We start from the raw sequence: 144,179 nt of genomic DNA, 5'->3' as shown, positions 1-144,179 counted from the left end.
ACCAAAGACATTTGCTTCTACACTTACTAATGTACACATAAAGGGTTATCAGCTGCATAAGCTTATATCAGAAAATTGAGGCCAACAAAGAGATTTCAAAAAAACTTTGAAAAGTCATGACTCTTCAGAAATATAACTGTGTAATTGATTACCAAAATCCTGTAATCGATTGTGTGTGTGTGTGTGTGTCCCAGGGTGTGTTCAAAGACTGTAAAGGATTTACAGAGATTGTGAAAAATCTCAAGTGGGTTACTTGAGGACTAGACGTAGGCATAGGAAGTGGCTGGACCAGTATAAATCGAGTTTGTAATTCTCTCTTCCCTTATCTCATTTATTTTATTGCAATTGATTTTATCTTGCACGTTTAAAGAACACATTGAATAATTTAATTACTGCATCTTCTTCTGCATTTTAAGTCTATCATATATCATTTAAAAGGAAATTAAAAAATTGTTAATCAAAAATTTTAAAACTTAATTTAATCCCTCTTAAGTTATTGATGTCACTTGTTCAACAAATTATACTTTTAAAATTTATTTTCCTACTTATTGAAATATAAGCATGGAAAAAATGTATTCAGCTCTCTTAATCATTACTTTTTTTGACAAATAAACACTCTAAACTTTAATATTATCTCAATTGATCTTTTCACTTTATCTTTTTTGCTTGAACTTGAATTTATTTTTAAGTATTCCTTAAATTTACCTCATTTGCACTGAAACACTAATTTAATTACATCTCAATTGATTCTTAAATTTTACCACTTTAATAAATAATCTCTTATATTAAATTGGAGTTAAATTAGTAAAAAAAAAATCTCAACTGTTTATTTATTTAATCTAGATCATTTCTTAATTTTATTTCTATAAATCAATTTTCCAAAAATTAAAACATTATAAAATTTATCATTAAGGAATCAAATATTTTTTTTATTAATGTTATTATTTACCCTTTTTGTATTTTCAAAGTTCATATTCTTTATTATATTTTAAGTATAGAATAATGAATCGATAATATTTAAGATAAATAACTTAAAAAATTATAAAAAGGATACATTTTAAAGATCAATTGAAATGAATTTAAAGTTTAAGGTGTCTATATACAAAAATAATAATTAAATATCTACCATAATAAATTTAAAAATCTTGTTTTCTATTTGAAAATGAGCTAAAGTTTAAAGATTAATTGAGACAAAATTAAAGTTTAAAGTATGTATTTGCAAAAGAAAGTAAAGTTTAACGAGACTTAATGCTATTTTCCCTATAAGTATTAATAACAAATATGACATATAATAAATGTTCTTAGTGTTTATTATTAAATATTAAATGTATGTATTAATATACTTATTAGAAGTGTTTATTATATATCAATGAATATATATAATAATAAATTTAAAATTATTTGTTTTACTTAAAATTTATAATTAATACTTATATATATTTTAATAAGTATATTTATTATTTCTTAGAAAATTATTAAAATAAAATTATTAATTACAATTATTGAATATAATAAATATTTTTTTAGTATCTATTATTAAATATGTTTATTAAAAATGATAAATACTTATGATATTTAATAGATTAATAACCATATTTAATATTAATAAATATAGCAAATATTTATTATATTTAGCATTTATAATTTAGACATATATTATTAATGTAAATACCCAATTTTTTCCTGCTACGGTTTTATGTATTAAAAAATGTATTTTGAATATTTTTTTAGAGAAAAGAAAATCAGAAAACAAAGAATGTCAATTATCGAGAAGACTTGGTCAAAGAAAAGTCAGTTGCTAGCAAGAGGTGAACAACGGTCATTTGTAGTACAGGCGAATGAAAATCGTAGATAATGGATTGATGGAGTCAAACGAGAGGGTTAGTTATTATGGGCACATAAATTTGTTTCATGGATTTTATTATATTTTTAGAAATCTTATTACACGAATGTGGTTTTCATTAAAGATATTTGGTACATATTTTTAATTCTTGGGGATTATATCGAATAAAGTATTTGGTCGTGACGAACGGACACCTAGTACGTCCAAATCAAACATACCCTTCAACCACGTATTCGCATATGTCAACACTACATCTCGATCTTGAGCATGTGCAAACAATGAGCACCATTCGACCATGATTATCATCACTAAATTTACTTAAGGGTAATAACTTAATTAGAGGCACCTAGCAGGATTAAGAGGAATATACTCAACTGGTAATCATGATGTGAAAGGTCCATAAACCCAGCCCATTTGTGATTGAAACATTTTGGCACCCATCATGGGCTGTATAAGATATATCTCGACCCCAAGAATTTATGGATATAATAAGAACTAGAACGAACATAGTAGCAATGGAACAACTGACTAATCACCACAATGAAGATGTTCACATAGAAGATCAGATTGATCTATCTTCCGTAGTCAGGAGACTACAGGCTCAGGTCTCCAAGATGCAAAAACACCACGCTAAAGAAATCGTTACCCTTCGGCATGAGAATGCTCACCTCCAGGAGGCACATAGGTCACAAAAACCAGAGGCTAACCTGCCGAGAGGAGAAGAGGCCGAATCAACCACGGTCGGCCTACCCTGAGCCATTAATTTGAGTGTGCGTTTGGACGTTATTCCCCCATCCTTCAACATCTTGGGAAGATAGCTATCGCAATTCAAGAACCCCCTTCGTCTTTAGCATCATGGAGGCGACTCTTCCTCCCAAGTGGAAGAACTTGACTATTGATAAGTACGATGGTACCACAGACCTGGACAAGCACCTAGATGTATACATTACCCATGTGAGCTTGTATACCACAAATAATGCCACCTTTGTCAAGTATTCTTGACGTCATTGAAGGGGTAGACCCTTCATTGGTTCACACAGCTACCTCCAAACTTTGTGGTCTCGTTCAACACTCTGGTCACTTGCTTTGGCACACAGATTGCCACTAGTCAACATATAACAAAAGAAGTAGGAACCATTGCGGACCTTTGTGGAATGTTTCGAAAAAGGTTGCATTGAATATCTAAAATTTGGACCTAGCAATGGCTATGCACCACTTGATAACGAAATTACGACTAGGACCTTTTGTCAATATCTTATGCAAAAAACCTACATCCAACCTCGATGAGCTACGAACAAGGGTGGCCAAGTATATGCAGATGGAGGAGTTGGCTGATACCGTGTTGACCAAGAAAGATAATGACAAGCCCAACTCTAGTAAGGCTCACAATGATCGGAGGAGGGATTGGCCACCACGAGAGTCGTGCTTTACCCAGTACACTTTTTTTATCGCTAGTAGATCTCATATCATGGATTAGGCCTTAGCTGTCAACATTTTGACCATGCCTAAGAGAGTTAACACCCCACCAAAGGCAAACCACTCAAAGCATTGTCGGTGCCATTGTAACCGTGGCCACTTTATGGAGGAGTGTAGTGCATTGAAAGAGAAGATAGGAGAGCTAATTAAGCTTGACCACCTGAAAAATTCATCCACAGGCTGTAGTTGTACAGGCCCGAGGGAAGAAACAAACCCGAATCTAGTTGGGGAAGAGGTCGAGAACATGCAGGACGGCCAGAAAGGCAAAGGAGCCGAAGCCGATCCAAGGAGAAAGAAGAGAGACCCCTCAACCAACTGAAATGAGTCATAAACACTATAGTCAGAGGCTTTGGTGGGGGTGGGGGCACTACCTCTGCATGAAGAAGACACCTTCGACAGGTTCGACCCGTCAACATGTGCCAAACATGTCACCTATAACCTTCACAATCGATTATAGATGGATGTACCCGAGTTCGAGATCCTCCCACACGATGACCCCCTGTTTGATTTTGTTGGGGAACAAGTCAGGACAAAGGGCTGCATTTGACTTTACACTAAGTTTAGGCACAAAGGGCCACCACAAAAAGGGTTGAAGATATGATACGCGGTAGTGGATGCTCATACATCGTACAACATACTCCTCGGTCGCCCCTCACTATATGCCATCGACGCGATTGTGTCAACCCCTCACCTCATGATGAAATTCCTGTTGAATGTTAGGACAGGAACATTATAACCGTACACACTGACCAGAGGATGACTAGGGAACGTTACATGGCCAACCTTAAATTATGCCCTCAAATGAAGGGGAGGACCCTCAAGGCCGAGGCTGTCCACTATGTGGAGACTAGAATTGAGGCAGAAGAAGTAGAAGCACTTGAGCTTGAGCCTATAACCAATGATGATAAATAAGTGACCTTGGTTAAAAAGATGACTACTTTCCACATGTCACTCAAGATAAGAATCAGCTACCTGAGGATGACTACAACCAGATACAACAAGTCATTCGAGAACATGTTGACTTGTTTGCCTGATTCGCGGCAAACATGCTTGGTATCGACCCAAGCTTCCATAGTGATAGGTTGGCCATATGTGAAGACGCCAAGCCTATCACCCAGAGGAAGAGAAAGATAGGTGAAGAGAGGTGCCGACAAGTGTGGTAAGAAGTGGCCAAGTTGATGGCCACCAGGTTCATCAGAGAGATTGACTACTCCACTTGGCTTTCCAATGTGTTCATGGTCAAAAAGCTAAACGGGAAGTGGAGGAGGTGCACCGACTACACATATTTGAATCGTGTGTGCCCCAAGGAAGCATATCCACTCTCGAACATCGATCGACTAGTCGATGGAGCAGCCAGACACAAAGTGTTAAGCTTTCTGGATGTCTATTCTAGCTACAACCATATAAGGATGGACCCCAGGAACGAGAAGAAAATAGGGTTCATAACCGAATCCACAGACTTTTGTTACAAAGTCATGCCATTCGGGTTGAAAAACGCTGGAGCCATGTATCAACACTTGATGTAAAATGTTTTCCAAGGTTAGCTTGGACAAAACTTGGAAGTCTATGTGGATGACATGGTGGTCAAATCTAACCACTTGACAACCCATTTGGCAAATCTAGAAGAAGTCTTATAGCAGTTCAGAAAGTACAACTTGAGGCTGAACCCCGAGAAGTGTGTCTTCAAGGTAGAAAGAGGAAATTTTTTGGGTTTCATGCTCACCCATCGGGGAATACTGAAAAAGATGATGGAACTCAATAAACCAAGAGGGGGTGAATTGGTTTTCAAAACAAAATATACTTTTAAAAACAGAGTTACAAAAAAACTTTTTGCATGGATCGTACCAGAAAACAAATATGAATCAAATGCAATCAATACTTAATCAATCCTTCCTTAAACATAATCCTTCATTAACATCCTTTCTTTCACAATTATAAAATGTGAATCCTTATGAAAACCTTAATTAAAACTTGAATGAGTTGATTAAACCTTGAATAAGAGAAAAAGATTAGAACAAAAGAAGCAAGACACAATCTTTTATACCGGTTCACTCTTTATTTCTAGATAAGCTAATCCAATTATGTAATTCACGACCTAAATAAGATTTCCACTATGCATGAAGAATCCTTACAAGCAATCACAACCAATCTACAATTCCCACCCCAGAAAAAAAGACTAAGGCACCCAACACTAGGGTTTTTTGTGAATATAAGCCTAAGAGAACCCTACTCTTAGCCCAAACTAGAAAATTCTATTCTAGCATGTTGTAAGCAATTCACGCATAAAAACAAAGACCATGTAAAAATCATACACAAGAAAAACCAAGTAGGAGAGATACAACCTGACCAATCTTTCCACAAAAATCTTGTTGGATTGAGAAGGTGATCTTCTTCTACTCAAAAGACACAACTCATTTTCAAGAAAAGATCTTCATAACCAAATGATTAAGAAGTTGTGAGTTACTATAAAGAACTCTACTTGTCTTCTCTTATTTAATAATGAAAGCACAAAATCTTGCTCATTCTGAGGCTAAGATGTTAATATCGAGATGTATTGAGTATTCTCTAATGATCTCATGATTCATAGATGTGAACACAAGCTAGTTATTTATAGAGAAAATAATTATAACCGTCTATAATCGATTAAATCTATAAGGTAATAGATTATTTTATGGAAATAATCGATTAGATTATCTAAGTAATCGATTAAAGTGTTCATCCAACATATGGAAAACAACTCAAGAACAATGTAATTGATTAGATGACCTAAGTAATTGATTAAAGTGTTCTTGTTTATCTCTGAACAAATGAAAGAGAGATAACTAATCGATTAATCCACTTGGTAATAGATTAAAGTAATTGATTAGACTCTTGAAAAAATTACTCATTGTTTCAAACTATAGTGTAATCGATTACAAGATATCGGTAATCGATTAAACCGATACGAGACTTAACTTTACAAGCTTCAAACAAATTTAATCGGTAATCAATCATTTTCCAACATAACTGATGCACACATTAAGTTATCCCAAGTTGATCCCTCGCACTTGGAACATAAGAATATTTACTAAATATTGATTCCTTGCATATGTAGTAAATACCCCAGCATTACAATTATATTCTCGTGCTTTTTACAATCAAAACATTATGCTCTATTCCTAGCAATGTAATGTAAAGAATAAAATCTTTCAGTTCAAATTCTAAGATTACTTTCCAGTCTCACTTAAAATCCAATTTCATGACACTAGTGATCAAATAGAATCAAGCATTACGAGTAGAATGAAATTACCAATAATGAGTAGAAAAGAATTATACATATATAATATCAAAAGGAATACATAAGGGTACAAATATTACATCCAATCCTTAAGAAAAACTAACCGATCATTATGCAGAGCAGAAGACTAACAAGAGGAATGACGATGGAAGTGATCCACTGTCACAACTCAGCAGCGCCTCGACTCCACTTTTCTTTTTCTCCTTCTTCTTCACTCTTTCTCTGCGTTTTTCTCTTGTTTTGTTTAGCTAGAATGCGTTTCTCCTTCAACATGCATGGCTATTTATAGAAAACATCCTTGAAGATAACACTAGCGACATTACCCATTTTTTCGAAATTGGACCCTGCCAAAAAATTGATTGTTTATTATTCGGTTTCGATCAAGGCCATAAGTGCGGTGTTGGTGTAGGAGGAAGGATGTGAGCGGAGGCCAGTATACTTTGTAAGCCAAGTACTACAAGATCCAAAGATGAGGTACCAAGTGATGGAAAAGGTAGCCCTCGCACTGGTCAATGTCACTCGCTACCTTCAACGATAGTTTTAGAGTCACAAGATCACTGCTTGGACTGAATGCCCCATAGCCAGGATATTACATAAGCTTGTGTTGGGCGGACGAATGATGACATGGTCAATTGAACTCTCAGAATATGATATTGCCTACAAGCTGAGAGGTACTATCCGAGCCCAAGTACTAGCCAACTTCATTAATGAATTCCATCCCCCACCACCATATTTCAAGTAGGAATGGTGGACGATGCATGTGTAAAACTCTTCCAATAGGCACGGGAGTGGTGTTGGGGTTATTCTCGAAGGACCATGGTACAATCCTTACATTTTGGATTCAAAGCCACATGCAATTAGGCCGAATACGAAGAACTCTTTGCAGGTTTAAGGCTTTCCAAACAGGTTGATGCTCAAAGGGTCCGGTGTCGAAGCGACTCCAAGATCGCCGTTGAGTATATCAACAAAGTGTTTCATATCCGAGACTCCCAAATCCTAAAATACTGCCATGAGTTAAAGAAGCTTAGGGGAGAATTTGAGGAAGTGCAAGTGACTCACATAAGCCTAGAGGTCAACAATAAGGCCGACGAGTTGGCTCGGCTGGTTACCTCCCCTAAGCCTAGATAGCTTGAAACCTTCATTCTTTATTTGGTGCCTGTTTGCAACCGGCAAGTGTACCGGATCACACAAGTAGTATAAAACGGTAAGAACCGAGTATCGAACTCTCGGGGAACTTGTGTTATCTGGCAAGCTATTTCGATAAATAGGCGTTTGGTATGAAAATATGACTATGGTTATGAACAAGTATTTAAACTATCTAGGAAAAAAGAAAGACAATCATGCAAGAGAAATACTGTGTAAAAACAAGTAGAGAATGCGTTGGTCTTCCTCATAGGTTCCTGATGCTAAAAAAGGATGTTCTCTATTTAAAAATTCTCATGCGTTCCTATGTTGTCTCCTGGACTACTAGACCCCGATTCCTCATGATAGCCTAGCCTAGTCCTGATCAAGCCTCATCCGTAGATTCCTCTTGTAAGACTAAACTCAACCAAGACCGCATTAAGACACACATACACAACTAAGTTCTTGTACCCCGATTCCTAGTGATAACACAACAACTTAGTCTCGTACTATCAAGGACTTTAGAATCAGACCAGTTTCCATTGTTGAATGACCCTAACAAAGCATGCATCTACCTGATCAAGGTAAAAGCACACTGGAATGAAAAGTAGATAGCATAGAGAACACATAAAACATCATTACATAGATAGGAATATATTTACATCAGGTACCTATAGGGAAGATCCAACAGAGGATTTAGCTTTCCATAGTCCGGAAACCTCCTTTACAACAAAGAGAAGAACAAGATGAAAGACTGCAAAAACACAAGTGGTGAGGATGTCTCCTTCACCTCTAGGATCTCACAATCACTCATAAACTCATCTCAAGCTCTCAGAACGGCTTCCGCTTCGAACTCGCGTCTCTGCAGATCTTCACACGGCAAAATCTCTCAAAACTCTCTAGAACTTGGACCTTTCTCTTTCTAGAACCTTTGTGCATGCAGAGCTTCTCAAGAAAAGTGCCAAACTCCCTTTGCAAATCTGATTTCAGGCTTAAATAGGTGGCCTTGTTCGTGCTCGTGCGCTTAGCACAGATCTGGATCGCTTAGCGCGCATAAGTGGATTTTGGCTTAGCGCGCTTGTTTTGCTTAGCGGATGAGCTGAAGTGGTGCGCTTGATGACCTGGAGCGGTGCGCTTAGCGAACTTGACAGCTCATCTTCTTCTGGATTCTTCCTCACGCTTAGCCATTGAAGGTTGCGCTTAGCAAATTCTCACTAAGCCAGTAGCTTGGCTTAGCGAAAGATTGAGATATAGTACTTTGCCAAAGTTGCCTATTTAACCTGAAATTGAGAGAAATTGATTATTAAACGCACAAAACAAAAGTATAAATTATCTATTACCTATATTTAACAAAAATTACTTATAGTATTACAAAACAACCATAAATTGGGAAAGTTTGATACAATATACATAGGTTTTATACACAAAAGTTAGTCGTATTCATCGACTAACAGTGCCCAAACCCAGCGTCTCAAGAAAAGAATGTTCACAGGTGGAAGAAGTCCCCCTGGGGTGGAAGAAGAAGATACCTGACTACTTAAAGCACAAGATACTCCCACCAGATAAGAGCCAAGCTAGAAATATAAGAATGCAAGCTGTCAGGTACACCCTGTTAGTTGATGAATTGCATAGGAGAGGTTTCTCCTCACCTTTGCTTAAGTGCCTTGACTAAGTCTAGGCTAATTATGTCCTCCGGGAATTATATAAGGGTATCTGCAGTTTGCATTCTGGAGAAAGAACCATGGCTACCAGGGTTTTCAGGGGTGACTACTATTGGCCAACCCTTAAGACGAATTGCTTGAACTTTGTAAAGAAGTGCACCTAGTGCCAGAGACATGGAAACTTGATACATCGGCCATCTGAAGAGCTACAACCAATGGTCTCCCCTTGGTCATTCGCTATTTGGGGAATGGGCATTGTCGGGCCCTTTCCCACTGCTCCGGGGCAGGGGCAAAGGAAATACCTGCTGGCGATCGTCGATTATTTCACCAAGTGGGTTGAGGCTTAACCATTATCGAGCATCACTACCTAAGCGGTCTAGAAGTTCTTTTAGGAAAACATCGTCACACGCTTTGGAATTTCAAATACATTGGTGACAGATAACGACCTACAGTTCACAAATTGAAAATTCAATGAATTCTTGAGTGGTCTTGGCATCAAGCACATGGTGATGTCTGTAGTGCACCCTCAAACCATTGAGCAAGCTGAGACCGTGTTAAGACTTTTGGCAAGCGTACCAATTGTCATTGTAGGTTTCACATTTATAAAAGAGTTCGTCTCCACAGGGACTTGAGTTTACTTACTTCATTCAGATAAAAATTATCAGTTCAATAGTTATGTATAAATTTAATTGAATGTCATTGGTTTTGGTTTGACTAACTAAAGACAAATTAAAATAAAAGAATAGTGAATATAACGGAAGTACGAGAATAATAAAAATATGGAAGTAATGGAAATACACAAATAATGGAATTAAGTGCGTAAAAAATACGTAAATTACGGAAATGACTTAAATTAATTTAAGAAAACATAGGATTAGATTTCATCATTCATACCCTTAGTATCCTAATAAGATTAACATATAAGAATCCTTTTCCAACATTACTGATGCATACATTAAGTTATCCTAAGTCGATCCCGCACACTTGGAACCTAAGAATATTTACTAAATATCGATTACTCGCATATGTAGTAAATACCCCAACATTACAATTATATTCTCATGCTTTTTGCAGTCAAAACGTTATGCTCTATTCCTAGCAACGTAACATAAAGAGTAAAATCATTCAGTTCAAATTCTAAGATTACTTTCCAGTCTCACTTAAAATCCAATTTTATGACACTAGTGATAAAATAGAATCAAGCATTACGAGTATAATGAAATTACCAATAATGAGTAGAAAAGACTCATGCGTATATAATTTTAAAATGGATACATAAGGGTACAAAGATTACATGCAATCCTTAAGAAAAACTAACTGATCATTGTGTAGAGCACAAGACTAACAAGAGAAATGACGAAGAAAGTGATCCACGGTCACAAAACTCTGTAGCACCTCAGCTCCACTTTTCCTTTTCTCCTTCTTCTTCACTCTTTGTCTGGTTTTGGTTTAATTGGAATGCATTTCTCCTTCAACATGCATGGATATTTATAGAAAACAACCTTGGAGAGTAGACAAATTCACCCAGGTGAGTTTGTTGCTTATTGGTGAAGGCATCTACTCGCCCAGGTGAGTTACTTAGGGCCGAAGTTACATCTTTAGCCTAGGTGAGCCGGATGCTAGCTTGGGCAAATTTGGGGTCAGAAATCTTTATGAAAATACCATTTTTTCTTTCCTATTGGCTTTGTTTCTGGATCTAATAAACAACCATCAAAACCTACAAAATCATGGATGAATCTTTCATATTTAAACAACAACATTAGTAAATGTACAATATATATAAACAACTAGATTTAAGGATAGTTTATAAGAAAACTATTACAATCAAAGAATAAGTGTTAACAATTTAATCTTAAAATATAATTGAAATTTGGCACTTATCAAGCCATTAACAAGGTGATTCTAAGTGAGCTAAAGAAGCGGTTAAATGGAGCCAAGGGAAGATAAGTTGGACAATTAGCGGAGGTCCTATGGGCTTCCAGATCCAGCCCTCAATCTACAACTTAGGAAACTCCATTTCGGCTTACATACAACATGAACACAATGTTGCCATTTGAGGTAGGAGAAGTCTCTTTCTGAAGGCATTACTTTGCCGAAGCCCAAAATAACAAAGCACTACAGGTGGATTTGGACCTGATTGAGCAAGTACGAGTGGATGTGATCATCATGACCAAAGCCTACAAGTGGCATATGACCCAACACTTCAACTCTAAACTAGCCCCTTGGCAGTTTAAGGAAGGGGACCTAGTGTGGACAATTCTCTCCCGAGTAACCCTCTTGGCTAAGGTTGAACTTGAAGATTCACGAACAGTTCCCTCCCACATACCGTCCTTGGTTAAGGTTGAAGACAAAGATTACGAACAGTTCCCTCCCGAGTAACCTCCTCAGCTAAGGTTGAACTAGAAGAATCAAACAATTTAGTCCTGATTACCTTCCTCAGCTAGCGTTGAGCTTAATCGAATTTAATTATGATTCCACGTGACTACTCTCCTCAGCCAAATTTGCACTTGATCAAATTATTTATCTAGCTCTGAAAACTCCTTGATTACTTAAAGTTACAATGCGGCTACAATTATTAAGGTTATGTGTGTTACCATTCATTAAACTTCGAACAAAAATAAAACTTGTGTGATTTCTTTTATTTATTTATTTTCGTCGAGTACATCATGTGACTGAGAACAGAAACACACAAGCTACCATAAAACATTTAACACATGCAAAAGAAAATTTCATTGATAATAAGTTGAGAACCGACAATTACAAAAAGAAGATGAAAACCGACATATACAAAAAAGGGCCAAAGCTGACAACTACAAACAACAAAACAAAAGCTTCACAAAAAGAAGGTTAAGGCTAAGAGGCTCAATCCCTAGGCCCCACCTCCTTTCCACCCTCAACATCCTCGACCTCTTCGGGAAGTGGCTCCTCAATTAGGGTCACTAGCCTCTGGGGTGAAGGGGCAACATCATCCTTCGAGATTACATCTATCAATACCAACTCCCTTACATAAACATCCTTGTTGATGATGAAGACCCTGAGGTTTGCTACCTCACAAAGATGCATCACCTGCCAAAGGTTGTGGTTAAAGCTGACCTCGTGTGTGTTGTAAACATCATCAAAGACCTTTTATTTGTGTAGACGCTAATGCCTTTGGTGTTTTGATGATGATCATGATGATTTGATGCAAATGATGCAAATGGGCTTTTCAAGTTTAAATTCAAGACAATGATTCAAGAATACAAGCCACAACATCAAGATGATCACTAGTATTTTAGGAAGGGAATTCCTAATTGATATAGCAAAAGGTTTGGCCAAGTAATGCATGTTAAAAAGTGTTTTTCAAGATATTTACTCTCTGGTAATCGATTACCAGAGGATGTGATCGATTACCAGTGGCCAAAAATGATTTACAACAGCTACTAAATATTTGAATTCAAATTTTAGACTGTGTAATCGATTACACAATATTGGTAATCGATTACCAACAGTTAATAAACGTTTTAATTCAAATTTTAAAAGCTGTAATCGATTACACAAATCCTGTAATCGATTACCAGACAAGATTTTCAGAAAAATATTTCTAAGAGTCACAACTTCTCAAATGGTTTTTACATGACCACCAATGGTCTATATATATGTGACTTAGAACACGAATTTGCTTAGAGTTTTTCATAACAACAAGTGTTAATTCTCTCAAAGAGCAAAATCGTTTTATCCTCTTAAGAATTCCTTGGCCAATCCTCTTGCAATTCATTAAGGAATCATTTGAGTGCTCAGATTGTAAAATCTATCTCTTTCAAGAGAGATTCATTCTTCTCTTCTTTCTAATTCTCTAAGGGATTAAGAGACCGACGGTCTCTTGTTGTAAAAGAATTCTGAACACAAAGGAAGGATTGTCCTTGTGTGTTCAGAACTTGTAAAAGGATTTTACAAGATAGTGGAACTCTCAAGCGGGTTGCTTGGGAGCTGGACGTAGGCACAAGGGTGTGGCCGAACCAGTATAAATCCAAGTTTGTACTTTCTCTTCCCTTAAACTCATTTATTTATTATTGTTTTATATTCATATTCAGATTGTTCTATTTGAATCAATATTTAAGAAGTTCATTGTTAAGGGAATTTGTAACTTGAATAGAAAGTGAAATAAAATTTTAATTGGGGAAATAGTTTATAATATCTTAATTCAACCCCCCCTTCTTAAGACATTTGAGGCCACTTGTCTAACAAGTGGTATCAGAGCTTCATTCTTGTATAAAGTTTAGAAGCTTCAAGAAAAATGGCCTCAGCAAACTTCTAATTTCGAGAAGGAAATTCAATCAATAGACCTCCAATCTTTAATGGAGAGGGTTACCACTACTGGAAAACCCGAATGCAAATTTTTATTGAGGCAATAGACTTAAATATTTGGGAAGCCATAGAAATAAGGCCTTATATACCCACCACAGTAGAAAGAATTACAATAGATGGAAGCACATCAAGTGAAAGCATAACACTAGAAAAACCTGGAGATAGATGGTCTGAAGAGGATAGAAGACGAGTACAATACAATTTAAAAGCCAAAAACATAATAACATCTGCCCTGGGAATGGATGAATATTTCAGGGTTTCAAATTGTAAGAGTGCTAAGGAAATGTGGGACACTCTACAATTAACACATGAAGGAACTACAGATGTTAAAAGATCTAGGATAAACACACTAACTCATGAATATGAACTGTTTAGGATGAATGCAAATGAAAGCATTCAAGACATGCAAAAGAGATTTACACATATAGTAAATCATCTTGCAGCCTTAGGGAAAGAATTTCAAAATGAAGATCTCATAAACAAAGTGTTAAGATGTTTAAGCAGACAATGGAAACTTAAAGTAACAGCCATTACTAAATCAAGAGATTTATCTAACATGTCTCTTGCTACTCTATTTGGAAAGTTACAGGAACACGAAATGGAATTATTGAGATTACGCCAACATGAAGAAAATGACAAGAAAAAGAAGGGAATTGCTCTTAAGGCCTCATCTTCAATCCAAGAAGAAAGTGATAAGGAAAATGATATAAATGAAGATGATGATCTAAGCCTTTTTGTAAAAGGATTCAACAAGTTTCTTAAAGTAAGAGGAAATCAAAGGCGACCCAATTTTAAATCTAAAAGAAAGACAGAAACTTCATCCTCTACTCCAAAGTGCTTTGAGTGCAATCAACCTGGACATCTGAGGGTTGATTGTCCCATCTTCAAGAGAAAGATGGAGAAGTCTAAAAAGAAAAATTTTAGTGAAAATAAATTCAAGAAAGCATACATCACATGGGATGAAAATGATATGGAATCTTCTGAAGATTCAGAAAATGAAGAGATAAACCTCTGCCTTATGGCTAAAAGTTATGAAAGTGATGAAGAGGTAACATCTTCAAATAACTTATCTATTTCTTTTGATGAATTACAAGATGCATTTGCTGATTTGCATAAAGAGTCAATTAAACTTGCAAAATTAGTTTCATCTTCTAAGAAAACAATTTCAGATCAAGAAAATGAAATTTCAAAATTAAACAAAGAATTAGATCATCTTAGAAATGAAGTCTCAATTTCTAAATCAAATGAAAAAGTTCATATCTCTACTATTTCTGACATGAAAATATCATATTCTTGTAGTTGTTGCGAAAAATATGAAAAAGAAATTAAAGAGTTGAAAAACTCACTTGCAAAATTTTCTTATAGTAAAAATAATATGGATGTCATATTAGGAAAACAAAGATATGTCTCCAATAAGGCTGGAATAGGATATAAATCTGAAAAACAACAAAAATTTCATAAAAACTTCTCTACTTCCACACAAAAATATAATTTTAGTTCTATCACTTATTTTTACTGTGGAAGAAAAGGTCATGGCATATCTACTTGCTACTTCAAGAAAAACTACAGCAACATTAAAATGATATGGGTCCCAAAAGGATCCTCAGTTTACACTAACACACAAGGACCCAATAAAGTTTGGGTACCTAAGTCAAAAACTTGATTATGTAGGTGTCTTTGAGGAAGGAGTGGTACATAGATAGCGGATACTCAAAACATATGACTGGAGATGCATCAAAGTTTACACATATCTCTCCCAAGAAAAGCGGGCATGTAACATATGGTGACAACAACAAAGGTAGAATCCTTGGAGTTGGTAAAATAGGTACAAATTCTTCAAACTCCATTGAAAATGTTCTACTTGTTGAAGGTCTTAAGCACAGCCTGCTTAGTGTTAGTCAATTATGTGACAAAGGCTATCTAGTATCATTTGATTCTCAAAAATGTCTTATAGAACATAAGCACGACATTAATATAAAGCATGTAGGACATAGAGTCAAAAGCATACATCACATGGGATGAAAATGATATGGAATCTTCTGAAGATTCAGAAAATGAAGAGATAAACCTCTGCCTTATGGCTAAAAGTTATGAAAGTGATGAAGAGGTAACATCTTCAAATGACTTATCTATTTCTTTTGATGAATTACAAGATGCATTTGCTGATTTGCATAAAGAGTCAATTAAACTTGCAAAATTAGTTTCATCTTCTAAGAAAACAATTTCAGATCTAGAAAATGAAATTTCAAAATTAAACAAAGAATTAGATCATCTTAGAAATGAAGTCTCAATTTCTAATTCAAATGAAAAAGTTCATATCTCTACTATTTCTGACATGAAAATATCAGATTCTTGTAGTTGTTGTGAAAAATATGAAAAAGAAATTAAAGAGTTGAAAAACTCACTTGCAAAATTTTCATATAGTAAATATAATTTAGATGTCATATTAGGAAAACAAAGATATGTCTCCAATAAGGCTGGAATAGGATATAAATCTGAAAAACAGCAAAAATTTCATAAAAACTTCTCTACTTCCACACAAAAATATAATTTTAGTTCTATCACTTGTTTTTACTGTGGAAGAAAAGTTCATGGCATATCTACTTGCTACTTCAAGAAAAACTACAGCAACATTAAAATGATATGGGTCCCAAAAGAATCCTCAGTTTACACTAACACACAAGGACCCAATAAAGTTTGGGTACCTAAGTCAAAAACTTGATTATGTAGGTGTCTTTGAGGAAGGAGTGGTACATAGATAGCGGATGCTCAAAACATATGACTGGAGATGCATCAAAGTTTACACATATCTCTCCCAAGAAAAGCGGGCATGTAACATATGGTGACAACAACAAAGGTAGAATCCTTGGAGTTGGTAAAATAGGTACAAATTCTTCAAACTCCATTGAAAATGTTCTACTTGTTGAAGGTCTTAAGCACAGCCTGCTTAGTGTTAGTCAATTATGTGACAAAGGCTATCTAGTATCATTTGATTCTCAAAAATGTCTTATAGAACATAAGCACGACATTAATATAAAGCATGTAGGACATAGAGTCAAAAGCATACATCACATGGGATGAAAATGATATGGAATCTTCTGAAGATTCAGAAAATGAAGAGATAAACCTCTGCCTTATGGCTAAAAGTTATGAAAGTGATGAAGAGGTAACATCTTCAAATGACTTATCTATTTCTTTTGATGAATTACAAGATGCATTTGCTGATTTGCATAAAGAGTCAATTAAACTTGCAAAATTAGTTTCATCTTCTAAGAAAACAATTTCAGATCTAGAAAATGAAATTTCAAAATTAAACAAAGAATTAGATCATCTTAGAAATGAAGTCTCAATTTCTAATTCAAATGAAAAAGTTCATATCTCTACTATTTCTGACATGAAAATATCAGATTCTTGTAGTTGTTGTGAAAAATATGAAAAAGAAATTAAAGAGTTGAAAAACTCACTTGCAAAATTTTCTTATAGTAAATATAATTTAGATGTCATATTAGGAAAACAAAGATATGTCTCCAATAAGGCTGGAATAGGATATAAATCTGAAAAACAGCAAAAATTTCATAAAAACTTCTCTACTTCCACACAAAAATATAATTTTAGTTCTATCACTTGTTTTTACTGTGGAAGAAAAGTTCATGGCATATCTACTTGCTACTTCAAGAAAAACTACAGCAACATTAAAATGATATGGGTCCCAAAAGAATCCTCAGTTTACACTAACACACAAGGACCCAATAAAGTTTGGGTACCTAAGTCAAAAACTTGATTATGTAGGTGTCTTTGAGGAAGGAGTGGTACATAGATAGCGGATGCTCAAAACATATGACTGGAGATGCATCAAAGTTTACACATATCTCTCCCAAGAAAAGCGGGCATGTAACATATGGTGACAACAACAAAGGTAGAATCCTTGGAGTTGGTAAAATAGGTACAAATTCTTCAAACTCCATTGAAAATGTTCTACTTGTTGAAGGTCTTAAGCACAGCCTGCTTAGTGTTAGTCAATTATGTGACAAAGGCTATCTAGTATCATTTGATTCTCAAAAATGTCTTATAGAACATAAGCACGACATTAATATAAAGCATGTAGGACATAGAGTCAAAAGCATACATCACATGGGATGAAAATGATATGGAATCTTCTGAAGATTCAGAAAATGAAGAGATAAACCTCTGCCTTATGGCTAAAAGTTATGAAAGTGATGAAGAGGTAACATCTTCAAATGACTTATCTATTTCTTTTGATGAATTACAAGATGCATTTGCTGATTTGCATAAAGAGTCAATTAAACTTGCAAAATTAGTTTCATCTTCTAAGAAAACAATTTCAGATCTAGAAAATGAAATTTCAAAATTAAACAAAGAATTAGATCATCTTAGAAATGAAGTCTCAATTTCTAAATCAAATGAAAAAGTTCACATCTCTACTATTTCTGACATGAGAATATCAGATTCTTGTAGTTGTTGTGAAAAATATGAAAAAGAAATTAAAGAGTTGAAAAACTCATTGCAAAATTTTCTTATAGTAAAAATAATTTAGATGTCATATTAGGAAAACAAAGATATGTCTCCAATAAGGCTGGAATAGGATATAAATCTGAAAAACAACAAAAATTTCATAAAAACTTCTCTACTTCCACACAAAAATATAATTTTAGTTCTATCACTTGTTTTTACTGTGGAAGAAAAGTTCATGGCATATCTACTTGCTACTTCAAGAAAAACTACAGCAACATTAAAATGATATGGGTCCCAAAAGAATCCTCAGTTTACACTAACACACAAGGATCCAATAAAGTTTGGGTACCTAAGTCAAAAACTTGATTATGTAGGTGTCTTTGAGGAAGGAGTGGTACATAGATAGCGGATGCTCAAAACATATGACTGGAGATGCATCAAAGTTTACACATATCTCTCCCAAGAAAAGCGGACATGTAACATATGGTGACAACAACAAAGGTAGAATCCTTGGAGTTGGTAAAATAGGTACAAATTCTTCAAACTCCATTGAAAATGTTCTACTTGTTGAAGGTCTTAAGCACAGCCTGCTTAGTGTTAGTCAATTATGTGACAAAGGCTATCTAGTATCATTTGATTCTCAAAAATGTCTTATAGAACATAAGCACGACATTAATATAAAGCAAGTAGGACATAGAGTCAAAAGCATACATCACATGGGATGAAAATGATATGGAATCTCTGAAGATTCAGAAAATGAAGAGATAAACCTCTGCCTTATGGCTAAAAGTTATGAAAGTGATGAAGAGGTAACATCTTCAAATGACTTATCTATTTCTTTTGATGAATTACAAGATGCATTTGCTGATTTGCATAAAGAGTCAATTAAACTTGCAAAATTAGTTTCATCTTCTAAGAAAACAATTTCAGATCTAGAAAATGAAATTTCAAAATTAAACAAAGAATTAGATCATCTTAGAAATGAAGTCTCAATTTCTAAATCAAATGAAAAAGTTCATATCTCTACTATTTCTGACATGAGAATATCAGATTCTTGTAGTTGTTGTGAAAAATATGAAAAAGAAATTAAAGAGTTGAAAAACTCATTGCAAAATTTTCTTATAGTAAAAATAATTTAGATGTCATATTAGGAAAACAAAGATATGTCTCCAATAAGGCTGGAATAGGATATAAATCTGAAAAACAACAAAAATTTCATAAAAACTTCTCTACTTCCACACAAAAATATAATTTTAGTTCTATCACTTGTTTTTACTGTGGAAGAAAAGTTCATGGCATATCTACTTGCTACTTCAAGAAAAACTACAGCAACATTAAAATGATATGGGTCCCAAAAGAATCCTCAGTTTACACTAACACACAAGGATCCAATAAAGTTTGGGTACCTAAGTCAAAAACTTGATTATGTAGGTGTCTTTGAGGAAGGAGTGGTACATAGATAGCGGATGCTCAAAACATATGACTGGAGATGCATCAAAGTTTACACATATCTCTCCCAAGAAAAGCGGACATGTAACATATGGTGACAACAACAAAGGTAGAATCCTTGGAGTTGGTAAAATAGGTACAAATTCTTCAAACTCCATTGAAAATGTTCTACTTGTTGAAGGTCTTAAGCACAGCCTGCTTAGTGTTAGTCAATTATGTGACAAAGGCTATCTAGTATCATTTGATTCTCAAAAATGTCTTATAGAACATAAGCACGACATTAATATAAAGCATGTAGGACATAGAGTCAAAAGCATACATCACATGGGATGAAAATGATATGGAATCTCTGAAGATTCAGAAAATGAAGAGATAAACCTCTGCCTTATGGCTAAAAGTTATGAAAGTGATGAAGAGGTAACATCTTCAAATGACTTATCTATTTCTTTTGATGAATTACAAGATGCATTTGCTGATTTGCATAAAGAGTCAATTAAACTTGCAAAATTAGTTTCATCTTCTAAGAAAACAATTTCAGATCTAGAAAATGAAATTTCAAAATTAAACAAAGAATTAGATCATCTTAGAAATGAAGTCTCAATTTCTAAATCAAATGAAAAAGTTCATATCTCTACTATTTCTGACATGAGAATATCAGATTCTTGTAGTTGTTGTGAAAAATATGAAAAAGAAATTAAAGAGTTGAAAAACTCATTGCAAAATTTTCTTATAGTAAAAATAATTTAGATGTCATATTAGGAAAACAAAGATATGTCTCAAATAAGGCTGGAATAGGATATAAATCTGAAAAACAACAAAAATTTCATAAAAACTTCTCTACTTCCACACAAAAATATAATTTTAGTTCTATCACTTGTTTTTACTGTGGAAGAAAAGTTCATGGCATATCTACTTGCTACTTCAAGAAAAACTACAGCAACATTAAAATGATATGGGTCCCAAAAGAATCCTCAGTTTACACTAACACACAAGGATCCAATAAAGTTTGGGTACCTAAGTCAAAAACTTGATTATGTAGGTGTCTTTGAGGAAGGAGTGGTACATAGATAGCGGATGCTCAAAACATATGACTGGAGATGCATCAAAGTTTACACATATCTCTCCCAAGAAAAGCGGACATGTAACATATGGTGACAACAACAAAGGTAGAATCCTTGGAGTTGGTAAAATAGGTACAAATTCTTCAAACTCCATTGAAAATGTTCTACTTGTTGAAGGTCTTAAGCACAGCCTGCTTAGTGTTAGTCAATTATGTGACAAAGGCTATCTAGTATCATTTGATTCTCAAAAATGTCTTATAGAACATAAGCACGACATTAATATAAAGCAAGTAGGACATAGAGTCAAAAGCATACATCACATGGGATGAAAATGATATGGAATCTCTGAAGATTCAGAAAATGAAGAGATAAACCTCTGCCTTATGGCTAAAAGTTATGAAAGTGATGAAGAGGTAACATCTTCAAATGACTTATCTATTTCTTTTGATGAATTACAAGATGCATTTGCTGATTTGCATAAAGAGTCAATTAAACTTGTAAAATTAGTTTCATCTTCTAAGAAAACAATTTCAGATCTAGAAAATGAAATTTCAAAATTAAACAAAGAATTAGATCATCTTAGAAATGAAGTCTCAATTTCTAAATCAAATGAAAAAGTTCATATCTCTACTATTTCTGACATGAGAATATCAGATTCTTGTAGTTGTTGTGAAAAATATGAAAAAGAAATTAAAGAGTTGAAAAACTCATTGCAAAATTTTCTTATAGTAAAAATAATTTAGATGTCATATTAGGAAAACAAAGATATGTCTCAAATAAGGCTGGAATAGGATATAAATCTGAAAAACAACAAAAATTTCATAAAAACTTCTCTACTTCCACACAAAAATATAATTTTAGTTCTATCACTTGTTTTTACTGTGAAAGAAAAGTTCATGGCATATCTACTTGCTACTTCAAGAAAAACTACAGCAACATTAAAATGATATGGGTCCCAAAAGAATCCTCAGTTTACACTAACACACAAGGATCCAATAAAGTTTGGGTACCTAAGTCAAAAACTTGATTATGTAGGTGTCTTTGAGGAAGGAGTGGTACATAGATAGCGGATGCTCAAAACATATGACTGGAGATGCATCAAAGTTTACACATATCTCTCCCAAGAAAAGCGGACATGTAACATATGGTGACAACAACAAAGGTAGAATCCTTGGAGTTGGTAAAATAGGTACAAATTCTTCAAACTCCATTGAAAATGTTCTACTTGTTGAAGGTCTTAAGCACAGCCTGCTTAGTGTTAGTCAATTATGTGACAAAGGCTATCTAGTATCATTTGATTCTCAAAAATGTCTTATAGAACATAAGCACGACATTAATATAAAGCAAGTAGGACATAGAGTCAAAAGCATACATCACATGGGATGAAAATGATATGGAATCTCTGAAGATTCAGAAAATGAAGAGATAAACCTCTGCCTTATGGCTAAAAGTTATGAAAGTGATGAAGAGGTAACATCTTCAAATGACTTATCTATTTCTTTTGATGAATTACAAGATGCATTTGCTGATTTGCATAAAGAGTCAATTAAACTTGTAAAATTAGTTTCATCTTCTAAGAAAACAATTTCAGATCTAGAAAATGAAATTTCAAAATTAAACAAAGAATTAGATCATCTTAGAAATGAAGTCTCAATTTCTAAATCAAATGAAAAAGTTCATATCTCTACTATTTCTGACATGAGAATATCAGATTCTTGTAGTTGTTGTGAAAAATATGAAAAAGAAATTAAAGAGTTGAAAAACTCATTGCAAAATTTTCTTATAGTAAAAATAATTTAGATGTCATATTAGGAAAACAAAGATATGTCTCAAATAAGGCTGGAATAGGATATAAATCTGAAAAACAACAAAAATTTCATAAAAACTTCTCTACTTCCACACAAAAATATAATTTTAGTTCTATCACTTGTTTTTACTGTGGAAGAAAAGTTCATGGCATATCTACTTGCTACTTCAAGAAAAACTACAGCAACATTAAAATGATATGGGTCCCAAAAGAATCCTCAGTTTACACTAACACACAAGGATCCAATAAAGTTTGGGTACCTAAGTCAAAAACTTGATTATGTAGGTGTCTTTGAGGAAGGAGTGGTACATAGATAGCGGATGCTCAAAACATATGACTGGAGATGCATCAAAGTTTACACATATCTCTCCCAAGAAAAGCGGACATGTAACATATGGTGACAACAACAAAGGTAGAATCCTTGGAGTTGGTAAAATAGGTACAAATTCTTCAAACTCCATTGAAAATGTTCTACTTGTTGAAGGTCTTAAGCACAGCCTGCTTAGTGTTAGTCAATTATGTGACAAAGGCTATCTAGTATCATTTGATTCTCAAAAATGTCTTATAGAACATAAGCATGACATTAATATAAAGCATGTAGGACATAGAGTCAACAATGTATACATGATAGACTTAAGCCTAAAACTAGATAACAATCATTGTTTTCTTAGCAAAGATGATGATCCATGGTTATGGCATAAAAGAATTGCTCACATAAACATGGATCACTTAAACAAATTAATTTCAAAAGATTTAGTAGTTGGTTTGCCTAAATTGAAATTTGAAAAAGATAAACTATGTGATGCATGTCAAAAGGGCAAACAAACTAGAGTCTCATTCAAACCTAAAAATATTGTTTCAACCACTCAACCCTTGCAATTATTGCATATGGATTTATTTGGTCCATCTAGAACCATGAGTTTTGGAGGAAATTACTATGCTCTTGTTATAGTTGATGATTTTTCTAGATATACTTGGACATTATTTATTACTCATAAAAGTGATGCATTCCAAGCATTTAGAAAACTTGCTAAAGTTATACAAAACAAGAAAAATCCTAAGATTGCATCCATTAGAAGTGATCATGGGGGTGAGTTTGAAAACAAAGATTTTGAATCAATTTGTGAAGAACATGGTATTGAACACAATTTTTCTGCACCTAGAACCCCTCAACAAAATGGAGTTGTTGAGAGGAAAAATAGGTCATTGGAAGAAATTGCTAGAACTTTATTAAATGATACTTTTCTTCCAAAATATTTTTGGGCTGAAGCCGTCAATACTGCATGTTACATCATGAATAGGGCCTTAATAAGACCCATTTTAAAGAAAACCCCATATGAGTTATATAATGGTAGAAAACCCAACATTTCACATCTACATGTTTTTGGTTGCAAATGTTTTGTGCTTAATAATGGTAAAGATAATCTAGGAAAATTTGATGCAAAATCTGATGAAGGCATCTTTCTTGGATATTCATTACAAAGCAAAGCATATAGGATATATAATAAAAGAACTATGAATATTAAGGAATCCATTCATGTTACTTTTGATGAATCTAATGCTATCTTGTCAAGAAAGAATATGCTAGATGATATTGTAGAATCTTTAGAACAAATTCATATTCATGGACAAGATTCTAGAGGAAAAGGGAAAGGAAGCAATGAAGATCCTCCAGAAGAAGCAAAATCAAATAATGAACTTCCAAAAGAATGGAAAGCCTCAAAAGATCATCCTCTTGACAGCATTATTGGTGATATCTCAAAAGGGGTAACAACTAGACATTTTCTTAAAGAATTATGCAATTATATGGCTTTTGTATCTATGATTGAACCTAAAAATATAAAAGAAGCCATAGTAGATGATAACTGGATTATTTCCATGCAAGAAGAACTGAATCAATTTGAAAGAAACAATGTGTGAGAACTTGTAGAGAAACCTAAAAATTATCCCATCATAGGAACAAAATGGGTATTTAGAAATAAGTTAGATGAACATGGAATAATCATTAGAAATAAGGCTAGATTAGTTGCAAAAGGATATAATCAAGAAGAAGGTATAGATTATGAAGAAACATATGCTCCAGTTGCTAGATTAGAAGCCATTAGAATGCTGTTAGCATATGCATCCATAATGAATTTTAAGCTTTATCAAATGGATGTTAAAAGTGCTTTTCTAAATGGCTTAATTCAAGAAGAAGTATATGTTGAACAACCACCAGGTTTTGAAATATTGGATAAGCCAAATCATGTTTATAAATTGAAAAAGGCTTTATATGGCTTGAAACAAGCCCCTAGGGCTTGGTATGAGCGTCTAAGTAAGTTCCTTTTAGAAAAGGACTTTTCTAGAGGAAAAGTGGATACTACTCTTTTTATAAAGAGAAAATCACATGATATTTTATTAGTTCAAATTTATGTTGATGACATTATTTTTGGATCCATTAACGAATTGTTGTGCAAGGAATTCTCCCATGACATGCAAAGTGAGTTTGAAATGTCAATGATGGGAGAACTTAACTTCTTTCTTGGATTGCAAATTAAACAAACTAAGGATGGTATCTTTGTCAATCAATCCAAGTATTGCAAAGAGTTAATCCACAAATTCGACATGGAAAATGCTAAGCACATGGCTACACCAATGAGCACTGCTTGCTATCCAGATAAAGATGAAACCGGCCAGTCAATAGATGTTAACAAATATCGAGGTATGATCGGATCACTTCTTTATTTATCTGCTAGCAGGCCTGATATAATGTTTAGTGTGTGTCTGTGTGCTAGATTTCAATCAAATCCTAAACAATCACATCTTAGTGCTGTTAAAAGAATCATTAGATATTTGGTAGGCACTACAAACATATGTTTATGGTATCCTAGAAATTCCACATGCACCTTAATTGGATATTCTGATTCAGACTTTGCCGGTTCTAAAACAGATAGAAAGAGCACTAGTGGAACTTGTCAATTCATTGGATCTGCTCTAGTTTCTTGGCACAGTAAGAAACAAAATAGTGTTGCTTTATCCACTACAGAAGCGGAATATATTTCTGCCGGCAGTTGTTGTGCACAAATCTTATGGATGAAGCAACAACTTTCTGATTATGAAATCCTTCTTGACCATATACCTATTAGATGTGATAATACAAGTGCAATTAATCTCTCCAAGAATCCAGTTCAACACTCTAGAACTAAACATATAGAAATTAGGCACCATTTTCTTAGAGATCACGTTCTAAAGGGAGATTGTGTATTAGAGTTTGTTGATACTAAGAATCAACTTGCTGATATTTTCACAAAACCTCTCCCCAAAGAAGCATTCTTCTCTATTAGAAGGGAATTAGGCCTCTTAGATGTTAGTGATTTAGATAGATAAGGATTGATTGATTAATTTACTCTTATGATTGATTGTTTATGTTAAGTATGTTACTTTGATTGATTTTGTTTAAATTCTTGTTATTATGATAAAATTTATGAATTCCTGTGTTTTTTATATTTGAATGCTTGAATTAAGTGCATTAGTAGTGATAATTAATAATATTAGGTGTATTTAGCATAGACATAGGTAATTTTTTAGAAACTAGCCTAGTTTATGCTCTGGTAATCGATTACCATCCAGTGTAATCGATTACACAAGAACAGGCAGCCTGTAATCGATTACAACATCCTGTAATCGATTACCATAAGGCTTATTACTCTTGTAATCGATTACCAAGCCTTGTAATCGATTACAACTCGTCCTCGTCTATAAATACCCATGAAACCAGTGTTGTTGTGCAGCCAAGGCCTCTCCTCGTGCTTCCTCCATCCCTAAATCTTCAAACCTTCGTATCTTACTCAAATCTTCACCAAAACACGTGTCGTAAAGCCCAATCTTCCACTTTTTCACTCCTCTTTCACTTCCACCGATTGAAATCCACTAAAACTTCATCAAATGGCAGAACCATCGAAGAAGAGAAAGAGATCATCCTCCACCGCCACTGCTATTGCCCATCGCCGCCACGGACCATCCGAAGCACCCACAACACCTATTCATCCCTCTTTGTCATCTCCAAGATCATCCATGTTGTTTTCATCTGATGATCAACATCTACGGTACCTTTCTCAATTTTCTTCTAGGATCATCTTAGACCCTAAGTACCTAGACATAGATTTCTTTAATGATGAAATGTTTGATTGCTATCAAGTGTTTCAAAATTCTGGCCTAGTTGATTTCATGTCATTAAAATTGCCACATTATCCTGAACTTGTAAAGGTCTTCTACTGCAATTTAAAAATTCAGGATTGCATTATTTCCTCTGAGGTGCATGGTATTCCCATGATCATTGATCAGTCATTGTTCTTTTCTTTAACTCATTTACCCAGTCAAGGTGCACCTTTTGAGGGCACCATTGTTGATGACTGGAAATTTGATTATTCTAGTCATGATGCTCGTCGTATGGTATGCAATGACCAGGCTGAAATGACCGGTAGATTGCTGGCCGGGTCATTAACATTTGATAATCGCATCATGCACTATATAATTGTTAGAATTTTGCTTCCCCGGTCTTCAAATTTGGCACAAGCCTCTAAGGAGGATTTGATTCTGATGTGGGCTTTCCTTACCGGTCGTCAAATCGACTGGGCCCACTTGGTTTGGTACCGAATGCATAAGGCATTACGGGCCAATGCACCTCTCCCTTACCCTCAATTGATAACTTTGTTTCTGCGTCATTTTCAAATTCCGCTTGATGATGAACCATTTGTTCAAGTCAAGCACTCTTTTGCAATTGGTGCTGGTGCAGTGACTTCCTTTGGATACCATAAGAATCGGAATGGTCAATGGCTGAAGAAAGACGCACTCCCTCCTCAAGATGAGCGTACTCCTTCACCTTTTCCTCAGCGAGATGATTCAGCACTTATGAATGAAGTCCTTTCCGAATTACGAGGTCTTCGTTCTTATGTTGGTGAATGTTTCGACTCATTGGATACACGTTTTGTCGGAATGGATATTCGCCTCATACAGCTTGAAGAGGATGTGTGTTACATTTGTCAGAGTTTTGATCTTCCACCACCACCTCCACCTTCTTAGAATTTAGTTTCTAATTCTACGTCTCTTATAAGCCGTGTATTTTGGCTATGCTACTTAGATTATTATAATTTAGTTAATCAATTGAGTTAAACTTTCTTAAATTTATCTTTATATAGTATATATATTTAAAATAATTTAAATATATTAAGCAATTTTTTAATAATGTAAAAATATATTATTTATCTAGTGAGAGAGACGAAACTGACATTAAGTGAAAGTCGTAGAGTGCTTAGTGCAATTTCAAAGAGAATAATGAATGATTTAAATGGATAGTTAAAAGATAAGTATAACAAATTGACTATTAAATAAATTGAAAATTTAAATTTGTTTGGAGAATATTCTGAAAGTTATGAAAACGTTATCATCTTTCATTTCTAACTTTTTTTACAATTAGCTTTCTAAAGAATCCAACAATTTCTTAAGTGATTTTTTAATATAATTTATGATTAATTTTTCGAAGTCATAAATTTCAAAACTTTTTGAAATTTTCAAATTTAATATCTGCATGACATGCAAATGTATTAACTAGCATAAAAACCAAAGAAAACGAGAAAAGAGAACGAATTAATTGATTACCAATAAGAACATGTGTTAGAAGATATAAAATGGCATTGGATTGGAAATGAGTATATATTATATAATTAGAATTCACGAAGATGAAGTTCAGCTTTGCACAAAAATCTCTTTGGAACTATAGGGAAAACAAAGACAGATTTTAATGGCATTGCACCTTTCTGTTTTAGTAGCCAGCAATTGTTGGTGGAGGAGGTGACTGGTATGAAGATCCAAAGTGGGGTGGGAGGACAACATCATCCCATGTTGGTGGTGGAGAGTAAACTGGTGGTGGTGGAGAGTAAACTGGTGGAGGAGGTGAGTGAACAGGTGGTGGTGGAGAATGTATTGGGGGAGATGGGGAGAGAACAAGTGTTGGTGGAGGAGGAGAGTTGATTAGTGGTGGTGGTGGAGAGTAGACTGGTGGAGGCGGTGAGGACACGGGGGGTGGTGGGGAGTTAACTGGTGGTGGTGGAGAGTAAATTGGTGGAGGAGGTGAGTGGACAGGTGGTGGTGGAGAATGTATTAGGGGAGATGGAGAGAGAACAGGTGTTGGTGGAGGAGGAGAATTGATTGGTGATGGTGGTGGAGAGTAGACAGGTGGAGGTGGTGAGGACACGGGGGGTGGTGGGGAGTTAACTGGTGGTGGTGGAGAGTAAATTGGTGGAGGAGGTGAGTGGACAGGTGGTGGTGGAGAATGTATTAGGGGAGATGGAGAGAGAACAGGTGTTGGTGGAGGAGGAGAATTGATTGGTAGTGGTGGTGGAGAGTAGACTGGTGGAGGTGGTGAGGACACGGGGGGTGGTGGGGAGTTAACTAGTGGTGGTGGAGAGTAAATTGGTGGAGGAGGTGAGTGGACAGGTGATGGTGGAGAATGTACTAAGGGAGATGGAGAGAGAACAGGTGTTGGTGGAGGAGGAGAATTGATTGGTGGTGGTGGTGGAGAATAGACTGGTGGAGGTGGTGAGGACACGGGGGGTGGTGGGGAGTTAACTGGTGGTGGTGGAGAGTAAATTGGTGGAGGGGGTGAGTGAATAGGTGGTGGTGGAGAATGTACTAGGGCAGATGGAGAGAGAATAAGTGTTGGTGGAGGAGGAGAGTTGATTGGTGGTGGTGGTGGAGAGTAGATTGGTGGAGGTGGTGAGGACACGAGGGGTAATGGAGAGTTAACTGGTGGTGGTGGTGGGGTGTGGACTAGTGGAGGTGGTGAGGATACATGGGGTGGTGATGGGAAGTTGACTGGTTGAAGTGGTGAGGACATAGAGGGTGGTGGGGAGTTAACTGGTGGAAGTGGTGAGGACACAAAAGGTGGTGGGGAGTAGATTGGTGGAGGTGGTGAGGACATAGGGGTTGGTGGAGGTGGTGAAGACACATGGGGTGGTGGTGAGTTAACTGGTGGTGGGGAGTAGACTGGTGGAGGTGGTGAGGACATAAGAGGTGGTGAAGGATAGTGAACAGGGGGAGGTGGGGAGGACATATGAGGTGGTGGTGAGTGTACAACCTTTGGTGTTGGGGGTGGTTGAGCCTTTGGTGTTGGGGGTGGCTTGACCTCTGGAGTTAGGGGTGGTTGAACCTTTGATATCTCAGGCCTAGGAGGGTCAGACTTGGGTGGCTCTGGGATAGGTGAAGGTGATGGTGTTGGCTTTGGTGTTGAGGGGACATGGCTATTGCTATTACCATTGTCATTACCTTTGCCTCCACCACAATGTTTGCTACAATCCACAGGGCGAGTTAGCACCGACAAACATTGCTTAGATGACTTTTGATTCTTCCTTCCTGATAAACAATTTTTTGAGTCATCCAAAGCCACCAATGAATTAGATGAAGGCACACAAGTTTGAGCTTCCCCATTGAAGTAGTTGTTAGAGAATGTGAAGTTCTTCAGCAAAGGAAGTTGGCAAACAATGTTAGACACATATCCACTAAGCTTGTTGTGTTCAATGTCTATGACCTCAACATTCTTCAGTCCTGACAAGTTAGGAAGAGTCCCTACAAAACCATTATGACTAGCATCTAAAACAGTTATGCTTTCCAACAATCCAATCTCTTGTGGCAAGCAACCTCCAAGGTCATTGCCCATGAACACAATCTCATTCATGTTTTTCATGTTCACAATAGACTTTGGAATACAACCCGTGAATTTGTTGTTAGCAAAGGTCACAACTGAGACCTTGGATTTTCCTAGAGTGTCTGGGATGATAGACGTGAAACGATTATTGTTCAAAAATATTGCATCAAGATCCTTCTCAAATAGCTCTGGAGGTAAGGGTCCTTCAAAGTCATTGTATCTGATATCCAAGTACTTCAAGTTTGGCCATTTGAGAACCACAGATGGAAAACCACCAACAAAGTGATTGTTGCTAATGTCAAACTCATGAAGAAGTGTGAGATTTTCCAAGGTCTCTGGCACAATTCCACAAAATCTATTGGAGTTAATGTGGAAAAGTGCAATATCTGACAAGTTGCCTAACTCTTCTGGGAGGTGACCAGCAATGTCCGCATTGTTGAGATCAACACCAGCAACCACATTCAATGTGGGATCATCAATGGCGGGAGCACAAAACACACCATTGTAGGAGCAGACATCTTCACCAACCCAATTACCAGTTGTGTTCAAAGGGTCAGAGTAAATAGCCTCTTTCCATGCTTGAAGAGCAACATAGGCCTTTTTTAGCCTTTCATTTACAAGTGGTGCATCATTTTGAACTTCAAAAGTTGGTGGAATGGCACCAACTTCGGGTGGTGGAGCAAGTTGTGAATCATCTTCAATTTTTGGAGTTGGTGCAATAGTATCAAATTCAAGTGTGGGTGCATAAGCATCAACGTTTGGGAATATTATTGGTTCAATATGGATAAATCCATGATCAAAATGAGCACGAGAAAAGGTTGAAAAGAAAGATATAACAATGGAAAATAAGAGGTAGCAACCTAAGGCCTTGTTAGAACAAGGGTAAGCCATAACTGACCACCTTGGTTGGCCCAAGGCTGCGTAGTTTTGGGAACACAAGGGAATGAACAAGACATTATATTGAAGTAGAAAACATGGTTTGTTGGTAGAGAACCATTAAGGGTTGTAGAAAACTATAGCCTTTGGCTAGTTTTAGTTCCGAATAGCATGGATTCTCTCTAACATACCCACAAATTTTGGCATGCCTCCAATTGTTTTAATTAAGCATGCATATTTAGAGAGCATTTAAGTTGTGATCATGATTAGATAACCGGGTATAAAACAAGTCAACTAATAATAAATTGTTTGACTTGGTCCTTCTACCCCATATTAGATTAGTGTTTATAATACCAAATTAAACATACAAATATTAGAGTGAGAGACAAATATAGGTATTATATGGTTTTTTCCCTTATCATAACAATCTTTTGTTTCGCATTTTATACGACCTTTGGCAATAACATTTTATGAACTGACTACAAAAGTGAAAATAGTGATATAATACCGGGGGGGGGGGGGGGGGGGGGGCACCAGTGCATATTCAAATTCAATGTTATTGCACAAGCTAGTGACCAAAAAATAAATATTACTACATGGCCCTAGATCATAAGAGGGTTATATATAGATCATATGCATATTAGATATTAAATGAAATATAGTACTTGGCAAAAAGGGTAACAATTGTTTACTAGTGAATATTTCAACCTAACTTCAAAAATAACTATGATATGATAATTAAGAAAAATAACCCATATGAATTTCGTTAAATCCCTTACCAATATGCTTTCATTACCAATGTGCAGAAGCTATTTGTATTTTAGCTAGACTTTAGTCATCATAGACAATCTTGTATGGAGATATAACCAGGGACGAAACCAGAAAAATTTATTAGCGATGACAACAATTTAATGCAAGATAAGGAAAATAAAATTACTAATTTTTACTACTAATAATTACCTAAAATTATAAGTAATATTTCATATATCTTATAAAAGTAATTGTAACGATAAATCAAAATCATTTATTTGTACGTAGTGAAATTTAAAAATTTTATGATATAAGAAGAGACTAAGATATATCAAAATTATCTTTAATCATGAAGAATGAAGAAAACGTTCTTTTAAATTGTCATACTTTAATCTCATTTTTAAAACTAATTTATTATAGCCAAACTGAATCCTAATATAATACAATATTTAAAACAAAACTTGTAACATCCCATTTTTTAGTAAATAAAATTTTAGAGAATAATGATGTTTTATAATTAAATAAATAAAGAAAAATAGTTATAATAAAATAATAGTTTGAGAGAAAAAAAGATATTTTATTTATTCATTTGATAGAGTTTTTTTATAAAATAATAAAAATAAATAAATAAAGTAAATAATAAGTTGTAAGTATACTAGGTATAAGTAGAGACGTGGTATATCAGTTTTCAGACTGAGGATGCTTCTTCTTCCTTTTATTTTCATTTTTCTCTCTTCTCTTTCCAAAGTTTTTTCTTTTTCTCGTAGCCCACCAAACCTGTCTCAGAAAAATTACGATCTTGGACTCATTCACCGTTGGATCATCGTGAAATTAGAGCATCACGTTTGCATCCCAATTCCTAGCATTCTCACCGTTGGGAATTGCAAAAGCATGTCGTAACTAAGAGAAATACCCTTCGCACCGTAGCTTTCTCTTTTCCCACAGAAACCCAAAACGGTCTCAGTAAAACTATGATCCCGGTTTCGTTAACCGTTGGAGTTTCATGAAAGTTTGATATGTGGTTCGCAATTCAATTATGCACATTTGCACCGTTGGGATTTGCGAGATAATATTCAAGGAGAGAGAAAAATGAATCGCACGAAGACAGTAAAAATGGAGGTTTCAATCCCTTCTCCGTCTCTCTGACGTTTGGGAACTTTATCAAAGCAGTCGGAGGAAAAACTGGAAGAATCTCAGGGAACCACTAGAGATGCCGCTATCGCTGTCAAAAGAGACGTGACTCCGCATAAAGGTAAGGGATGAGTTAGTCACAATTGGGGATTAGTGAGAACATGTGTAGGGATCCTTAGAAGATTAAATTAGGGTTTTATTTTGGGATGTTTATTAAATTGCAATTTTTCCTTTATAATTATAAATAAAATATTGATTTTCTAATGAGATATTATTGATAAATTGTGCTCTTGATATTTGTATATTTTGACCTATGATTTTGATATAATTGTGTAATATTATTTGAGGGGTTTTACTCCCCAGGTTGAGATAGTCTTTTGCATAAATTGCTATATTGAGGATATGAAATGATGATTCAAATTGTGAGTATGTGGTGAATTGAACATGTGATGAATGATGAAATACATGTATATTGAGATGTGTATTGTGTTGTGAGCAATGAATTGTGCAATCACACAATTGTAAGACCCTTTAAGGGCGACGAGTTTTGTGTGATGAGTATTGTGATAGGATCCATTGTGGGAGCCCGATGAGTTTAATCACAAGCGCAACGAATTAAAATGATTTTGAAAATAATTGAGTAGTTGTGTGTATTGCATAGTTCATAGGTAAAGTGTGTATGATTCATGAGGTGTGATAACATATTATTTTGAGATTATAACATTGTGATTGAAATCAAGTGTATGTGATAAATTGAGTATGCACGTGATTGAGATGTTGTGTGCATTGAGTTGTAAATTGTGGATTGTACAATCACACAACTATAAGACCCTTTAAGGGTGACGTGTTAATGCTAAGTCCCTTTAAGGGCGACGAGTTAATGCTAAGACCCTTAAAGGGCGATGAGTTAATGCCAAGACCCTTAAAGGGCGACGAGTTAAAAATATTTGAGAACAATTGAGGAGTCGTGTGTTTTGTACAGTTCATAGATAGAGTCTGTGTGCTAAAATGTTTTCTGAGTTAGACCTGAATCAGGAGGGAGAGGCCTTGACAAACTCTTCGGAGTGTAGGCCTTGGGGGTCACCCGGTTTGAGGGCTCCTTTAAGTCTGTGTCGATCCCACATGGTTGGAGCATTCTTGCAAAACACTATGACCCTGACTGGTCTCCCTATGATATTGCCTAGTGAGAGTGACTTGACTTGCTAGTGTGTGGTTTGTCTTGTCATGTACTTCTAGGCGCCCGACGAGGTTTTTCACTGACATGGTACCACATTGCATATAGGATTGAGTCTTAGTGTATCTGCTACATAACGCTTGTGTATTGTTCTATATTGATTGATTTGATGATATTGTGTTTTGACTATTAAGTATGCGAATGTTGTGAAAATGAATGAGACATGTGGTGAAATAACGTGAGTTATGCTCAAGTAAATTGTATTTTGTTATATAATATTTATACCTATATGTTGTCTTATTTTTCTCTATTAGTTAGGAATGTGATAACTCACTCCCTCTGTTGTTTGTGTTTGGATCCTGTGATGATCTTGAACTTTGTGTTCGGGGGAGCAGATGACTAGGTGAATTGCTTTAAGGAACTTTGTGTTGAAGGACGTCGGGACACAATGCTCTGATAGGATGTGACATTAGGGTATAAGCTGCTATATTAATTGTATGAGGTCTTGGACAACCGTGTTTTGAGCCGAAATAATTTATTAATTATTTGAACAAGTTTTATTATGGTGTTAGAAAAGTGAATGTGAGCCTTTTACCCTTTTGAAAGACTTGTATTTAAATGTATTTTAAAAACTTTTAATTAAATTTGATCTCTTATTTCTTTTATTTATTTATATATATATGTCGGGGTAGAGGGTGTCACAAGACTCACTACAAACACCAACTAGAAAAAGAAAACAAGTTGTTTAACTTGCTTTGTTTTTCCCTCCTAATTCCTTTGAAAATAGAAAAATAATGATTTTAAATACTCAAAATTGAAATGAAAAGAGAAAATGAATACAATATTTAATAACACTACTCAATTAACTTTCTATTTACACCTAAAAATTCTTTATAGATAAAATTTATTATATATTTTTATATATTTTGGCTTTTTTATTAGACATGAAATATAAAAAAAAATAGTGTATTGATACTATTCATTTTTCTAAAAAGGGGTGCAATGTGAGGGGAGGGGCGACAATAACAAAATTTAGTAGGGGAAACATTATATAAGTGTATTGATATATACTATCTACATCTTTTTCTGACTTAGGGGGTGAATGCCCCTGCTTGAGTATACATGGTTCTGCCCCTAGGTATAATAATCTTCACTAGCAAAATGTGATTGCAACACCAAATACTAAAACATATAGATTTCAATCAAATGACTAAACTTGCTCAATCAGTTTAACAAGACAAACCAACATTTCTCACTCACAACCCAACCCAACAAAGTCATAGAATTGTTCCAACAATCTTAATGGGGGGTTTATAAAGTTTATTTTTTCCTTCATATTTTGCACAATGTGGGACTACATGCAAATACATAAATGTTATTCCTCGTTGTAGTTACCGGTAGCTTTGGGATTTTGATCTCAAACAAGGGTTTGCTTGATGTATTTATCTAATAAAAATAAAATCATGATGGATTTAAGAATAAGAGGATGTGGGAGAAGATTGATTAGCTGAGGACACAACTACATGTTCACATAAGGGGAGTTCGTTGACTGCAAAAAATTGTCAAATTAGTTGACATCATGGTGCACATCCAAACACCATTAAACACTATTAAATTTGAAAATTGTGTAAAGACATATCAACCATAGGTGTTCATGTAATGTCAACCCAACCTTCATTCATGTAGATTAAAAGTTTAAAGTTACTCCATGTATTTTACCTCTATTGATTTTGTTTAATATTTATGAACAAAAAATGTAAGGAATAAAAAATGAAGGAAATTCGATTAGTGAGATCTACTCTAACATCCAAAACATTTATTTATTTTATTTTTGGACCACAAAATTTGGAATAATGTTAATTTGAGATAGTAGTTTCTATAAATGAAGAGAGTGTGAATCCATAGGGTTGACGTAATGGTGTTAGATTCTATTGTGTTAGTTCATAGTTTCTTAGAAGTTAACCATTAAATTTGCATGGACATATATTTTGAATAAAAGTTAAAATATTTAATAAACTACTTCGATGAACTATAATCAGTATTTAAACATTTAGTTTATGATTGCCTAGATTACTTTTAGAAGTTACCAATTGATTAGCCAAGTTGATTTACATTAGTTTTGGATTCATATTAAACAAGAAACACTTGATAATTTGTTACACTCGGGTTAATCGATTACACAAGTCTTAGTAAAGTTCAATAATAGGTGGACTTACATTAGTTTGAGAGGGTGCAAATGCCCCCTCTGACTTTTAAGAAAAATATAAGTATATACATAATACATATACAATGTTGTTATCTTTTTGCCCCCTCAAATTTTAGAATTTTAACCTATTACCCCCCGATTTCCCAGCCATTGTGAAATTTTGTTTTTCATTGACTAATTTTTTTCTTATGTGTTGTTCTCTTTTTAGTTCATTTAGTGCTTTTACACTTTATTCAACTACACATTTAATTTCATCACATGTTTTTATGATAGTCATAGTTTCAAATTGTAGTTTGCAACCATAATTGTGACCATAATGTAAATATTTTTTGACTTACCGTAATTGCATCACAGTCGTAATTGCGGTCACATAAACCACATTTTTTACATTTTCCCACAGTTTCTGTAATGTCAAGAATTATGAGTAAATTATGGCCATGACAACTAGGGGTGTCAATTTGTACCATAAACGGGAATGCCCCTGGGGATTGTTCTATTCAGGGTCTTGCAGATGGGGAATTTTCCCCTATAGGAACGAGAATGGGATAAATATTTCCCCATGGGCACGACAAGGGAATGGGGACGAAGATTATTCCCCTATCCCGTGAGTCTCCGGTTGGAGAAAATTACAAAATTGCCCTTGTATTTTAAGAAACCCTAACAAGTAACAAATCAATCCCCCTAAAAGTTCAAACCCACAAATAACTTGTTCACTTGACTTTTCACCTTAGACCGTGCTGCACCGTTCACTTCTCCCCAGATTGCACTGTCACCATCCAGTCTCGTCACCACTTGCTGCTGGTCACCTCAGAGTGTAAGTGTTGGCTACTCTCTTCCTGCCAATGGATTTGTTTGCTACACATCACCTTTATTGCTTTTTTTTTCATGGTTTTGCTTGATCATTTTGAAATTACATTTTATATTTGAAAGTTTTAATCTATTTTCTTTGGCTAGTTGGTTGCTTGGATTTGAGTTTCCAGTTCAAACCCAAGTTTACTTTCATGTTTTGATTATTGGGGCTTTCTTTATTTCTTTAAAAGATCATTTTTTTGTGAATTAATGGTCATGGATGATATTACAAGTTATGTCGGTGGTTCATCATTGACAATATATAATTTGGGGCTCAACTGTCTTCCTGTTTGTTTCTTCATTGTCTTTTTTTTCCCGTAAATTGTTACTTGCAACAGAATGATGAGTGCGGTACATTGGCAGAAAAGTTCATGTTTAGTTTTCCATTCTATTTTCTTAGCACTTATAATGGGCTCATTAGTTATTCAACAAATATTCATTGTAACAGGTAACTTAAAAGTTCTATTATATTTGACCATTACATGAATTACAGCCAAAGATTTCCAAGCACATTCAAACTAACTTACATCCTGGCTCCTAGCTGTGAATAAGTTAGTCTGTGTTCTTTATACTAAGTTCTTAAATTATTTTTACGAAATAGTATAAATAAGATATTTTAGTTACTAAAAATCTAAACACTTTTGGCCATTTTGACTTTTAGTAATTCACTTTAATCTTTTTATATATTTTCCACTGGTGTTTTATATATTCTTTATCTGATTTTATCTATTTCAATTTGATATATATGCTACTCTTATATTTATATTGTTGACTAGTTGATCAAGGCATTATATATCATGATTCCTGGTTGACTGGCTACAACAACTCTAGACTCATGTAGCCTTATTTTAAATGAATCCATATTTTTTAATAGCTCTAGGATATATTGAAATGTAATCTAATGTACCTTAATCCAATATGCGCTTTCTGTAAAACTTATGGATAGGCATAAAAAGTGTTACATAACGCATCTATTTGCACCTATTGTTGAGGACATGAATGATGATAGTGAGGTAACGGATATATACTAATATACTATTAGTTTACTAACTTAAAACATTGGAGGGTTGTTGACTTGCTGGTTGTTGAATTGAAGGACTTTAGAATTGTTGGTTGCTAAACTGAAGGACTTGAGACTTACTGGTTGTTCAAAATATTACAAAAAAATATTTGTAGTTTGAACTATTTGTATTATCATTGAACATTATGTTTGTATTAGTTCAAATTAAACTTGTTGTCCATGTTTGTTTATTTGAGTTTAATCTTCTATGGATTATTTAAATTTGAATATTATGTTGGTGAGATTTTTTAAATCTTTTTTAAATTTATTTATATTATAGTTTAAAATTAATATATATATATATATATATATATATATATATATATATATATATATATATATATATATATATATATATATATATAAAATTTAGGGTCCCACGAAGGACAAAAATGGGGAAAAAAGTTTTCCACGACGAGGATCAGGGATGGGGATGGGGAGCAGGGAAGTACTTTCTGCCCTGCCTTATCCCGTTGACATCCCTAATGACAACAACCATAATAATAATAATAATAATAATAATAATAATATTTTAAAAATAAATTGCTTCCATTGGCTCTAGGATACCTAGATCCCCCACTAAGTTCAAAAGAGTTGTTTTTATAGAATCAAGTTTTATTGCTTTAATTGATTAGACTAAAGCAGGAATCGATTACAATAAGCTTGTGTTCATTCAGAATGGTTTTTGTTTGTTGATTTAATTGATTACATGATTCTGGTATTCAATTACATGAAGTCCAAAACTTAATTGATGGCTTTGTTAGATTAAAATAACAGATTAAATTTATTTCAATCCATTACATCATTCTGTAGTTAAAACCCAACTTCAACAAGAACAATTTAATTGATTAGATTATGATTAAATCAACAAGAACAAGAACAATTTTGAAAAGTTTATAAATAGTTTACCTTCTATTGAGTCTTGGGGCTTCCAAATATTTTAAAGGCATCGAGACTTGTGTAAGGGAAGCTTAGAAGATGATTTTTGGCCAGAGTTGATGGTGAATTGGTAACTAGGCTAATTCTTGTGGTCAACTATGTGATGAGAATATTGGAGTCACATTAATTTGTTGTTTTATATTCTTGTTGTTGGGTTCAACAAGATGGTGTTTTCTCTTTCTTTCTTGTAATGTTCAATATAGGAAAAAGGTTTGATCTATGCATATAGTGTTTGTAATCAGAAGTTCTTAGTGGGATGATTTGACTCGGGCTGTCAAATATAACTGGATGTAGGTCCGAACGACCAAACCAGTATAAATAGTTTGTGCCATTATATGAGTGTGCATGTTTAATTGAGAACATTGTTGGAGGTACAATAACCTTGCTTATTGATCTTTGAGACCATTGAGTAGTAAATTGTTAGAATGAAATACTATGTATGTATGAATTCAGAACTAGTGTCATTGGAATGATGGTAATGAACATGTGATGAAATTTCTACTCTGTTGGATTTATCTATGGAAACTACGTATTTACCTTATTAAGTGTTGTGGAAATGAGTAATTAACAATTGCACATGTTGGTGACTAATTGTTATAATAATCTATGTGAACTAGTTTGCAATGTGGCATGAATAACCTTGATGTTTACAATATTGGTGTGAGTGAGTGCTTCAAATGCTTTGCAAAGTCTCTATACATAGGATTACCTTGGTGTAAGTGGTTGGTTGAGAAATTGGGGATGGTATAGTTGAAGAATTGAGTGAATTATTAGCATTACTCGATGAAGCATAGAAAGCAAAAGAAACATTAGCATTACTACATATTCATCAGAAAGTGAGCCTTAGCACATCTTTTGCCAAAAAAAAAAATTGGTTGCTGTCAAATTTGATAAAAAATGAGTTGTCTTGCAGTAACTCATGCATCTAAGTCTGAAAGCATTAGGTGCTGATATTATAGTTGTAACATCCCAATTTTTCGTAAATAAATTTAAAAAGCTTTTTGGTAAAATAAATAAATAAATAAATAAATAAATATAGAGCAAATAATAGACTGAGTACCCTAGGTATAAATAGTTATGTTAAGTCAGCTGCCTCATTTTTGGCTTCATTTTCGTTTTTCCCCTTCTCCTCTCAAAACCCTTTCTTTTTCCCGCAGTCCACCAAACCTGTCTCAGAAAAACGATGATCTCGAACCCGTTCACCGTTGGATCGTCGTGAAATTTGAGTATCATGTTCGCAATCCAATTCCGAACATTCTCACCGTTGAGAATTTCAAAATAATATCTGAGCTTAGAGGAAAACCCTTCGCATTTTACCATTTTAATTTCCCGCAGAAACCCAAAACTGTCTCGGGAAAACTACTATCCCGGTTTCTTTAGCCGTTGGATTTTGATGAAATTTGGATATGTTGTTCGAAATTCAATTCCGCACGCTTCCACCGTTGGGATTTGCGAGATAATATTCGTGGAGGGAGAAAAAGGAATCGCATGAAGACAGTACAAGTGGAGGTTTCAATCTCTTCTCCGTCTCTCTGACGTTTGGGAATTCTATCGGAGCAGTCGGATGAATAATTGAAAGAATTTTCGGGAACCGCTAGAGATGTTGCTATCGCTGGCTGAAGACACGTGAGTCCGCTCAGAGGTAAGGGATGAGTTATTCACAGTTGGGGATTAGTGAGAACATGTGTAGGGATCCTTAGAGGATTAAATTGGGGTTTTATTTTGGGATGTTTGTTAAATTGCAATTTTTCCTTTATGATTATAAATAAAATATTGATGTCCTAATGAAAATTGCTTGATAAATTGTGTTCTTGATATTTGTATATTTCGACCTATGATTTTGATATAATTGTGTAATATTATTTGAGGGGTTTTAGTCCTCATGTTGTGATAGTCTTTTATATAAATTGTTATATTGAGGATATGAAATGATGATTCAAATTGTGAGTATGTGATGAATTGTAGAATAACATGTTGCTTTGAGATTATAATATTGTTATTGAGATTGAGTATAAGTGTAAAGTTGAACATGTGTTAATTTGTGAGATACATGTGAACATGTGATGGTGGATTGTGACACTATGAGATGTGAAATTGTGAATGAGTTCTAGTTGTGGATAAGTGTGTAGTTAACACTTGATGTGAAATCACTTGTGTTGTAAGCTATGAATTGTACAATAACCCGACCAGCGTTATCTTGAGAAAAGCGTTGATGCGCAGTGTTAAAGAGAAAATATAGGTTTCCTATTTAGGAACCAGTGTTAAATCGTAGCGCAATTGTGTTGAACGTGTTTAAAACACGAGTGTAAGGTCGTGGGTATTGTATAATTCATGAGCAATGCCTGCATGCAAAAATTATTTTAGGGGTTGGACCTGAATCAGGAGGGAGAGGCCCTGACGGACTCTTCGGAGTGTAGGCCTTGGGGGTCACCGGGTTTGAGTGCTCCTTTAAGCCTATGCTGATCCCATATGGTTGGAACATTCTCGCAAAACATCGTGACCCTGACTGGTCTCCCTATGATCTTACTTAGTGAGAGTGACCTGACAAACCCATTGTGTGGTGTGTCTTGTTATGTACTCCTAAGCGCCCCAGGATGGTTTTTCACTGACATGGTACCACATTGCATATAGGATTGAGTCTTAGCATAACTATTGCATATGCTTGCTAATTGATGTGTTATTATATCTTGATCGAAGTGTGAGATTCTTGTGTAATGTGATTGATAATTGAAAAGTGAATTTTGAATGATGAAGTGGTGAAGTTACGTGAGCTATGTTTAAGCAAGTGGTGTCTCATTTATATAATATGTATATTTGTTAGAGAGAAGTCTTAAATTCAGTTAGTTTTCAATTAGTTGTAAAAACTGTTTGTGGTTACTATTAGATGTCTCTTCTTAGTTAGTTAGTATGCTGTGATTCTGTTAGTTACTAACAGAATCAGTTAGTAATTGTTAGAGTCAGAGTTAGGCCTCATTGTGAACTCTGCTCTATATATAGACCTTTGTTGTAATCATCAAATCAATAATGAAAACACAATTATGATTTCTATCAGTTCTCTATCTCTCTCTAAATGTAACATGGTATCAAGAGCTGATATGAACCCTCATGGCACAAGGGCTGACTTAGGATCGTCTAGGATTAAACCTTGATGGAAAATGCGGAAATTGATTAAGGAAAGGATGGAAAATAAGGTGGTTAATCTCGTGGGTCTTAATAAGGTGGTTTCTGGCATAAAATGGATGAATGGGATGGTAAAACGTAGGTTAAGTGGTGGCTGGACAGAAATATAGAAATGGCAATAACGGAAGCTACAGGGCTCCAAATGAGGTGATTCCAAAACGAGGTGAAAGGTCTCGTTTTGAAATTCAATTTAGGCTCAAGAATCACTTAATTTGAGTGTGTGAAATGGGAGTTATGGTCACGAGATAATTTTGGGCAGAGGTGGATTTTCTGGAATTGTGGTTTGAAAGAACAAGGGTGGAGATGATAGGAAGGAAAGAATCACTCTTTCCAGCGAGGGCAACACACAAAGGTTGTGAAAGTCCTTTGATACAGCCAGGGTGTTCTTGAATCACTCAAGAATTTAGGAGAATCACTCTCACTAAGATAAAAGAGATAAACTCTAATTTTCTGAATAAAACTCAACTTGTGTTTATTGATAAAATGGTTCAGCTTATATAGAAGCTTTACAGCAGATTTTAGTAATGACCCACTAACCTAGAATTAAAATAACTTAATGCCATTAACCTAGGGAATTAAAAAAACTTAATGGCTGAGTGTAACTGAAATTGTGGCAACCAAAAGTCACCCCCAACAGCCAACAAGTCAGCCACCATTTGGTCTCCCAAAAGGCTGATGCCTAGGTTGCCAATTGGGCCCTTATTACAACTTGAACTAAACCTAACTAAAGCCCTTTTAGTTGATTAACCCAAAACATATTTTTGGTCAGCCAACTTTACAAGGATTGGGCCATTATTTAGACAAACTAAACACTCTAAAATTGAAATAAAGTGGTGTCATTTAGTCCTCCTCCATTTGGGCCATGATACAACTCACAACCTTGGACTTTTCTCCTTGAAACTTGGGCTTGTATTCAAACAGTATGGACAGCACTTGTTGAAGAGCTTCCTTGGATTTCCTTGCTCTAGCCCTTGTCATAGGTCCTCCAAGTCCTTCAAGTGGATCCTTGCCCTTGCTCTTGGTCATGTCCTCATCATTCTCTCCCTCTTGAGAAGGATTTGTCCTCAAATCGGATTCTCCTTCTGCATCAAAAAGAGATAAATCAGAGACATTGAAGGTGGAACTAACATTATACTCACCGGGCAGCTCAACTTTGTAAGCATTGTCATTGATTCTTTCTAGCACTTGAAATGGTCCATCTCCCCTTGGTTGAAGCTTTGATTTCCTTTGTTCCGGAAACCTTTCTTTTCTCATGTGCACCCAAACCCAATCTCCGGGTTCGAAGACAACCTTCTTTCTTCCTTTGTTGGCTTGTTTAGCATAGCTTTTATTTTTCCTCTCAATTTGATCTTTGACTCTCCCATGAAGCTTCTTCACATAGTCCGCCTTTGCTTGAACTTCTTTATGCTTAAAAACAGAAACATTACGCATAGGCAAAAGATCAAGAGGAGTTAGTGGGTTAAAACCATAAACAACTTCAAAATCATCAAAAGTGTTAGTGGTCAAAATCTGATTTTTGCAAAACAAGATATATAGTGACTGTTTAGCACGAAACAACCTCTTGACCTCACTTTTTGTGGCTAAATAGCTCTCCCTCACTTCAAGTGTTTCACTCTTCTTTTGTTCACTCTTTTTCCTCTCAAGTGTTTCCCTCTTTTTCTCACTCTCAAGTGTTTTGCTCACTTTTTCTTTTTCTTTTTCTTTTTTCTCTTGAAGAAGTTTTTCTCTCATTTTCTTTTGATCCTCACACACTTCTTGTGGACTCAATGGCTTGAGCACAATCTTTTTGTCTTGGTGCATGAAAGAGATCTTGTTGGTGTAACCGTCATGATTGGCTCTTTTATCAAATTGCCATGGTCTCCCCAAAAGTAAGTGACTGGCCTCCATAGGAACAACATCACAAAGTACCTTATCATTGTATTTCCCAATGGAAACGTCCACTTCCACTTGCTGCCTCACTTGCACCTCCCCATCCTTACTAAGCCATTGAAGTTTGTATGGCCTAGGATGTGGTTTAGTAGCTAAATTTAGCTTTGACACTAATCTAGCACTAGCCACATTGGTGCAACTACCTCCATCAATGATCACCATGCACACCTTGCCATTGATTAAACATCTAGTGTGAAAGATACTTTCTCTTTGGCTCTCCTCCTCATGCTTCAATTGACCACCAAGTAACTGCCTAATCATCAACAAATCTCCCTCCGGAGTCTCCTCTTCTTCTACGTACTCACTCTCCTCTTCTTCTTCAACATCGGATTCACTTATATATTCTCCATCTCTAAGAACCATGGACCTTTTGTTAGGGCACTCATAAGCATAGTGTCCTAGGCCTTGGCACTTGAAACACTTCACATCTCTACTCCTTTTAGAGGGTTCCTCTTGGGACTTTGAGCGAGTTTTTGATGGGATAGGTGAGGAACTACTAGAAGTAGCAGCCCCATCTTTCTTACCTTTGTCTTTCCAACTAGAAGAACCAAAGTTGGTAAAACTCCTCTTAGCCACTCCCTTCCTTTTTAATTGTTGCTCCACTTGGATTGCTTTGTGAAGCAAATCATCCATTTCAACAAACTCCTGCAGCTCAACAATATCACGGATATCATTAGTCAAACCATTAAGAAATCGAGCCATAGTTACCTCCTCATCTTCTTCAATATTTGCTTGAATCATGAGCACATCCATTTCCTTGAAATACTCCCCAACCCCCTTGTTGCCTTGGGTTAGTTTTTGGAGCTTGAATTTCAAGTCCCTTGAGTAACTAGCCGGAACATACCGCTTCCTCATGATCTTTTTCATCTCCGTCCATGTATCAACCATTGGCTCTTCATTTCTTGCTCTCTCCTTTTGTAGCTTGTTCCACCACACAAGAGCATAGTCGGAAAACTCCGTGGCGGCAAGCTTCACCTTCTGGTCCTCCTCATAGTTGTTGCATGAGAAAACATGCTCTATTTTCATCTCCCACTCAACGTAGGCCTCCGGATCATTCTTTCCTTTAAATGGAGGAATGTTGAGTTTAATACCATCAATTCGGTTTTGTCTAGGAACACCATCATTCCCTCTTCTCCTCCTTTCTTCTTCATTATGATCTCTATTCTCCATTTGATCCAACCTCTCATGGAGCGCATCATCTCGTTGTTTCATTAACCTCTCCAAATGTTGCATCAAAGCTTGCATTTGGAATTGCGAAAGCCCCACTCCATCATTAGGATTAGTACCTGACATCTCAAACAAACAAATCAAACGTAACAAGACAATTATAGTTGCTGTTTGAATACCTCACCCACTCAAGTGTATCACACAATTATGGCTTTTCTCTAATGAAACACTCTTGCCTTTTACCACTCTAATTCCCCTTGAGTTCTTAGGTAATTCAAGAGATTATGGCCACAACAAAGAACAATTCACCAATATGTGTAAGGTAAGGCTAGAGAGACAAGGAACCAAGAAAAATGCTAACAATGTTTTTAGGCACAAATGAAGGAAATAAAATTCAGAATTTAGGAATTCAAGTAACAATCCTTCATGCAACCAATATATTACCTTAAAGAGATTTTTTTTTAAAAGTTCTTCAAGCATGAACCATTCAGCCCAATTTTTTTTTTTTTTTTTAATTTTGATTATACGAAATTCTGCTTCTTTTTTTTTTTTTTTTATAACAAAGAGATCAAAAGGCTTAACTTTTGCAATGGTTCAGCCTAAAAAAAATATATATGAATAAGAAGGTAATATAAATGGCAAAGAGAATAAAGAAGGATGTTACCCAATATTTCTAGCAAAGGAAGTGTTGATCCTAGAACCGGAGCTCTGATTACCAAATGATATGAACCCTCATGGCACAAGGGCTGACTTAGGATCGTCTAGGATTAAACCTTGATGGAAAATGCGGAAATTGATTAAGGAAAGGATGGAAAATAAGGTGGTTAATCTCGTGGGTCTTAATAAGGTGGTTTCTGGCATAAAATGGATGAATGGGATGGTAAAACGTAGGTTAAGTGGTGGCTGGACAGAAATATAGAAATGGCAATAACGGAAGCTACAGGGCTCCAAATGAGGTGATTCCAAAACGAGGTGAAAGGTCTCGTTTTGAAATTCAATTTAGGCTCAAGAATCACTTAATTTGAGTGTGTGAAATGGGAGTTATGGTCACGAGATAATTTTGGGCAGAGGTGGATTTTCTGGAATTGTGGTTTGAAAGAACAAGGGTGGAGATGATAGGAAGGAAAGAATCACTCTTTCCAGCGAGGGCAACACACAAAGGTTGTGAAAGTCCTTTGATACAGCCAGGGTGTTCTTGAATCACTCAAGAATTTAGGAGAATCACTCTCACTAAGATAAAAGAGATAAACTCTAATTTTCTGAATAAAACTCAACTTGTGTTTATTGATAAAATGGTTCAGCTTATATAGAAGCTTTACAGCAGATTTTAGTAATGACCCACTAACCTAGAATTAAAATAACTTAATGCCATTAACCTAGGGAATTAAAAAAACTTAATGGCTGAGTGTAACTGAAATTGTGGCAACCAAAAGTCACCCCCAACAGCCAACAAGTCAGCCACCATTTGGTCTCCCAAAAGGCTGATGCCTAGGTTGCCAATTGGGCCCTTATTACAACTTGAACTAAACCTAACTAAAGCCCTTTTAGTTGATTAACCCAAAACATATTTTTGGTCAGCCAACTTTACAAGGATTGGGCCATTATTTAGACAAACTAAACACTCTAAAATTGAAACAAAGTGGTGTCATTTAGTCCTCCTCCATTTGGGCCATGATACAACTCACAACCTTGGACTTTTCTCCTTGAAACTTGGGCTTGTATTCAAACAGTATGGACAGCACTTGTTGAAGAGCTTCCTTGGATTTCCTTGCTCTAGCCCTTGTCATAGGTCCTCCAAGTCCTTCAAGTGGATCCTTGCCCTTGCTCTTGGTCATGTCCTCATCAAGAGCCTTCTGATTCTTCCACAAGCGTGGCAAGATCCTCCATTTCTTTCCTCTGAATCTTCCCTTCTTCAATGGATTCCCAACCTCACACACCTCGTACACCACCAATCTTGGCGACACCCAACTCAACAATCACACCTTTATCTTCTTTCAACTACAAGATTTCTGTCAAATTAGATGCAACAAACTATCTTGTATGGCTGCAACAGATTGAACCAGTCCTAAGGGCTCATCGCCTTCATCGTTTCTGTGTCACTCCTGAGATACCTCCTCAATACGCTTCGGAACACGATCGCCTTGCCAATATTGAAAACCCAGCTTTCAGCAACTGGGAATTACATGACCAGCTCCTCTTAGCATGGCTGCAATCATCTCTTTCCCCTGCCATTCTTCCTTCTGTCATTGGTTGCAAGCACACATTCCAACTCTGGGAAAATATCCATCAATCCTTTCAATCGAAAACCAAGGCTCAGGCGCGACAATTGCGAACTCAGCTATGCACCACGAAGAAAGGATCATCTTCAATCTCTGAATTCTTGGCAAAAATCAAACACATTTCAGATTCATTGACATCAATTGGTGAGTCTATTTCCCTTTAAGATCAACTTGATGTGATTCTTGAAGGTCTTCCTAATGAATTTGAAAGTCTCGTAACCCTAATCAACTCAAAGATCGAATGGTTCGATTTAGAGGAAATTAGGGCCCTTCTTCTGGCTCATGAGCAGCGATTGGACAAGGCGCGTATCACTGAAGAAGCTGCATCCCTCAATTTTACTCAATCTCAGCCAAATTCAAAAACCCCCAATTCTGTGAACCCTAATTTTGCGACAGAAACCCAGATTGCTCCTCAAGCCAATTGGACAACTGGGAACTCAAATTCAGGCAATTACGACTCTCAAAACAACAATTTCAAGAACAACAATCAATCTAGAGGCCGTGGAGGAAGAAATGGCCGTGGCAATCGTGGTGGTCATGGGGGTCATTCCACTGTTCAGTGTCAAGTCTGTCATCACACAGGCCATGATGCTTCCTACTGTTATCACAGGTTTAATGCTGCTTATGGAAGCAATCAACCTTATGTTCATGGCAACCCTTATCAGTATGTAAGGAACACTACACCAAATAACAACAATTGGGCTCAAAGTAACCCTCAGTGGCAGCAAGCAGCACCTCAGGCCAACTTCACTGGATATGCACCTCAGACCAATTTCACTAGTTATGCCATGCACCCTACCATGAACAACAATCTTGACACAGCTGCTACTCAGCATGTTACTCTCATGCAACCTCCTCCAGGCTCTGCTCCTCCTCCTTCTCACCTTGAGCACATATTCCTTGGCAATGGTCAAGGTTTGCATGTCACTGGAATTTCCTCTTATGCTTTTCCTTCACCTTCTCATCCTCATCATACATTGCATTTAAATAATATTTTGCATGTTCCTAGCATCAACAAAAAATCTGATCAGTGTTTCAAAATTTGCATCTGATAATAATGCATACATTCAATTTCATCCATCTCACTTTGTCATGAAATCTCAGGACAATGATCAAATCTTGCTTCAAGGAAAATTGGACAAGGCTGGACTTTATCCCATTCACTCTCAGTCATCAACTACTTCTAGTCTTTCTTCTAGACACCATTCTGTTCATTCTATTGTAACTAGTCACAATGACTTGTATTTTCAATGGCATCACAGGCTAGGCCATACAAATCTAGACACTATGAATAATGTCTTGAAATCATGTAATATGCCTACATTCAATAAAAACAAAACTGATTTGTGTATCTCTTGTTGTCTGGGCAAGTCACACAGATTGCCTTCCCAACTGTCTCAAAGCACTTATAATTCTCCTCTTGAGTTAATTTATTGTGATTTATGGGGTCCAGCCCCCATGCAGTCCTCTATGGGCTACAAATACTACATCTCATTCATTGATGCTTTTAGCAAATATATTTGGGTCTATTTTCTTCATGACAAATCAGAAACACTTACTATTTTCAAACAATTCAAAGCATTAGCTGAATTACAGCTTAACACTAAGATAAAAGCCATTCAATCTGACTGGGGGGGTGAATTCAGAAGTTTTACATCATATCTCAGTCAGTTAGGAATCATTCATCGCATTATCTGCCCTCACACCCACCATCAGAATGGTGTGGTCGAAAGAAAGCATAGGCACATTGTGGAGATGGGCCTCTCCTTACTCTCCCACTCCTCTCTCCCTTATCATTACTGGGACCATGCTTTTCATACTGCTGTGTACATCATAAACAGACTCCCTGCATCTCATAATCATTGCATTCCCCTCAAAGTTCTATTCAATAATGTTCCTGATTATAACTTCCTCAGAGCCTTTGGTTGTGCTTGTTATCCTCTTCTAACCCCTTACAACAATCCTAAGTTCCAATACAGGTCAAAAGAATGCATCTTTATGGGCTATTCTACTTCTCACAGGGGTTACAAGTGTCTTGACAATAAGTCTGGCCGCATCTATATCTCCAAGGATGTGTTGTTTAATGAGAAGCACTTCCCTTATCAAATCACTCCACCTACCACCTGCTCTCCTAACCAAACCGTCCCATCAGCAGCTCCCCTTAACAATATTTAATTGTCTTGTTTCTCTATTAGCTAGGAATGTGATAACTCACTCCCTGTGTGTTGTTGTGTTTGGATCCTGTGATGATCTTGAACTTGTGTTCGGGGGAGCAGATGAATAGGTGGATGACTATGAAGAATCTCATGCTAGAAGACACGGGAACACAACGCTCTGATAGGATGTGACATTAGGATATAGGTTCTATATTAATTGTATGAAGCTTAGACGACCTTGCTGAGTCGAGAATACTTTATTATTTATTTGGACAAGTTTGAATATGATGTAGAAGAAAATGAATGTGAGCCTTTTTCCCCTTTGAAAGACTTGTTTAAAAAAATGTTTTAAAATTACTTTTAATTAATATTTGAATTTTTTTATTCCTTATTAGTATATATGTGAGGGGTAGAGGGTGTCACAATAGTAACCTTTATTCTGAAAGTTCTCTTTCTAACCTCTCTGGTCTCATAATTTTCTAGTTTATACATAAAATTTTCTGAATATTTATGCTAGACAGGTTGAAGGCATGCTATGCAGACTAGTTTGAGGTGTTTGTTCTGTTTTGGTTTAAGCAAGGTAGCTCCGATTAAATCTAATGAAAATAGGTGTACCCTTGAATATTGAGCAATAGGGGATGAATTAAGTTTTATGTGTTTAAGCCCAAATGGGTAGTTTAAATAAGTTAGAAGTGATAAACTAGAAACACTAAAATTATGCAGATGGTAGGAATTCAAAGCATAATTGTCCTGTTGTGGCCAGTATTGTGGAAGCATCCTAGGATGAATTTGGGAGTGATCTTTTGTTATTCTATAACTCCACATGTCCTCTAATTAACCAATATGGTCCCATAATTTTCAAACTTCTATTGAATTTTTGGTGAATAAATTGGCAACTATGTCGCAGTGGGTATATTGCAGAATTTTTTGCATAAAACAACTTTTTTGTTGTTTTTAATTCACTTGTGTTCATGCTTTGATTGGAGAAATAATTTCCCTGTACCTTGTAGGTTGGAAGGACTGGTGTTTAAATGTTTGAGTGTTTAATCATGACTTAGTAGAAATAAAATAAGTAAAGCACTTTATAAACTCACAAAGTTTATCTATTCTTAAAACTTCAACTATGTATCAGGACCTTAGTTAGAACTACCTCACACACTTATCTTTATTTCTCTAAGTCAAATGAAACTGTGGACTAACACTGCTGTAATATAACTATTGTTCATGATTCTCAATTAAAGACTTATAAGATGAAAGATCCATATTGTTATACCAAAGGATAGGAAATGAAAGCTATGAAGTTGAAGATACAATCTGAGTTTCTTAGACACATATGACTATAGTCTAAGTCCTAAGAATGAGTGTTAATAATTTAAAGCTAAGGCATAGCAATTGTAACATCCTATTTTTTGAGGTGTTATCTTATAAGTTGCTATAACGTATTTTGAGTATATGCGTTTGATTGATTGCTTGTGTGTTTATGAAAAATTATATAATTTTTATATATTATTGTTGTTTGAGGTGCTTAAAGAGCACTTTTTGAAATATGTCATGTGATACATGATTATGTAATTTATGATTATGGTGATCAATGTACATGATTACACTACCTTGTGAAATCTATTTCATAATGGCTTAAATGATTTAAATGCTTTAATAGAATGAGTTATGATTGACTAAGTAAGGAATAAGTTTGATTGAGGTTATGCTTCAATTATATGAATTTTGACCATAGAGACCTGTGTGTGAAATTGCTTTAAATTGTGCAATTTATCCCTTTATTATTTAAATTGATGTAATTGTTCCAATTAAGAGAAGCATGTTCAATTAAGTGTTGATTATATTGGTTGTGAGAGAATTCAATTATATGGTTAAATTGTGAATGGTATTTGAAAGATGCTTAAATTGTGTATGTTTCTGCTCTAAGTGAATTGAACTTGTGGTGCAAAAAGAGGATGTGTTTGGAAATGCAATTGGAGTGTGGGTACTAGATTGACGTATGCATTTAATGTGTATATCAAATGGCAGATGGATTCTGAGATAATGATTTTAAATAAGTAACTTGCTGGATATTTGAACAAGTAATGATGAATTGGTTAAGTCATATGTTAATCTCTAGTGTAAAGTGTGGAAATTCATATTTTAGGCATGGACATGTGAGTTGTCTTGTGAACAAGTTAGCAAGTGATGTGTGTAGTAAAGCTTGAATCTTTGATTTCGTTAGTGTCTTAGGCACTTTGGAAACCAAGCAAACTACACTTTTGATATTCAAGAAATTAGAAGGAATTTAGAGGTAAATGATGCTTAAAACACTTAATACTACATGTTGGAATTTTGAGATAACATCACCCGTGTTATGGTCTGGACTATATTGCTACAGGTCATTGTTTTTAATGCCCTTAGGTGGTGTTGAAGATTTGTTTGTCCTCTCCGCAATGCCATTTGTCTTATGTCATTTCAAATTTTGTGTTATTTTTAGTGATCTTTACATTGCAACTTGCCCTGTTGATTATGATTCTGTGTAACTGCAAGATAAAACAATAAACTGCACTTTTTGGCATAGATTGATGCTTTTAATGTATTTTTAATGAGAAATAGACTCGACAAGGATCCAATAGAATTTAAAATCAGTGGATTTGCATTTTTAGAGAATTAATTGTTAACTTGTGAAGATGAGTATGGAGATGAAATAAAGTTCTGCAGTTGGATTTCTATGCTTTGGAAAAGGACTTCATTTGAGGAAGCTGCAGTATTTGTAAAATTATGAGAAAATTTCAGTGCTTCCTTAACTTTAGAGAAACTCTCTGCAAAATTTCATCCCCAATACAAGTTTTCTATTTTTGAGATTTCTCTCACCCAAACTACCTTGTTATTGGTCTAAAATTGTTTTCAAGCAAATGTATGATTTTCTTTATGTGGAACTCTGAGTTTTAGTAAACTTATATTATGTTCTTTAAATGCTATCTATTTACATTTATAGCTAGATATATATAATCTTGCCACCATATTACTTAGTATATTTTAATTTCTAGTTCTTTGCTTTTAAAATCATACTTACTGTTTTACTAAATATATTAGGGATCATCCTCTATTAAAGACTTATGATTTGATCTTATGGGTGAGAGAAATACTTGTGAAATGAAGAAGGAAAGGTTTGCGAATGAGGGGCAGATGTTTTCTATTAAATTTATTCCATCCATCTTATACGTCTCAAATAACAAGAGGAAGATATTAAAATAAATCATTGTGGCATCCAGGTTTAGTGCCACCCCAGACTTGAGGTTATCCCAAGCTAAGTGCCATTCCGAGTTCCGGGTTATTCCATGGCTTAGTGTTAAGGGAACCATATAAATACTATTTGGGCACCCCATGCATCACATTCACGTAGGACCACTAACTTTGCAAGTTGTGTGATTGATTGATATTTGTGAACTGCAACTATTTTAGATCTGTGCGAAGGTTGGTGTATGTATGGCTACTTGTGTTTGAGTGGCATAACTTTTCTTGATAGCAATTGTTATTATACTTGTGATATAATTGAAGGCTTTTGCCAACCCTGTAGGAAGGTTATGTCATCCGATAAGTGTGTATGTGTTAAATAAGACATTTGTTATGTGTGATTAATTACTCTGCCTTTATCGTACTTTACTACAAAACCTCACTCCTTCTTGTTTGTGTTTTCTTGGTTTTGCTTGGTTTTAAGCAGTGAACGGATGAGAAGGATCATATGAGGGCAACAATGGTAGGGCAAATGAGTGCTAGATTCAACTACTGACGGTTGTGTTATTATATGTTTTGTTTTGTGTTTTGCTCTGTTTTGTATAATCTGTCTGTGGGAGCCCGATGTCCTAGACTTATTTCCTTCCTTGTAAATATTTGTGACTTATTATAGTGGGTATTCACATCCTCTCCTTTTTGAAAAAAAACTATATCTCCCAAATATGTATAGTTGATGTTCTTAGTACTCGCGAATAGTAAGATGTTATATCCTTGGACTTTCTTTTGCCATATTCTCTTATATAGATGTATCCTACACTATGTGATCTTCAATTAGGTATCCAATATTATGAGTAGTATAAAGGTTATGGCTTTTCACTAGCCCCATCATGTCCTTGTTTGAATAGCATAAATTGTTTATCAATTATTAGAGATATTTGATCCACCATTTATATTATGCTATGTACATTACTCAAATGCTTAGGCGTTCAAAAATAATCAATCAGTTTTTCTTTTAAAATAGGAAGTTCCTTGTTCTCCAAATTTAAATGATACCATGTTCAAATCGTGAAAAATTTTCCTATATTTTTCTCATCTTGTTGGCTCCCTATCAAATATCCAGCCAAATTTACATATAGTCCATGAAAACCGAGAGGTATAAATACTCAAAGTATGGTACAAGTGAATAATCATGATTAAAAGACCTTTGGTAAACAAGTGTGACTAATTTTTCTTGTGTAAAAAGTAGAAAGTAAATATGTAATAGTCTCAAAGGTATCGAAGTTATAAACACATGTCTTCGGTGAAGCTTGGCTCAATAGTGCATATCCTTGAAAGTTCTACTGTCGCTTTGTTTACCTAATATAGTGTAATGTAATGTTTGTGGCATTGACATGAGTGTATATTGGCTGCCAAAGTTTTAGCAGGTTGTGGATTGCTTAGGGATATTAATAATTGCACCATTGTTGTTGGAATGTCATGCTCTTTGAATACATTGGAGTGTCACAATTGGTTATAATGATCATTGAATTGAAATGTGACTTTCGTTATGCTTGGGATGACTAATTAAGATGTCTATTATTAATTCCTACATGGAGGATAATCATTGAGTATATTGATGCAAATGCGATTACCTGATTATTGTTGATGAGCATGGAATGAATTGTAATGTGTGTTGTATTACTTTCCCTATGCTTTGAATCCCCTAAGGATACTCTGACAGACTATAGCAATTGGTACCATCCTAATTGTGTGAATAGGTAACTGCATATGAACTACCCACGATGATGACAAAGATGGTAGATTTTGGTTTGAAGACTTTGCCAGGGACTAAGTGTCTTGATTTGTAAATTTCTGAGTAATCCATTTTTGAAAACTTCGCTAAAGACTAGGTTCCCACCAATTTTAAACTTACCGCAGTCACTACTCATTCTAGTTAGATGTTGCTTCATTACTTGCTAAATAACTATTCTACATGGAGGCGGTGCCCTACATGACTCCTCCCTCATGTGATCGATTTTGATTTCCAGAGGGATTATTGTGTAAACACCTATACCATGAAGAGTTGTGCAAGATTTAAAGGGCGAGGAAACAAATTTATGGAGGGAGAAACATTTCATGGATAATGACTTATCTCTTAAAACCTATCTTTCATCTTTAGATCGTGGCTGCTAATAAATTGAAAAACTTAATAATTGATCATCCATCATGACAACCCAAGATTTAGTGTCCACCTTCAGGCTAGGTGTCACTTCGAGGCTAGGTGTCACTCCTAGGCTTAGTGCTACCTCAAGTCTCTAGGTTATTCCACGACTTAGTGCCAAGAGCACCATATAAATACTATTTTTAGGTACCCACATGCATCATGCATTAATCATAAGATAATTATTGACTGATTGTAGTCTCATGCATGACATTCATACTAGGTGATTAAGCCTTATTGAAGGATTGGACACACTTGTGGGTAGGTGTATGTTGTGCTTAAATTTTGTTTCCCCATGCATTCAATGTAATGCCATTGCTTATGGAATGCTATTTAGTGTTGGATTTCATTTTACATACCCTTAGTATCCTAATAAGATTAACATATATGAATTATTTTCTAACATCACTGATGCACACATTAAATCACCTTGAATTGATCCCTCGCATTCAAGAATCCTAAGAATATTTACCGAATATCAATCCCTCGCATATGAAATAAATATCCTAGCATTAAAATCATAATCTCGTGCTATTTCCAATCAAAACATTATGCTCTATTCCTAGCAACGTAACGTAAAGATTAAATTCATTGAATTCAAATTCTAAGAGTACTTTTTAGTGAAACTTAAAGTCCAATTTCATGAAACTAGTGATCAAATAAAATCAAGCATTATGAACAAAATGAAATCACCAGTAATGAGTAGAAAATATTTATACATATATAAAATATGAAAAGAGATACATATGTTGGACCTTGTGGCCTCAATAATCTTAAGAGGGATAGGCTTAGAATACAGAAGAAGCAACAACAATCAATTTAACAATGTTCTTTAAACATGCAAGACACAATTGATTGCAACAAAATAAATAAGATAAGGGAAGAGAGAATGCAAACACAGTTTTATACTGGTTCGGCCACAACCCGTGCCTACGTCCAGTACTCAAGCAACCCACTTGAGATTTCCACTATCTTTGTAAAATCCTTTACAAAGTCTGAACCACACAGGGACAACCCATCCCTTGTGTTCAGATGCTTTACAACAAGAGACTCACAATCTCTTAACCAATCTCATTGAATAAGAAGAATGGAAGAAGAATTCTCTCTTCAAGAGAAGAATATTACAATGAAGATCATGTAAGAATCCTTATAGATTTTGCAAGTGTTTGGTCAAGGATTTCTTTTGAGAGAGCATTTGACAATGAAGTTCTTTTGAAATCTCTCTCATTGTCTTTTGAGAGGATAAGACATTTTGGACCAAAAATACTCTCTGTCTAAAATTCGTGCCCAAGTCACTTATTTATAGGCCTTTGATGACCATTCACAAATCTAATGAAAAGATGTGACTGTTGGCAGATTTTCTGAAAACTTTCCACTGGTAATCGATTACAATGTTTGTGTAATCGATTACACAGTTATAATTTGAAGGGTTATGACTTTTGAATTTGAATTTCCAAAGTTTCGTTGCTGGTAATCGATTACAGACATATGGTAATCGATTACATGTTGAAAATTCAAATTCAAAACCTTTTTCAATAGCTATTTCTCAACCCTGTCTTCTGGTAATCGATTACACTTCCTGGTAATCGATTACCAGAGCCTTGCATGTCTTGAAAGCACTTTGTTTTAAGGCAAGACTTGGTCTTTAGTGAATCTTGAAACAAGGCTTTGTTTGTTGAAGCAATCTTGAATTATTCTTGAAGCAAATGCTTATCATTTGAAGCAGCCTTGTTAGATTCTTCTTTGACATAACCAAAATCATGTATACATACATTCACATTCTCCCCCTTTTTGATGATGACAAACATGTGATTTCTTCTCGACACCATCAAAGCTTGCATGATTTACATCTCCCTCTTTCTCAAGCAAATTCTTCTTGATATCAAAATCTTCATGATTTACATTCTCCCCCTTTTTGATAATGACAACCACCTGTAGGTTAGGAGCAACAACAAAGAAAATATCTATTTGCATATAGTTTACTCCCCCTTGGTTTTACAATGATTGCTTATATGAGACAATTGAAGATTTCATATTTTTCATATATAAAAAGTTGTCTCATAAAGCAATAGATAATTTTTCTTACTATTTTATCTTTTATCTTTCTCTCCCCCTTTGTCAACATCAAAAACAAATCATGAATAGAAATGAGAAAGATGTTACCACTTGTTGCAATGTATGAGAATCAAGTGATACCAAAAGGCATTAAAACAATCATTCAATATTAATCAAGCAAAAACATGTACAATAACACATCAATCAAACACAATCAATCATCAAATATTTCAAATCAAATTAATTAAATTAACAATCAACTAACTATACACAATAATTTCTATCATTAAAAAAAATTCAAATTTCAAATTTCAAATTTCAAATTTTTAAAATTTAAATTTTAAATTCCAACTTCCAATTTCAACTTTTAGTAACTTCCCCTTCCAACTTCCAACCTCCATTTTCAACTTTCAACTTCCAATAACTTTCATTTCCAACTTCCAACTTCCAGTAACTTTCACTTCCAACTTCCAACTTCCATTTTTAATTTCAACTTCCAATAACTACTTCCAACTTCCAACTTCCAAATTTTAATTTCAAATTTCAAATTTTAATTTTCAATTTTCAAATTTAACTTTTCAAATTTCAATTTTCAATTTCAAATTTCAATTTCAAAATTTCCTTTTCTAAATTAAATAGTTTTCTTAAAACATGAAACTAATTTGAAAAGTTTAATAGATTCTTTAAAAACAATCAAAAACTCAATCAGGAACAAACATCAAAGACAATCAAACACACAATAAAAAATACAATCAATCAATCATTAAACATAGTCAATCAAATTCAATCACAATCATCAAGGACAGTCTAAACTCAAGTAGAAAACAAGCATCAAAAGTAATCAATCAAAGACAAGTGACCTGTTGGTATCATTTGATATTACTTGTTGGGGTTGTTGATCAAGTGACCTTTGTTTGTTGTCTCCATAAATCGCATATTCACTTTTCTTGGGGAGAAATGTGGCCTTCGTTTGTTGTCTCCATAAATCACATATTCATTTATCTTGGGGAGAAATATGAATAAACTTTGATGCATGCCATGTGTTTGGAGAAATTGCTATCAATGTATCGACTTTGCTCTTCTCCATTTTCACAGTCTTTCATCATGATATCCAGACTTATGATTTTCTTCTTTGAATCACTTGAATAATTTATGACATTATCTTCCCAAGTGATATATCCTTTCTTTTCTTTCTTCTCTTTGAAATTCATCTTGTCGGATTTTTCCATTATTTTTTTAAACACAGGACAATTGAATCTCATGTGCCCAAGTTGATCGCACTCAGCATTTTGGGGCTAAAGAGGAACCTTCTTCTTTCTTCTTTCATCATCATCTTCTTTCTTCTCTAGTTTTTTTTTTATGTAGTTGCATTTCTCTCTACCATTGTAGGAATAAATGAATCAAATTCAATGGCTTCCCATATCTTTAGATCTATGGCTTCTATAAAGATCTGCATTCGGGTTTTCCAATAATGATAACCCTCACCATTGAACATAAGAGCCTATTGATATAATTTCCCTCAGGAAATGGAAATTTGGATGAGGCCATATCTATTCTTGAAGTTTTTAAACTTTATACAAGAATCCTGCTCTGATACCACTTGTTGGACCTTGTGGCCTCAATAATCTTAAGAAGGATAGGCTTAGAATACAGAAGAAGCAACAACAATCAATTTAACAATGTTCTTTAAACATGCAAGACACAATTGATTGCAACAAAATAAATAAGATAAGGGAAGAGAGAATGCAAACACAGTTTTATACTGGTTCGACCACAACTCGTGCCTACGTCCAGTACTCAAGCAACCCACTTGAGATTTCCACTATCCTTGTAAAATCCTTTACAAAGTCTGAACCACACAAGGACAACCCATCCTTTGTGTTCAGATGCTTTACAACAAGAGACTCACAATCTCTTAACCAATCTCATTGAATAAGAAGAATGGAAGAAGAATTCTCTCTTCAAGAGAAGAATATTACAATGAAGATCATGTAAGAATCCTTATAGATTTTGCAAGTGTTTGGTTAAGGATTTCTTTTGAGAGAGCATTTGACAATGAAGTTCTTTTGAAATCTCTCTCATTGTCTTTTGAGAGGATAAGACATTTTGGACCAAAAATACTCTCTGTCTAAAATTCGTGCCCAAGTCACTTATTTATAGGCCTTTGATGACCATTCACAAATCTAATGAAAAGATGTGACTGTTGGCAGATTTTCTGAAAACTTTCCACTGGTAATCGATTACAATGTTTGTGTAATCGATTACACAGTTATAATTTGAAGGGTTATGACTTTTGAATTTGAATTTCCAAAGTTTCGTTGCTGGTAATCGATTACAAACATATGGTAATCGATTACATGTTGAAAATTCAAATTCAAAACCTTTTTCAATAGCTATTTCTCAACCCTGTCTTCTGGTAATCGATTACACTTCCTGGTAATCGATTACCAGAGCCTTGCATGTCTTGAAAGCACTTTGTTTTAAGGCAAGGCTTGGTCTTTAGTGAATCTTGAAACAAGGCTTTGTTTGTTGAAGCAATCTTGAATTATTCTTGAAGCAAATGCTTATCATTTGAAGCAGCCTTGTTAGATTCTTCTTTGACATCATCAAAATCATGTATACATACATTCACAACATAAGGGTACGAAGATTGCATCCAATCCTTTGGAGAAACTAGCCGATCATTTTGTAGAGCACAAGATCAACAGAAGAAAAGATGAAGGATGCGATCCATGGTCACTTCTCTACAGCTCCAGCTCCACTTTTCTCACTTCTCTCGCTAAGCTTCGTGGTTCTTCTTTCTATTTCTGCATTGTTGCCTTCTTCCTCTGGTTTGCATGGCTTTTTATACAAAATGAGCCAATAGGTGCCAGACCAACTCTCCTAGGCGAGCTGTACTCGCCCAGGTGAGTTGGTTGCTTAAGGCTGAAGACACTCACTCGCCCAGGAGAGTTGTTTGCTTAAGTTTGAAGAAACTTCACAAGCCCAGGCAAGTTGGTTGCTAGCCTGGGCGAATGGTACTCTGAATTATTGCAAAAATGACCCTTTTTCCCTTCATCTTTGGCTTTGTTTCTGGATCTAACAAACAATCATCAAAATATAAGGAATGCATGGATGAATCTTCCATATTTAAACAAAAACAAAAAAATGTACAATATATAAAACAACTAGAATTAAGGGAAGTTTTATAAGAAAACTATTACAATCAAAAGATAAGTGCTAACATTTTAATCTCAAAAATAACTAAAATATGACACTTATCAACTCCCCCTAACCTAGAATCTTGGTTATCCTTAAGCAAAGTATCGAAAAAAAACTATGAATAACAATAGTATAAGTATAATATAAAAAAGCTTCAATATTTCTACACCAAAAACTCTGAATAACAATAGTATAAGTATAATATAAAAAAGCTTCAATATTTCTACACCAAAAACTCTGAACATGCTTTATAAAGAATCAACCTCCAAATTGGTCAGAATAACAAATTTTCAAAACGCAACAATGAGAAATAAAAACACAAAGATGAAATTCAAAAAACCAAATGAGATTAAGATTAATTTGCATTTTGTTTCTAAAGAACATCAACGAAAACACGTGATTCACTTAAATAGAGGAAAACCTCTCTAAGGTATATAATTCTCAAATAGGCAAGTGGTTCATCTCAATTCTAATCACTGGTATGTCATAAATCAATTTTGCAAATCATTTCCCATCAAATCAAAGATAAAGTGCATAATCATCATGGATCATTAGGGCTTTTAGGGTTGGGTTGGCTTTGAAAGAAATCTTGGTTTTTCCAGGTATTCCAAAATACCTTGAGAATAAGAGAGCAACATAAGAACAAGCTACCAATTCAAATGAGTCATTGCTTCCTATCCCTTCCTTTGTCAACCAAGTTATCACTACTTCCTATACCAAAATCCCTACTTATAAAATTTACAACAACTTTGTACAATTTATAACATAATGTACATAATTCAAACACTTATTTATTCACAAAGAACTTGTTTCACATTTCTTTTTCTTTTCTTTGTTTTCTTTACTATGCAATAATTAAATATTTAATTTACATTAATACCCTCGTTTAAAAACAAAGTATTTACATTACATTAGACACCAAATGATAGAAATCCCCAACAAAACACCTTTGCTCTTCTATCCTAAGGTAAGGTAAGAAAATTTTATCCTAGGTTAGTGTTCCAACAAAATATGAAGTGTTTGGCTCAAAGGGCTTGCAAAGGATAAATCAATATACATTGGGATAGCTTTTTAGCCAGTGGCTTAAAATGTATAGAAAGAAAGAATGCCTAAATCACATCTGATGTAAGCTCCATTGGAGCTTGTAAGCCTAGGATCTTCTTCATCAATGGATTCCTTGGCTTCTTGCAAGATGAATGGCAGCGGAATGGAGAAGGAAGAGAGAGAGGAGACGCCACTTCAAGGAGAAGATGAGTCTAGAAGAAACTCACCACCATAGGAGGCCATGGATAAGAGCTTGGAGGAAGAAGGAGATGAATGAAGGGAGAGGAAGAGAAGAGCACGGAATTTTGTGCTCTAAAAAAGCTTTGAAATCTGAAGTTTAATTTTCAAATGATCAAAGTTGAAAAAATGCACACACATGACCTTTATTTATAGCCTAAGAGTCACACAAAATTGGAGGGAAATTTGAATTTCTATTCAAATTTCACTTGAATTTGAAATTGAATTTGTGGAGCCAAATTTTGGAGCCAAAATTTCACTAATTATGATTAGTGAATTTTAGATATGGTTCAGCCCACTAATCCAAGATCAAGTCCAAGATTCTCCACTAAGTATGCTTAGGTGTCATGAGGCATGCAAAGCATGAAGGACATGCACAAAGTGTGACTATATGATGTGGCAATGGGGTGTAGCAAACAAATGCTCACCTCCCCCTCTAAAATTTAATTGGATTGGGCTTCTCCCAATTCAATTAAATTTATTTCTCAACACACACATAAAATATTCACTTAATGCATGTGAAATTACAAAACTACCCTTAATACAAAAACTAGTCTAGGTGCCCTAAAATACAAGGGCTGAAAAATCCTACATTTCTAGGGTATCCTACCTACATTATGGAGCCCTAAATACAAGACCCAAAAATAATGAAATCCTAATCTAATATGTACCAAGATAAGTGGGTTCATACTTAACCCATGGGCCCAAAATCTACCCTAAGGCTCATGAGAACCTTAGGGCCTTCTCTTGCATCTCTGGCCCAATCTTCTTGGAGTCTTCTTGGAATCTTCTTGGCCCAAAAACATATGTATTAGTGATGTTGGGTATGTTAGAGTAGGGTATGGACGGAAAATCCCTTTCCTGACCATCTTCCCATGAGAGAACATAGTTCCTCACCAACTCAATGAGTGGTGCTACAAGTATAGAAAAATATGGGACAAACCTTTTGCAAAATTTTGTTAAGTCATTGAAGCCCCAAATTTCCCTTATACTTGGTGGAGTAGGCCACTCAAGAATGACCTTTATTCTCTTAGGGTCCATGGGAAGCCCTTGATCACTATTTAAAAAGTTAAGAAAAGTAATGGAATAAAACATACCTTTTTCTTTATTTTCATGTTGATTATTCCTACAAAAAATTATGACAAACCTAAGGTGTCCCACATGAGCACCTAGGTTTTCATTGAAACAAAAAATAAGAACAAACCTACCTAATGAATCCCTATGTACACAAACCATGAAGATGTTGGGTGCATGAGTGATTTTACAAAAGAGTGTTGTACCACTCAACATATTCATCATACCACCTATCATAGGGATTTGGTGCCTAGTAATACCTATTTTAGGACCAAAAAAGCACAAGGATTTAAGCTCTTGTGAACCAAACCCTCATCCAACAACTCCTTTACTTGAGGAATAACCTCAAGCTCAAGAGGTATAGCGGTGCTAAGGGATGTTTCCCTTGATAGGAGAAGGTAGAAAGATTTTTTAAGAAGGAGTGCTATTTTAATATCACCTTTTGTTGTAAAATAATTTTCCTTCTTAACAATCTTCTTTGAGGAATCCTTTTCCTCCGTTTCCTTCCCCTTGGCCTTTGAAGACAAGGCCTTACTATCCTTCTTTTTCTTTTGTTTTTCTATTTTTTCTTCCTCATCCCTCTTATCTTTCATAGTTAGTTGATCCGTGGCCACCTGTGAAGGTGTTTGAGGATGCAACACAAATTTAGTGCCAAGATGGGTGAGGTTAATTTCATTAGTTAGGCCATTGTAAATGATCTTCCTATCAAATTGCCATGACTTTCCTAAAAGAATATGTTCTGCCTCCATGGGAACTATATCACAATTAACTTCATCTTTATATGTCCCAATGGAGAAAGGTACCTTCACTTGTTGGTTAACTATCATTTCCCCAACCTCATTGAGCCATTGAAGTTTATAAGGTTTTGGGTGGGGAATGATAGTGAGGTTCAACTTGGAAACTAATCTTGTGCTACAACAATTGCAACAAGATCCACTATCCACAATGAGAGAACAAGTTTTATCTAAAATTTTGCATCTGGTATGAAAGATGTTCTCTCTTTAGGATTGAGATAGATCACAAGATTGACCTCCAAGGAGCCTTCTAACCATTAAGAGGTCACCTTCTTCATGGGGGTAGACTTTCTCACTAGACTCTTCACCCTTTACATCATCTTCACTTCCACTAGAGGAAGGGCAAGAAGTAGTCTCCTCTTGACTTACTATAAATGTCTTGACCCCTCATGATCATGGTTTTCTTTGTGGGGCATTGAGAGGCAATGTGACCTCTCCCAAGACATTTGAAGCATTTAATGTTGCTAGTCCTTTCTTGGGAACTAGTCTTAGGGGTGTATTTCTCTATGGTCTTACCCTTATCTTTCTTGGGTTTTGAAGGTGCAACCCCCAAAATTCCATGGGCTTGGTCCTTCCTTGGATAAGAGTGAGAGCCATAAGATTTTGAAGAAGGCTTTCTTTTAAGTTGTTGCTCCACTCTTATACAAAGTTGGACTAGCTCATCTAGGTCCCTATATGGAAGGAGTTCAACCTTGTCCCTCACTTCTATATTAAGCCCACTAAGGAACCTAGCTATGCTTCTTCTTTCCTCCTCCCTAAGTCCAGCTCTTAAAAGGAGTAGTTCCATTTGTTGTCTATATTCTTCAACACTCATACTCCCTTGTCTTAGCCTTTGAAGCTTGTCCATAAGCTCCCTTTCATAGTGGGAGGGAATGTGCCTCTTCCTAAGGGCACTCTAAAGATCATTCCAATACTCTACTGGAGGATCCCCATGAATCCTTCGTTCCCTAACAAGGGAAGTCCACCAATAGAGGGCATACCCTTGAAAGCTAGGGTAGTCAATGGAACTTTTCTCTCTTCGCTAATATGATGACAAACAAAGAGTTGTTCAACCTTCATTTCCCAATCTAAGTAGGCCTCAACATTATCTTTTCCATGGAAATATGGGAGGCTAATGTTAACCTCTTGAGGCCTTCTATCCTTTTCTCTTCTATGGGAGTGATCTTTAGTATGTGAACTATGGCACCCTTTATAATAGTCACTAAGTTCTTCACTTAAACTCTTGCAAGAGTCATGACTACTATAGGAGACATATTTTTCTCTTTTCATTTCTTTCATTATTTTTCTTCTTTCTTCCTCTCTTATTTTCTCTCTTTCATCTTAACTTATTTCTTCCACTCTTTTTTTACCTTTTCCTTTTCTCTCTTGTTTTTCTTTGCACAACTTAAGGCATCTCAACTCATCTAATATCTTATACAAGGGGTCCTTAGGAGTAGAACCCTCACCATTAAAACTAGATGAAGAATGAAGACTCATGTTGGTTCCTAAGTTATGGTTTTTTCTTGTTGGGGGATTGAAAACAAAAGGTAAAAGAAACTATGGTTGAAACTAGACAAAACAAACACTAAAAGAGGTGTGAAAGATAAGGTAAAAACTAATTGGTAAAAGGTAAGCTATCTAGGCGGTTTGACAATGGAAGGTAAAGGAAATAAGCTATGAAAGTAAGCAAGAAATGTAAACTAGACGAATCCTAAGAGTGTTTGGATAACCACATTTAAGGTTCCCAACAAAACACTCACTATCCTATGGAAAATTTGCCTAAAATTATTACACACAAATGGAAGTAGGGTAACCTATTGGAGGCTCCCAACTGACTTCCAATGAAAGGCCTTTTTGTTACAAAATTTGAAAGCAGTGAAGGTAAGTAAATTCTCAATTAAAAAATTACAAAAAGGTCCTCAATTTTGGTGGTTGTTCTCTCTTTGGTGATTTACTCAATTTGGAGTGCATCTTAGTCCAATAGCTCTTACGGTGGTTGGCCCCTTGCTTCTTGACTCAAATTCTTCAAGGGATGGCACCAATCCTCCTTTCCAATTCCCTATATGGCAACTCACAACCAAGGAAACAAAGAGACAAGCAATAACCAAAGACCAAAAAAATGAAATGAAAGCTAAACCAATAGATTTTTAACAAGACAAATTTTCAAGGATTATTCACCAATTAAAGCAATGAAAAGCACACAAAAGCAAGCTAGGACTCAAAGAGAAACCTAGAATGGCTCTAAAGTATAGTAGAAAAACTAAAAAAAGAGACTTGAGAAACCTCTAGTTTTGGCACTTGTTTTCACAATAATTTTCAATTGAAATTTTAGAACTAAGATAGGTATAAAATAGGCACCAATTATTGAACAAATTTCGAGCCAAAACAACAAGCACACTTCCTTTTCACATTTTTTTTCCTGGACACGAATTTTTCTACCAACTTGTGTGATTTTTATTATTTTTTAATTTTATCCAAATCACTTGGTTCTTTTTTTATAATTTTGGTACAGATGTCTAGAAAATTCAGTAAACAATTCAGCTCAAACTTCATAGTGACCAATTCCCAGTAATTTATACAAGTTTGTATGTTCAAGCTGTCAGCACCAGTGATTTCAACCTAGAAATCAAGAGTAGTGTTTATGTTGCTTAAGGCTTGGATAGATACAATTTGTATTTTCTTATGCTCAATAATCTTGAATAACACAATTCAAGAGAGCTTAAGACTTATTTTGATTCACAAATCCAGCCACAACTCAGCACCACAACTCAACTTCATCATAGGCATCATGTAGGAAACTTAGAAAAAAAAAAGTTCAACAACAAGACTACTTCTAGGAATTGATTTGGAACATGTTATGAACTAAAAACATGTATGAATTAGACTCAAAATTTAAAAGATAGGCTAAGAATGACAAGAATACATGAACAAATATATCTAGAATTCAATCAACTAAATAAAAATTCAAGACAAACTTAGAACTTAATGTGACAATTACTATGACTAAACATGACTCTAAGACAACATGGATTAAGTGATTTACACTTAGATTTTTGTGTTTTTTTTTTCTAATCAATATTTTGGAAGAAAATTTAGATCTAAGGTTCATCACAAGAATATTATGAATGAAAAATGATAGAACCTAAAATCAACACAAAAACATGATTCAAGAGTAGATCAACAAAATTTGAACCATAGAAATGCAAGAACAAGTGTAGATCTAAGATTTAATCGATTTATTTTTTTGAATCTACTCTAAACAGCACCAAACCACAAGACAATGGAGGATATACATGGAGAACAAGATGAAGAACAAGGAATTAAAGAGAATTCACCGAACAAAAAGATAGAGGAAGCAAATGAACATCACTTAGATGAAGATGCTCTTGATACCACATGATGTAAGCTCTATTGGAGCTTGTAGGCCTAGGATCTTCTTCATCAATGGATTCCTTTGCTTCTTGCAAGATGAATGGAAGTGGAATGGAGAAGGAATATGCTAAAATTGTTGTTGAAATTGACAACTCAATTGCTTATTTTCCTCCCTCGGTTGATGAATCTCCTCCTCATTTTGTTAAAGTCGTTGTCTCAGCTAGATAATCTCTTATGAATTAGGTGAATAACTACTTGATGCTTTCCTTTTTCGGGTGACGCTACTATGTCATCATTGATAATCACAAGCAAGGTCTCTAATCCCGTAGAGTTGTTCCTTGGTCTTTCTGCCAATAGCTTCGGCCCAACACCTAGACCTAATACTCTCCTCCAAAGCAGGGTCAAGAGGCTAGTCTCTGATTCACTAACAGATGATGTAGCCTCAAACCTAGCTTGAGAATATATTTTTGAAATTCTTCCTGTTATTCAAGCAAAGAAAACTTTTAATAACATAGTAATGTGAATAAAATGAAGAAAAAAATAACTAAAAAAATTGACATGTGTTCTCTTAGATCCTTGATCGACAAATTCACTAGTATCCTTTCTTATATGGATCTATTAAAAGACCTCATCAATATGTATAGAATGACCAAATTCAGTTGCCTGAAAAAAAAAAGCATCTATGGTAAATAAATCAACATTTAATCTTAAAATTATTAAGTTACAAAGAAATCAAACAAGTTTAATGTACTCACCATGTGCATGATATGATCATGCATGCTAATGGAACCACCTGTATGAAGGGTCCCACTCTTTTCAGAAGTTAAATTTATTGCAGCTGTGCATAATTTGTGCGGTAAGCTTATTTGTGCGGTAAGCTTATGTATTCCAATGTGCTAAACAATTGACATTTCTCATTATGCTATTGTTGTCTATATTATGCACACTACCAGTTCTCAGTATGAGAAAATATGAACTCAAACAGAATAACCAACTTTGCAACGTAAGTCTTTTTATCAAACAAAGACATGTACATTTAGAAACTTACTCATCCCATTGTGGAACCAAAAGATGCTCCATAGTTTCAAAATAAACTACACAATGTTCAACTCTTCATACCCTCCATTCAAATTTATATAACTTATTATACCATATTTACCACCAATACCTTGTCATGCAGTAAAATATTTTATCAAGATTTCCTCCTATTAATTGATAAAATGTCTTTGGAGCATTTTTTTTTTTTTACTTTTCATGCACACCTCATCAAGAACCTGCCATTAGACTTAACATTTGGTTTCACTAAATTCCACTCAACATCTCAAATTTTCATCATCTCAAGCCTTACAATTTACCCATAAGTAAATGCTATAGTTTTAAAGATGGTATATACACAAATTGTGGGTATACCCCACAGACAAGCCACTGTCCCAGATAGCAAAACCAAATCTCATTCAAAAATCTGTATTGAGGTAATTAAACTGAACAATCTCATCAATTAGTTTGCTTAAATTAAATTTACACATTATACTATTAATTATGTGGCTCCTAATATATTAATTATTTATATTTATACCTTTCAGGGCTATGATTATTCACGTGGGGGGTGGCAATTTGAAGGGCATGGCTTTGTGCCTAATGGTACTTAAGGGGGTGTGCATCAGTGTTGCACTCTTAGGTTCTATTCAAGTAAAAAATTTTAATATATTCAAAAAACTAAATATGTGAATCAAGGAGGGTTTAAATTTATATATATATATATATATATATATATATATATATATATATAATATGATTACATAATTTGTATAATTTATTTAAAATTATAGTTAACATTATAAATTAAAAAATAAATTGTTATACATATTTTATCAATTTATCTGAGTTTTTTTATATTATATTAATATATATTTAAATTTTCATTTTTAAATATATCTTATAAAACTTTTTAATCAATATATATATATATATATATATATATATATATATATATATATATATATTTAACAACATTAATCATTCAAATATGTTCATGTGCTTAACTATTTGATGAGTAATTTTTTATTATCTTATGTGTTTAATAACATTTAATGGGTCTTGTTTCTTCTTTCAAAGGCGTTTATTATCGACAAATTTTATTAAACTTCGTACCCCATTGTCCAGAGGCTCTTCGCTATGCGAAGGTATGGGGGAGGGATGTTGTACGCAGCCTTACCCTTGCATATGCAAAGAGGCTGTTTCCGGATTCGAACCCATGACCAACAAGTCACCAAGGCACAACTTTACCGCTGCACCAGGACTCGCCCTCTTTTCAAAATTTCGTACCCCATTGCCCAGAGGCTCTTCGCTATGCGAAGGTATGGGAGAGGGATGTTGTACGCAGCCTTACCCTTGCATATGCAAAGAGGCTGTTTCCGGATTCGAACCCATGACCAACAAGTCACCAAGGCACAACTTTACCGCTGCACTAGGGCTCGCCCTCTATCGACAAATTTTATTACTGACAAAAAAATCTATCGGAACGTTCTATCGATAATGCTAACTTTTCTTTGGAAAAAGTTCCATCACAAATAAGTATTCTAAAAATTCGTTGAAATTCCGTCAAAAATTTTCATCGGAAAAGGTTCATATTTCCTGCATACCATAATCCGTCGAAAATGGCAACATTTCATTTTCGACAAACATATATCCATTGAAAAATTGTTGGTAATTTTAACATTTCCAACAGATTTAGATCCGTTAGTTATATTCTGCCAGAAATTGGCACTTTTCTTGTAGTGTATTTTTATTGATCAAAGTGACAACGCTTCATACTTTTGAGGATCAATTAGGGTATTCACCAAAAGAAAAATGAAGGTAGAACTCACCTAGGGGCTTCTAACATACCCTTAGCACTTGGAAAATAAAATGAGAGTGAATGGGGGTGGGGGAACGGGTTCAAATAGCACATGGGGTTGAGGGGTGAGTTGATTTTACCAAAAAGTCCCTAAGCAGTTGGGGAATTTAAGGGTAAAAAGGTAAAAAAATAGTACTAGCTTTCAGGAAAATTGGAAATGAAAAAAATCACCAAAAAAATGAAAAAAAAATTAACAACTTACCTTAGAAGCTTTGTGTTGATCGACCAAGGGAGAGAAATTGAAGTGTGAAAATGTGATTAACGGGTAAGTTTTACAATAATACTATAAAAATATATTAATATTGTAAAATAATTATACTGTCGATCATTTAATTACAATTGACTGTATATAATAAGTTATTTAATTTTTATGATAATTATTTTAATAATTATATTAATGGTGAATTATGATTGAACGATAATATAAAAATATTTTATATTATAAAAGTATGACCATTAAACTCTTATTTGATAATTAGGTGTAACAAAAATAAGTTAATACATGAATAGTTAATTACGTAATTTGAATTATTAGAATGCAAGTAGGTTATTTTCATCACAACTAATTAGTTACAAAGTCTAGATGGCTTGGGTGTGTAGTATTATGGTCCTCAGGCAGATAAAAACTCTATTTGTGAACTGGTAGAAAGTGCACAAATCAATTATAGAGAATTTTTAGCGAATTGTGAAATTTTTTTCTGATTTCAAATCATATAACTTTTTTTTTTTATCAATTACACGTAATATAAAATAAGTATATGACTTCTAAAATGTATCAAAGTGATATCAAAAGTTCTTTGCTCGAACCTCAAAGTCAATGCCTTACTACACAAATGTAAGTCTTGACTCTTGAGCGTGATAAAAAAAAAATCGACAAATCTTCATTTTAAACCTCGGAGATAAGGAAAAAATTTTAAACTCTTTTGAACATAATTACAATTAAATTAAATTAATTATAATAATGTCCTCAAGTCACCACTGTCTGGTAGCTCTAATCTAGGTTCCCAACAAACTCAAATTCTCTAGAATTTCTCCACAGATATCCACAAAGAATCTCACACTTAGTTTTAAATTATTTATTGATTTATAATCTAAATTTAGTTTTCTTTTTAAAATTATTCGATCACTTAATCATACGCTAGAATAAAAAGGTGTGTACCAAAAAGAAAAAAAAAAGAAAAAATAAAGTCTTACAACCACTACCATGATTGAGGACAAATCTCTTCAAATGTGTGCTGTGACTACCTTTCTTATGGGATGTAGTTTGGTTTGCCTTACTCAGACTTTGTGGATTAAGAGTCTCCATTGCACTAAGTAAAATTTCCTAATCTAACTCACTAACAAATAAAAAAAAATTATAACTGGGGAAATAAAAACACAAGCAAAAAAACACTAACATATGTAAATCTTTTTAATTTTAATCAATTTTCACATTCAAAACACACACTAACACACATTCATGAACAAAGAGCAAATGCACAATGGTAAACACATTAATGTAGCTCCATGTGGAGCTTGTAGGTCTTGTATTTTCTTTATCAATTGATTCCTTTGCTTCTTGAGGTATGATTGCAGCGGAATGGAAAAGGAGAAAGATGAATGGAGATGCAACTTCAAGTAGAAGATGAGTCTAGAAGAAGTTCACCATCATAAGAAGTCATGGATAAGAGCTTTGAGGTAGGAGAAGAAGAATGGAGGGAGAGGGAGAGAAAGGGCATGAAATTTTGTGTCTTAAATGAGGTCTGAACTTTGAAGTGTAATTCTCAAATGATTAAAGTTGAAAAAATACACACACATGACCTCTATTTATAGCCTAAGTGTCATACAAAATTGGAGGAAAATTTGAATTTCTATTCAAATTTCACTTGAATTTGAAATTGAATTTGCGGAGCCAAATTTTGGAGCCAAAATTTCACTAATTATGATTAGTGAATTTTATCTATGGTTCAGCCCACTAATCCAAGATCAAGTCCAAGATTCTCCACTAAGTGTACTTAGGTGTCATGAGGCATATAAAGCATGAAGGACATGCACAAAGTGTAACTATATGATGTGGCAATGGGGTGTAGCAAGCAAATGCTCACCTCCCCCTCTAAAATTTAATTGGATTGGGCTTCTCCCAATTCAATAAAATTTATTTCCAACCACACACATCAAATATTCACTTAATTCATGTGAAATTACAAAACTACCCCTAATACAAAAACTAGTCTCGGTGCCCTAAAATACAAGGGCTGAAAAATCCTACATTTCTAAAGTACCTTACCTATATTGTGGAGCCCTAAATATATGGGCAAAAAATAATGAAACCTTAATCCAATATGTACAAAGATAAGCGGGCTCATACTTAGCCCATGGGCCCAAAATCTACCCTAAGGCTCATGAGAATCATATGGCCTTCTCTTACATCTCTGGCCTAATCTTCTTGGAGTCTTCTATCCAATGCCCTTACGGGGTAGGATTGCATCATTCCCTCCCCCTTGAAAAGGATTTGACCTCAAATCCCGAGGTTCTTGAAACTCTGGGATTTTTTCCACAACACCTATAAAAAGAACAAAAACATATGCATTAGTGGTGTTTGGTATGTTGAAGTAAGGTAAGGTTTGAAAACCCATTTCCTGGCTATTTTCCCATGAAAGAACATGGTTCCTCACCAACTCAATGAGTGGTGCTACAAGTATAGAAAAATATGGGCAAACCTTTTGTAAGAGTTTGTTAAGTCATGGAAGCCCCAAATTTTTCTTATACTTGGTGGAGTGGGCCACTCAGGAATGACCTTTATTCTCTTAGGGTTCATGGGAACCCCTTGATCACTATTTAAAAAATTAAGAAAAGTAATGCAATAAAACATACATTTTTTTGTATATTCATGTTGATTATTCCTACCAAAAAGTATGACAAACCTAAGGTGTCCCATATGAGTACCGAATTTTGTATTGAAACTAAAAATAAGAACAAACCTACCTAATGAGTCCCTATGTACACAAATCATGAAGATGTTGGGTGCACAAGTGATTTTACAAAAGAGGGTTGTACCACTCAAAACATTCATCATACCACCTATTTTAGGGATTTGGTGCCTAATAATACCTAGTTTGGGCACCAATAAAGCACAAGGATTTAAGCTCTTGCGAACTAAACCCTCATCCAACAACTCCTTTACTTTAGGAATAAACTCAATCCTAAGAGGTGTGACAATGCTAACAAGTGTCTTTTTACAAAGGAGAAAATTTAGAGGTTGTCTAAGAGGGGAAATTTCTTTAATATTTGTCTTTATTTCAAAATGTATTTCCTTCTCAGCAAACCTCTAGGAGGAGACACTTATCTCCTTACACTCCTCCTTAACCATTAAAGGTTGTCCTTCTTCTTGGGGGTAGATCTCTTCACTAGATTATTTCCCTTTTGCTTCTTCACTTTCACGAGAGGAAGGTGAAGTAGTAGCCTCATCTTGGCTACTATAATTGTCTTGGCCCCTCATAATCATGGTTTTCTTGGTGGGACATTGAGAAGTAATGTGTCCTCTTCCAAGAAATTTAAAGCACTTCATAGAGCTAGTCTTCTCTTGCATACTAGCCTTAAGGGGTTGCTTTTCTATTGTCTTCCCCTTATCATCTTTGGGCTTAGAAGGTGTCACCCCTAATATGCCTTGACCTTGGTCTTTCTTTGGATAAGAGTGAGAGCCATAAGATTTTGAAGTAGACTTCCTTTTTAAGTTATTGCTCTACCCTTATTTCCCAATCTAAGTTAGCCTCTACATTGTCCTTCCCATGGAAGTATCGGAGGTTAATGTTAGCCTCTTGAGGCTTTCTTTCCTTTTCTCTCCTATGGGAGTGAGGTCTAAGATGTGACCAATGTCTTCCTTCATAATAGTCACGAAGTTCTTCACTTAGGCTCTTGCAAGTGTTATGACTACTATAGGAGGCATGTTTTTCTTTTCTTAACTCTTTTAGTATTTTCCTTCTTTCTTCTTCCCTTATTTGTTCCCTCTCATCTTGATTTATTTTTACCCTCTCTTTTCCTTTTTCTTTTCTTTCTAGTTTTTCTTTCCATAACTTGAGGGAACTCAACTCATCTAAGATTGACTAGTACCTTCGCCATTAACACTAGATGAATGATGACTCATGTTGGTTCCAAAGTTGTGGTTCTTTCTTGTTGGGGGTTTGTAAAAAAAGGTAACAGCTAAGGTTCCAAAGGAACTCAAGATAAGCGTGATAAGAAAGAAGAAAGTATTAAGCAATAACAAGATAAACTAGGTGTGGCTAGTAAAGAAAATAAACTATAAAAGTAAGCAAGAAATTAGAGTGAAAGAAATGTAAACTAGGCGGATCCTAAGAGTGTTTCGATGACCTCATTTAAGGTTCCCAACAAAACACTCACTATCCTAAGGAAAATTTTCCTAAAATTATTACACACAAATGGAAGTAGGGTGACCTATTGGAGGCTCCCAACTGACTTCCAATGAAAGACCTTTTTGTTACAAAATTTGAAAGCAATGAAGGTATGTAAATTCTCAATTAAAAAATTACAAAAAGGTCCTCAATTTTGGTGGTTGCTCTCTCTTTGGTGATTTACTCAATTTGGAGTGTTTCTTTGTCCAATAGCTCTTAAGGTGGTTGGCCCCTTGCTTCTTGACTCAAATTCTTCAAGGGATGACACCAATCCTCCTTTCCAATTCCCTATATGGCAACTCACAACCAAGGAAACAAAGAGACAAGCAATAACCAAAGACCAAAAAAATGAAATGAAAGCTAAACCAATAGAGTTTTAACAAGACAAATTTTCAAGGATTATTCACCAATTAAAGCAATGAAAAGCATACAAAAGCAAGCTATGACTCAAAGAGAAACCTAGAATGGCTCTAAAGTAGAGTAGAAAAACTAAAAAAAAGACTCAAGAAACCTCTAGTTTTGGCACTTGTTTTCACAATAATTTTCAATTGAAATTTCAAAACAAAGATAGGTATAAAATAGGCACCAATTATAGAACAAATTTCGAGCCAAAACAATAAGCACACTTCCTTTCCACTTTTTTTTCCTGGACACTGATTTTTCTGCCAACTCGTGTGATTTTTATTATTTTTAATTTTATCCAAATCACTTGGTTCTTTTTTTTTATAATTTTGGTACTAATGTCCAGAAAATTCAGTAAACAATTCAGCTCAAACTTCATAGTGACCAATTCCCAGTAATTTATACAAGTTTGTATGTTCAAGCTGCCAGCACCAGCGATTTCAACCTAGAAATCAAGAGTAGTGTTTATGTTGCTTAAGGCTTGGATAATAACAATTTGTGTTTGCTTATGCTTAATTATCTTGAATAACACAATTCAAGATAGCTTAAGACTTATTTTGATTCACAAATCCAGCCACAACTCAGCACCACAACTCAACTTCATCATAAGCATCATGTAGGAAACTTAAAAAACAAAAAAAAAAGTTCAACAACAAGATTACTTCTAGGAATTGATTTAGAACATGTTATGAACTAAATAACAAGAATGAATTAGACAAAAAATTCAAAAGATAGGCTAATAATGACAAGAATACATGAACAAATGTATCTAGAATTCAATCAACAAAATAAAAATTCAACACAAACATAGAACATAATGTGACAATTACTATGACTAAACATGACTCTAAGACAACATGGATTAAGTGATTTACACTTGGATTTTTGTGTTTTCTTTTCTAATCAATATTTTGGAAGAAAATTTAGATCTAAAGGTTAAGCACAAGAACATTATGACTGAAAAATGAGAGAACCTAAAATCAACACAAAAATATGATTCAAGAGTAGATCTACAAAATTTGAACCATAGAAATGCAAGAACAAGTGTAGATCTAAGATTTAATCGGTTTATTTTTTTTTAATCTACTCTAAACAGCACCAAACCACAAGACAATGGAGGATATACATGGAGAATAAGATGAAGAACAAGGAATTAAAGAGAATTCACTGAACAAAAAGATAGAGGAAGCAAAAGAACATCACCTAGATGAAGATGCTCTTGATACCACATGATGTAGCTCCATGTGGAGCTTGTAGGCCTTGGATCTTTTTCATCAATGGATTCCTTTACTTCTTGAGGTCTGATTGCAACAGAATGGAGAAGGAGAAAGATGAATGGAGATGCCACTTTAAGTAGAAGATGAGTCTAGAAGAAGCTCACCACCATAGGAAGCCATGGATAAGAGCTTGGAGGTAGGAGAAGAAGGATGGAGGAAGAGGGAGAGAAGGGGCACGAAATTTTGTGCCTCAAATGAGATCTGAACTTTGAAGTATAATTCTTAAATGATCAAAGTTGAAAAAATTCACACATATGGGCTCTATTTATAGCCTAAGTGTCACACAAAATTGGAGGGAAATTTGAATTTCTATTTAAATTTCATTGGAATTTTAAATTGAATTTGTAGAGCCAAAATTTCACTAATTATGATTAGTGAATTTTAGCTATGGTTCATCCCACTAATCCAAGATCAAGTCCAAGATTCTCCACTAAGTGTGCTTAGGTGTCATGAGGCATGTAAAGCATGAAGGACATGCACAAAGTGTGAATATATGATGTGGCAATGGGGTGTAGCAAGCAAATGTTCACCTCCCCCTCTAAAATTTATTTGGATTGGGCTTCTCTCAATTCAATTAAATTTATTTCAAACCACACACATCAAATATTCACTTAATGCATATGAAATTACAAAACTACCCCTAGTACAAAAACTAGTCTAGGTGCCCTAAAATACAAGGGCTGAAAAATCCTACATTTTTAAAGTACCTTACCTATATTGTGGAGCCCTAAATACAAGGCCAAAAAATAAGGAAACCTTAATCTAATATGTAGAAAGATAAGCGGGCTCATACTTAGACCATGGGTTCGAAATCTACCCTAAGGCTCATGAGAACCCTAGGGCCTTCTCTTGACTCTCTGGCCCAATCTTCTTGGTTTCTTCTATCCAATGCCCTTGCGAGGTAGGATTTCATCGCACAACCTAACAAAGAACGCATACACTAAGACACATGCACTAACATGAGTTGATTTGATAATTTTTTCAAGTATAAAACAAGCACTAACAATGGCACACACATGAAACAACATAAAGGTAAATACACAACGGCAAAAACATGCACTAAAAGAGACCAAACACATTAATACATAATGAAAATCACACTAGTTGTGCATTAAAAGGCCAATAGCCCTAGTTAAGTAATTCAAAATGGAAAGTTTTCATTAATAATTGGCATTAATGCACAATTTTTGTGATTTCCAATGCATTCCAATATGAATTCCAATAAAAAAAATTCTATTTTAAATTTTTAACTATACTTTCAAGACATCGATTAGCAAGAATCTATTAGAAAAACCAGTAAACTTATCATATATGACAATTTATAATTAAATAACAATGTAATCCTTTAACATTGTTGGTGCATATAGAAAAAGTTAACATATACTATTTAGAGCTCGAACTCGAATTTAACATATTATTTGAGACTTGAACTCAAAATCACATATTAGGTTAAACCAATCTTGCGCATATTCCATTGATCCATGAATTAGGTGATATTTTGATTTTTTCCACAATATTTGGTGATATTTCAATTAAGGCCTAAATATATTTTTCATACCTATAATATATCTCATTTCACTTTACTACCTAATATTTCCAAAATTTTGCTTTTCATTCATGTCGTTAGTCTTAATTACTCAATTAACTAATGATGTGACAAGCTAACAGAGAGAGTCACGTCATCACTTAACAGACTTAGACTGATGGTGAGTATCAAAAGAAAAAGTTTGGAAATGTCGGGTAGTAAAATAAAAAAAATAGGTAGTAAATTGAAAAATGAGTATATTACATGTATGAAAAACATATTTAAACTTTTAATTAAATACTAAAATTAAAATTAAAAAATGGTAAATACACAATTTCATCCTTGAAAGATCTAAAATTACATTTTAGTCCCCAAATGTACAAAAATGGCGACAAAATTAATTAGTCCTTTCGTTAACCCATTACAATTAACTTGAACATGAGCACACATGTGGCATTTGGTCTAGTTATGTGGTAGTCCATGTGTACAAATGTGAACCACGTTAGTTGATGTATAAGATGAACTAATTTGTCACTAAATTCTCATTGGACAATTTTGTCAATTTGAAAGATTTGCTTTTTTTCTTTCTTTATTGTAACCAAGGTTTGTAACTATTGAATGACAACGACTACTTCCTCCCTCTCTTCCTTTATATAATCTTCTTCCTCCTTACCCTAACAAATCAATCTGCACACATCCTCTCCCAAACGACTAATTTTTCCTTTTCTTTTGATCAGTTTCTTGTATCAAAATTTATGGGATGATATCAAATAGGTCGAGAGAGTCAATGCCTGGGTTTAATGGAAGCAAAATAAAAGTGCACAGTTGTGGTAGCCATGGTGATTTTGAGTCTTCCAACAATAGTGAATGCAATGGGTGTTATGTGGAATGTAACTCTAGGAAGAAAGCTACTATTCAAACCTAAAAAAAAAAACTAGGAGGATGTTCTACACTTGCCCATTGCCAAAGGTTGGTTCCATTTATATCATAAGCTTTGTTGGTTGTAGCTTTGTTTTTTGTCATGAAAGATTTATACACTGACTGAGTCTGCCATTGTTGATGTACAACATGCTTGAAGCTGTGATGCTTTTGATTGGGGGAATCCTATTGAAGAGAGGTGGATAGAATATATGAGAGTGAAGATTGATGGGCTGCACAAAGGGCTTCAAATTATAAAATACTCCATTTTTTCTCTGTTATGTATGTTGGTGGTGGTTTCTTACTTGTTGTGGCTGGTTTAGGGGTGTTGTAAGTGAATAAAATTGTAATGTAAGTTGCTAGTTTATGGATATTGTAACTGGTTCCATATTGTGGGTTTTAGTCAAATTAATTTCTTGGACTATATTGGTAGTTACAAGTATTGTTTAGGGACGACATTGACATTAAGTATTATTGTTGAAGGACTTAGTTGTGAGCAGCTTGTACTTTAATTAGTGGCACCATATTCATCATGTGTCAGCTATGTTGAGTAGACGACACAAGTTGGTCTTTGTCTTCAAGTGACGCAACGGAAAAGCTTCGTCACGGTGGTTATGGAGGTCATCAGAGTCGTCTCTCTCACTTTAATGATGGTGGAAAGAAGGAAGAAAAGGCACAAGCTTTCTCTCACTCTAAAAAGGGTGAGTGAAAAACATGTGACCTTTATATCTTACTCGAGAGTAAAAAAGAATTACATTCTCATGACAAATTAGTTCCAATGTGACTCAGCACAAAGTTATCATTGACAAATCCGTCCCAATGTCATCACGTTACCAACATATGTGCTATGTAGGCACAAAACTGAACATTAACGGTGATAAGTTAACGAAAGGACTAATCTATCACTATTTTTGCACATTCAAGGACTAAAATATAATTTTTTATCTTTCAAGGACAGAATTGGCGACACTTAACCCTTTCAAAGATGAAATTGGGTATTTATCCTATAAAAAGAATGTCAATTTCTAATAGCAAACTTATTAAATAAAGCTAATATAGAAATAGGAGTTCATTGAGAAAGAATAGCTTGGGTGGGACAAAAAAGAAACGAACTAAAACCTAACAAAGATAGCGAGGTTGTCGCTGTGACATTTTCGTGTGCTTTATGTTACAGAGAAAACAAGAAGATGGGTCCTCTAACACCCACTTCAACAACAAATATCATCTATTATCTAATTGAAGAGGCCAAGCTCTATTTTCTACGGTGGGCTCTTTGTATATTCGCCATTTCCTATTTCTTCACTCGTAAGTTATTCCCTATTCCGCCCGCCTCACGTTCTCACAATGATTCCTTGTTATTGCAATCACTATTTTTCTATCTGGGTTTTACTTTAAGGCTCCAAATTTTGGGTCTTTGATTGAAACTTGCCTTTTTCCTATCTGGGATTTGCTTTAAGACTCCAAATATAGAGTCCTGATTGAAAAATATGCCATTGTTCTATGACCAAAACTTAGATGCTGACATTTCCTTAAGTGCTTTTGGTGTTATACTTTAGTCAGAATTTGAGTTTCAACTCGGTAAGTTATGCTGATATTTAATGCAATTGCAAACCTTTATTAAGCAGATTATTTAAGTGAAACTTATATTTTGATCAGAGAACAACACCAATAGTACCTTAGGAACTGCATCCAAGTTTTGTCCTTTTCCCACCTTGGTTTTGCTTCATGATTGCTAATTTACAGTATTAAAATTTAAATTTTTTATTTTGCTATCTGGGTTATGCTTTTAAGACTGTCAATTTTTATTTATTTGCTATTTTGTTCTTTGTTGCACACAACGGATAAAATTAAATCAATGTGGATGAGTCTTCCTATGTCCATTCTGTTTGTTTCTTGTCTGTGCATTCTTTTGAACAAGGTGGAATTCCATTGGAAGGTTCAACCACCTAGATTATAGACTTATCTATCTCATTTGGAGAAAAATCAACTGCCACTGAATGACGGGCACCTCACTTATTCACCTCCCCCTCCCAAATGGAAGAAGAAGATTAATTCTCCTATTGTGGAGGCTGCCTTAAATGATTTTGTTGATTTGATATTGAAGGACTTTGTGATAAATATGTGGTATGCAAACATTACTCCAGATATGGAGTTTCCTGAGCTGGTACATGACTTAATCATGCATGCTATTGCTGAAGTGTCAGCAAGAGTTAAAGAGATAAACCTCGTTGACTTGCTCACAAGGTACACATGATTTTTCCCTCTTCTATTATTTGCTTTTGGAAGAAAGAAATTTGGCAAGTTCTCTAGCTTGTTATGTGTCACTTGTGATTGTAGGGACATAGTTGATCTAATAGGTGATCACATAGACCTTTTCAGAAGAAATCAAGCTGCTATAGGTGTTGATGTTATGTTAACCTTATCTTCTGAGGAGAGGGATGGAAGATTGAAATTCTGTCTGTTGAATTCTAAGGAGCTTCATCTAGCACTAATGTCTCCAAAGAGTGAGTACAAGGTGTGAGTGGAGTGTCAGGATGTCTTCTATGTTTTTCTTTGGCAAAATACATCTCATACCTCATCTGATGATTTCTCTTTCTTTAGGTTCTTCGGCGGCTAATGAGAGGATTATTAGCTATGGTATTAAGAAAATGAGAAGTTCAATGTCCTGCCATTCGATCTATAGCTCGAGAAATTGTAACTTGTTTGATATTGCAACCTGCCATGAATTTGGCAAGCCCTGCGTAAGTTGAATATTTTGTCTTAAATTTCACTTTAAATCTTTCTTGTTTTGCTGATAGGCCTTAACAATTTGTAACCTGTTAAAGGGTTTCCTTTGCCAATATCTTAGATAGAAATAAGAACTTTTATAGATTGTTTATGTTTTTAGCGGGTGAGATTTTGGATCAGACTTGGTATATATGGGACATAGAACACCTTCGCATTTCCTACCATGATTTTGTTCTGGCTATTAGTTGATAAGCTTCAATGTTGAGATATAAAAGATAGAAGTATGTGTTTCTCATGAGCCTAAGGGTAGATTTTGAGTCCATGGGCTAAGTATGAGCCCACTTATCTTTGTACATTAGATTAAGATTTCATTATTTTTGGGCCTTGTATTTAGGGCTCCATAATGTAGGTAGGGTATTCTAGAAATGTAGGATTTTTCAGCCCTTGTATTTTAGGGCACCTAGACTACTTTTTGTATTAGGGGTAATTTTGTAATTTCACATGCATTAAGTGAATATTTGATGTGTGTTGGGAAATAAATTTGATTGAATTGGGAGAAGCCCAATCCAATTAAATTTTAGAGGGGGAGGTGAGCATTTGCTTGCTACACCCTATTGTCACATCATATAGTCATACTTTGTGTATGTCCTTCATGCTTTGCATGCCTTATGACACCTAAGTGTAGAAGCAAAGCTTCATGATGAATCAAGAGTGATTCAAAGATGTTTTGATGATAACAAAGATGATAACAAAAGATATCAAAGAATGAGTTCAAGATGTTCAAGATAGAATCAAGAACACTTCAAGATTCAAGAGGAAAGTTGAATTCAAGAATCAAGAATCAAGATTCAAGAATCAAGAAAAGGCTATTCAAGAATCAAGAAAAAGCTTAATCAAGATAAGTATGAAAAGGTTTTTTCAAAAACTGAGTAGCACATGAATTTTTCTCAAAACATGTTTACCAAAGAGTTTTTACTCTCTGGTAATCGATTACCAGATTATTGTAATCGATTACCAGTAGCAAAATGGATTTGAAAAAGTTTTCAAACTGAATTTACAACGTTTCAATTAATTTCAAAAAGTTGTAATCGATTACAATGTTTTAGTAATCGATTACCAGTGCCTTTGAACGTTGAAATTCAAATTCAAATGCGAAGAGTCACATCCTTTCACATAAAAGCCTTGTGTAATCGATTACACTGATTTGGTAATCGATTACCAGTGATTGTTTCTGAATAAATCAAAAGATGTAACTCTTCAAAAGGTTTTTGACTTTTTCAAATTGGTTTTAAGTTTTTCTAAAAGTTATAACTCTTCTAAATGTTCTTCTTGACTGGACATGAAGAGTCTATAAAAGCAAGGCTTTGTTTTGCATTTTCATTCATTCATTCTATCAATCAATCTTTTCCAATTCATTCTTTCAATCTTGAATACTTTTCCAATCAATCTCTTACAATCCTTTACAAGCCTTGAATCTCTTTGAACTTCTTCTTCTTCTTTGTACCAAATGCTTTATGAAGTTTTCTGGTTTTCCAAACCTTGAAAACTTGTGCTATTCATCTTTTTCATTCTCTTCTCCCTTTGCCAAAAAGAATTCGCCAAGGACTAACCGCCTAAATTCTTTTGTGTGTCTCTTCTCCCTTTTCCAAAAGAACGAAGGACTAACCTCCTGAATTCTTTTGTGTCTCCCTTCTCCCTTGTCAAAGAATTCAAAACAACACAGTCTGAGAATTCTTTTGATTCTTCCCTTTCCCAAATACAAAAGTGTTCAAAGGACTAACCGCCTGAGAATTCTTTTGTATCCCCATTCACAAAGTATCAAAGGTTTAACCGCCTGAGATCTTTGTCTTAACACATTGGAGGGTACATCCTTTGTGGTACAAGTAGAGGGTACATCTACTTGGGTTTGACTAAGAACAAGAGAGGGTACATCTCTTGTGGATCAGTTCTAGTGGAGGGTACATCCACTAGGGTTTCAAAGAGAACAAGGGAGGGTACATCCTTTGTGGATCTTTGCTTGTAAAAAGATTTTTCCAAGGTTGAAAGAAATCTCAAGGACCACAGGTCGCTTGGGGACTGGATGTAGGCACGGGTTGTTGCCGAACCAGTATAAAAACTCTTGTGTGTTGGTCTCCTTCTTCCCTACTCTTTTAATTTCCGCTGTGCATTTAATTTCCGCTTTTACTTTCTGTTATGTTTCTCTTCTACTCCTTATTCTCTTAACAACATAAGTAAAAGCCTTAGAAGAGTAAATTTTTTAATTAGTAAAGGTTTAGGAATAATTAATTCAACCCCCCCCTCTTAATTATTCTAAGGCCACTCGATCCAACACTAAGCACACATAGTGGAGAATCTTGGACTTGATCTTGGATTAGTGGGCTGAACCATACCTAACATTTAATAATCATAATTAGTGGAATTTTGGCATCAAAATTTGGTTCCACAAATTCAATTTTAAATTCAAGTGAAATTTGAATAGAAATTCAAATTTCCCTCCAATTTTATGTGACACTTAGGCTATAAATAAAGGTCATGTGTGTGCAGTTTTTTCAACTTTGATTATTTGAGAATTGCACTTCAAAGTTCAAACCTCATTTGAGGCACAAAATTTCGTGCTCCTTTTCTCCCTCTCCCTCCACTAATCTTCTCCTACCTTCAAGTTCTTATCCATAGCTTCCTATGGTGGTGAGCTTCTTCTTGACTCATCTTCTCCTTGAAGTGGCATCTCCAATCATCTTTCTTCCTTGTCATTCCATTGTCATTCATCTTCAAGAAGCAAATGACTCCATTAGGCCTACAAGCTCCACATGGAGCAACATCACAAATGTTGGAGGCTGCAACTTAGAGAAGAACTGAAGTTCTTATGCCCGAGAATCTTGAGAAAATGTGGGCATAAGTTAGAGTCTTCACCAGATCATGACAAGGAATTCTCTTCTGAAACAGATCATCGAGTTGATGAGGTGAAGGACTTCAATAAATATAAGGACTCACTCAAGAGATTTAGCAGTGCTTCTCTTGTGGGAATCCAAACTCATGAGGGAGGGTCTCCAAGGTCAGAGTTCCACACCGCTGAATCTGAGAAACATGGTGAAGGATTTCTAGGAAAGAGTAGTTTTGACATGGTTTTTAGAAGAGAGGCACATGTTGTTCCCAAGCTTCAGTGTCGGGTATGCAATTTTGACTGATATTGTTGTAACTGTTATTTATACTATTGTAAAATGTAAATCAATATAATGTTCACTCTTATAAATCGGAATGGATTTCAAGTTGTGATAGATGGGATATTGCTGTGGTTCCTTTTATTCAATTGGATTGTTGTTTGTTGTTTACTTGTACACTATAGGTGTTGGGAGCATATTTTGAGAAACTAGGATCCACTTCTTTTGCTGTCTATTCAATTGTAGTGACTGATGGTCAAGAGAAAACTTGGTTTGTCAGGAGAGGTAGAGTTTGCTTTCATTCATTTCTAAAATTGTGGGAGTGCACAAGTTACGTTTGTTTAAATTTGGATAGTTTCCAACACGTTAATAAGAATTGGGTTTATACTGGTTATAAATTGATATGTTTGGGTTTTAAGTTTTTGGTATACAATAAAATATAGGACCACACAATTCTATTTTTTGTTGAACCATTCTCTTTTCCCATTTTATATTTTGATCCTTGATATTGGGAATGAATATGATGGAGTTTCAAAATTGTTTTGTTCCATATTTATTTTGTGTTGTTACATCACTGAACTTTCTTTTGGTGATATTCAAATACAGGAATTTTGAGCGATTGCATCGACATCTAAAAGATATTCCCAATTACGTCTTCCATTTGCCTCCCAAAAGGATATTTTTCTAAAGCACAGAGGATGCCTTTGTCTATCAGCGTTGCATTCAATTTGACAAATATCTCTAGGTATTATCTCTCATTTCTACAATTCTTAATGTTTTGTGTTGTGCTTTTTTTAACATCTATATCATTACATCAAATAGTTGTCTTGCTTCAAGACCTCCTATCAACAACGAATATTGCTAAGCAACATGAAGTATGGGACTTTTTGAGTGTTTCCTCAAAGGTTTGAATCTGCTTGGTATTTCTTATTGTAAGATTGACAAGTGACTATTATATAGTTTCTTCCGTACTTAAAGAAGGGAAAAATGACAATCTACTAACCTTTTTCTTTCCTGTTTTCCACCTAAAGAACTACTCTTTTGGGAAATCTTCAACGATGAGGACCCTAGCAGATATCTGGTTTAAACATTTTGGATTTTGTCATACTTTGTTTAAGTGCTTAGGTTATAGCTATTCTAAGCATGGTTACCCACGAGTTAGGATTCTCTATTATGGCCCCTCATGCAGGGGCCTTTGGGCTCAAAGCATGAATAATGCAGGGGTCCACCTATTCTACAACTCAACTTTAGTTAGAAAAATGACGGTTAGCAAGGATTGAACTTTAAACCACTTGTCATAGAGGCTTTGATACCATATCATGAACCAATTATCCCAAAAGCTTAAGTTATTAGGTGAAGACACACTTGAATGGTTTTATATTGCATCTAGCATAATTATCGTTGTTGCGGGCTTGTTGGCCAGGATAGACCAGGGGTGTTGGTAGCTGCCATAATGTATTACATTTTTAACAATTGACAAGGCAAAATATTTCAAGGCAAAATACTTTAGAGTGTGTATTTAGCTCTGAAAATGAGGAAGGTGATGAGAATATTGATAAAGTAGTAGAAGATAATGAGTGGAATTTGTTAGTCGCTTTATACGACTAACTTTTGTATAGAAATCATTTTCCAAAGTTTGTATAGTTCCCTAATTTATGGTTATTTTAGAGTAAATTCTGTACATAAATCTAGTTTTATGGTTAACGCTATCTCGAGAACATTTCCTTTGGATTTAATGATGAAATCTGTGCATTTTCTGGTGAAAAAGAGGCTAAGTTTTGAATTGCAAACAGTAGCAGTTGGGCTAAGCGCATATCCACAGCTAAGCGTAGCTTCAGCGCACTTAGCGCAAAGGAGAATCTGGTAGAGCAACAGCATCACAGCCGTGCGCTAAGCGCGAGATCAGTGCGCTAAGCGCAGCAGGTGCCTTCAGCCAGGCTCAGCGCACGACTGGCGCTAAGCTCGAATCCACTTACCCGCGCTAAGCGCGAGGGTAGTGCTAAGCGCAACGTAGCGACTTCAGAGCCTATTTAAAGCCTTTTTTATGCAGAATTAGGGTAAGCAAGCCCAGGGCACAGAATCCCACAGCAGCCAGAGTGCCTATTTTGGGAAAAGAGCCCTAGAAGCAGCAAAGAGGAACAACTTGTGCATTGAAGCCTAGGTTTTATCATTTGAGAGAGATTATTGAGTAGAGAATGAGTGTGAGATGCTGAGAAGAGGAGGAGGAATCCCCCTTCTTATGTAGCAAACTATCATTCTATGCTTTTAATCTCATTTATTGTTAGGGTTTCTTTGTAATGGCTGGCTAAACACCCTAGTTGGGGATTTTTAATGAACAACTTATGTAAATACATAATATCTAATTGATTGTGTTTTCTATGTTCAATGCTTCAATCAATGCTTAATGTTTGTATGCTTTTGGTCTGATCACCCATTTGTGTGCACAGTTAGGTGACTTTAGCATTGGGAAATGTATTGTTGCCTTAGAACTTGATTGAAGCCGGATTGAAACTTAGTCTTACATGAGAGATATGTGGATTAAGTTTTGGTTTTAATTATGCTGTTACAATAATGTTGTTTAGTTTAGGCCTAGTCCTACATGAGGGATCTGCGGATGAAGCTTAGGCTAAACTTCCGTAAGCTACTTGAGCTGAGTCTAGTCTTAAATGAGGGATCTGCGGACAAAACTCAGTTTAAGTTAGTCTAAACCTAAGAGGGCTATCTAAATCGGGCCTAGTCTTAAATGAGGGATCTGCGGATGAAGCTTGGATTAATTCGGCCTGACAAAGGATCGAGGGTTTAGTAATTTAGGCTACAACATTGAATACAAGAGCATGATTGATTAGAGAAATATATTTCCATGCACCAGCTTGTTTGTTAGAAAGACCCAACATTTCTACTTATTGCTGTCATTTTATTTACCTTGCATTTTATAGTTTTTTAGTATACAAGTTTTGTTTAAATTCTGTTTGAAATTATCACTTATACATGTTCTCTCAACAATGCTTCGATTCTAAACTTAATTTAGGCTAACATTAGTTCCTTGTGTTCGATACTCGGATTCATCCGTTTTAATTTTAAATACTTGACGATCCGGTGCGCTTTCCGGTAAACCCCCATTGAAATTTCCTTGAGACATAAATGAACAAAAAGTAACTGCAATGGGGAACAATCAAAGTATTTATGGCCCCATTGGAATCTCCTCAAACGATTATTCACAACCGCTAATAGACCATGGTAGTGAATCTAGTAACTTGGATCTAGATAGAAAACATAATGCAACAATGGAAGCTAAGGTTGGCAAGGATGTACCAGCTACGAATTTCAAACTAGTTCCTGATAATTTGGAGGACGTTCCACCTGAAGTCTATAGTCAGCTGGGATTGCTCTCTTTTTTGTTATGCACAACACACTTGTTGATTGTGATATTTGGTTTGTTTTTTGTTACTTATTAATGTGTTCTTAAGTTGTGCATTAGATGCTTATTCTCTTAGGGATCAAGCTGTTGAATGTTATGCTACCTACTTGGCAAAGTTGGGGATTGCATTTAGATTAAGATACATGATGAAAACTGTACAGCATTGCTATACTAGTGTTGGTTTCTTATCTTCGTTTAAGGGGGAAAAAAGAGAATGATCATTTCAAATAAAATGGTAAGAAAATAAATCTGTGTTTTTATTGAATTTGATTCCATTAGTTGGCTAAAGGCTTGTTTTATTCGTTTGTGTGATTGGCATGTATCCAACAAATAGAGATACAAGATGAATTGATATCAAGCATCCTAGTTTTTCAAGATCTCCTCAAGTGTTTATACCTCAGTTAGCCTTATTATTTATGGAATCTTTTCAATAGGATGCTATTTCCAATAGTTTTTAATTGTTATAGATGAGCACCACGAGGCAAAACAATGGTGTTCTCTGAGAAAATATTTTGGAAACCCTCTGTCAATCTTAAAGTTTTACTTGTCATAAGCAGGATGTTGTCAGGATCTTGGGTTTTTATTTGCTGTTCATTGACTCCATTTTTTATGATTACTTAGTATGTTTGTCCCTATACTTATAGAGAATATTCAACTACTTTCCTACATTCAAAAGTTTGTAACCGAGTACGTATAATTATAAAATTCTTATTTTGAGTCCCTATAATTTCAAATTTCTCAAATCAGGAGGTCCTTACTCCTTACAGTTAAAGCACCGTTATGGTGCTATAAAAGTATGCTAGATTATAGCACCAAATCAAATATATATATATATATATTGAAATTATTAGGAGGTTAATAGTTTCGGACCGACAATAGGGACTGAATTAGAAATTATGAACTATAATGACCAATTACAAATTTTAAAGGGACCTATTTGGACATTTTAAAAAATTACAAGGACTATGTATCAATTTAACCTTTTTATTTTTCGTTTAGAAGACACTATTAACCTTCTTAATTTTAACCATTTTGTAGTGGACCCCACCTAACATGATTGTCCCTATTTTGAATTTGGTTGACAACGTATTTTAGCTTAAGAAAAGAGGCTGGCTAAGGTAGGTATATGAATCTTTCTAGTGTTCTTATATTTCGAAGGTGACTGCTATTGTTTGTATATTGTTTAAAACTTTTAATCTTATGCGAATTTATAGAAGCTTCTATTGGTGTTGTATTTAATGTTTTTTTCTACCTTGAAAGTTATTTAGATGTGTGACTTTGTGTGTTTAGATATGTTGAACTTACAGGGATTTTAGTATAGAGGAAGTTAGAAATTGGGCTTGGGGCTTAACTCAACCCTAAAAATCAACTTATAAGATGAAGATTGTCTTCCACTTATATACTCTATTTCGATCATATCACTAGTCATGTGAGATATCCAACATGCCCTTCTCATGCCCACGACTACCCACCACAACTAAGGTGGACTAGGGATGACTGCAATTAAGGGGACTTTCCAACATGAGAGAATAGAGACTTTGAATGATATTCTATTGTGTATTTTCATGTATTAGAATATCATATGTTCATAAAACTTCAAGTATGAATCCTTATTTACACTAATCATGATCAAGTTCTGACCTAAATATCCCTCAAGTTAAAACTTATGTAGCTTTAAGCTTGTTACAAGCACACCTTTTTAGGAAACAGAAATCAAACAACATAATTTGAGATTGTAGGATTGCCACATGGCTAGGATGATTTTTGAGGATTGCCACATGTTAGACTGATTCTCTTGATGCGAGCTCAAATCTAAAGAGAAGACACTAGGACATGTTTGATGCAAGTGGAGGCTTCTAGAAAAAGGATTGCATGTACTGCCACACTCGGTAGGGAGATGCACCGGAAATGCTGGATTGAAAACAAATAATGCATACATATAGACGCATTAGGACTCCAATGTGAGTGAAACCAACAAGGTTAGGCTGGTCTTGGAGAGAAATCAGGTCTCGCGGTTGGTGTTAACCACGGCAACCACCACCCAAGAGGAGGGTCAAGGGTGAATTGGCTGATCACAAATTTTTAAGCAACTTAGAGAAATTATGCATTTTGATGCATTCAAACTAAAGATGTAGCAAAATAAGTTTAGAAAAGATACAACCTATGTAGATGATTTAAAAAACAATTTGAAAGAGTAAACCAATGATGCAAGCCAAGACAAAATCCAATTCCAATATGAACAATAGAAAGTTCACAAGATATAACTAATCTAGAAATTAACGAGTTTAGGGAAGAAGGAATCAAATTCAAAGATTTACCCAAGTTAGTCCACCAACTACTTGTGACTTATGCGCAATCTCCAAGTAGAGGTCAACATTTTTCTTGTATTAATTCAATGAATCTATTGATATATCTGTTTACAACCTACTAGAGTTTGTTTGTTCATAGAAAATGAATAAGAAGCTAAGATTTTCTTTTCACAATGAAAAATGTAATGAAGTACATATTTATAGACTTAAGACTCTGAGACTCTTTGAGAAGCTAGTTATATTGCTAAGTCAGCAATGACAAAGACTTATAACTAGTGGTTAACTGTGATACAGTTACAGTACAAGTAATAGCCTACTATAGAGACTAAAATAGAATTGTAGACATTACTGGCGTATACTCTATCACAACCATAAGGGGTACCTCACCCAATCCAAAGGGATAACTGTTAACTCATTGGAAAGTGCAGTAATTCATTCAAGTAGTAATAAAACGGTAAGATCGAGGGTCGAGTTCACAGGGACTTTGACTGTACTTAGAGTTCGTGTATGTCTAATTTTAATCAATTAATGAATTGAATTGGATGTTTGTTGAGTAACAACGCATAATTGTAAATATGATGTAAATTAAACTACAAAGCAAAGCATGTGTAAGGGTAAGAAAACAAACACTCAGAGCAATGTAGTGACGGTTGATGCAGAATTACGGACATGTTGGGGGCTCTGCCTATCATAACTATCTTGATACGATATTAAGGATTTTTCTCTATTTAATGTTAATCTGATTATTACCCATATCCACTAGCCTACTATGATCGTGAATCCTCACATAAAATTGCCTAAATAACCTAATTTCACTCTTAATCTCTTATGAGTTCCATCAAATCATTTGCATTATGAGCAGAGATGCATAAATTAGGCTAAACAAAACCATTCTATCTTTGGAGATGGATTACCTAGATGTTCTGTTCAAGTTCTTAGAATATAAACATTTTTCAATGTCTAAATCCTAAAACACAATATGAGCATGTATGATTAGACCACAAACATGATAATAAGCAAATAAAAGAAGTAATGATATCAAAATAACTTTAAATAGATAGTTACAATCATTACATCAAGAGTGTTGAGTTTTCGAGCTCCCAACAATGGTGAGTTTAGCCTCTCATTATCATGAGAGGCTTACAAATACAAAAGGGTAAGAGGAAATGGAATGGATGGTGCTCCCAGTGAGAGATTTCTCCTCCAATAGGATTTTTCCCTCTTTTTCTTTGCTCCAATGGATGCCCTTGCTTTCTCTTCCTTTGCCCAATGGCTGGTTGCTAAAAATATCTCCCAATTTTTTGATTTCAACGTAACATCGTCATGTTTTCTCGAAATTGACAATGTGCTGAGCCAAATGTGCGCTTTGAGCGCACATGTCCAACTGGCTTAAGTGACCACGCACTAAGCCGTAGGGTGTGCGCTTACACATGACAACAGGCTTCCAAGGTGGCTTCTTGCGCTAAGTGGGCTTCTTGGGTTGAGCGGTCCTGATGCGCTAAGCGAGGTTATTGCCCTGAGTGTGACACTCCAGTTCTTCAATCCTCTTCCAAGCCTCCTGTTGTATCTTTACAAAAAAAAATACAACCAAAATCACTATAAATTGACTAACTTTAGCGTCTATTAGATAAAAAAACTCAGAAGAAGCTAAATTCCTAATATTTTAACACAAAAGAAGCAATAAAAGAGAGGAAAACTAGATAATTTCTATGTGATTTAAATACACAAATTACGTATGCATATCAATTATCAATGACCCACCTTATCTCAATCAATCAAACAAAGATGATAAGCAATAGAGAAACTCTAAATAATAGATGAGCTTATATGGATATTAGGATTAGGGTTCATGTCATTCTTTCAACCTACATCTCTAAGAAGCCTTTTTATATAATTATAAACGTGTGATAATGATATGGATTGAAAAGGTAACTTTTTTCACAATTTAAAATTTAAATGTTAACAATTTAATGTTCATTCAAATGAATTAAGACAAGTACCCTAATTGATTGGGTTTTTTTTGTGTGTGAACATTGATTAGGAAAAGGTTAGTGCAACCCTAATCAATTAGGTTTACTACTCTGCTTGGACGGAGAGTTTTGTTACCATAGCAATCATACTCAATGATGTAAGCTCCATTGGAGCTTGTAGGCCTAGGATCTTCTTCATCAATGGATTCCTTTGCTTCTTGGAAGATGAATGGCAGCGGAATGGAGAAAGGAAGAGAGAGATGAGACGCCACTTCAAGGAGAAGATGAGTCTAGAAGAAGCTCACCACCATAGGAGGCCATGGATAAGAGCTTGGAGGAAGAAGGAGATGAATGAGGGGAGAGGGAGAGAAGAGCACGAAATTTTATGCTCTAAATGAGCTTTTAAATCTGAAGTTTAATATTCAAATGATCAAAGTTGAAAAAAATGCACACACATGACCTCTATTTATAGCCTAAGTGTCACACAAAATTAGAGGGAAATTCAAATTTCACTTGAATTTGAAATTGAATTTGTGGAGCCAAACTTTGGAGCCAAAATTTCACTAATTATGATTAGTGAATTTTAGTTATGGTGCAGCCCACTAATCCAAGATCAATTCCAAGATTCTCCACTAAGTGTGCTTAGGTGTCATGAGGCATGAAAAGCATGAAGGACATGCACAAAGTGTGACTATATGATGTGGCAATGGGGTGTAGTAAGCAAATGCTCACCTCCCCCTCTAAAATTTAATTGGATTGTACTTCTACCAATTCAATTAAATTTATTTCCAACCACACACATCAAATATCCACTTAGTGCATGTGAAATTACAAAACTACCCCTAATACAAAAACTAGTCTAGGTGCCCTAAAATACAAGGGCTGAAAAATCCTATATTTCTAGGGTACCCTACCTACATTATGGAGCCCTAAATACAAAGCCCAAAAATAATGAAACCTTAATCTAATATTTACAAAGATAAGTGGGCTCGTACTTAGCCCATGGGCCCGAAATCTACCCCCAAGGCTCATAAGAACCCTAGGGCCTTCTCTTGCATCTCTGGCCCAATCTACTTGGAGTTTTCTATCCAATGCCCTTGCGGGGTAGGATTTCATCACTCATCTCAAGTAGGATTACCTCCAGTGGAGGATACCTATGCTCTATACCAAAAAATTAGGTCCAATCCGCTAATGGATTAGGCCTTCACTGGAGTTATCTAATCGATTAGAAGCTTTTAAGAATGAAATCAAAACCATTCTAATTGATTACCTTTCATAATCTAATTGGTTGATTATTGAGAAAAGTAATTTCATCAAGAGATGATCTAATCGATTAGTTTAAGACTTCTAATTAATTATTTATTTGAAAAAACATAAAAATTATGCTACTATGGACTTGTGCACTTAACTAAATTGACTTGTTTTTTGTTTGGATTAAGCTCTTATCAAAACAAAACCTCATTCATTACCCTTCCACATTCCTAAACCTTGAAGAGTGATATTGATGCTTTTTTGGCTTCAATCATCTGCTAGTCATTGTGTGAATTTAGTCCTTAGACTTCTTGATGTCATCCAAGCTTCTAAAAATTCTTCTCTTCAATCTTTCAAATACTTTGTTCTTTCTATCATTATTGATAATGTTTTGAAACTTCTGATGTACTGCATTGTTTTTAGTATCTATCATTTTATTTTATTTTGTACGCTGTAGTGAATGTGTTTTTAGACTAAGTATGACTTGTACCTTTGGAGTGTGTTTTAAGTCTTGTAATTAAGTGGGGCAGTTGACTCTTAAGCTGATAGGTAGTAGAACCTACTGTTTTGTTCTCTAAGTCAATATATGTATTAGAAACTAAAGCATACTGTTGTTGAATGAATACATCAGATTTCATGTGATGCAATCCTACCCCCTAAGGGCATTGAATAGAAGACTCCAAGATGATTGGGTCAGAGATGCAAGAAAAGGCCTTAGGGTTCTCATGAGCCTTATAGGATAGATTTTGGGCCCATGGGCTAAGTATGAGCCCACTTATCTTTGTGCATATTAGATTAAGGTTTCATTATTTTTGGGTCTTGTATTTGGGCTCCATAATGTAGGTAGAGTAACCTAGATATGTAGGATTTTTCAGCCCTTGTATTTTAGGGCACCTAGACTAGTTTTTGTATTAGGGGTAGTTTTGTAATTTCACATGCATTAAGTGAATATTTGATGTGTGTCTTGGGAAATAAATTTAATAGAATTGGGAGAAGCCCAATCCAATTAAATTTTAGAGGGGGAGGTGAGCATTTGCTTGCTACACCCCGTTGCCACATCATATAGTCACACTTTGTGCATGTCCTTCATGCTTTACATGCCTCATGACACCTAAGCACAATTAGTAGGGAATCTTGGACTTGATCTTGGATTAGTGGGCTGAACCATACCTAAAATTCACTAATCATAATTAGTGGAATTTTGGCTCCAAAATTTGGCTCCACAAATTCAATTTCAAATTCAAGTGAAATTTGAATAAAAATTCAAATTTCCCTCCAATTTTATATGACACTTAGGCTATAAATAGAGGTCATGTGTGTGCATTTTTTTCAACTTTTATTATTTGAGAATTACAATTCAAAGTTTAGACCTCATTTGAGGCACAAAATTTTGTACCCATTCTCTCCCTCTCCCTCCACTCATCTTTTCCTACCTTCAAGCTCTTATCCATGGCTTCCTACGGTGGTGAGCTTCTTCTTGACTCATCTTTTTCTTGAAGTGGCGTCTCCAATCATTTTTGTTCCATCTCCATTCCTATTCCACTGCCATGATCTTCAAGAAGCAAAGGACTCCGTTGATGAAGAAGATTCAAGGCCTATATGCTACACATGGAGCTACGTCATGTGGTATCAAGAGCATCTTCGTCTAGGTGATGTTCTTTTGCATCCTCTATATTTTTGTTCGGTCAATTCACTTTAGTTCCTTGTTATTATTCTTATTCTCCATGTATATTTTCCATTTTCTTGCGATTTGGTGCTGATTATAGTAGATTCAAAAAAATAAACTGATTAAATCTTAGATCTACACCTGTTCTTGCATTTCTAAGGTTCAAATTTTATAGATCTACTCTTGAATCATGTTTTTGTGTTGATTTTAGGTTCTATCATTTTTCAGTCATAATCTTATTGTGCTGAACCTTTAGATCTAAATTTTATTCCAAAAATATTGATTAGAAAAAAAATCTAAGTGTAAATCACTTAATTCATGTTGTCTTAGAGTCATGTTTAGTCATAATAATTGTCACATTATGTTCTAAGTTTGTGTTGAATTTTTATTTTTTTTATTGAATTCTAGATACATTTGTTCATGTATTCTTGTCATTCTTATCCTATCTTTTTGAATTTTGAGTCTAATTCATGCATGTTATTTAGTTCATAACATGTTCTAAATCAATTCCTAGAAGTAGTCTTGTTGTTGAACTTTTTTTTTGTTTTCTAAGTTTCTTACATGATGCCTATGAAGAAGTTGAGTTGTGGTGCTGAGTTGTAGCTGAATTTGTGAATCAAAATAAGTTTTAAGCTCTCTTGAATTGTGTTATTCAAGATAATTGAGCATAAGCAAACACAAATTGTAACTATCCAAGCCTTAAGTAACATAAACACTACTCTTGATTTCTAGGTTGAAATCGCTCGTGTTGACAGCTTGAACATACGAACTTGTATAAATTATTGGGAATTGGTAACTACGAATTTTGAGCTGAAATATTTACTAATTTTCTAGACATCTAGAAAAAAATAATAAAAAAAAAGAACCAAGTGATTCAGATAAAAGGAAAAAATACGAAAAATCACACAATTTGGCAGAAAAATAAGTGTCCAGGAAAAAAAAGTGAAAAGGAAGTGTGCTTGCTGTTTTGGCTCGAAATTTATTCTACAATTGGTGCCTATTTTATACCAATCTTAGTTCTCAAATTTCAATTGAAAATTAGTGTTAAAACAAGTGCCAAAACTAGAGGTTTCTTGAGTCTTTTTTTAGTTTTTCTACTCTACTCTAGAGCCATTCTAGGTTTCTCTTTGAGTCCTAGCTTGCTTTTATGTGCTTCTCATTGCTTTAATTGTTGAATAATTCTTGAAAATTTGTCTTCATAAAACTCTATTGGTTTAGCTTTCATTTCATTTTTTTTGTCTTTGGTTATTGCTTGTCTCTTTGTTTCCTTGTGAGTTGTCATATAGGAAATTGCAAAGGAGCATTGGTGTCATCCCTTTAAGAATTTGAGTCAAGAAGCAAGGGGCCAACCACCTTAAGAGCTATTGGACTAAGAAGCACTCCAAATTTAGTGAATCACCAAAGAGAGAACAAACACCAAAATTGAGGACCTTTTTGTAATTTTGTAATTGACAATTTACTTACCTTCATTGCTTTCAAATTTTGTAATAAAAAAGGTCTTTCATTGGAAGTAAGTTGGGAGCCTCCAATAGGTCACCCTACTTCCATTTGTGTGTAATAATTTGAGGCAAAATTTCCTTGGGATAGTGAGTGTTTTGTTGGGAACCTTAAATGAGGTCATTCAAACACTCTTAGGAACCACCTAGTTTATATTTCTAACTTTTATTTCTTGCTTACTTTCATTGCTTATTTTCTTTACTAGACACACCTAGCTTATCTTGTTATTGCATGATACTTTCTTCTTGCTTATCACTCTTTTCTTGAGTTCTTTTGGAACCCTAGCTTTTACCTTTTTTTCAAACCCCCAACAAGAAAGAACCACAACTTCGGAACCAACATGAGTCATCATTCATCTTGTGTTAATGGCGAGGGTACTAGTCATAAGGACCCTCTATCTAGAATCTTAGATGGGTTGAGTTCCCTCAAGTTATGAAAAGAAAAACTAGAAAGAAAAGAAAAAGGAAAAGAGAGGGTAAAAATAAATCAAGATGAGAGGGAAAAAATAAGGGAAGAAGAAAGAAGGAAACTAATAAAAGAGTTAAGAAAAGAAAAATATGCCTCCTATAGTAGCCATAACACTTGCAAGAGCCTAAGTGAAGAACTTCATGACTATTATGAAGGAAGGCATAGGTCACATCTTAGACCTCACTCCCATATGAGAGAAAAGGAAAGAAAGCCTCAAGAGGCTAACATTAACCTCCCATACATCCATGGGAAGGACAATGTAGAGGCTTCCTTAGATTGGGGAAATAAGGATAGAGCAACAACTTAAAAGGAAGTCTACTTCAAAATCTTATGGCTCTCACTCTTATACAAAGAAAGACCTAGGTCAAGGCATCTTAGGGGTGACACCTTCTAAGCCCAAACATGATAAGGGGAAGACAATAGAAAAGAAACCCCTTAAGGCTAGTATGCATAAGAAGACTAGCTCTATAATGTTCTTTAAATGTCTTGGAAGAGGACACATTACTTCTCAATGCCCCACCAAGAAAACCATGATTATGAGGGGCCAAGACATTTATAGTAGCCAAGATGAGGCTACTACTTCACCTTCCTCTAGTGAAAGTGAAGAAGCAAAAGAGGAAGAATCTAGTAAAGAAATCTACCCCCAAGAAGAAGGACAACCTTTAACGGTTAAGGAGAAGTGTAAAGAGGTAAGTGTCTCCACCAAGAGGTTAGCTAAGAAGGAAAGTCATTTTAAAATAAAGACAAATATTAAAGAAACTCCCCCTTTTAGAAAACTTCCACATCTTCTCCTTTGTAAAAAGACACTTGTTAGCATTGCCACACCTCTTGGGCTTGAGATCATTCCTTAAGTAAAGGAGTTGTTGGATAAGGGTTTGGTTCGTAAGAGCTTAAATCCTTGTGCTTTGTTGGTGCCCAAAATTGGTATTTTGAGGCACCAAATCCCTATGATAGGCAGTATGATGAATGTGTTGAGTGGTGCAACCCTCTTTTGTAAAATCACCCATGCATCCAACATCTTCATGATTCTCATACATAGGGACTCATTTGATAGGTTTGTTCTTATTTTTTGTTTCAATACAAACCTAGGTGCTCATATGGGACACCTTAGGTTTTTCATACTTTTTGGTAGGAGTAATCAACATGAAAATATAAAAAAAGGTATGTTTTATTGCATTACTTATCTTAATTTTTTAAATGGTGATCAATGGGGTTCCCACGAACCCTAAGAGAATAAAGGTCACTCCTGAGTGGTCCACTCCACCTAGTATAAGGAAAATTTGGGACTTCCATGACTTAACAAACTTTTACAAAAGGTTTGTCCCATATTTTTCTATACTTGTAGCACCACTCATTAAGTTGGTGAGGAACTATGTTCCTTCATGGGAAGATGCCCAGGAAATGGGTTTTCAAACCTTACCTTACTCCAACATACCAAACACCACTAATATATATGTTTTTATTCTTTTTACAGGTGTTGAGGGAAGAAGCCCAGAGTTTCAAGAACCTCTGAAATTGAGGTCAAATCCTTTTCAAAGGGGAGGGAATGATGCAATCCTACCCCCCAAGGGCATTAGATAGAAGACTCCAAGAAGATTGGGCCAAAGATGCAAGAGAAGGCATTAGGGTTCTCATGAGCCTTAGGGTAGATTTTGGGCCCATGGGTTAAGTATGAGCTCACTTATCTTTACATATTAGAATAAGGTTTCATTATTTTTTTGGCCTTGTATGTACGGCTCCATAATGTAGGTAGGGTACCCTAGAAATGTAGGATTTTTCAGCCCTTGCATTTTAGGGCACCTAAACTAGTTTTTGTATTAGGGGTAGTTTTGTAATTTTACATGCATTAAGTGAATATTTGATGTGTGTGTTGGGGAATAAATTTAATTGAATTGGGAGAAGCCCAATCCAATTAAATTTTAGAGGGGGAGGTGAGAATTTGCTTGCTACACCTCATTGCCACATCATATAGTCACACTTTGTACATGTTCTTCATGCTTTACATGCCTCATGACACCTAAGCACACTTAGTGGAGAATCTTGGACTTGATCTTGGATTAGTGGGCTGAACCATACCTAAAATTTACTAATCATAATTAGTGGAATTTTGGCTCCAAAATTTGGCTCCACAAATTCAATTTCAAATTCAAGTGAAATTTGAATAGAAATTCAAATTTTCCTCCAATTTTATATGACACTTAGGCTATAAATAGAGGCCATGTGTGTGTAGTTTTTTCAACTTTGATCATTTTAGAATTACACTTCAAAGTTCAGACCTCATTTGAGGCACAAAATTTCATACCCCTTCTCTCCCTCTCCCTCCACTCATCTTTCTTCCTTCTCCATTCCGCTGCCATGATCTTCAAGAAGCAAAGGACTCCATTGATGAAGAAGATCCAAGGCCTACAAGCTCTACATGGAGCTACGTCATCATGTTTCTAAAATTTTATGAACTTCTTGTGCCAACAATTGGTATCTAGAGCTTATTTGATCTGCAGGGACTGTGAGAGAACCTTGAGTGTGGAGAGGAAAATAGAAACCAAAAACTAAGTAGGAGAGAAAACCTTTGAGATGAGACATCATTTGAAAGCTTATGATCTCTGGGAAGTAGTGGAGACAGCTGAACCACCAACCCTGGAAGAGAATCCCACTATTGCTCATATTAGATTTCATAATGAGCAAGTTGCAAAAAGAGCAAAGGCTTTTTCCATCTTGCACTCAACTGTGGATGATGATATTTTTATGAGAATCTCAAATCTGGATACAACAAAGGAGATTTGGGAGAAGCTTCAAGTGGAGTTCTTTGGAAATGAGAGGACCAAGAAAATGAAGGTTCTCAACCATAAGAGGGAGTTTGAAGCCTTGAAGATGAATGAGGCTGAAACTGAAAGTGGTTGTCTTTTGAAATCGGAAGTTTTTTCTGTTTTTAAGAAGTTTAAAGTCCTTGTTGAAACTGAAAGTGGTTGTCTTTTGAAGAAACTCAGAACCAATAATGGTGAGGAGTATACCTCTGTAGAATTTAATTCATCTTGTGATGGTTTGGGAGTTGAACTTCAACTCATTGTGAATTATTCACCCCAACAGAATGGAGTGGCAGAGAAGAACATATTAGTCCTTGAGATGGCTAGATGCATGATTTTTTAGAAGAAATTGACAAAAACTAGAAGTTGTAAACCCAACAATGGGAAGGAGTATACCTCTGTAGAATTTAATTCATCTTGAAATGGTTTGGGAGTTAAACTTCAACACATTGTGGGTTATTCACCCCAATGGAATGGAGAGGCAGAGAAGAAGAACAGATTAGTCCTTTAGATGGCTAGATGCATGCTTTTTTAGAAGAAATTGCCAAAAACCATAAGCTGTAAAGCCAACTGTCTACCACCAAAATAGGCTTCCTACAAGAGTAGTGGAAGGGATGACACCCATTGAAGCTTGGGGAGAAATTAAACCATCCATTAGACATCTAAAAGTATTTGTTTCACTTGGTTACAATCATGTACCCGACATGAATAGAAGAAAATTGATTGAGAAAGCTGAAAAAAGAATTCTAGTAGGCTATACCTCAAAAGCTAAGGGCTATAAAGTCTATGGAATTGATTTAGGCAAAGTCTTTGTTAGTAGAGATGTGAAGGTGGATTAAGATTCATTTTGGAGTTGGGAGATTTTTCTAAATGGAAAGACATTCAATTTGGCCTCCTTTTGAGAGCACAATGAAGGTCAATAAGAAGAGGTTGATGATGATTTTGCTATGAGAGGCACCAAGCCTATTTCATAAATTTATCATAGATGTAATGTTGTTGTAACTGAACCTACCAGCTTTGAGGAATGGAACCATGGTATGAAGGAGGAGATAAACATCAAAGACAACAAGACATGGCAGCTGGTTGACAACCCAGATGACAAAAATGCTATTGGAGTTAAATGGGTCTATAAGGTAAAGCTGAACCCTAATGGATCCATTAACAAATAAAAGTCCAAATTTGTTGTTTAAGGTTATGCTCATCAACCTGGAATTGGATATGTAGAAACATTTGCTCTGGTTGCAAGAATGGACACCATTTGCATTCTTGTAGCTTTGCCAGCTCAAATGAGATGGATAATTTGGCATTTAGATGTCAAATCTGCATTCTTAAATGGACACTTGACTAAAGAAACTTATGTAGTTCAACCTGAAGACTTTGTTGTGAAAGGAAGCGTAAACAAGGTGTATAATCTCCATGAAGCTTTGTATGGGTTTAAGCAAGCTCCTAAAGCTTGGTATAGCAGAATTGGTGCTTACTTTTGCAGTCAAGGTTTCAGGAGGAGAGAAAATGATGCAACTCTTTATGTGAAAAAGTTGTTGGATGATGGTTTTTTTTATTGTTTCTTTGTACACTAATGATTTGCTAATGACTAGCAATGATCAACAAGAAGTGCAACAGCTTATGAAGGAGATGCAAAATCAGTTTCAGATGTCTATCTTAGGGAAATGAATTATTTTCTAGGCTTGAAAGTGCATGAAACTGAAGATGGTATTTTTCTGAATCAGGAAAAGTATACTCATGAAGTTTTGAAGAAGTTTAGAATGGAAAGTTAAAAATCTATCCCTACTCCTTCGGTGAAGAATTTGAAATTGTCCAAGGATGATGGAGATAAAAAAAATTGTTGCTTCTTTTTATGGAAGTTTGATTGGAAGTTTGCTTACTTCATCTAGACATGATCTTATGTATGCAACCAACTTACTCTCAAGATTTATGAAAAAGTTCAAGTGTGATACATTTTGCAGCAACAAAGAGAGTACTTAGGTACTTAAAGGGCACTACTCAATTTGGAATCTAGTTTAAACCCAGTGAAAATGGAAGTTTGTTTGGCTATGTTGACAATGACTGGGCTGGAAACCTTGATGTCATGAAGAGCACTATTGGTTATGTTTTTTCCTTAGGCTCTAGCATGTTCTCTTGGAACTCAAAGAAGCAAGGCATTGTAGCTCAGTCCACTATTGAAGCAGAATATGTTGCAGTAGCTGGAGCAGCAAGCCAAGATATATGGTTGAAGAAAATTATGTTTGATTTGGGAGTAGAGCAATTTCAAGAAACTGAGATTTATTGTGACAGCAAATCAACAATTGTCATTGCTGAGAATCCAAATCAGCATGGAAAGACAAAGCACATTCAAGTGAAATTTCATGTTGTTCATGAGGCTGTCAAGAATTGTGAGATCAAGCTCATTCATCATTGTTCTGATAATTAAGTTGCTGATATACTGGCCAAAGCTCTTCCTAGAGCAAGATTTGAAAGACTTGAGAGTTGCTTGGTGATGAGAATCCTAAAACTAGCCAAATATAGGGACCTATGACCAAGAGTAGGACCAAATAGTCAGTGGATATCCTCCAACAAATGGTAGCAGGCATACTTAACAAGGCCCAAGTGAAGAAGGATGGAGGCCCAAGTGAAGAAGGATGAAGGTCCAAGTGAAGAAGGAAGAAGGTCCAAGTGGAGAAAGATGAAAGCCCAAAGGCAAAGGCACTACCAAGACTATTAATTGTTGCTGAAGGCCCATGCCAAATATGTTCTTTTTTTATTTATAATTTTTTTCGTTGTAATTTTGGCCCAAACTGTTTTGAAAGCCCATATCTATTTTTATTTTTTTGTTCAGATACACTATATGTATTGGTTTTCTTTTTCAATAAAGAAACATTTGATAAAATTTGTGAGAGTTTCTCTCTGGGTTCCTTATTGAACCAATCTCAGGCATATCAAGGTAATCCTTGTGACATCTACCCTGACTTATCTTCTCTCTTTGGAAGTGACGCATCCAGAACTTCATAACCTGTATCAAACGATCCGCTCCTAGTAAGGATCACATCACTTGGAATGTCCAACAAAAATTTCAAGGAGTGTTAATGTTATGAAATTTGTGACGTACTGCAGTACTTTTAGTATCTATCATTTTATTTTATTTTGTATGCAGTAGTTAATGTGTTTTCAGACTAAGTATGATGACTTGTACCTTTGGAGTGTGTTTTAAGTCTTGTAATTAAGTGGGGTAGTTGGCTCATTAAGTTGTTAGGTAGTAGAACCTACTGTTTTGTTCTCTAAGTCAATATATGTATCAGAAACTAAGCATACTGCTGCTGAATGAATATATCAGATTTCACGTTTCTGAAATTTTATGAACTTCTTGTGCCAACAGTTATCCTTCTTTTTTAGTTGTGCATAATTAAGAACATCAAGTTTCTTGTTATAGTGCTAACTCTCAATACTTGGACTATCCTAGACAAGATTACTCACTTGAACAATATAGCTGGTCCAATTTCATAATTAATCATCTAATGTTCATGATGCAACAAACATATAACTATAATATGTATGATTCGATATTGGTCCACTAAACACATTAAAAGAATTGGATATATTTCTGTAAAGATTCTACACTTATCACATTGCATGTGATAGAACTGAATCTGGACAAATAAGAAAAGTGAAAAGAATTTGTATCATTCTCTAGTACAACTCTGATAATAGATCCAAAGATGAATTACACTAATGTCAGGGTATTCGACAGACCCTGACCTTTCCTTACTCTCTTAAGTAACCTTTCCAAAATGATAAGATGCCCCCTCTCAACCCCTTTTCTTATTTCAAACTATGTCACATAACTAACTCCTTAATATAACTAACAAATGGCTAAATAACTAAACTGTTGTGAATAACTACTAATGGGGATTACCTAACTGCATGATTATTAAGTAGAATATAAAAAGATAGAGTACATAATCATGAGTTTACAATAAATTTTGTTAAGCATACATATGTAGCTATTTGTCATAATCAAAACATAGCACATTAAAGCAATCAGAGCAAACACATTTCTACAGTTAGTGGCCAGAACTGGTGACAAACATGCTCGGAAAAAAAAGGAAATGGTAACCAGTTCAAAGAGATAATGAGGAAATATGGAAACTAATCTAAATGATAATCTAAGATACTCTTGGATATGGTCAAGATATTTTGGACATCTTCAAATATTCTAATAAGAGACAAGACTAATTTCTACACTTTCACCTAACAACAGTTTGTGATGATTGATGAATGTATGCTTTATCATACTTTGAACCTAAAGGGAATTTTTGTTAGACTTTGAGATGTTGAGATGGAAATAAAATCCAATCTCTGGCATGGTACTATCTTGAGTTCCTTTTTTATTTCTAAAGAATAATCTACCATAGGATTCTTATGACAACTTTATGCTTTCTTCAACATTCATGCTAATAATTAACCAACATTAGTTTTCAAACTTTGGCTAATTAGATTTGACAGAGCAAAATATAAAGTGTTGTGATGCTGTTGATTTCTTTAATTCCAGGATGTAGAAGTTACTTATGTTAGATCCCTTATGTTCATGCAGAAGACAGGCCTTTTGGATATCAAAACAGATATTACAGGTAGTGATGGAAGCTGTTATTGATGATTGGCTACTGAGTGAGATTCATTGGCTCTGCAAAGAGGAGACCGTTGCCCAAGGGATTCAGTGGGTCCAAGATGTAAGGAATGAACCAAATTTTTAAGCATATTTTACTAGGACATTGTTTACTTACCAAGAGTTTGTTTTAAAATGCAAATTAACTGGATGACACCCCAAACACACTATTTCTCAATTTGATGTGAGGATCTAGAGCACTGGATTGTTTTAGTGGTTGTTTTACTGCTAGTTGTACCCTATTTACTCTCATTGAAAGCTCTAAACACTAATAAAAAGAAACTGCTTCAAGTTGAGAGCAAACCAAATATTCGTCAAAAACTTGAAGAACCTACTTTGAGTGTAGGCGGTTTTTGGCAGGCTGTGTTTTTGGTAAACATGAATTGGTGAACTTCTTTGGATAAATGACATTGCTTGTTCTCATTTTCTGTAGTTTTTGTTTTATGCTGTTTTAATTTTGGCTTCAGTGTTTAACTACTTCATTTTTGCAGATCTTGTGGCCTGGTGGTACATTTTTCTTAAGAGTACAGACCCCTCAGGTGTTAATTGGTAGCAGTGCATGTGATCAAAAGCCTTTACCAACCATAAATGAATTTGGTGGAAGCATCATTGCCAAATCACAATCAGGGTCCTTCGAGCAACAGCTTGAGGCTACTCGTAGAGCAAGTGAACTGAAGAAACTGCTATTTGGTTAGTTCTATTTTCTGTAGAGTCCTATGCTGATGCATTGAAATATTAATGGATTAGTGAATATTCTTGATCTCTTAAAATTTTATTTACCGCTCTTGTATATCTTTATCTTCCTTCTAGAATAGTACAAACATCCTGTTCAAATTTAAACAATTTGCATAGATATCGTCGAGGTTTATTTCTTGTAATCACCTCCCGTGTGGTTCAGCAAATTATAGTAAATAAAGGCATTTAGCAAGTTTGATTATGTAGTACTCAAAAGGCACCACCTTCTAAAAGTTATGGTTCTATTATAGGTAATTTGAAAGTAATTTCATTGAGTGGGAATGTCTATGAACAAAATCTTCCATGCCACCGATTGTACGATTCCAAACTCGATGGGGTAGTTGGTCAAAGTATAGATGTCTTTATACATTTTACCTTCTATTAATATACTAGGAATTCATTTCCAAACAAGATATAGTTATGTGTCTCTTCTTTCAGCTTTTATTTTTTAGTGATTTTTGTTTTAATCTTTTCTTTCTCTATTATGGTTTGCCAGTTCCTCTTGGTATGAACAAAATATTGGATTCCAATCTAATCAATGAAAAATTTTAATTTCCACAAAGTTAAATGTACATCATTTTATTTGTATAGTGAAGGAGTTTTTTTGGCCACTAGTATAGATTGTCATTTGAAAATGCAATTGATGAATTAAAAGTACTGTTTCTCCACCCATCAAAATATGTAAAAGGAAAAATGTAATGGTGGAGTGGAGCATTACTAATTAGTTGAAATTCTTGATTTAGTGCAGTATTCACACTTTAAAAACCAGTTGGAAGAAAAGTTGTTGGAAAGCTGCCTTAATTAAGGCCTCTTTGGGGTCTGCATTAATTGAATAAGCCTCAAGAGGTGTGTTTATTCCCAAATCCACTACAGATATGGCCAATGTAGTTCTCACAAGCTGATTGCTTGGGGTTAAGTTAGCCTTTTCAATTAGGCCACTTGTATTGCGAGCATGAGTGTATTGGAAAGTTGCCTTAATTGAAGTCACTACTGATTCACCATAATTGCTGCCTCTTTGTCTGCCTTCATTGTACCCTATAGCACCTTCATTATGAGGGAGTGTGTTTAGTTTTACATCGACTAGAGATATGACCAATGTAGTCCTTATAAAGTTTGGATAGTCCTCACTTTACAAGCTAGTTTTGTTGTGTTCGGTAAAACCTTAACCGCAAATTCTAACATGGTATCAAAGTCTATCAATCCTAGATATATTATTACCCATACTGCCATGCTCCAAGCCCATAGCCATAGGTGTGATGGGCGTGTTGGAAAGTCACCTTAATTGTAGTCACCCCTAGCCCACCTTAATTGCGGTCTAATTGGGACATCAACTAGATATATGACTTAGGAGATTATAAAGTTTGGACAATCTTCAGATTATAAGCTAATTTTGTGTGGGGTTGTGTTAGGCTCTATGCTCAAATTTTGAGAGGTTTTCTTTTGAACTTAATGGCTTTAATGTTGATGACCGTTTTTGAATGTTATGGTACTTTCTTGCTATTTGTATGGTCTTCGTAGCCTTGTGAACTTTGAAGTAAACATTTCCATTCCTAGACTTTCACATATAAATTTGCCTCTATTATTGTCAGATGGAGCTCCATCAGCCTTAGTTGGTTTAATTGGTTAGAAGCAGTACAAACGTTGTGCCAGTGATATATATTACTTTAGTCAGGTTAAAGTTATTTCTCATTGATGTATTCACTTGGTAACCGCTGAATTTTTTTCTGTTTGTTAGTTTTTGTTGTCTGCTCACACAATTTACTTTTCTTCTAAGCTAACATTTGTATTATCTTATTTCATTGAAGTCTTCTATATGTGTGAAGCAACTTGCTTATGCAATACTTGAACTTCTACTTATATCCATCTTCCCTGAGTTGCGGAATGTTGTCATTAGTGTTCATGAGAATATGCATGTTCACCAACCTGTATAGAGTTCCTTAACAGCCACTTGGAGTGGCCACCTTATGTTCAAGGTCAGTTCATCATGAGATTGGGAAGACAATTTGTTTTGTTGTATTGTGACATTGTTTATCATTAAGCTGACTAGTAGTGATTTTATAAGCAAGAACAATAGTCATAATTGATGGGCTTTTCCTGCTCCACTTGGGAGCTAAGGAAGTTTTTTTGTAAACAAAGATTGTGTACAAAAGCATTCAGTTTTGTGGACTCATTATGCTTTCTCAGTGCATTTCCATTCCGCGGGGATTAAGTATCGTGGAAGACTCATGAAATGTATTAGTGAAAAATCAGATCACTCCATGTTATATTTTTTCAATCTTTCATCTTGTTCTTCTCTTTGTTGTTAAGAAGGCTTCCTGGTATGGAAAGTTAAATCCTCTGTTGGATCTTCCCTGTAGGTACCTGATGTAAATATATTTCTATCTATTTAATGATGTTTTGTGTGTTCTCTGTGCTATCTACTTTTCATTCCAGTATGTCTTTACCTTGATCACGTAGATGCATGCTTTGTTAGAGTCATTCAATAGTGGAAACTGGTCTGACTCTAAAGTCCTTGATAGTGCAGGGCTGAGTTGTAACATCCCATTTTTTGTAAACCAATTTAAAAAGAATTTTTAATTTTTAAATAAATAGAGTTTTAGAAAAATGATCAGGTTTTTATAAATAAATAAATAATGAGAAATAATAATTTGAAGGGAAAAAAAGGGGGACATTTGATAGGGAATAAAATATAGTTCTTTTTTTTATAAAATATTAAAAACAAATAAATTGAGTAATAATAAGTTGTGTGTATCCTAGGTATAAATAGCGATGTTAGGTCAGTTTTCAGACGGACGATGCCTCTTTTATCCCTCATTTTCGTTTTTCCCCTTCTCCTCTCAAAAACTCTTTCTTTTTCCCGCAGCCCACCAAACCTGTCTCAGAAAAACGATGATCTCAAACTCATTCACCGTTGGATCATCGTGAAATTTGAGCACCGCGTTCGCAACCCAATTCTGAGCATTCTCACCGTTGGGAATTTTGATATCAGGTTTGAGCTGAGGTAAATACCTTTCGCATCGTAGCCTTTTCCTTTCCCACGAAAACCCAAAACGGTTTCAGTAAAACTACAATCCCGGTTTCGTTAACCGTTGGATTTTCATGAAATTTTGATATGTGGTTTGAGATTCAGTTCCACACATCTTCACCGTTGGGATACGGGAGATGATATTCAAGGAGAGATAAAAAGGAATCTCACCAAGACAGTACAAGTGGAGGCTTCAATCCCTTCTCTGTCTCTCTGACGTTTGAGAACACTACCGGAGTAGTTAGAGGAAAAAAAACTGGAGGAATCTCAGGGAACCGCTAGAGATTCTTTTATCACTGTCTGAAGACACGTGAGCCCGCTTAGAGATAAGGGATGGGTTATTCACAATTGGGAATTAGTGAGAACATGTGTAGGGATCCTTAGAGATATCAATTGGAATGGGTTTTGGGGTGTTTTTGCAATTTTCATTTTATCCTTATAACTATTACAGTGAATTATATATGATTGATGAATCAGTTGATGTCCCAATGAGAAATTGCGGTGAAATTGATGTGTTCTTGTGTTGAGTGTGAACCCCTTAAAAAAATTAAGCTCTTTTTATTAACGTAAATTATATTTTAAATAATATTATTCAATGACTTATTTTATTCAAATTATTATCTTGTTCTAATATTTCTACGACGATGATCAACATGTTATGTGTATATAATTATTGTAATACTAGAATAATAAATTAAAGAAAATTGTAAGGTTAATGCCTAGTGATCATTTCTTTTGATGTAATATTAAATTAATTGTTATAGAAATTCTTTGATTAAAAACAATGTAGTTTAATTTACTATATACATATACATATATATATATATATATATATATATGTATGTATATATATATATATATGTTTTGTATCATGCAAATATTATCATTGTGTGATGTTTATGAGTTATAAGGTGTAATGAGTTATTATAGTGGTATTATAATATTATTGTGAAAATTGAGTAGTACAAAGTTGAATGTGTCAATTTGCGAGATACATGTAAAAATGAGATGGTTGATGTGATATTATGAGATGTTAAATTGTGGGCATGATATTTGATTGTGAATAAGTGTATGTGTTTGACACTTGATGTGACAATCATTATATTGTGAGCTATGAATTATACAATAACCCGACCAGTGTTATCTTGAGAAAAACGTTGATGCACAGTGTTTAAGAGAAGGTGTAGGTTTCCTATTCAGGAACCAGAATTAAATTGTAGTGCAATGTGTTAAACCTGTTTGAAACACGAGTGTGAGGTCGTGGGTATTGTATAATTCATGAGCAGTGCTTATAAATGAAATATGTGATGAATTGTGGAATAATATGTTGCCTTGAGATTATAATATTGTTATTGAGATTGAGTAAAAGTGTAAAGTAGAACAGGTGTTGAATTGTGAGATAGGTGAAAACATGTGATGGTGGATTGTGACATTATGAGATGTGAAATTGTGAATGAGTTTTGGTTATGAATAAGTGTGTGATTAACTCTTGATGTGACATTATTTGTGTTGTAAGCTGTGAATTGTACAATAACCCGACCAGTGTTATCTTGAGAAAAGTGTAAATGCGCAGTGTTTAAGAGAAAGTGTAGGTTTCCTATTCAGGAACCAGTGTTAAATTGTAGCGCAATATGTTGTACGTGTTTAAAACACGAGTGTGAGATCGGGGGCATTGTATAATTCACAAGCAGTGTTTGTGTGTTAAAATGCTTTTAGGGCTTGGACCTGAATCAGGAAGGATAGGCCCTGACGGACTCTTCGGAGTGTAGGCCTTATGGGTCACCGGGTTTGAGTGCTCCTTTAAGCCTATGCTGATCCCATATGGTTGGAGCATTCTCACAAAACATCGTGACCCTGACTGGTCTCCCTATGATCTTACTTAGTGAGAGTGACCTGACAAACACATTGTGTGGCGTGTCTTGTTATGTACTCCTAAGCGTCCCAGTGTGGTTTTTCACTGACATGGTACCACATTGCATATAGGCTTGAGTCTTAGCATAACTGTCTCATGCGCTTGCTAATTGTTTATTATGAAATTGATGTGTTATTATGTCTTGATCAGAGCGTGTGATTCTTGTGTAATGTGATTGATGATTGAAAAGTGTGATTGATGGATGAAAAGTGAACCTTGAATGACAAAGTGGTGGAATTACGTGAATTACGCGTAAGTAAGTTTTATTTGGTTTATATGATATGTATATCTAGTTGTCTTGTTTCTCTATTAGTTAGGAATGTGATAACTCACTCCCCGTATGTTGTTTGTGTTTGGATCCTGTGATGATCTTGAACTTTGTGTTCGAGGTAGCAGATGACTAGGTGAATTGCTTTAAGGAACCTTGTGCTGAAGGACGTCGAGACACAACGCTCTGATAGGATGTGGCATTAGGGTATAGGGTTTTATATTAATTGTATGAAATATTAGACGGTCTTGTTTGAACCGAGATGACTTTATTATTTATTTGGACAAGTTTGAACATGATGTAGAAGAAAGTGAATGTGAGCCTTTTATCCCTTTGAAAGGCTTGTATTTAAAAATGTAAAAAAAAATACTTTTAATCAATATTTGAATTTTTAATCCTTTGTTAGTATATATGTGAGGGGTAGAGGGTGTCACATTTGTTGTCGTGCTTTCACGAGGAATCGGTGTGCAATAAGTTAGTTGAGTATGTGTGTCTTAATGCGGTCCTGGTTGAGTTTAGTCTTACAAGAGGAATCTGCGGACGATGCTTGATCAGGATTAGACTAAACTATCATGAGGAATCGGGATTTAGTATCTCAGGAGACACCATAAGAACACATGAGCATTGTTAGATAGAGAATATCTTTTTAGCATCAGGCACATATTAGGAAGACCAACGTGTTCTCTACTTGTTTTTACACATCATTTCTCTCGCGTGATTTTCTTTCTTTTTGCACAAATAGTTTATACACTTGTTCATATTCACACTTACTTTTACACACTAGACGCCTATTTGCTAAAATAGCTTACCAAATAACACAAGTTCCCCAAGTGTTCAATACTCGGTTCTTACCGTTTTATACTACTTGTGCGATCCGATGCACTTGTCGGAAGCCAAACAAGTTCTTGGCGCCATTGCCGGGGAATTTCTTTTTATTTGGGAAGTTAGCTTGTTTTTAAGTGTCTATTCTTTATTTTTTATTCTTTGATTGTTTTTATGAATATTCGTTCATAAATTCTATTTGTCTTCTCTTGTTTAACTGGATAACCGTTGTTCTATTAGTCTTGTATATGCATAGATCTCCCACAGGCAATTTAGTTCCTCTGGACTTAGAAATGGAAGCTACGTTGCGAAGGAACAGGGTCGAGAGGAGAAGGAAACTTCTGCAAGACAAAATAGTTGCATCCATTCTTGAGGAGGAGACTCATTTCTCCGACTTATTATCACCTGATTCACCATCATCAAGGGAATCTGCCACTCAATTACCTGAAGCCATTACCATGGCAGAAGAGCATGACTAGAGGATTACCCTTGAGGATTATTCAAGTAGTTCAGTACCACATTTTTTTACCAGCATTGCACGTCCTGAAGTGCAGTGCAAGTTAACAACATCAACTATCCACATTCCTTAATTCATTTAATATAGGGGAACTTATTTCAAGAATTACCTAATGAAGACCCATATGCACACTTGGCAATGTTCATTGAAATATGTAACACTGTTAAGATTTCCGATGTACCAGACGACGCTATTAGGCTCAGCCTTTTCTCATTCTCATTGGCAGGAGAAGCCAAGAGGTGGCTCCACTCATTCAAGGGCAACAGTCTGAAAACCTGGGAAGAAATTGTTGAAAAGTTCCTAAAGAAATACTTCCCAGAGTCCAAGATTGCAGAAGGGAAAGCTGCAATCTCTTCATTTCATTAGTTTCCTGATGAATCTCTGAGTGAAGCATTGGAGAGATTCAAAGGCTTGTTAAGAAAAACTCCCACTCATGGGTTTTCCGAGCCAATCTAATTGAATATGTTTATAGATGTGCTAAGACCACAAACCAAGCAACTGTTAGATGTTTCTACAGGGGGAAACATAAAACTGAAGATCCCGGAAGAAGCAACAGAGCTAATTGAGAACATGTCAGCTAGTGATCAAGTCATTCTATGAGACAGAACCCACCAACCCACAAAGAAAAGCTTGATAGAGCTATCATCACACGACGTGTTATTGGCACAGAACAAGTTGCTTTCTAAGCAACTGGAAATTTTAACAGAAACACTTGGTAAGCTGCCAACTAAGTTGTCTATTGGTCAACCTACACACTCTTCTGTTTTGCAGGTTATAGGTTGTACCATCTGTGGTGAGGCTCATTAAATAGGCCAATGTACTCCCACTGAAGAAAACACTCGAGAAATTCATTATATGGGAAATCAACAGCGACAAGGGTATACTCAAGGAGGATTTTCAGGCTTCCAGTAGGGTCCATATAATCAACAAGGACAGTGGAGGACTCACCCTGGCAATCAGTTCAACAAAGACTAGAGTGGGCCTTCAAACAGGCCAATCCAACAAGAACCTAACATATTCCAGAGAACTACTAAGTTGGAGGAGACCTTGACTCAGTTTAAGTAGGTAACAATGTCAAATCATAAAAGCACTTAGTCAGCACTGAAGAACCTTGAGGTCCAGGTGAGACAACTGGCCAAGCAGATAGCTAACAAGTCATCCAACAGTTTTGTGCCAAATACAGAACAGAATCCCAAGGAGTAAAAGGTTTGTGGAGGTTGAAGTTGAGGATGAGGATAGTGTTGTGCATGAGAAGAAAACTGCTGACAAGAAAAGCACTGATGGCAAGAAAAATGAGGTGAGAGGTGAAAGTAATCAAGAAAAAGAGGAACAAATAATGGTCAAGAATAAAGAATTGAAGGACCAAGAAAAAGAAAAAGAAATAGAAAATGAAAAAAATGAAAAAGAAGAAAAAAAAATAATAAGAATGCAAAGAAGAGTAGGAGTGAAAAAGTTGTGGATGAAAGCGTGGAAGTACCGTATCCTGTGGTATCTTCCATGAAAGAAAAAGATCGTCATCTGGCGAGATTTTTAGATATTTTCAGGAAACTGGAAATAACCATGCCCTTCGGAGAAGCTTTGTAGCAGATGCCACTCTACTCTAAACTTTTGAAAGATATGTTAACAAGGAAGCATAAATATATTCATCAGGAAAACATCATAGTGGAAGGAAATTGCAGTGCTGTGATCCAAAAAATCCATCCACCCAAGCATAAAGATCCTGGGAGTGTAACTATTCCTTGTTCAATTGGAGAAGTCAATGTGGGAAAAACTCTTATTGACCTGGGAGCCAGTATCAATTTGATTCCACTCTCCATGTGCAGAAGATTGGGAGAGTTGGAAATAATGCCCACTCGAATGACTTTACAATTAGCTGACCGCTCCATTACCAGGCCATATGAAGTAATTGAAGATGTTTTGGTCAGAGTAAAACATTTTATCTTCCCAACAGACTTTATGGTAATGGATATCTCTGAAGATACTGACATCCCTGTAATATTGGGAAGGCCATTCATGTTGACCGTAAGCTGCATAGTTGATATGGGGAAGAGGAAGCTGGAGCTAGGTTTTGAAGATCAGAAAATTGATTTTGATTTGTTTATTGAAGACAAGCCTACTCCAGAATACAATGTTTGCTTACAGGTAATGGAAGGAGGTCAAGAGGTTCTGAAAGTAGGAACCAAAACATAAGATCACCCAGTGAGGTAAAAGCGTCAATCTAATGATGTTAAAGAAGCGCTTCCTGGGAGGTAACCCAATTTTAAATTCTGTTATCTTTGTTTTTTTTATGCATTTAAATCATTTGGAACTTGCTATATAGTCTGTACATAGGAGTATATCAACCAATCTTTGGATGTTTAACATAAGGGTTTCAATTTCTTGGAAAAAGGACTGAAAAATAACTTAGAAAAATATTTTCTGAAAAAAAAAACAGTCCTTTCGCTAAGCGCAAGCCTCGCGCTAAACGCATCTCTGTTCATGCGCTAAACTGCGAGTCTCAAGCGCTTAGCGCCCAACCCTTGCATCTGAAGCTGATTTGGTCCGCTAAGCTAGCCAAGGTTGAGCTAAGCTAACTTCAATTTGATCTGAATTTAGCTAAGCTTCTGCTTGATCGCTAAGCAACAGCTTATCCGTGGCTAAGCGTGACCTATTGTCACCAAGCGCAATTCCTTACGACCATAATTGAGGTCCATGAAGCTAAGCGCCAGTCATGGCAGCTAAGCGAGATTCATTGCAGCAATTGAGCACTAAGTGAGTCCCTCGCAGCTAAGCGCATGCTCCTCTGTACTTAAGATGCATCATTTTAGCTAAGCTAGTCAGAGCCTGGCTTAGCGAGAGTTGCAGCTTTTCTAATTTGCAGACCTTGCTAAGCGGATGTACCCTCGCGCTAAGCCTAGTTTTTGTTAAAAAAAACTGATTTTGAATTTGAAACGTCAGCTAAGCACACGGGTCCGCTAAGCGAGTCTTGTTGAGAAACCAAACGTCTCTCTTGCTCGCTTAGCGCAACGGTCCATTAAGGGAAAGTATCGGAAAACTGCTTAAGTGAGTGTAACAGCAGTTACACTCACATTTGCCAGATTACAAAAACCTCGTATCTGCATTCTCTCTCTCCAAAAATTTGCACATTTTGCATCTGTGCTTTCTTTGTGCATTTTCAACTTTGAAGCATCAACCATACACCATCCAAGTAAGTTCCATGATTCTTTTTCTCTTTTTCTTGTCTTAACTTTAGGGTAGAAGACTTCAATTGTAGCTTTAGATTTTTAGGGTTTTTATGTTTTGTTAGATTTAGTTTAAGATTAGGGCTATATACGCTTGTATACTGAATTGAGTACGAGGCACACGTTGCATGTCTGATATGCCTTTTAGAGGCTTGAAAAGTGCAAGAAAACGAGTAGCGTTTTCTGCGTTTTCTGGAAAATGCGATGAACTCACTAAGCGAGCATGCTGCACTAAGCGAGTTCATCAATACTCATTGTATGTAAGCGTTTCTCTGAAGAACTCGCTAAGCGCGGTTACCGTGTTAAGCAAGTTCATCTTTTGAGGATGAACACTCATCCTCTTGCTAAACTACCTGTGGCTAAGCGAGGCTGAATCGCTAAGCCGAGGTAACTTAATCAATTTATTTTTGTTGATAGCCGTGCGCTAAGCCAAGCTTTCCTAGGCCAAGCGCGATTTGTTGCGGCATCCGCTGAGCTAAGTGAGTTTCGCTCGCTAAGCTACCAACACTTAGTGAAATTTTTGAAGAGTTGGTGCCACTAAGCGCAGTCTTTAAGGAGCTTAGCGCAAATCCTTGCGGCACATGTTCAGCTTAGCGGGCGCTTTCCTGCTAAGCCTATTCTGTAGAATCTAAAAATTCTGCAACTCCCACTAAGCGGCTCCACATGTCGCTAAGTGATGGTGTTTTTTTTTCAAAGGCCAGCTAAGCGGACCATGTCTCGCTAAGCAGCCAGTTTCTTTTTCAGTTTTATTTTTTCAATTTTTAAAATTTGAATAATTGTGTCTTGATTAATTTTCTGGTTCCTTTATATGCAGATGGCCTCGAAGAAACATAAGAATAGTGATTCTAGACCATAGGATCAGAATGATAACAGGAGATTTCAATCAGAGGAAGCCTGGAACAAATATATAGATAATATTTTAGACCGAAGGATCCTTTCGGAAAGGAATGTGGAACTTTATCATTATGAATTTGACGAGTTTAAAATAGAATTGGAGAGGCAAAACCTTCACAAATGTCTCGCCAACCTTCAGGAAGGAAGCATAGATGTGGCAGTGGTTAAGGAATTCTATGCCAATTTCTATAGTCCAGCAGATAAAGCTCCTAAATGTGCTAGAATAAGAGGCCATTTAATCAAGATAGATGCAGACAACTTAAATGAGTTCCTCCAGACTCCAGTGTTATTAAAGGAGGGGGAATCTTTACCCATTTATTCTAGATTTTGCAGACTAAGGTGTGATCCTAGAGAGATGGAGGCTAGTCTGTGCATTCCGGGCAAAGGCTTTATTCTAAACACGGAGGGCCAACCATGGAAGCTCCTCAGAAAAGATCTTACCACCCTAGCTCAAACATGGAGCATCTTCTCATACTCAAACCTAGCTCCTACCTCCCGCACTTCAGATTTGAACACAGACAGAGCTAGGTCGGTCTATGGCTTAATCACAAGGATGGACATGAACATTGGCGGTTTGATCTCTGGACAAATGACCATGATGGCTCAGCCTAACTCTTCTCGCTTAGGCTTCCCAGCTTTAATCACAACCTTGTGTAGATCGAGGGGAGTGGGATCTGATGCCCTTACCTCCTATGAAAACCAAAGGTTGGCCATTGACTTAGCTTATATCATAAGGAACTGTTGGAATGCGAATGACCAAACAGTTAATTTTCCAGAGGCAAGGAAGACCAAGCTCAGAGCATATCATGTTCCCTCTTCCTTTGCACTAATAGCTGGCATCCCTGCATCTTCTACTTCAGCCCCACTTCCAGCTTTAGTAGACTTATCTGCCTAGAGCTCTCAGACTTCAGATGCCAAATTTCAAAGCTTGTTTGAAGGACAGATTCTCATTATACAAAGCTTGCAGGAACTAGTTCAGCATAGGCCAATTATGAGTGTAGAGTAGTTCATTGAGAAGGTGGCCTGGCCTGGAGCCCGACCTTCTTTTGTGGGAGATAATGAAAGTTTTACAGCCCAGGCACCTTAACAGCATGAACCAGAACCATAAAATGATCACTCATCTAAGGCCACCATCCTAGAGCCATTTGATATAGGAGAAGAGGCAGAGGAGACATAGGTGAGACAGGTAGCTGCTACCACTCCTGAGTGATCCCTTGAGGCTACTTCAGAGCCTTTTGCACCAATGGTAAACCTACCCTCACCTCAGCCTGCAGCAAACCCCTCCACTCCTCTTCTACAGATGCTAGAGGACCCAACTACACCAGTCCTAGTTGTGGACACTTCTCCTCCCACTACTCCTGTGCTTCAGCTGACAGATGAGGAGGATGGCCAGACACACAGGACCAATCACATGAATTTTGATTCTTGATGATACTTTTTGCTTTTTGATTTATTATTATTATAATTTTGGTTTTCGTACAGTAATTCCTTTATGTCTACATATACTGCTAGTTTTATTTATGGGTAATTAGTTTGCTTATCCTGAAGCATTTTGAATAGTTTGACTTGTTTTTTATGACATGGCAGTGAAACACTTTTATCTTTTTGTGAAAAATGGATGTATGTTTTCATTTTGAATTGAGTGCATGATTGTCATGGAGTTTGTGTTTTCTTTCATAAGTTTGAGCAAATGTGTATGTTAGACAAATAAAGAACAAGAATGTGAACTTGCAATTAGAATTGTTAGTCAGTAGATAGATTGATTGAGAAAGAAAAGCTTGAACCAAAACCGGTGAGAGTGTGACCTTACTCTGTGAGTGAACGACTAGCTGTGAGTGATAATCTTTGCATAAATCTCTGAATTTTAGAATGAAATGTATAAATGAGGACATGATGAAGGCCATGATTGTACATGCACAAGCTCTTTTGACCAAACAACTTACCTTGAATGATAATTGCATCCTTTGCTCCCTTTTTGAGCTAAATGATATTGTAAAAAATTTGAACCCTGAACTTAAATAATTATCTCCTGATACCTTGTTTAGATTTTAGGAGAGCATATGTTTCAAGGCAAATTTACTCTAAATTTGGGGGAGGGAAGTCAATTAGAAAGAAAAGAAAAAGGTTAAGCATCAGCACTCACAACAAATAAGTTGTATGTTAAAAAAAAGAAAGAAAAGAAATAATTGTGTTGTTACAATAAGGTCAAAAGCAACTTGAGAGGAAAAGATAGTGAGAAAGCTACTTGTATAATACAAGACCATTGGGATAAGTCAAGGATTTGTGCTTTCTTAGAATCTAAGCCTTTGAATCCTAGAAAAACCAATGAATTTTGAAGCCAAGCCTCACTACAAACCTGAGAAAGTCCTTCTGATTCTGTTTATACATTTCTGACTTTATGGCATGAGATGAAATTCAAAGATTGGACCTCTTACTAGTTGTTATTAATGAATAGCTTAAACACTTGTGCTTGAGTGAAACAGTAGCCGTGAGACTGTGGTTTAAGCTACTTTCCTTGATATTTGTCTTATGCCTAACTTCATCTATCTGTTCAGGTTACATTTTATTCTTCTCTTTGGATAACTGCATACCTGTGAAAGACAAGTGATGAAGGAATTTTACTCCATTCTCTTATCATGCAATCAGTAACTTTGTAGCATACACCTTTGTACATAGTCACTGCATGTCATTGTCACTTGAGGACAAGTGAGTTGTTCTCTTTTTGCTTGAGGACAAGCAAAACTATAAATTTGGGGGAGTTGTTAGTCGGTGAAAACGACTAACTTTTGTGTATAAAACTTGTATAAATTGTATCAAACTCTCCCAATTTATGGTTATTTTTGTAATGTTATAAGTATTTTCTGTTAAGTATAGGTAATAAATACTTAGTATTTTCATTTTGTGTGTTTAATAATCATTTTCTCTCAATTCCAGGTTAATTAGGCAAGCTTTGGAAAAGACTATTTTCACCTTCTCGCAAAGCCAATTTGCTGGCTTAGCGAGCATCCGCTAAGCGCAACACTCCTGGGCTAAGCGCGAGGAAGAATCCAGAAGAAGATGAGTTGTACAGGTTCGCTAAGCACACCGCTTCATCTCTCTAAGCGCACCGCTTCAGTTCATCTGCTAAGCGATAAAGGTGCGCTAAGCCAAAAATCACTAATGTGCGCTAAGCAGTCCATACGTGTGCTAAGCGCATGAGCACGAACAAGGCCACCTATTTAAGCCTAAAATCAGATTTTGTAAAGGGAGTTTGGACTGAGATTCAGAGCTTTGCATGTCTAGGGTTTCTCGAGAGAGAAAGGTCCAAGTTCTAGAGAGTTTTGAGAGATTTTGTTGTGTGAAGATCTGCAGAGACCAGAGCTTGAAGCAGGATCCAGTTTAAGAGCTTGAGATGAGTTTGTGAGTGATTGAGAGATCCTAGAGGTGAAGGAGACATCCTCACCACTTGTATTTTTTCAATCTTTCATCTTGTTCTTCTCTTTGTTGTTAAGAAGGCTTCCTGGTATGGAAAGCTAAATCCTCTGTTGAATCTTCCCAGTAGGTACTTGATGTAAATATATTTTTATCTATTTAATGATATTTTGTGTGTTCTCTGTGCTATCTGCTTTTCATTCCAGTATGCCTTTACCTTGATCACATAGATGCATGCTTTGTTAGGGTCATTCAACAGTGGAAACTGGTCTGACTCTAAAGTCCTTGATAGTGCAGGGCTGAGTTGTCATGCTTTCACGAGGAATCAGGGTGCGATAAGTTAGTTGAGTATGTGTGTCTTAATGCAGTCCTGGTTGAGTTTAGTCTTACAAGAGGAATTTGCGGACGATGCTTGATCAGGATTAAGCTAAACTATCATGAGGAATCGGGGTTTAGTATCTCAAGAGACACCATAAGAACACATGAGCATTGTTAGATAGAGAATATCTTTTTAGCATTAGGCACCAATTAGGAAGACCAGCGTGTTCTCTACTTGTTTTTACACATCATTTCTCTCGCGTGATTTTCTTTCTTTTTGCACAGATAGTTTATACACTTGTTCATATTCACACTTACTTTTACACACTAGACGCCTATTTGCTGAAATAGCTTACCAAATAACACAAGTTCCCCGAGTGTTCGATACTCAGTTCTTACCATTTTATACTACTTGTGCGATCTGGTGCACTTGCCAGAAGCCAAACAATGGCCCACATACAGAGGCTAGGATTCCCATAGTGGAGCATGTGAACATTCATGATACAAGGGAGAAAGGTAAGGTGGTGGCCTCCTCAAGGAAACAAGACCTCAAGTCTTGGAAGAGAGCAACTAGAAATAGTAATGGGGGTGGTGATGGAAAGATGCTGATAAGTTGTAACGGGCAGAGATGAGGGCGTAATGCAGTTGAGGATATGTATATTGAAATGATAGAAGAGGACATAGAGAGAAAAATAACTAACACTGTATCAGTGGAGGCTGCTAGTGAGCCTCGCCGATCGCCATGAATTTGATAAGATTGAATTGTTGGGGGCTTGGGAACCCACTAGAAATGAGAGGTTTGTGCAAGCTCTTAATCCTTGAATATCTTAGGATAGTCTTCCTTGAGAGACTCAAAAATGTGCAGCAGAGTTAAACTATTTGAAGAATGTAGCAGGTTTGTTGAAACAATTTGTTGTGGACTACCAAGGTAATGGAAGATCTAGAGCTAGAAGAAACAAATATAAGAGACTTTACATATTTGAAAAATTATAGGCCCGAGATGATGAGTGTAAAGAGATTATTAGGCACTCATGGATCCCCAAAAAAGGTGTTCTCCAAAATATCTTGTGGGCATCTGATAAAATTTAGTAGTGAGGGATGCAAAATATGGAAGTCATATGAGAGACATTAAAAGGTTGAGAGGGAAGCTTAAGAACCTCAACGAATTCACTTAGGCAAAGGACAACTTAGCCCAATCACATGCTATTGAAGTATAGCTTAATGATCTTCTTAAGAAAAAGGAAACTTATTGGGCTCAAAGATCTAGACCTAGCTGCTATTAGAAGGGGACAAACACACAAAATTTTTCCATCCAAAAGGCGAATGAAAGAAGAAAGGTTAACAACATTCAGAAGCTGGTGGATGATGAAGGGGAGACTTTTGTTGAGGAAGATCAAATTTATGATGTTCTTACTAATTATATCTCAAACCTTTTTACTTCCTTAAACCCAATAGATATGGATGACATTACAAATCTGGTTTGTGATAAAGTTAAAGAGGAAGATAGGCTTGCCTTAGGGGGAGGATTTCAAAGCTTATGAAATCAAGTGATGTGTAACATCCCATTTTTCGTAAATAAATTAAAAAGGTTTTTTAGTTAAAAAATAGAGTTAGAGAAAATGGTGAGGTTTTTATAATTAAGTAAATAAGGAGAAATTGTATTAAAATAATGGTTTGAAGGAAAATTAAAAAAAAAATATTAAATTTATTTATTTGATAGGAAATAAAATAGAGTTCCTTTTTATAAAATAATAAAAATAAATAAATAGAGTAAATAATAGGTTGTGAGTACCCTATCTATAAATAGAGACATGTTAGGTCATTTCCAAGCACCAGGTATTTAAGCACCAAGTTCAAAACTCATTTTCGAGCATTCTCAGTGTTGGAAATTGCGAAAAAATGTCAGAGCTAAGAGAAATGTCATTCGCATCGTAGTTTTTTCTTTTCCCATAGAGACTCAAAACCTGTCTAGTAAAACTATGATCCCAGACTTGTTAACTATTGGATTGTCATCAAATTTAGACACCTAGTTTGTAATTCAATTCCACACACCTTCACCGTTGGGATTTACAAAATAATATTCATGGAGAGAGAAAAGTGAATCTCACAAAGATAGTACAAAATGAAGGCTTTAATCTCTTCTCCTTCTCTCTAACGCTTGGAAACCCTATCCGAGCAAATCAGAGGAAAAGCTTGAGGAATCTCAGGAAATTGATAGAGATGTCGCTATCACTGTCAGAATACACACGTGAGACCGCTTAGAGGTAAGCGATGAGTTTATCGCAATTGGGGTTAGAACGAACATGTGTAGGGATCCTTAGAGGATTAAATTGGGGTTTATTTTGGGATGTTTATTGAATTATAATTTTTCCTTTATGATTCTAAATACAATATTGATGTCCTGATGCGAATTGGTTGATAAAATTGAGTGCTCTTGGTGTTTTCATTTTTTTATACCTATGATTTTGATTAATTGATTTTGATATAATTGTGTGAAATTATTTGAGGGGTTTTACTCCCCATGTTGTGATAAACCTTTTATATAAATTGTTATATTGAGATTATGAAATTGTGCTTCAAATTATGAGTATGTGATAAATTGAACCTGTGATGAATGGAGAAATACATGTGAATTGATTTGTGAGCTATGAACTGTGCAATCACACAATTGTAAGACCCTTTAAGGGCGACGAGTTTTTGTGCAACAAGTATTGTGATGGGATCCATTGTGGGGACCCGACGAGTTTAATCACAAGTAGGACGAGATAAAAATGATTTTGAGAATAATTGAGGAGTCATGTGTATTGCATAGTTTATAGGTACAATGTATGTGATTTATGAGGTGTGATAACATGTTAAATTGAGACCGAGTGTATGAGATAAATTGAGTGTGTATTGACTTGTAATGTATGTGTGCATTGAGATGTGGTGTGCATTGAGCTGTGAGCTATGAATTGGACAATCACACGACTATAAGACCCTTTAAGGGTGACGAGTTAATGCGCGACGAGTATTGTGATGGGAACCATTGGGGGACTCAACGAGTTTAATCACAAACGCGACAAGATAAAATTATTTTGAGAACAAGTGAGGAGTTATGTGTTTTTTACAGTTCATAGATAGAGTCTGTGTGCTAAAATGTAATTTGGGTTGGACTTGAATAAGGAGGGAGAGGCCTTAATGGACTCTTTGAAGTGTAGGCCTTGGGGGTAAATACACCTGGTTTGAGTGCTTCTTTAAGCTTATGCCGATCCCACATGGTTGGGGCATTCTCGAAAAACAGCATGACCCTGACTGGTCTCCCTATGATTTTACCTAGTGAGAGTGACCTGACTTACTAGTGTGTGGTTTGTCTTGTCATGTACTCCTAGGTGCCCGACGAGGTTTTTCACTACCATGGTACCACATTGCATATAGGATTGAGTCTTAGTGTATATGTTGTATAACATTTATGTATTGATTGATTTAGTGATATTGTGTTTTGATCCTTGAGTGCGTGAATGATGTGAAAATGAATGAGACATGTTGTGTTGTGATGTGATGTTACGTGACAAAGTGGTGGAATAACGTGAGCTATATTTAAGTAAGTTGTATTTTGTTTATATGATATGTACATCTACATGTTGTCTTGTTTCTGTCTAGTAGCTAGGAATGTGATAACTCACTCCTCATGTGTTATATGTGTTTGGATCCTATGATGATCTTAAACCTTATGTTCGTGGGAGCAGATGGTTAGGTGGATGACTATGAAGAACCTCATGCTAGAGGACACGGGAACACAATGCTCTGATAGGATGTGACATTGGGGTATAGGTTTTTATATTAATTGAGTGAAGTCTTGGACGGTCTTGTTTTGAGCCAAGATGATTTATTATTTATTTGGACAAGTTTTATTATGATGTTAGAAAAGTGAATGTGAGCCTTTTACCCTTTTGAAAGGCTTGTACTTAAATGTGTTTTAAAAACTTTTAATTAATTCTAATTTCTTATTCATTTTATTATTAGTACATATATGTGAGGGGTAGAGGAAGTCACATGATGCATAAAATATGTTAGGCTCGCACAAAGGCGAGCGTACCCTATGCAATAGTAAGAGTTAACTTGAAAGTTCGAATATCAAATCCAAAGAACCAGTTGTATTTCCAATTAGTTAAGTTTATTAAACTAACAATAGAGATTATTAAAAGAGGATTTAAATATTTTTATGATTTTATTTTTTTTATAAGAAAACAAATATAAAGAGAGGTTTTGAGTTATGATAAAAGTGGTCAGGGGTTATGACTCACTAGTACCAATTTTACCCAATCCTATTCCTAATTAAATTCCTCCCTTAATTAATTACCAATTCCCAAAATCAACTAAAGCCTATGATCAAGGTCAAAATATTCTCTTTGCCTTAAAGGATAAAATCATGGATCTGTCAATTTAAATCAAAGGATAAAATCAATTCAAGGAATGATTAATTAAATATAACTAATCTATCACAGATTACCCAAATAGTTTGATCATGAAATTTGGTATAAAACATTATCTACTTAGATCTACCAATTATATGCAAATGATCACTACTATGCAATCGATTGAATATTAGAATGGTTGGTTCCAAATAAACATTAAAATAAGGAAGAGAAATAGTTAACATAAAAATAATGAGGAATTCCATTAAGAACAAGGAGAGGAGCACAAATGGACAATCACATCATAACCTCGGACTAGGGGGACTAGCCACTCATGATCAGAGCAAAACTAGTAATCCTAAAAATAGTAAACATAGACATTCCAATAGGCAGGAATGATGATCACGGTCTATCCTAGTGGTGTTTTCACCCTCTTTGGCTCTCAAAAGTCCTCGAGGTTCTCTCAAATTCGTAAAAGATAAGAGTAAAACTTAATAATAATTTTTACAAATACCCTTAGTCGTGGTCAAAAGTGACATTGAAACCATGGATCATTATGAATTGACTATAGCTCTCTTGGTTGACCATGACCCTCATGAGTTGACCATGGCCCTTATGAGTTGACCATGATCCTCATGAATTTACCACGACCCTCATGAATTTACCATGGCCCTCATGAGTTGACCACGACCCTTAAGAATTGACCATGACCCTCATGATTTAACCACGACCGCTGTAGGATCTTGATGTTGTTCTAGAGGATTGTTATCACTTTATTGTAGTTGTGTTGATTACCATAGTTGTGGTCAATGTACCATAGTCATTATCAAGTGCAGAGTCTTCAAATCTTCATAAATTTGTGCAATTTTCAACTTTGACTCAATTGAGTGACTATACTTCTACAATACAAAACTAGTGTTCAAACATGAGTTCTACCAAGAAAATACATGCAAAATGGCACAAAAACACATAAAATACCAATTATATAGTGGTTTATCAACCTCCCCACACTTGAGCATTGTTTGTCCTCAAGTTTATAATTAACATGCAAACAGTCTTAAAGAGCTTCAAGTTTACTCTGGTCACCATCTCTCGATGTTTATAGTGTTATATAGACAAGCACTAATACTCAAGATCACAATTTGTCGCAACCTACCCTTCGGCGGGGGTGCGAAAAGGCCAAAGTAATAGGCTAAAGCGTTTGTCTCCAAGGGAGAAAATGAGCAGAGTCGCCATGAACATTTATTCGAGGAAAACGCTAGAAAAGCCAAAAAGACAAAGGTCTGGGGATTTTGAAAATGAGGCTTCGGGAGTTGTTTACATACGGGGAAGGTATTAGCACCCCACGCGCCCGTCACAAGGGACGACAACCTTTAATCGAGTGTGCAAAACATGACTTCAAAATTATGTGTTTTCCCTTTTTTATATTTTTTATGTATTTTCCCTTTTTTTATATTTTTTATTTTTTGGGGTCAACAAGGGTGTTGCCCTTTCTCCTACGTATCCTCAGGTACGATGAGGAAATTAGACCTACGTAGTTCTTTAAGTCTGAAAGTTTGTGCATTACATTGATTTTATTTTTTTTTCGAAAGATTGATTTTAATTAAGAACAAAAGTCGTTTAAGGCATTGGACCTTGAAACAATCTTCTCAAGTTTGAAAGGCAGAAAGAATTGTTAAGGCGTTGGACCTTGAAGCGATCTTCTCAAATTTGAAAGGTGGAGAGAATCGTTAAGGCGTTGGACCTTGAAATGATTTCACGTAATATTTGATGAAATGAAGAAGTTTATGGGTTGGTTTTATTTTGGTTTTGCTTATCAACCTTCAATTTTTTTAAAAGATAACTTACGGCACAAACGATTGGTTGAAACTTTATTTTACAAGGATAAAGTGAGATTACGGCACAAACGATCGATTGAAACTTTATTTTACAATGATAAAATGAGATTACGACACAAACGATCGGTTAAAATCGCTTTATATGAAGAAATGAGATTACTGATAGTAGGAGGAGATGAAGATGCACAAAATAATAAAGAGGACCCCTAAGGGTCCATGAATCATGTTCAAATCCTTAAAGACAAGCACTAATCGGATGACGACCGAAGAACGATTGTAGTCACACTTTGGTAGCGATTTAGCTTTTTTTTCTCTTCTTCCTTCTTCCTTTCTCTTCTTTCTCTTCAATCCTTCACCTCTGGACCTCAGAACCTTCCTCTCATCCCCTCTTCACTCTTATTTATAGCAAAACAAGGCATTTGGGGTCATGATAGCTAGCCCAGGTGAGCTGGTTACTTCACCATGAAGTTATATGGTGGCCCAGGCAAGCTAGAGCCTAGCCTAGGAGAGCCAAGGTTCAGAAAAAAGCCTTAAAATGACTTTTTTGCCCTCCCTTTCGGGTATTTTCGCATCCTTGATCAAAACATTGAATGATAATCTGTTTCGCACTGTAACTGACCACAAGTCGACTAGCAAGGATCAAAAGATCAACAAATGATAGGGTATGACAATTGCCCCTCTTTACTTATTTTTTATTGGAAATAAAAGGGAAGTAAGGATAAGAACACTAATTTCGTTCGAGTGATCCTGCTATTCGACCGGGCAACTGGTGAACCAAGGAAGTGAAACTGAGAAAACATGAGCACATTGAAGTTCTGTAGAGCGGAAGATATCTGAAGTTCTTCTTTTTTCTTTTTCTTCTCTTTTTTTAGATACATATATTTTTTTCAAGGCTTAGAAACAGAGGACATCGAGTCCTACAAAGCACAAAGACAAGGACGTTAAGTCATATAAAAGACAAAAGACGTTAAGTCTTTGAAAAGTAAATGAAGACATTGTTGTCTTGACAAAAGACATTGAAGTCTTTAGAATGTAAAGAAGACTGTGATAGTCTTGACAAAAGACATTGAAGTCTTTGAAAAGTAAAGGAGTAGATGACCTTGATTGTCTCTGCAAGAGAAAAGACTATGATAGTCTTTGAAAAGTAAAGGAGCAGATGACCTTGATTGTCTCTGCAAGACAAAAGACTATAATAGTCTCTGAAATGATAGAGGCGGATGACATTGATAGTCTCCGCAAGACAAAAGACTCTGATAGTCTTTGAAAAGTAAAGGGCAGATGACCTTGATTGTCTTTGCAAGACAAAAGACTATGATAGTCTTTGAAAAGTAAAGGAGCAGATGACCTTGATTGTCTCTGCAAGACAAAAGGCTATGATAGTCTTTGAAATGATAAAGGCGAATGACATTGATAGTCTCCGCAAGACAAAAGACTATGATCGTCTTTGAAAAGTAAAGGGTAGATGACCTTGATTGTCTTTGCAAGACAAAAGACTATGATAGTGTTTGAAAAGTAAAGGAGCAAATGACCTTGATTGTCTCTGCAAGATAAAAGACTACGATAGTCTTTGAAAAGTAAAGGCGGATGATATTGATAGTCTCCACAAGACAAAAGACTCTGATAGTCTTTGAAAAGTAAAGGAGTAGATGACCTTGATTGTCTCTGCAAGATAAAGTGAGGACATTGAGTCCTATGAAAGATAAAGTGAGGACTTTGAGTCCTATGAAAGATAAAGTAAGGACTTTGAGTCCTATGAAAGATAAAGTGAGGACTTTGAGTACTATGAAAGATAAAGTGAGAATTTTGAGTCCTATGAAAGATAAAGACGAGGACTTTGAGTCCTGTGAAGGATAAAAGCGAGGACTTTGAGTCCTATGAAAGATAAAGAAAGGGTTTTGAGTCCTGTGAAAGATAAAGTGAGGACTTTGAGTCCTATGAAAGATAAAGACGAGGACTTTGAGTCCTATGAAACAAGCCAATAGATACTAGTACCAAAGGGCTTAACCTTATGAGAAAGCAAGAGGTTGACTCTTTGAGAGGGCCTCTCATCCTAAACTCAAAAGGTAGGACATTAGATTTGGGAATTGGGTATATAAAGAGAAATCTATGTGCTTATAACCTAACATGATTTTTGGGATGCAAATGCATGCAACCTTTATCTTGAAATGCAGTAAATGCAAGTTTTGTATGCAACAATGCAATGCAATAGAAAATTGTACAATGTTCATGACATTCTTTCCTATTTTTGTGATTTGATTTTGATTTGATTTTTTTTTCTTCTCTTTTTTTTCTTTGTGGAAAACACGTATTAACTGTCTCCTTCTGAAAGATGTGATAACTCATGCGACCTCATCCTATCTTTTTGCAAATCTCTTTGGGGACTCCCTCATAGTGTATGTTCTATTTGATTTAGTCACTTGACAATTTTGGAGTGACGGCAATAGAGTCGTTTTGACATTTAATCAATCAACTAAAATATTGATCCTAGGGTTTTCCCCTTTCTTTTAAAAAACTTTGATTATTCTGCACAACAAGAAAACACAAGGCTTTGGGATCGGTCGTGCGCCCCATTGAAGGATGGAAATGAATTGTCACACTTTGGTATATGACCAAGTGAAACTTTCCTGATTTAAGGTCATAGAGCGATGCAAAGGGTTTGGAGATTCCACTGAAACTCGATGACATGGGCTGATCCTGAAAGAAATCATATAGTGCAGGCTACCCTTGGATTCAAAAGGAATCCTAAGGAGTTTTGCATGAATGACTAACATCAAGTGTACCCCACTATCACAATTGTCTTTGGGCATTTTCCATGAACTCCTGGTCAAATGAGTTTTCTTCTCAAATGTGCAAGTGCGAAACCTCGAGGATTCTCTTTATATATATATATATATATATATATATATATATATATATATATATATATATATATATATATATATATATATATATATTTCAACAATCAGAAGTGTGTGCAGATTCCATTCCAGAATCCCAACTCAAAAGTAAAATTAGTCATTCCTTGATCCACATGGGCTTTATTGGGCTTGTAACATGGTCAGGGGTAAGTGATGCAATCCTACCCCACAAGGGCATTGGATAGAAGACTCCAAGAAGATTGGGCCAGTGATGCAAGAGAAGGCCCTAGGGTTCTCATGAGCCTTATGATAGATTTTGGGCCCATGGGATAAGTATGAGCCTGCTTATCATTGTACATATTAGATTAAGGTTTCATTATTTTTGGGCCTTGTATTTAGGGGTCCATAATATAGGTAAGGTACCCTAGAAATGTAGGATTTTTCAGCCCTTGTACTTTAGGGCACCGAGACTAGTTTTTGTATTACGGGTAGTTTTGTAATTTCATAAGCATTAAGTGAATATTTCATGTGTGTGGTTGGAAATAAATTTAATTGAATTGGGAGAAGCCCAATCCAATTAAATTTTAGAGGGGGAGGTGAGCATTTGTTGGCTACACCCCATTGTCACATCATATAGTCACACTTTGTGCATGTCCTTCACACTTTACATGCCTTATGACACCTAAGCACACTTAGTGGAGAATCTTGGACTTGATCTTTGATTAGTGGGCTGAACCATACCTAAAATTCATTAATCATAATTAGTGGAATTTTGGCTCCAAAATTTGGCTCCACAAATTCAATTTCAAATTCAAGTAAAATTTGAAATTGAAATTTCCCTCCAATTTTAAATGACACTTAGGCTATAAATAGAGGTCATGTGTGTGCATTTTTTCAACTTCGATCATTTGAGAATTACACTTCAAAGTTCAGACCTCATTTGAGGTACAAAATTTCGTGCCTCTTCTCTCCCTCTCCCTCCACTCATATTCTCCTACCTTCAAGCTCTTATCCATGGCTTCCTATGGTGGTGAGCTTCTTCTTGACTCATCTTCTCCTTGAAGTGGCGTCTCCAATCATCTTTCTTCCTTCTCCATTCCGCTGCCATCAAACTTCAAGAAGCAAAGGATTCCATGGATGAAGAAGATCCAAGGCCTACAAGCTCCAATGGAGCTACATCATGTGGTATCAAGAGCATCTTCATCTAGGTGATGTTCTTTTGCTTCCTCTATCTTTTTGTTCAGTGAATTCTCTTTAACTCCTTGTTCTTCATCTTATTCTCCATATATCCTCCATTTTCTTGTGGTTTGGTGTTGTTTAGAGTAGATTCAAAAAAAATAAGCCGATTAAATCTTAGATCTACACTTGTTCTTGCATTTCTATGGTTCAAATTTTGTAGATCTACTCTTGAATCATGTTTTTGTGTTGATTTTAGGTTCTATCATTTTTCATTCATAATATTCTTGTGCTGAACCTTAGATCTAAATTTTCTTCCAAAATATTTATTAGAAAAAAAAAACACAAAAAGCTAAGTATAAATCACTTAATCCATGTTGTCGTAGAGTCATGTTTAGTCATAATAATTGTCACATTATGTTCTAAGTTTGTGTTGAATTTTTATTTTTTTAATTGAATTCTAGATTCATTTTTTCATGTATTCTTGTCATTCTTAGCCTATATTTTGAATTTTGAGTCTAGTTCATGCATGCTATTTAGTTCATAACATGTTCTAAATCAATTCCTAGAAGTAGTCTTGTTGTTGAACTTTTTTTTGTTTTCTAAGTTTCCTACATGATGCCTATGATGAAGTTGAGTTGTGGTGTTGAGTTGTGGCTGGATTTTTGAATCAAAATAAGTCTTAAGCTCTCTTGAATTGTGTTATTCAAGATAATTAAGCATAATCAAACACAAATTGTAACTATCCAGGCCTTAAGCAACATAAACACTACTCTTGATTTCTAGGTTGAAATCGCTAATGCTGGAAGCTTGAACATACGAACTTGTATAAATTACTGGAAATTGGTAACTTCGAATTTTGAGCTGAAATTTTTACTTCATTTTCTAGACATCTGGAAAAAAAATTATAAAAAAAGAACCAAGAGATTTGGATCAAGGTAAAAAATAATAAAAATCACACAAGTTGGAAGAAAAATCAGTGTCCAGGAAAAAAAGTGAAAGGGAAGTGTGCTTGTTGTTTTGGCTCGAAATTTGTCCTATAATTGGTGCCTATTTAATATCAATCTTAGTTCTGAAATTTCAATTGAAAATTAGTGTGAAAACAAGTTCCAAAACTATAGGTTTCTTGAGTCTTTTTTTTTGTTTTTTTTACTCTACTCTAGAGCCGTTCTAAGTTTCTCTTTGAGTCCTAGCATGCTTTTATGTGTTTTTCATCGCTTTAATTGTTGAATAATCCTTGAAATTTTTTCTTGTTAAAACTCTATTGGTTTAGCTTTCATTTCATTTTTTTTTTGTCTTTGGTTATTGCTTGTCTCTTTGTTTCCATGTTTGTGAGTTGCCATATAGGGAATTGGAAAAGAGGATTGGTGCCATCCCTTGAAGAATTTGAGCCAAGAAGCAAGGGTAAAACCACCTTAAGAGCTATTGGACTAAGAAGCACTCCAAATTGAGTGAATCACCAAAGAGAGAACAACCACCAAAATTGAGAACCTTTTTGTAATTTTGTATTTGATAATTGATTACTATCATTGCTTTCAAATTTTGTAACAAAAAGGCCTTTCATTGGAAGTTAGGAGCCTCCAATAGGTCACCCTACTTCCATTTGTGTGTAATAATTTTAGGCAATTTTTCCTTTAGATAGTGAGTGTTTTGTTGGGAACTTTAAATGAGGTCATCCAAACACTCTTAGGAATCGCCTAGTTTACATTTCATTCACTTTAATTTGTTGCTTACTTTCATAGCTTATTTTCTTTACTAGTCACACCTAACTTATCTTATTATTGCATAATACTTTCTTTTTTCTTATCACACTTATCTTGAGTTCTTTTGGAACCCTAGCTTTTACCTTTTTCTCAAACCCCCAACAAGAAAGAATCACAACTTAGGAACCAACATGAGTCATCATTCATCTAGTGTTAATGGCGAGGGTACTAGTCATAAGGACCCTTTATCTAGAATCTTATATGAGTTGAGTTCCCTCAAGTTATGGAAAGAAAAACTAGAAAGCAAAGAAAAAGGAAAAGAGAGGGTATAAATAAATCAAGATGAGAGGGAACAAAAAAGGGAAGAAGAAAGAAGGAAAATACTAAAAGAGTTAAGAAAAGAAAAAAAATGCCTCCTAAGGTAATCATAACTCTTGCAAGAGCCTAAGTGAAGAACTTCATGACTATTATGAAGGAAGGCATAGGTCACATCTTAGACCTCACTCCCATAGGAGAGAAAAGGAAAGAAAGCCTCAAGAGGCTAACATTAACCTCTCATACTTCCATGGGAAGGACAATGTAGAGGCTAACTTAGATTGGGAAATAAGGGTATAGCAACAACTTAAAAGGAAGTCTACTTCAAAATCTTATGGCTCTCACTCTTATCCAAAGAAATACCAAGGTCAAGGCATCTTAGGGGTGACACCTTCTAAGCCAAAAGATGATAAGGGGAAGACAACAGAAAAGCAACCCCTTAAGGCTAGTATGCAAGAGAAGACTAGCTCCATGAAGTGCTTCAAATTTCTTGGAAGAGGGCACATTACTTCTCAATGCCCCACCAAGAAAAACATGGTTATGAGGGGCCAAGACATTTATAGTAGCCAAGATGAGGCTACTACTTCACTTTCCTCTAGTGAAAGTGAAGAAGCAAAAGGGGAATAATCTACTGAAGCGATCTACCCCCAAGAAGAAGGACAATCTTTAATGGTTAAGGAGGAGTCTAAGGAAAGTGTCTCCTCCAAGAGGTTAGCTAAGAAGGAAAGGCATTTTGAAATAAAGACAAATATTAAAGAAATTTCCCCTCTTAGACAACCTCCACATTTTATCCTTTGTAAAAAGACACTTGTTAGCATTGTCACACCTCTTAGGCTTGAGTTTGTTCCTCAAGTAAATGAGTTGTTGGATGAGGGTTTGGTTCGTAAGAGCTTAAATCCTTGTGATTTGTTGGTGCCCAAAATAGGTATTATTAGGCACCAAATCCCTAAAATAGGTGGTATGATGAATGTTTTGAGTGGTGCAACACTCTTTTGTAAAATCACTCGTGCACCCAACATCTTCATGATTTGTGTACATAGGGACTCATTAGGTAGGTTTGTTCTTATTTTTAGTTTCAATACAAACTTAGGTACTCATATGGGACATAGTAGGTTTGTCATACTTTTTGGTAACAATAATCAACATGAAAATATAGAAAAAAGGTATGTTTTATTGCATTACTTTTCTTAATTTTTTAAATAGTGATCAAGGGGTTCCCATGAACCCTAAGAGAATTCAGGCGGTTAGTCCTTTGTTCTTTTGGAAAAGGGAGAAGAGAGACACAAAAAGAATTCAGGCGGTTAGTCCTTGGCGAATTCTTTTTGGCAAAGGGAGAAGAGAATGAAAAGATGAATAGCACAAGTTTTCAAGGTTTGGAAAACCAGAAAACTTCAGAAAGCTTTTGGTACAAAGAAGAAGAAGAAGTTCAAAGAGATTCAAGGCTTGTAAAGAATTGATTGGAAAAGTATTCAAGATTGTTGTTAGAAAGATTGATTGAAAATGCAAAACAAAGTCTTTCTTTTATAGACTCTTCATGTCTGGTCAAGAAGGCCATTCAGAAGAGTTATAACTTTTAGAAAAACTTAAAACCCATTTGAAAAAGTCAAAACCTTTTTGAAGAGTTACATCTTTAGATTTTTCAGAAACAAACACTGGTAATCGATTACCAAATAAGTGTAATCGATTACACAAAGCTTTTGAGTGAAACAATGTGACTCTTCACATTTAAATTTGAATTTCAACGTTCAAGGACACTGGTAATCGATTACCAAAACATTGTAATCGATTACAGCCTTTTGAAAATATTTGGAACGTTGTAAATTCAGTTTGAAAACTCTTTCAAACTCATTTTGCTACTGGTAATCGATTACAACAATATGGTAATCGATTACCAGAGAGTAAAAACTCTTTGGTAAAGGTTTTGTCAAAGACTCATGAGCTATTCAAAGTTTTGAAAAAAAAAATTTAATACTTATCTTGATTGAGTCTTTTCATCATTCTTGAATCTTGAGTCTTGAATCTTGATCTTGATTCTTGAGATCTTGAATCTTGAATCTTGATTCTTGATTGTAGACTTTCTTCTTGAGTCTTCAATTCTTCTTGATTCTTGAACTCTTGACTTGTTCTTGATTCATTTGAGATGTTCTTTGATTCACTTGAGTTGTTCTTTGATCTTTTGAGCTTTTTGTTCATCACCTTTGTCATCATCTTTTGTTGTCATCATTGTTATCATCAAAACACCTTTGAATCATTTTTGATTCATCATGAAGCTTTGCTTCCACATCCATGACTTAACAAACTTTTACAAAACGTTCGTGTAGAAGCAAAGCTTCAAGAATTATTTTGATGATGCCAAGGAATTTAAGAATTATTTTGATGATGCCAAGGAATTTCAAAGATCATTCAAGATGAATTTCAAGGATGAAGAAAGCAAGATGTCAAGCAAAGCAAAGATCTCAAGATAAGAATTAAGATAGACTTTTAGAAAAGTTTTTGAAAAGCACAAATGATTGGCCAAGTGAGTTTCTATCTTAACAAAAACTTTTCCAAGCATTTTACTCTTTGGTAATCGATTACCAGAGGTTATAATCGATTACCAGAGGTTATAATCGATTACCAACGGCCACAAAGCTTTCTGGAAATGTTTTCAAAGTTATTTTCAAAGTTTTCAAAGCTGTAATCGATTACCAAAACTATCTAATTGATTACCAATACTTTAAAACTGTTAAAAATGATTTTGTAAGTGTGTAATCGATTACTAGAGCTTTCGAATGTTGGACATTTAAATTTTGAATAAAAATAATTGTGTAATCGATTACGCCAATGCTGTAATCGATTACCAGAGAGGATTTTCGAGAAAATCTGCCAACAGTCACAACTTTTCATTGGATTTTTGAATGGCCATCAAAGGCATTTAAATAGGTGACTTGGGCACGAATTTTCTTCAGAGTTTTCACTGTTCACAAAAGGCATAATCCTCTCAAACAAAAATCTCTTATCTTCAAAAATTCCTTGGCCAAACACTTGTGTTATTCAATAAGGAATTGAGGGCTTCATTGTAACATATGTCTCTTTCAAGAGAGATCATTTCTTCTTCTTCTTCTTACTTTTGAAAAAGGGCTAAGAGACTGTGAGTCTCTTGTTGTAAAGCATCTGAGCACAAAGAAGGGTTGTCCTTGTGTGTTTCAGAAGGTGTAAAGGATTTGTGAGATAGTGGAACTCCCAAGCGGGTTTCTTGGGGACTGGATGTAGGCAACGGACTTTGCCGAACTAGTATAAAAACTGTGTTTGTACTTTCTCTTCCCTTAAACTCTTTTATTTATTGTTGCTTATTTTTTCTATTAGGTAAGTTTAATTTGAATTATTATTTAGGAATTCATTTTAAAAGGAATCTTGGGACTTGGGTTAAAATCAAAGTAGAATTTTTAATTGGGGAATAGTTTGTGATATCTTAATTCAACCCCCCCCCCCTCTGAAGATATCTGAGGCCACTTGTCTAACAAGTGGTATCAGAGCTTCATTCTTGTGTAAAGTTTAGAAGCTTCAAGAATTAATGGCCTCATCAAACTACTTGTTCCCCGAAGGCAATTCAATTAATAGGCCTCCTATTTTTAATGGAGTGGGTTACCACTATTGGAAAACCCGCACGCAAATCTTCATAGAGGCTATAGATTTAAACATTTGGGAAGCCATAGAAATAGGGCTTTATATTCCCACCATGGTTGCTGGAAATACAACAATAGAAAAGCCTAGGGAAGATTGGAGTGAGGAAGAAAGAAGACTAGTACAATATAACTTAAAAGCCAAAAACATAATTACATCTGCCCTAGGAATGGATGAATACTTTAGGGTATCAAACTGTAAAAGTGCAAAGGATATGTGGGATACCCTCAAGTAACACATGAAGGCACAACAAATGTTAAAAGATCTAGGATAAACACACATTAACTCATGAATATGAACTATTTAGGATGAATGCAAATGAAAGTATACAAGACATGCAAAAGAGGTTCACACACATAGTTAATCATCTTGCATCTTTAGGAAAAATATTTCCAAATGAGGATCTAATAAATAAAGTTTTGAGATGTCTAAGTAGAGAATGGCAACCCAAGGTAACAGCCATCACAGAATCTCGAGATTTATCTAGTATGTCTCTTGCCACATTATTTGGTAAATTACAGGAACATGAGATGGAGTTGCAAAGACTAAATCAACATGAAGAAAATGATAAGAAGAAGAAGGGAATTTCTTTTAAAGCCTCATCTTCAATCCAAGAAGAAAGTGATATGGAAGATTCAATTGACTTGGATGATGATGAAGAACTTAGTCTCTCTGTCAAAAGATTCAACAAATTTCTTAGGATGAGAGAAACTCAAAGAAGACAAAACTTCAAACCTAAAAGAAGGATTGAAGAATCATCTCAAACTCCAAGATGCTATGAGTGCAATCAACTCGGACATCTGAGGGTTGATTGTCCAATCTTTAAGAAAATAATGGAGAAATTTGAAAACAAGAACATTGGAGAAAAGAAGGCAAAGAAGGCCTACATCATATGGAATGATAACGACTTAGAATCGTCTGATGATTCTGAAAAAGAAGTGATTAATCTATGTCTAATGGGCAAAAACTATGAAAGTGACGAATAGGTAACATCTTCTAACAAATCTATTTCTTTTGATGAGCCACAAGATGCATTTGCTGAATTACATAGCGAATCTATTAAACTTGCAAAACTTGTTTCTCCATCTAAGAAAACTATTTCATGTTTAGAGAAAGAGATTTCAAAGTTAAATAAAGAGTTAGATCATCTTAAGTCTGAAGTGTCAATCTCTAAATCAAGTGATAAAGTTTATGCTTCTACTATGACTATTGAAAAAGAAAATTCATGTGAATGTTGTAGTAAATATGTAGAAGAAATTAAAAATCTGAAAAACTCACTTGCCAAATTCTCAAGTGGCAAAAATAACCTAGATATTATATTAGGAAAACAAAGATGTATTTTTGATAAAGTGGGGATTGGATATAAACCAGAAAAACGACAAAAGTTTTATAAAAATTTCTTTTCTTCCACACAAAAATATAATTCTCCTTTCATTACATGTTTTTACTGTGGAAGAAAAGGGCATGGCATATCTACATGCTATTTTAGGAAAAATTGCAACAATATTAAAATGATTTGAGTCCCAAAAGGATCCATTGTTCACACTAACACTCAAGGACCCAATAAAGATTGGGTACCTAAGTCACAATATTGATCTTGTAGGAACCCTTGAGGAAAAAGTGGTACATAGATAGCGGGTGCTCAAAACATATGATGGGAGATGCATCAAAGTTCACACATATCTCTCCCAAGAAAAGCGGGCATGTAACCTATGGTGATAACAACAAAGGTAGAATTCTTGGAGTTGGAAAAATAGGTACAAATTCTTCAACCTCCATTGAAAATGTTCTACTAGTTGAAGGTCTAAAGCACAACTTGCTTAGTGTTAGTCAATTGTGTGATAAAGGCTATCTGGTATCATTTGATTCTCAAAAATGTGTCATTGAACATAGATATGATACAAATATAAAGCATATAGGGTTTAGAGTCAATAATGTTTACATGATAGACTTAAGTCAAAAACTAGGTGATAATCAATGTTTTCTTAGCAAATATAAATATCCATGGCTATGGCATAAAAGGATTGCTCACATTAACATGGAACACTTAAACAAATTAATTTCAAAAGATTTAGTTTTTGGTTAACCAAAACTAAAATTTGAAAAAGATAGACTATGTGATGCATGCCAAAAGGGAAAACAAACTAGAGTTTCATTCAAATCCAAAAATGTTGTTTCAACTACTCAACCTTTACAATTACTACACATGGATTTGTTTGGCCCTTCTAGAATCATAAGTCTTGGAGGAAGTTACTATGCCCTTGCTATAGTATTCTAGATACACTTGGACACTATTTATCACTCATAAGAATGATACATTTCAAGCATTTAGGAAACTTGCAAAAATGATTCAAAACAAGAAAAATCTCAAAATTATATCTATTAGGAGTGATCATGGGGGTGAATTTGAAAATAAAGAATTTGAATTATTTTGTGATAAGCATGCCATTGAACATAACTTTTCTGCACCTAGAACCCCTCAGCAAAATGGAGTTGTTGAAAGGAAAAATAGATCTTTGGAAGAAATTGCTAGAACCTTATTAAATGACACTCCTCTTCCAAAATATTTTTGGGCTGAAGCCGTTAATACTGCATGCTATATCATGAATAGGGCTTTAATAAGACCCATTTTAAAGAAAACTCCATATGAACTGTTTAATGGTAGAAAACCCAACATTTCACACCTTCATGTTTTTGGTTGCAAATGCTTTGTATTAAACAATGGAAAAGAAAACTTAGGAAAGTTTGATGCTAAGTTAGATGAAGGAATTTTCCTTGGTTATTCCTTGCATAATAAAGCTTATAGAATATATAATAAGAGAACTATGACTATTGAAGAATCTATTCATGTTTCCTTTGATGAGTGTCGCAACGTGCCCTTGTGCGGGCGAGCGAGGCGAGGCTCACGGGTGCGCTTTCCAAAGGAGGAAAGATGTGCGGAGTCGCCACCAACGTTTATTTGTGGAAAACGTCGGAAAAACCGAAGAAAACCGGTCAAAAAGAAAATTCTAAGTTCGGGAGTTGTATTTACGTTTGAGGAAGGTATTAGCACCTCTCAAGTTTGTCTCAAAGGACAACAACCTATTTTTTAGAATTGTGGAAAATGTGTTACCTTAACTTTTATTTCTTTTTATTTTTTGAGGTCGACAAAAGCGGGGTTTTTGCTCCTACGTACCCTCCATCTAAGAGGAAATCAGACCTACGTAGTTCTTTCTTAAGCGTGAATCAAGCGATTCTTTTTACTTGAAAGGTGATCACTTTAAGGCGTTGGACCTTAAAAATGATCCATTTACTAGATAAGGAAAAAACTGAAATGATAAACTTTCAAACCCTTTTTAGCGACTTTTTTGTGGACGAGCTTGACTAGGCGAGTTGATTTTAGCCTTAGTTTCACTTTAGTTATTAGTCAATTCGATTAAGAATGAGAAATCCCAAAGAGAAAACGTCCGATTGATTTTTCGCTTTATTTTACTAAAAGGTATTTTTTGATTATTATATTATTAATTTACCTCTTTTTTGATTTCCAATGTGGTTACGGCACAACCGAACGGTCGGAATTCATTTTAACAGAAATTAACGGATGATACAATTCAAATGATCGGTGGAAATTTATTTTATTTTTAGATTAGGCGAGAAACGACTTAAATAAATGACTGAAGCACGTCAAAAGGGGGTGTAGAAAGCGAATGAAAATGAGAATAAAAGTACATGAAACAAAATATTGACCACCACGGGTACATAGAATGAGTTGAAAAGCTCGGTTTGAGGTACTTACCAGTTGAAGACTGAAGAAAATGAAGAACAAATGATGAATGTCGAAGAACGGTTGAAAATCTTCGAGTAATTACTCACGGAAACGTTACAGAAACGTTACGGAAGCGCCTCGGCTTGGATTTTCTTCACGGAAACAATTTTCCTCAGCAATTTCGAGAGAATAAGAAGTGCCAAGAAGGCTGAACCCCTTCCCCCTTCATTCCTCCCCCTATTTATAGCAAAATAGGGGAGGAGCTTGCCACCCAGCTCGCCCAGGCGAGCAAGGTTGCTACCTCCAAAAGCAACCGCCTTCTGGAGGAAGAAACTGGAAGGCCCAAGTGGGCCTGATTGCTATTTGTACCCCCCTTTTTACTAAATGCACCCCCTTTACTTTTTTGGTAATTCTTTTTCCGTAACGTTACGAAACTTTACGAATTTCGTAACGATACTTATTTTCCTTCCGCAAGGTTACGAATCCTTACGGATTATGTATTTACTTTTTTTTAGCTTTCGAAGAAGTTACGAAAACTCACGGATTGCGCAAAAACACCTCCTTTTGATTTCCGTCACATTACGGAATTTCACGGATCGCGTAAGCCTGCTTCCTTTTGATTTCCGACACGTCTCGGGACTTCACATATTGTGCAACAAAGGACGCCAAGTATCCCAAAGCGGTCAACCAAAGGTTGCATGTCATCAAGTAATAATCCTCAGACGAAATTAGGGTATGACAATGAGTCTAATGCTATTCCTCCAAGAAAGAATATTTTAGATGATATTGCAGAATCTTTAGAACAAATGCATATTTATGGACAAGATTCTAAAGGGAAAGGAAAAGGAAGCAATGAAAATCCTCCAGAAGAAGCCAAATCAAATGATGAACTTCCAAGAGAATGGAAAGCTTCAAGAGATCATCCCTTTGACAACATTATTGGTGATATCTCAAAAGTGGTAACAACTAGACATTCTCTTAAAGATTTATGCAATAATATGGCTTTTGTGTCTATGATTGAACCTAAAAATTTAAATGAAGTCATAATAGATGATCATTGGATAGTTGTTATGCAAGAAGAACTAAATCATTTTGAGAGAAACAATGTGTGGGAACTAGTAGAGAAACCTGAAAACTACCTCATCATAGGAACAAAATGGGTATTTAGGAATAAGTTAGATGAACATGGCATAATCATTAGGAATAAGGCTAGGTTAGTTACAAAAGGATATAATCAAGAAGAGGGAATAGATTACGAAGAAACATATGCTCCAGTTGCAAGATTAGAAGCCATTAGAATGCTTTTAGCTTATGCATCCATAATGAATTTTAAGCTTTATCAAATGGATGTTAAAAGTTCTTTTCTAAATGGCTTAATTCAAGAAGAAGTTTATGTTGAACAACCCCCAGGTTTTGAAATGTCAGATAAGCCAAATCAAGTTTATATATTGAAAAAGGCTTTATATGGTTTGAAACAAGCCCCTAGGGCATGGTATGAACGTCTAAGCAAATTTCTTTTAGAGAAAGATTTTTCTAGAGGAAAAGTGGATACCACACTATTCATAAAGAGAAAGCATGATGATATTCTGTTGGTTCAAATATATGTTGATGATATAATCTTTGGATCCACTAATGATTCATTGTGCACTAAATCTTTGGATACCACACTATTCATAATCTTTGTCGATGATGGGAGAACTAAATTACTTTTTGGGGTTACAAATCAAGCAAACTAAAGAAGATATATTCGTTAACCAAGCAATACTGCAAAGAATTGATCAAAAGATTTGGGATGGAAAGTGCAAAGCACATGGCTACACCTATGAGTATTGGTTGTTACTTAGATAAAGATGAATCCGGTCAGTCTATAGACATGAAACAATATCAAGGTATGATTGGATCTCTTCTCTATTTATTTGCTAGTAGACCGGATATCATGTTTAGTGTATGCATGTGTGCTAGGTTCCAATCCAACCCCAAACAATCACATTTGAGTGCAATAAAAAGGATCATAAGATACCTATTAGGAACAATCAATTTAGGATTATGGTATCCTAAGAACTCAACATGTAACTTAATAGGATACTCTGATTCTGACTTTGCCAGATCCAAAACTGGTAGAAAGAGAACAAGTGAGACATGTCAATTTATTGGATCTGCTCTTGTATCATGGCATAGTAAGAAACAAAATAGTGTTACTTTATCTACTGCTAAAGCAAAATATATTTCTCCTGGCAGTTGCTGTGCCCAAATTTTATGGATGAAGCAACAACTATCTGACTATGGAATCCTTCTTGATCATATACCCATTAGGTGTGACAATACAAGTGCAATCAATCTATCCAAAAATCCAGTTCCACACTCTAGAACCAAGCATATAGAAATTAGGCACCATTTCTTAAGAGATCATGTTCTGAAGGGAGATTGTGTTCTAGAATTTGTTGATACAAAGAATCAGCTTGCAGATATCTTTACAAAACCTCACCCTAAGGAAACATTCTTTGCCATTAGGAGAAAATTAGGCCTCTTAGATGTTAGTGATTTGGATAAATAAGGATTGATTGGTTGATTGAAACATTCGTGTTTACTGATTGCTTGAGTTTGATGTTTTAAATTTCCCCACACTTTGGCTTTTTGATGTTGCCAAAGGGGGAGAAAACTTAAAGAACTTAGAAATCAAGAGATCTTAAAGAAAGGGGGAGTATAATCTCCAAAAGAAAGGGGGGTATTTGTATATATTTGTATATACTATCTTGATTTTAGGACTTGTCATCATAAAAAAGGGGGAGATTGTAGAAGCAAAGCTTCAAGAATTATTTTGATGATGCCAAGGAATTTAAGAATTATTTTGATGATGCCAAGGAATTTCAAAGATCATTCAAGATGAATTTCAAGGATGAAGAAAGAAAGATGTCAAGCAAAGCAAAGATCTCAAGATAAGATTTAAGATAGACGCTTAGAAAAGTTTTTGAAAAGCACAAATGATTGACCAAGTGAGTTTCTATCTTAACAAAAACTTTTCCAAGCATTTTACTCTCTGGTAATCGATTACCAGAGGTTGTAATCGATTACCAGTGGCCACAAAGCTTTCTGGAAATGTTTTCAAAGTTATTTTCAAAGTTTTCAAAGCTGTAATCGATTACCAATGCTTTAAAACTGTTAAAAATGATTTTGTAAGTGTATAATTGATTACACATCATATGTAATCAATTACCAGAGATTTTGAACGTTGGAAATTTGAATTTTGAATAAAAATAACTGTGTAATCGATTACGCCAATGCTATAATCGATTACCAAAGAGGATTTTCGAGAAAATCTGCCAACAGTCACAACTTTTCATTGGATTTTTGAATGGCCATCAAAGGCATTTAAATAGGTGACTTGGGCATGAATTTTCTTCAGAGTTTTCACTATTCACAAAAGGCATAATCCTCTCAAACAAAAATCTCTTATCTTCAAAAATTCCTTGGCCATACACTTGTGTTATTCAATAAGGAATTGAGGGCTTCATTGTAACATATGTCTCTTTCAAGAGAGATCATTTCTTCTTCTTTTTCTTACTTTTGAAAAAGGGCTAAGAGACTATGAGTCTCTTGTTGTAAAGCATCTGAGCACAAAGGAAGGGTTGTCCTTGTGCGTTTCAGAAGGTGTAAAGGATTTGTGAGATAGTGGAACTCCCAAGCGGGTTTCTTGGGGACTGGACGTAGGCAACGGACTTTGCTGAACTAGTATAAAAACTGTGTTTGCACTTTCTCTTCCCTTAAACTCTTTTATTTATTATTGTTTATTGTTTTTGTTCGGTAAGTTTAATTTGAATTATTATTTAGGAATTCATTTTAAAAGGAATCTTGGGACTTGAGTTAAAATCAAAGTAGAATTTTTAATTGGGGAATAGTTTGTGATATCTTAATTCAACCCCCCTTCTTAAGATATCTAAGGCCACTTGTCTAATAGTTTGTCCCATATTTGTCTATACTTGTAGCACCACTCATTGAGTTGGTGAGGAACCATGTTCCTTCATGGGAAGATGCCCAGGAAATGGATTTTCAGACCTTACCTTACTTCAACATACCCAACACCACTAATACATATGTTTTTGTTCTTTTTACAGTTGTTGAGGAAAAAATCCCAGAGTTTCAAGAACCTCGGGATTTGAGGTCAAATCTTTTTCAAGGGGGAGGGAATGATGTAATACTACCCCGCAAGGGCATTGGATAGAAGACTCCAAGAAGATTGAGCCAGTGATGCAAGAGAAGGCCCTAGGGTTCTCATGAGCCTTAGGATAATTTTGGGCCCATGGGCTAAGTTTGAGCCTGCTTATCATTATACATATTAGATTAAGGTTTCATTATTTTTGGGCCTTGTATTTAGGGCTCCTTAATATAGGTAAGGTACCTTAGAAATTTATGATTTTTCAGCCCTTGTACTTTAGGGCACCTAGACTAGTTTTTGTATTAGGGGTAGTTTTGTAATTTCACATGCATTAAGTGAATATTTGATGTGTGTGGTTGGAAATAAATTTAATTGAATTGGGAGAAGCTCAATCCAATTAAATTTTAGAAGGGGAGGTGAGCGTTTGCTTGCTACACCTCATTGCCACATCATATAGTCACACTTTGTGCATGTCATATGGCACTTAGATTATAAATAGAGGCCATGTGTGTGTATTTTTTCAAATTTGATCATTTGAGAATTACACTTCAAAGTTCAAACCTCATTTAAGGCACAAAATTTCGTGCTCTTTCTCTCCTTCTCTCTCCCTTCATCTTCTCCTCCTTCAAGCTCTTATCCATGGCTTCCTATGGTGGTGAGCTTCTTCTTTACTCATCTTCTCCTTGAAGTGGCGTCTCCAAATATCTTTCTTCCTTCTTCATTCCGCTGTCATTACACTTCAAGAAGCAAAGGACTCCATTGATGAAGAAGATCCAAGGCCTACAAGCTCCATATCATGTAGAGCTTGTAGGCCT

At 35.3% G+C, this 144,179-nt stretch overlaps 1 protein-coding gene and 1 pseudogene across 1 annotated transcript; one reads left to right on the top strand and one right to left on the bottom strand.

The window, feature by feature from the left end:
- Positions 1 to 28,185: 28,185 nt before the first annotated feature.
- Positions 28,186 to 31,109, bottom strand: LOC114419228 (pollen-specific leucine-rich repeat extensin-like protein 3). The gene has a single exon (XM_028384869.1). It carries the CDS (start codon positions 31,083 to 31,085, stop codon positions 28,314 to 28,316), a length of 2,772 nt encoding a protein of 923 aa, XP_028240670.1. The 5' UTR covers positions 31,086 to 31,109; the 3' UTR covers positions 28,186 to 28,313.
- Positions 31,110 to 79,658: 48,549 nt separating this feature from the next.
- On the top strand, positions 79,659 to 116,682 carry LOC114420525 (annotated as a pseudogene).
- The last annotated feature ends 27,497 nt before the right edge of the window (positions 116,683 to 144,179 follow it).

The sequence above is a fragment of the Glycine soja genome, chromosome 7 (genome assembly GCF_004193775.1).
Source record: "Glycine soja cultivar W05 chromosome 7, ASM419377v2, whole genome shotgun sequence".
Classification (NCBI taxonomy): domain Eukaryota; kingdom Viridiplantae; phylum Streptophyta; class Magnoliopsida; order Fabales; family Fabaceae; genus Glycine; species Glycine soja.
Note: the sequence above shows the minus strand (reverse complement) of the source record. Positions and strands in the feature narration are given on the sequence as shown.

Bases quoted from the DNA above. Each gene is read 5' to 3' on its own strand.
- LOC114419228 (XM_028384869.1), bottom strand. From the start codon at position 31,085: ATGGCTTACCCTTGTTCTAACAAGGCCTTAGGTTGCTACCTCTTATTT.